This window comes from Oryctolagus cuniculus, chromosome 13 (assembly GCF_051225735.1).
Source record: "Oryctolagus cuniculus isolate XC-2025 breed Fujian yellow rabbit chromosome 13, ASM5122573v1, whole genome shotgun sequence".
In the NCBI taxonomy this organism is placed as follows: Eukaryota; Metazoa; Chordata; class Mammalia; order Lagomorpha; family Leporidae; genus Oryctolagus; species Oryctolagus cuniculus.
Window position 1 is genome coordinate 110978201 of NC_142879.1, and position 117988 is coordinate 111096188.

The 117988-nt window shown below is 40.9% G+C and overlaps 2 protein-coding genes across 2 annotated transcripts; both read right to left on the bottom strand.

Moving 5' to 3' along the window:
• Positions 1 to 1187: 1187 nt before the first annotated feature.
• LOC149122862 (coiled-coil domain-containing protein 7-like) lies at positions 1188 to 15741 on the bottom strand. Its single transcript, XM_089311282.1, has 4 exons — positions 15691 to 15741; positions 10986 to 11051; positions 4275 to 4469; positions 1188 to 1235 (listed from the first exon to the last, which is right to left on the bottom strand). The coding sequence occupies exons 1-4, from the start codon at positions 15739 to 15741 to the stop codon at positions 1188 to 1190; spliced, it is 360 nt and encodes a 119-aa protein (XP_089167408.1).
• A 20330-nt stretch (positions 15742 to 36071) lies between these two features.
• On the bottom strand, positions 36072 to 60484 carry LOC149122863 (coiled-coil domain-containing protein 7-like). Its single transcript, XM_089312500.1, has 6 exons — positions 60156 to 60484; positions 58035 to 58115; positions 53777 to 53860; positions 51440 to 51460; positions 50776 to 50808; positions 36072 to 37463 (listed from the first exon to the last, which is right to left on the bottom strand). The coding sequence occupies exons 1-6, from the start codon at positions 60432 to 60434 to the stop codon at positions 37299 to 37301; spliced, it is 663 nt and encodes a 220-aa protein (XP_089168626.1). The 5' UTR covers positions 60435 to 60484; the 3' UTR covers positions 36072 to 37298.
• Between the last annotated feature and the right edge of the window lie 57504 nt (positions 60485 to 117988).

Sequence of the window (117988 nt, forward strand, 5' to 3'; positions counted from 1 at the left end):
GTTCCTAAAGTTGTAATTGTGAAATGTGTGAAGTTTGTAACTATAAAGCTATATAGTTCTACGTACATTCCTATGGACTTACTTCTAAGAGGACAGTTTAAAAACTTGCCATGAGACCTTCAATCCTCTAAAGCTGGGGGTAAAATTAGCATTTTAAGTGTTAAAGTGATCATAAGGATATGATTAATTGTTAAAGTGATCATATAAGTAAGATTAAGTGTTTAGTAATAATAATAGAATTAAAAAGGCGTGAAAGCTCCAACATGGGAAGCAGTCCATACAGCAGACTCATAGAATGAAAACTGCTTTAAGTAGCACTCTGACCTCAGAATCAGTTCTTAAGGCATTCTGGTCTGGCTGAAAATCCCATGAGAGCATTTCAGGCATGGAAAGCCATGACATGTGGCAAAAACTGTCCTACATGAAGGACCTCTGTGGGTGAAACCCCAGTGGAAAGAAGTGGTCATCAAAGAAAGATGTACTTTTCTCAGAAGGAGGGAGAGAAATTCCACTTTGCTTATGGCCTTGTCTAAATACTGATAGAGTTTGTGGATCCAAAAGGCTTCCAAAGTCTAGGCAGTTCATGTCAAGAGTCTTGGGGGATCACTGATGTCATACATAAGAATATTAATTTTTAAATTAATTCACTGTGCACTAACTTCCCATGCAGTACCTCTGTCCTCAAAATGTATTATGAGCGTTTATCTTAAAACTTGTTCTCAAAGATTTACTTTATATTAAATGGAGGACATTCTTATGTCTCATAAGTTTTAGATATGCTTCAGTGCCCAATTCCATTACTTGTTTGTGTAGGTGCTTCTTTAACTAATGATAAATGTTGTTCTCAAAGAAAAAAAATAAAGTATATTATTGCAAAAGTGAAAAAATAAAGGAAGTAGGAGGAAGAGTGGGAATGAAGGAGGATGGAGGATGTGTGGGAAATGTTATTATGTTCTTAAAACTGTATGTATGAGATACATGAAATTTTTTCCATTTACATAAATAAAAATTTAGAAAATAAAAACAAGCACAGAAGCAAAAAACCAAATACCTCTTCCAACAAAGCATTAAGATGTATACATGATAGATTTCTGTGCAATATAATCTAGTATCCAACAGAAGTTCCACATATTTTTCCTTTACTCATTTTAGATTATAGATTCTACCCACACCCAATAGTTCATCGCCTAGGCAGCTCTTCTGTGACGCCCAGATCCAAGATCACTGACAGCTTCCTATTTCAGATGAGAAAATTCATTTTTTATATGAACAGTATCACAACTCCACAGCAAACAACAGCATTGTAATTTCTAAATCTATGTAAGTGGATTAATAATGGAATAAGTTAAATAAGTGAAATAAATCTATAATTATAATATCAAAAATTTATTTTCATGATGTCACTAAAATAATAATCCATCTGCCTACTGATGTACAATTGTTCTCTTCAAAACCACAAATCTTTACCTTTTTACATCAGAACTTTCAGAGGGTCTTCCTTTTCCAAGTATTGAAGACCAAACTGCTTCATTTAGCATTCAATTCAGAAGTTTTCACAACCTAATACCAATCTTACCAATCTACTTGCAGTTGGCAACTTCTAAAATAGCCCTCAGTGATCTCCAATAGACTACCTGTACCAGTGGCATGGTCATCCCTTCCCATAAATGTGGGATGACCCCAATGACTACACACACGTCTAAGGAATAGGGCATGGCACGGGCAATGGAATGACATTTTCAAAAATAAGACCCCCTCCATCCCTGGCCATGAACATTTCTGCCTCCCAGTCTTTCCACATCTGTCTCTCTGCCTTTTTGGTCCATCCCTCTACCCCTTGGTCTCTCCACATCTCTCTCTGCCTCACGACCACGTTGTAAGTGTCCTCATTGAGAGGCACTAGGGTAAGATCAAGCTAAAAGCCGGCAAAGACCTGAGGCCTAACTATGGTTACCTGGGTCTGTGAGTGGGTTTGGAAGTGCCTGTTCTTAAGAAATTAAATGCAGCTAAGATTAACACATTGACTACATCCTTATGAGACCTTGAGACATAAGCCTTGTCAAAGCAAACTGGATGCCTGACCAACATAGGTTGTGTGATTAAACAACGAACTTCCCAAATGAAAAAAAGGCTCACTTAATACTTTGAAGGCTCCCCTTCCCTCTCCCTGCTAACAGCAGGACACAAATTCCTCAGCCCCTCAGTTATGTTGATTCCCTCGTCAAGTTCCCCTGCAAGCCACTTTCTGAAGAGAAATAAACTTATTCTTTAAAGGAGCTAGACATCACTCAGGACAGCATGACTGCCCCAAGTCTGCTAGGGGAAGGATTTGTTACTGACATCTCCATCCTGTGGTGATCACAAACTAAATCTCAGAATCTGTACACAGGACATGATCAAAAGCCCAAGCTCACTTTCAAATGTCCCCAGCTTCTGTTTCTGTCCCTTAAAAGCCCCTTCCCTGAGCCACATGTGGAGGTAATTTTAAGCAAGAGCCCTCACATCTTGCCTGACCACACAAACAACATACTCTCTCCTATCTCACCCCAGATGACAGTCCCTGAGATCTGTCAGTAATTTTGGAATACTTTGTTACACAGCAAAAGAGAACATGATGTGTTAAAATAAATAAATTAAATAAATATGCAAAATCTGAAGGTGACATAAAATGATTTATTCCACACATAAAATACAGGTAATGTGTGTGTAAGAAAGCATGTGCCATGTCCAGGGAGCAAATCAAAGACAAGGCTGGGGTCTCAGATAAGGAGCAGTTCTGATAAAGCCTTAAACCATAAATAGGAATTTGTACTTCAACCAAAAATAATTAATTTCAGGCAAGGAGGTCTCATGAACGTTTTTAAATGACTAGACTGAAGGTAGTCAATTAGAGTCCTGGTGGCAGCTTGTCCAAGAGCACTGTCAGGGAAAATGAGAAAAATAGACAGAATTTGACAGATTTGATGGTTCATAATTGGATTGATACCACAGTAATCACCAAGTTTCTGGTGTCAGTAATTAGGTGGGTGAGTTGCTAGGAAACTGAGTGCTGGGAGAGGAAACAAGCCCGGGAGAAAGGCAATCCATTCATTTGGGTACATGATGAATTCTGGAAGTGTGCAGTTCATTCAAGGAGAAAAACTAGCTATTCTGGTGAATAATAGGACTGGAAACTAGATGTCTGGGTTAGAGAGAATAATTCTGTGGTACTGAGAGCCATAAAGGTATATGAGTTCAGAAAGACTAGTTGTAACGAAAAGAGAATCCAAGATAAAACCCAGAGAAATATCAAGCTAAAGGATGCACATATCAAGAGGTTGAAGAATACCAGAAAAAAGGAAAAATCAAATAATAATTATGCAGCTATTAAATAAGCTTAAGACTATTAAAAAGAAGTAAGTGGTCAAACAGCAAAACGCTGCTGAGAGGATGAGAGGAAACCTCAAGGCACCCATTAGAACACCATCAGGTATATTTCCTATGACCTTGGCACAGTGTCATAGAGTATCTGGGAAAGAACTACGATTATATTTAACTGAAGAATGACTGTAAGATGAGCACATGAAGGCAGTGAGCATGAACAACCTCCCTTCCATCTCTAGTAACAATCTGCATCATTATTCACCAGGACAGGCCAACCTGAACAAATGGCATTATGTGCACCACCCATGAGAACAACCTACTAAGCAGGAGATGTTTAATGAGTGCTGAGCAGGACAGATAGGGTGTCAGGCATGCATTGGTCTGTATTATAATCACTAAAAATTAGAACTGCTTATTTATGTGAAAGCAACATGATGTCTTAAGTAACGAAGTTATCTTCTCTGTTCAGGTTCATCTTACTATTTAATCTGGCTTCTTTTATATTTAACCTGTTACATACAATAACCTTTATTTGGAGTTTAGGAAAAAAGTGTTGAGAAATACAAAACAATAAAGGTATTTACAAACTGAGGTTTCAAGTGCAGCCATATATACAAAGAAGACATCCTGAGACATGATTTGGAGTTAGAAAGACTTATATTTGAAACCTAAACTAACATTACTAACTTGATGTTATACAGATTAATTTTTAGCAGTCTTCAAGATAATAATGAATTGGCAGATCCAGAATGTAAAAGTAAAATTAACAAAAAACACAGGGACTTTATATACATACATACATACATACATACATATACATACACACATAATGAAGTAATAATAACATAGAAAATCAATTACTGTAGTACTTAGTGCTGTCTCCACTGCTTCTACTTTGGTTATTTCCTTACCTGTGGATGTCCCTGGATTTCATCACCGCTCTTTTGTCCATGAATAGCTAACACTAATGATTTTCCTCTTTTTTTCTCCAACAGTTTACTTTTTGAGTCTTCACCTGTAACTTTTATTTTCCCTTTTTCCATTGCTGCCTTGGCCTTTTGTTGATTTAGGAAATCATCGAGTTGATACTTCGCTCTCCCAGCTTCCTGTTTGTGAAAAAGTGCCAGTTATCAAGTGTTTTCCAAGACACTTTCCTGCCAATATTAAAAAATTCAGGAATCTAGATATTTATGTTCATATAATTCTCAATTTTTTTTCTGAGTTGGAGTAAAATAAGTTAAATCCTTGGTATAATTAATATTTAAACAGCTCCAAAAATAAATTTAAAGCTGAGGAAATCTCTCCTGCTTCTGAGGGCTATTGTCCTACCCAGGAGTTTCTCCTTTTGTAAGGCTCTGATTATAACATAGACAATATAAGATTAATAAAACATATGCAGTATGAGAAGTGATAGATGGTAAATAGTAAAAATTAATATCCATAATATCAAAGAATGAACAGTAGAAATATATAATTTATTCTAAAATGAAAAATTTCTTTAAAATTTCCTTTAATTTTTTTAACGTTCATTTACATTTATTCAAATTAGGAAGAAAAGATAGGTAAATTAATTTGAACCACAAATAGATATGGTGATATGTTTGTTAATATTTAATTTTTTAAATTTTTAAAAATTATTTAAAATTAAAAAAAATTTTTTTAACAAATTGAATGTGCTTTTTAGATAAATTCTAAAAATATAATAATATTCCCTTCCTCCTCCACTCTCCTTCCTATCCTCCTTCGTTCTCCTTTCTTTTTTTAGCTTTTGAGATAATATATTTTAAAATTTACATCACAGTAAAATGGCTTAATACCTTGCTGAATAAGAAGCTTAACAAGTAAAAAAGCAGTAAGACACTAGTTTAGTGGGAATATAGGCAATAGCTATAAACAAAAATTAAATGGAAAATTTCACCATATACAGTAAATTTTAAAGTAATCACAGATCATTAAAAATATAGTAGTATAACATTCTTAACCACTGGTTTCACAAAGATCTAAAACAAAATTTTATGAAACTATATTTGCAGTAATACTAATACACACTGACATTTCTTTCTTCTTTTGTTTTTAAATTTTAGCTTCTGCATATGAGGGAGAACATGCGGTATTTATCATTGTTTTAGTCAACATGATGTCCTCTAGTTAAGTCCATATTGCTGCAAATGGTACAATTTCATTCTTTTTTATATTTAATAACATCCCATTGTGTATATATGCTACATTTTCTTTATCCATTAACCTGATGATGGATACCTTGGTTGATTTCAAATTTTGGCTATTGTGAATAGTGCTACTATGAACACTGTCATGTAGGTATCTCTTTGATTCATTGTGTTCACGTCTTTCAGGTATACACCTAGTAGTGGGATTGCTGGATCATACCTCCACACTGTTTTCCACAGTGGATGCACTAATTGACACTTTCACCAACAGTGTATAAGTGTTTCTTTTTGTCCACATTTTTGCCAGAATTTGTTACTCTCTGTGTTTTGAATTTTAACCATTTTGACAAGGTTGAGGTGATATCTCATTGTAGTTTTGAGTTGCATTTCCCTGATGGCTAGTGATGTTGAGAATTTTTTTCACATATTTGTTGGCCATTTTTATTTCTTCTTTTGAGAACTGTATATTGAAGCCCTTTGCTCATTTCTCAACCTGAATGGTTGTTTTTCTGCTGCTGAGTTTTTAAGTTGCTGATATATTTGGGATATTGCTCTTTTGTCAGATAGATGGTACGCAAATATTTTTCCCATTCTACTGGATGTCTCTTCACTCTATTGATTGTTTCCTTGCTGTGCAAAAGCTTCTGAGTTTAATACAGTTGCATTTATTTAGTTTTGCTTTTGTTGCCTGTGATTAGGGTTCTTGTCTAAGAAGTTATCCCCTACACCAATGCCTCAGAGTGTTTCCCCTATGTTTTCCTCTAGCAACTACACAGTCTCAGGCTTTAAATTGAGGTCTTTGATACATTTTGAGTAGATTTTTATGTATGGTTAAGATATGGATCTAATTTCATTCCTCTACATACATAAATCTAGTTTTGCCAGCACCATTTGTCAGAGAGGCTATCCTTACTCCACTGTATGCTATGAAAACTTTTGTCAAAAAAATTGACTATACATATGTGGATTAATTTCTGGGTTATCTATTGTGTGTCATTGATCTACATATTGGGTTTTATGCCAATACCATGTTGTTTTAATTACAACAACTTTGTAGTATGATTTGAAGTCAACTATTATGATGCTTCCATTTTGATTTTTCTTGTTCAGGATCATTTTGGCTATTTGAGGTCATTTGTGATTTCATATGAATTTTAGGATTGCCGTTTCTAATTCTGTGAAGATTGTCATCAGTATTTTTAAGGATTACATTGAAACTGTAGAATCCTGTAGGTAGTATAGACATTTTAATGATATTGATTCTTCCAATCTGTAAGCCCAGGACATTTTCCCAATTTTTTGTGTGTGTGTACTTGATGATTTCTTTCATCCATGTTTGATAATTTTCATCGTAGAGATCTTTCACTTCTTTGGTTAAATGCATTTCTAAATATCTGATATTTGATGACTACTGTAAATGGGATTTATTTCTTGATTGTTAGTTCATCATCAGGATGCAAAAAAGCCGCTGGTTTTTCTATGTTTATGTTGGAACCTGCACTTTACTGAATTGGTGTATCAATTCTAACATCTTTTTGGAGAAGTGTTGAGTTTTTTTCCATGTATAATATGTCATCTGCAAACGTGGATAATTTGATTACTTCTTTTCTAATTTGATGCCCTTTCTCCTCTCTAATTGCTCTCACTAAGATATCCAGTACTATAGTAAGAGTGGTAAAAGTGGACATCTTTGTCTTCTTCCAGATTTAAGGGAAATGCCTCCTTCTCCCCATTCAGTATGATATTGGCTGTTGATTTCCAATATCTAGGCTTTAGAATTTTGAGCAATGTTCCTTCTATCCTTAATTTCTGGAGTTTTTTTTTTATCATTAAGGGGCGTTAAATCTTATCAAATGATTTCTCTGCGTCTATTGAGATGACCATCTGATTTTTGTTCTTCATTCTACTGATGTGATTTGTGATGCTTATTGATTTTGTGAACATTGAACCACCCTTGCATTTCAGGGATAAATCCCACTAGATCCTGTTGTATGATGTTTTTGATTCAGTTTGCTAGTACTCTTGAGAATCTATGCATCTATGTTCATTAAAGATATAGGTCTGTAGTTTCTTTTCATGTCATGTTTTGGTTTCAGCATCAAAGTGATGCTGACCTCATAAAAAGAGTTTGGCAGAGTTCCATCCTGTTCAATATTTTAGAATAGTATCAAGAATATTGGAGTTACCTCCTATTTGAATGTTTTGTAGAATTCAGTAGTAAAGCCATCAGATCCCAGGCTTTTCCTTGATGGAAGTCTTTTGATTTCTGGTTCAATCTCATTGCTTGTTATGGGTCTGTTTAGGTTGTCCATATCTTTTTGAGCTAATATTGGTAGGTTTTATGATCCAGGAATTTATATATTTCTTTGAGGATTTCCAGTTTATTTACTTATTTATTTTTTGACAGGCAGAGTTAGACAGTGAGAGAGAGAAAGAGAGAGAGAGAGAGAGAGAGAGAGGTCTTCTTTCCATTGGTTCATCCCCCAAATGGCCGCTACGGCTGGCGCGCTGCACCGATCCAAAGCCAGGAGCCAGGTGCTTCCTCCTGGTCTCCCATGTGGGTGCAGGGACCCAAGCACTTGGGCCATCCTCCACTGCCTTCCCAGGCCACAGCAGAGAGCTGGATTGGAAGAAGAGCAACCGGGACAGAATCTGGCACCCCGACCGGGACTAGAACCCTGGGATGCTGGCATTGCAGGTGGAGGATTAGCCTAAAGAGCTGCAGCGCCAGCCGAGGTTTTCCAGTTTATTAGCATATAGTTCTTCATAGCAGTTTTTTACAATCCTTTGCATTTCAGTGATTTCAGTTGTAATGTCTCCTTTTTAATCTCTAATTTTATTTTTTGCATTTTTTCTTTTTTATGTTACTCTGGCTAGAGATTTATCTATTTTACTTATCTTCTCAAAAATCCAACTTTTTGTTGTTCTTTTTGGTTTAAACTTCAGTTATTTCTGCTCTAATGCTTATTTCTCATCTCTTGCTGATTTGAGGTTTGGTTTATTCTTGTTTTCCTAAGTCTTCAAGATGCATCATTAGATCTTTAATTTGAGACATTTCTCTTTGTTTAATGTAAACATTTAATGCCAGAAACTTCCCTCTTAATACTGCTTTTGCTATATCCCATGGGTTTTTGACATGCTGCATTTTCATTAACATATTACTTATATGAAAGAATATATAGATTAATGGAGCCAGTGTTGTGGTGCTGCCAGTTAACACCCAGGCCTGAAGCACCGGCATTCCATATGGGTGCTGGTTCAAGACCTGGCTGCTCCACTTCCAATCTAGCTCTCTGCTGTGGCCTGGGGAAGCAGTAGAAGATGGCCCAAGTCCTTGGGCCCCTGCACCTGCGTGGGAGACCCACAAGAAGCTCCTGACTCCTGGGTTTTGGAACGCTGCAGCTCCAGCCGTTGTGACCAATTGGGGAGTGAACGAGTGGATGGAAGACCTCTCTCTCTCTCTAACTCTTTTTTTTTTTTTTTTTGACAGGCAGAGTGGACAGTGAGAGAGAGAGACACAGAGAGAAAGGTCTTCCTTTGCCGTTGGTTCACGCTCCAATGGCCGCCGTGGCTGGCGCGCTGCGGCCGGCACGCTGTGCCTATCTGAAGCCAGGAGCCAGGTGCTTCTCCTGGTCTCCCATGTGGGTGCAGGGACCCAAGCACTTGGACCATCCTCCACTGCCTTCACGGGCCACAGCAGAGAGCTGGCCTGGAAGAGGGGCAACCAGGACAGAATCCGGCGCCCCGACCGGGACTAGAACCCTGTGTGCTGGCGCCGCTAGGCGGAGGATTAGCCTAGTGAGCTGCAGCGCCAGCCTTTAACTCTGACTTTTAAGTAAAAATAAATAAATCTTTAAAAAATAAATGACATATTAATCTAGTTAGCCATATAGTTAAAAAAAGAATATATACATTAACAACAACAAAAATCACAACCTCACCATACAGAGAAAAACCACTGTTAACATTTTGATGTATCTTCTTTTTAATTTTTGTGTGTGTGTGTGTGTGTGTGTGACAGGCAGAGTGGACAGTGAGAGAAACAGAGAGAAATGTCTTCCTTTTCCGTTGGTTCACCCCCAAATGGCCGCTGCAGCCGGCGCACCGCGCTGATCCGAAGCCAGGAGCCAGGTGCTTCCCTTGGTCTCCCACATGGATGCAGGGCCCAAGGACTTGGGCCATCCTCCACTGCCTTCCCGGGCCACAGCAGAGAGTTGGACTGGAAGAGGGGCAACCGGGACAGAATCCGGTGCCTCAACTAGGACTAGAACCCGGGGTGCTGGCGCCGCAGGTGAAAGATTAGCCTATTGAGCTAAATATAGCTGGCACACATATGTATATCTATTTATAATCTTTATTTAGACCTAATCATAATACACATGAATAATATGCTCTCTCATGAAAATGTTATAAATGTTTTTATGACAACAAATGCATTTCAATCAGAATAGGTAACACAAATACATTTAATAATATAACATATTTTACTTAGCAAATTTCTTGTCAGTGAACATTTAGATCATTTCTAAACTTTGCTACTGAAATATTACCTTTTATATGTTTGTGCCAAATCTCCACATACTTTTTATTATTTAGAACAATTTCAGAAGTGGACTTGCTGAGGGAAAAGGCTACATCTTTCCAATATTTTGGTAAATATTTTAAGAAAAGCATCAATTCTTATTGATAATAGAAGTATTGAAATGGAATACTCATTTCAACATACATCCACAAATATTAGATATTGCTGCTCCTTATATTCTTATCAAAATGATAAATTAAATTTACCTGTCATTTTACTTGTTATTAAATATACTATTCTGAAGTCATGATACAAATTTATGTATCTATTTATGTATTTATTTTGTATAGATACAAATTTATGTTTCCTGAATGATACAGTTAACAATTACTTTCCAGATGATTGTTCAGATAAAAATAAATGTTGTTTTCTTATTTTCAACTCTGAAACCTATTCTATTTTGTTCCCCATCACCTTTTTGGACTAAGTCACTAATAACCTTGTTGATTATATTTTCAGAAAAAGATAACATCAGACATTTTATCTATCCACTTACGGAAATGTTTGTAGCTTCGTTCATTTTGTTTTATTGTTCAGCTAAAATCAGCAAAATGGCAGTATGAAGCAACATCGCAGTTTAACTGGGTTTAATTGGAATGCCTGCAGTATTTTACCTTTAAGTACACTGTATCAGTTTGGAATAGATTGCTCTGGTTTAATTACCAAAGTTTACTTCTTCTTATAGCTTACTGGTTTTTTACCAGAATACTAAATTTTATTAATTGTTTCTATTGCATAAAATGAATATTTTAAATCAGGCAAATAGTTCAATATAAGCATCTATATGTTTGTAAGCTCAAAATTATTCACTTAAATTCATTCTGAGTCCTTTCCTTCCCTTGTAAATGTTAAAGGAACATGGCATCCTTTACCTCCAAAGCTGCTTTCAGTTTTTCCCAGAGGACTTTATTCTCAGTTTCCAGATCATCTGTTGCTTTCTAGGAAGTAAGAAGGGAGAACAAAATATTCATTATGTTATTTTTGATTAATTTATATTTTACAATTATCACTTTTCTAAAATGAGTATGGACGTTACCTGACATTATAGCTCCCTACTGATTTGTCACAGGCAAATAGACCAGGAATGTGGCAAATTACAATTACATTATTTCATTTCTCTTTTTCTCAAGGCCTCAAATATTTAAATAGAAACATTTCAAATCTTACTAGCAGAAGAAGCTCTACTTTTAACACAAAATAAACATAGTTCTGTCTCTGAGAATTAGTAGATTCTAAAAACATGAAAAAGTCTCAGGAAGTTTCCATCAGATGAACAACAGTTTAATGAAAGTATAGAAAGTCCCAGTTCTGCTTCTGGTATGGCTGAGCAAGGTCCCAAGGGACTAATGCTGCTGTATATGACCACCAAAACCTCTGGCCAAAATCAAGGGCAGTGAGATTGTCAAAAAAAAATTGGCACCTGGAAAGTGTCCTGAATAAGATTCTCCTTTTTTCAGGAGAACCCTATCTGAACCAGGCAGGGTGCCTCATCACTGATACACAACCCAGATCTTTACAGCTCCAACCCGATGACAGAATTCAGGACAACCACAGCCACTGGAGAAGTCAAGGGGAAGCAGGCGAAGTCAGGGACACAAATAAGACAGGCAGAGAAACAGAGCCCCAAATTCCTTGTATAAACTCTACCCAAATCGCTCCCTGACCTCTGAACCACAAGCAGCCTAGCCAGAACTAAAACGCAATGTGGGCTGCTACCTAAAAATATAACTTACATTTTGAAACCAATCATGTTAACTTTATATTAAAGGGAAATTTTTTCAGTCATGAGAATAATCTAACAAGATCCAGAGTTTCAACAACCTGATAGTCACAATACTCAAGATACAATCTAGAATTACTTGACACGTGAAAAGGAAGAAAAATGAGGCTGGATTTCTCTTAGCCCTGCCCATTTTAAACAATATGAGGCAGCTTTGAGTCCCTGCAAACTTTAATGTACACATACTTTAAATAAACTTTAGAGCATGATGACACTTGGGATGCTTGCACCCCTTGTCAAATCCCAGCTCTACTTCTGACGAGGTTCTTGCTAATGCACACCCTGGGAGGAAGCCGGTGATGGCTCAAGTACTGGGGTTCCTGCCACAGACATGGGATAACTGGATGGAGTTCTGGGTTCAGCATGAACCAGATCTAGCTGTTGAAGTCATTTGGGGACTGAATCAGAGGATGGAAGATTCTCTCTGCCTTGCTGCCTTTCAAATGAATAAAAAGAAATTTTTTAAAAGAAAGTTTTAAAGCATTTTATGTATATTATCATTACTTAGACATATAAACATACAAACTGATTCCGCTATTTATGCCAGCATGAGAAGGCAAATGTAAATCGGCTTTCATCACCAAGGCAGATACTGAACAGGACTCAGACAGTCATGCTTACCATTCAATTTCACCACTGATTTGCTCTACAGTGCTTATCAAGTAACATTGTAGCTTCTACTGATCTTCAATAAATGGCCTAGACTGGGGGTCAGCACTGTGGCATAGCAGGTTAAGCCACTGCCTGAGACACTGGCATCCAATATGGGCACATGTTCAAGTCCCAACTGCTACACTTCTGACCCAGCTCTCTGCCACTGTTCCTGGAAAGCTGCAGAAGATGGCCCAAGTGCTTTGTTACCTGTCACCCACGTGGGAGACCTGGAAGAAGCTCCAGGCTCCAGGTTTCAGATTGGCCAAGCTTGCCCCATCCATTGTGGACATTTGGAGAGTGAACCAGCAGATGGAAGGTATTTCTCTATCTCTCTATCTCCATCTCCCTTTCTCTCCATAACCCTCCCTTTTCAAATAACTAAAATCAATCTTTAAAAAATGGCCTAGGTTGGCATGGTTCATAACTGAGTGCTGGGGATGAAGACAAAGTCTTCATAGACAATTTCTTCTAAAAAATTACATAGAATTTTAAATTTCTGACTTTAAATTTAGAAAAATAATTCTGAAGAACATTAAAGGCTTTAAATAAAGACTTCTTATATTAACAATAAAATGGGACCAATACCAGTTGTTTAAAAATACAAAATGTTGCTCTATCCAAAATAAACTAGTGAGTAAGTATGATAGGCAGAATTCTAAGATAGCCCCATGATCTTCATCCCTGAGGTTATGCTCTGTATAATCCACTCTTTTGGTGTGAGTGGGACCTGTGAGTTGCTCCTAACCAACAGAACAGGACAGGATACCACTCCCTTCATTAGGTTACGTTATACAGCAAGGTAATGGGGCATCAGTCCACGATCAAGTTAGGTTATAGGACTCTGTCCTATTAGACAAGAGAGACTCTTGGGGCCCAGTGCTGTGGTGCATCAAGGTTAAAGCCTCGGCATCGCATATGGGTGCTGGTTTGAGTCCCGGCTGTTCCGCTTCTGATCCAGCAGCCCGCTAATGCATCTAGAAAAGCCATGCAAGATGGTTCAAGTCCTTGGACCCCTGCACCTGTTTGGGAGACCCAGAAGAATCTCCTGGCTCCTGGCTTTGGATCAGCTCACCTCTGGCTGTTGCAGCCATTTGGGGAGGGAACCAGCAGATGGAAGACCTCTCTCTCTCTCGCTCTTGCTCTCTCTCTACCTATCTGTAACTCTTTCAAATAAATAAAATATATCTTTAAAAAAAAAGAGAGACTCTTGGCTGTCCTTACAGAAGCAAGTTGACATAATGTAAGCTGTCTAGGAAAAGGCTCCACGGCAGGAAACTGCAGACTTTGGCTAGACATCCAGGGATTCGAGTTATAGCCAATAACTGGCTACAACCTATGATGCAGCTGTCATGTTCAGCCTCCTAATCCACTGAAACTGAGAGGTTTTAAGCTGCTACTTCTGTGGCAAATATTATGCAGCAAGAGAAGATTAATACTTTCAAAAAAATGTACTTTTTATACACAACATATCAAGTGACATTTACTTTTTCCTGAATTTATGTTATCTACATTTTTAATTACTCAGGTAAATATACCACTCACTATAATGATTACTAAGAAATTAACTTGAGTGAGCCGGCACCGTGGCTCACTTGGTTAATCCTCTGCCTGCGGTGCCGGCATCCCATATGGGCACTGGGTTCTAGTCCCAGCTGATCCTCTTCCAGTCCAGCTCTCTGCTGTGGCCTGGGAAGGCAGTGGAGGATGGTCCAAGTGCCTGGTTCCCTGCAGCCACATGGGAGACCAAGAGGAAGCACCTGGCTCCTGGCTTCAGATCGGTGTAGTGGTGGCCATTTGAGGGGGTGAACCAGCAGAGGGAAGACCTTTCTCTCTGTCTCTCCTTCTCACTGTCTAACTCTGCCAAATTAAAAAAAATTTTTTTAAAAAAGAAATTAGCTTGTAGCAAAAGAAATAGAACTATCACAAAGCCAAAATAAAATAATGAGTTATTCATATTGCTCTTACTGTATGACATAAAACAATGAGCTATGTGGTTCATAATTTCTAAAGAATTTTCTCTTATTTGTTTCTTATCTTTCATTTTATTTATTTATTTTATTTTTACATACCTTTTTGAGACAGAGAAGCTATTGGTTTATATTTTATTTTTAATAATTTTGTTTGAAAGGCAGAGACAGAAACAAAAAGAGATAGAGACATCTTCCATCTACTGGCTCACTTACTGTAATGGAGTCAGACCAAAGCCAGGAGCCAGGAATTCAATCTACGTCTCCCATATGGCAGGGAACTAAGTACCTGAACCATCATGGTTGCCACCCATGTTGTGGGTGTGTATTGATGGAAAGCTGGAATTAGGACAGCTGGGACTTGAACACAGGGTCTCTGATATAGGATGCAGGCATTCAACTCCTATGCTAAACACTGCCATCACCACCCACCCTGATTAGCTGTTGTTTACCCATTTTGGTGATGAAAAACATCAGATTCAAATAGATTAAAGGCACTTATACAAAGACACACAATTAAGTCCTTAATGTGATTTCCAATGATGTTCTTTCTTCCTTAATGGTTGTAGTGATAGTTTCATGATCTTGACATGATATCAATATGCCTGATTTTATAATTTTATTTTCCGAAATTTGCAATAAGAATCGAACAAGAGGGTGGGTGTTTGGTGCAATGGTTAAAACACCACATGGAACACTCACACCCCATATTCAAGTGCCTGGATTCAAGTCTCAGATCTTCTTCCAATTCCACATTCCTGCTAAAGTACACTCTGTAAGGCAGCAGGTGATGGCTCAAGTAGCTGGGTCCCTGCCACCCATATGAGACTAAAATTGATTTCTGGGCTCTTGGCTTCAGCCTGGCACAGTTCTAGCAGTTTCAGGCATTTGGGGACTAAATCAGCTGGGTGGGAGCTCCTCTTTCATCTTTATGTCTCTCTCTGTCTCTCGCTCTCACTCTTGATTTTGCTCTTTTGCTGCAACACTGATTTTTCGCCTTTCAAATAAATTTTAAAAGATAACCAACCAAAAGAGGTATCTTAGGAAAAATTTTGATACTTGCACACACATGCACACACACATCCCCCATATTTGCATTCATACTAACATTGTTTATACATATAATTTATAGACCACTGATCAAAGATACACACATAGAAAGAACATGCACAGTACCTGAAATTTCTGAAAATCTTCTTTCATTTTACACTGTTTTATGGCAGACATCGTCCTATAATTAAAATGCATTACTTTGATTTCATGAAGATAATTTTAAGCCATTTTAAGTGGATACAATTTTTCAAGGAAATTCATACTTTTAAAAGTACAAAATTTATACAGGTTATGTAATAAATAATTGAATGACATTTCTGAAGCTAACCTCACAATGGCATAATGAAAATATAAAAAGATTAATGTTTTCAAAGTGCATGTCACTTTTCTTCTTTGATTATTTTTTAAATCTTCTATGTCATGGATCAAAGCCATTGTTCAACAAGTTTCTTTTCAGAACTTGGGGAACTCAATACAGAGTGGACTTATATGTTCTTTATAAAACTATCTTTTGAGATTAGGTTTGACCAAGAGCATTCAAAATTCAGTAGTTGTTTATTTTTTTTTTTTTTTTTTTTTTTTTTTTTTTTTGACAGGCAGAGTGGACAGTGAGAGAGAGACAGAGAGAGAAAGGTCTTCCTTTGCCGCTGGTTCACCCTCCAATGGCCGCCGCTGCAGCCGGCGCACCGCGCTGATCCTGGCAGGAGCCAGGAGCCAGGTGCTTTTCCTGGTCTCCCATGGGGTGCAGGGCCCAAGCACCTGGGCCATCCTCCACTGCACTCCCTGGCCATAGCAGAGAGCTGGCCTGGAAGAGGGGCAACCGGGACAGAATCCGGCACCCCAACCGGGACTAGAACCCGGTGTGCCGGCGCCGCAAGGTGGAGGATTAGCCTATTGAGCCACGGCGCCGGCTAGTAGTTGTTTATAATCAAGAAAATTTTCACTTAATAAAGCAACTTTACCATTATCCACTTATATAACATGCTTTTATAAAAATGAAAACAATTAAGAAATACTATACAAGAAAAACAAATTCTGGGGATTTAACAAATGATGAAACATGCGCCAGACCCTCAAGCAAATAATACAAATCCTGTTTTGTTTTTAGTTATTTAATGATTTAATTGTTTGCCTATTCCTGAACATCCTGTGGTTCATTATCCACTCGAGTGCACTTCTGGTTCTTTATTCTTCCTTTTATTCACCTTTTCTTCACAATAATAGCCTAATCTTCTTATAAAGCTAGACATTTGCTCCATTATGTTTTTTAAACCTGGCAATGCATGATGTTTATATGAACTTAAATTATAATAAAAACAAACAAAGTAGAAAGTTGCACATGCATCTTTATGTCTCACTCTTTTGAAATAAAAATATAAAGGAAGATGCACACAAATCATCAGGCCTTACCCCTCAGAATCCTCGGGTTTTCCTTTTTCTTTTTTCTTCTCTATTTTTACTATTTTCTTTGTTTGATCATCTACTAGCTTTGCTTTCTGTGCAATTATAAGCCAGAATTAAATAGGGACACAATAAATAGGGAAACAAATAAGAATATACATCACTAAGATTTCCATTGTACTCCAGGGATCACTATAGTACATTTTAGGGGAATGATTTGAATAAAAACAAAACACAATGATACAGCTAGGCTGTTTGTTAACAGTGCTTTACTGAGTCTAAGTTACAGCTAACATGCCTTAAATAATTAAATTACCCTGATAAATTACAGTCAGTTCTGCTACATGTGGTATGATTCTTCCCAAAATTACCTCACAATACAAAAATACGGAATTAAACTTGGGAAGACATATGCAGAAAATGGGTTACATACGCATCACATAAAATAATTGTCAATGATAATGTTTTTGAAAATAGAAGCCTAATAGAAAGTTAGTTTCATGCAGTTAAATGACTTCGGACAGATAAACATTGTGAGGAATACAGTCCTTCATCTTGAAAAAGGCAGAAGCTTGTTTGTGGGAGTGAACACTGCGCAAGTTGCAACATACGAGTTACTCTGCCATGAAAAAGAGGGCAAGAGGGCTTTCAGCAGTGGGATAAGAAGCTGTGACACAGCTGAGGGCCAGAATGGTGTACTCCACACACTGTAGCCAAGAGCGGCTTGACATGCTGTCTGCCTTCACCTTCGCAGTATCATTTTGGTTTCAATATATTTAGAACATTATTATTTTATAACACTATACATTGTTAATATTGAAAACATTAAAAAACACTTAAATGTTCCTCTGGTTCCTCTTAAATGATAATCCTCATTGGGTATTGCATGCCGTTTCCAGACACTAACATCTACCAACCTCTGGATCCTTCAGCCTCTGTAGTTTATTTTCCAGCATTTTTTTTTCCTCAGATAACAATTCAAGATCACTCTTTATCTGTTTGTATTTCTAAAGGCAAATGTTATAATTTTATTAATAATGCAGAGTAAACATCTCAATATAGACATGTTAAAGCAAGAAGTCTTTATTAACTCATGAAAATAATAAGCCATAAGTATCCATGTGCATTATGAAGTTATTATTGAGACTACAAGAAGTAAAGGATTTAGAAATGGCAGTGGTTAAAGTATCTAGAAGACCGCAGAGTATTGTAGTTTAGGATTTCGTGAGATGTAAATGAGTAATAAGGTCTATTAAAATTAAGCATGGCAGGGGCCAGCACTGTGAGGCAGTGGGTTAAAGCCTCATCCTGAAGCACCAGCATCCCATATGGGCACCGGTTCCAGTCCCAGATGCTCCTTTTCTAATCCAGCTCTCTGCGATGACCTGGGAAAGCAGTAGAAGATGATCCAAGTCCTTGGGCTCCTGCACCCACGTGGGAGACCCGGAAAAAGCTCCTGGCTCCTGGTTTCAGATTGGCTCAGCTCTGACCGTTATAGCCAACTGGGGAGTGAACCAGCGGATGGAAGACCTCTCTTCTCTGTATCTACCTCTCTCTGTAACTATCTTTCAAATAAATAAAATAAATCTTTAAAAAAAAAAAAAGCATGGCAAAGCTTCTCAGCTCACATGCTCATAGGTACACCTTAAACAAACTGGGTAAGCATTGGATCTTTATTCAGGATCAGATACCCTGACCATTTCAAGTCTATTTAGAACTCCAGGGCAAAGTGCAATTTCAGATTGAGAGTGCTATACTTACAGCCTCCAGCAAACCTCGTTCTTTCATAGTTCTGAAAAAACAAATCACAAAGTTTAAATTTGTATTTTTATTTGTGAACACACTCATTTTCTTGTAAAGAGTTTGAAATAATATGGGATGGACATTTGGCACAGTAGTTAATTTGCTGCTTGGGATGCCTGCAGCTCACATTGGAGTGCCTGGGTTCAATCCTTTCAATACTTCTGATTCCAGCTTCCTGCTGATGTACACTGCAGGGTACAGCTGATGATGGCTCAAGTACTTGGGCCCCTACTGCCCCAAGGGAGAACTGGATTGAATTCCAGGCTCCTGGCTCCAGCCTGAATGAGGCCTGGCTCTTGGGGGAATCTAGGGAGTAGACCAGTGGATGGAAGATCTGGGTCTTTGAAACAAAATGAAAATAAAATCTATAAAGTAATACAAATATGGCACAAAGTTGACACAAATGAAGTTACAGATTTTGGAATGTTTTGGATTTCAAATGCTGAAGTCCACACTTCTACCAGCTTTTAAGGGATCTCTTAAGATTTTTTATAAACAAAATCATGTTAATGCAAAGTAGTTTTTCTTCCTCCTTCCTACTCTAGACACATATTTATTTTTCTTTAGTTGTGCTCTATGGCAGGAACCCTTATTAAATAATAAATGGGAGTGGCATACATATTCTGTCTTGTTTCGGATTTAAGAGAGGAATCATTGGTCTTTCACCATTAAGTATGATGTAGACTGCAGGTTCTTTGATGGACCATCCCTAAGAAGATTTCCCTGTAGTCCTGGTACACTTGATTTTTCAATGTTTTTACTGTGTCTGGTGAGGTGATCGTATGTTTCCCTGCCTTGTTCAATCAATATTATGCACTAATTGATACTTTACTTTAAATCAACCTTGCCTTTCTGATCTGAAATGTTCATGATGTGAAATCTTTTTATATGTTGCTGGATTCAATTTGAGTTTTTTGTTGAAGATTTTTGTATTCATAACTTCCATTGGTCTGTATATTTTTTTCTGATATTAGTATTTCATTTTGGTATCAGAGGAATATTAAGCTCAGAATTAGTTGAGAAGTGTTACCTGTTCAATTTGGGGAAGAGTTATAAAAGAATTGGTTCCAGGATGTGTCAAAAATCATGGAAGATAAATATCTTTTAATTTTATTTTTCAATGAATGTCTTAAAGTACCTTATATTTATTCTAAATATTTGAAAGAAATTACCAATGAAACCATCTGACCTGAGCATTTCTTGATAGGAAATATGTTAGTAGCTCATAAAATCTCTTTACTTCTTACAGTCCCAGTCAGATTTTCCAGTTATTCTTTAATCAGTTTAGCAGGGATTTTTCTGGGAATAGTCATCTTTTAAGCTGTCCAATTTGCTGTTGTACAGTTGTTCAGAGTAATCCTTCAGTCCTTCTGCTGTGGACCATGAAGTCATACTCCTAACACACCCTGGGGCTCTATCTGATTCTTCTGTTATCACAAAGAAGTAATCATTTACTTTTTCTATGCTTTCTCGAATATATGTGTATTCCTTCCTTTAGAGCACATACAGTGGAACTTCTTTCATCATATAGTGTACAATTTTGTTTGTTAGGTTAAACATACTGCACTAAATATGCTGAAATTGGGAAATTTTTGTTGTAATAGCATAGTAAGAGTACTCATTAACTACCTCTATGTCAAGGCTTCCTATTAGAAAAATTATAATTTTGTTATACTAATAGGCAAAATTCAGTCATTGTTTTGCCTTACATTTTACATTTAATTAGATATTCTGTTTATAACATAATTTAAAAATTTTATGTACAGTCATAAAAATTGACATGATAATTCTAAACATTTTGGCAGAAATCTTTTTTTCTTATATATATGTAATAGAATATTATTTAGCCATAAAAAAAGAACAAAAGGAAATGTTTGGAACTGGAGGAGATCATGTTAAGTGGAGTAAGCCAGACAAAGAAAGACAAATATTGCATGTTCTCTCTCATATGTGGAAGTTAAAAAATGTTCTGAACACAGATTAATGACACCTAGATACTGGAGGGCTAGGAAAGACAGAGGAAATTTGGATAACAGGTACTAAATCACAATTAGAAGGAGTACGTTCTTACAGTTACACAGCATTGTGAGTTCACTACAGTTCACAATAAAGTACTATATATTTTATCAGAAAGTAGAGGAATTCCAAGGCTCCAATCATAAAACAATGACTAAGATTAGTGATTACTCTGATACAGTTTGATTAGTACACATTGTAAGCATGTATTCAAATGTCACAATAAACCCTGTAAATATTATACAATTACTATTAATAACTTTCATAAAGAAAAGAAAAAGTTATCTTAAAACTTACCTTTTCCACATATTTGACTGTTTTTCAAATATTTCCAACATCATATCCAATTGATTAGTCACTGAACAAGCAGCATCTATTGTTGAAAGTCATAAAATTTAAAGTTATTACAAATGGCTGAAGTTATTCTATACATTAGTCTAAAACACTGTGGTGGATGTGAAAAGTAAACAAACATAATGGAGTGAGTACTTGATGCAGGGGTTAAGATGCTTTCTGGGATACATGCATCCTGTATCAGAATGCCTGAATTCAAGTCCCAGCTGTTTCTGACACCAGCTTCCTCCTAATGCACACGCTGGAGGGCAGTAAGTGATGGCCCAAATACTTGGGTCCCTGAAACCCACATACAAGACCTGGATTGAGTTTGCAGCTCTTGGCTTTGGCCTGGCCTAGCTCTGGGGTCATCGCAGACATTCAGGGAGTGAGCCAGAAGACAGAAGATCTGAATTTGTCTTTCAAATAAAAATAAATACTTGGGCCAGAGCTGTGGCATAGCAGATAAAGCCGCTGCCCTCGATGCTGGCATCCCATATGAGAGCCAGTTCTAGTCCTGGCTGCTCCACTTCCCATCCAGCTCTCTGCTATGGCCTGGGAAAGCAGTGGAAGACGTTCAAGTTCCTGGGCCCCTGTGCCCATGGGGGAGAACCAGAAGAAGCTCCTGGCTCCTGGCTTTGGATCAGCCCAGCTCTGGTCGTCGCTGCCATTTAGGGAGTGAACCAGCAGATGGAAGACCTCTCTCCCTCTCTCTCTTTCTCTGCTTCTCTGTAACTCTGTCTCTCAAATACATAAATCTTTTAAAAAATAAACACTAATTTAAAAAGAAAACAACTATAAAGATGCGATGGCAGTTCCACACAAGTGCTAAAGAATAAGCAATTGATGGAGACAGCTACTATTTTATTAAATGCCCATTATCTGCAATCATTATATTAGTTTGCAGCCTCTTGACCATTAAATAACCCAAAAAAGATAATGTCAACACAATTTTCAAATCAAGAAATTCAGGGGGCCGGTGCCTTGGCTCACTTGGTTAATCCTCCGCCTGCAGCGCCAGCATCCCATATGGGTGCCAGATTCTAGTCCCAGATGCTTCTCTTCCAGTCCAGCTCTCTGCTGTGGCTCAGGAGGGCAGTGGAGGATGGCCCAGGTGCTTGGGCCCCTGCACCCGCATGGGAAACTGGGAGGAAGCAGCTGGCTCCTGGCTTCGGATTGGTGCAGTGCCGGCTGCAGTGGCCATTTGGGGGGTGAACCAATGGAAGGAAGACCTTTCTCTCTGTCTCTCTCTCTGTCTAGCTCTGTCAAATAAATAAAAAACAAAAACAAACAAACAAACAAAAAAGAAACTCAGGCTCATACAGGTTATATAACTACTATTTGGTAAGTGTAGAAGCCTGCCCTGAATGCCAATATTGTGGTCCTCTTATGACAGAGTGTATCAGAGGACTCTAGGATGCGCAGGAAAAACTGCTCTGGTTGCCACTGCCATATCAACACTATGGGAAGAATCCAGCTAACCTTATAAGGGGACCAACTGCCTCAGACAACTCAGAAGGAAATCTAAGATGGTATTAAAAGGGATGCAACATAATAAGGATCCACAACAGTCAATTCGATTCCACATTAAAAGAGTTTTGTATAAGAATGTAGTAAATGTTTAGGAGCAATGAAGAGGAAGAGGGAGCTTATATTGCAACCAGCATCACATTGAATGGGGAAAAGGTAGAAGAATTACACTAAAATCCAGAACCTGCAAGGATGCCTACTTTCATCATTTCTATTCAACATAGTTCTGGAAGTTTTAGTCAAAGCTATTTGGCAAGAAAAAAATAAAAGGGACACAAATCAAAAATGAAGAAGTCAAATTATCCCTTTTGCAGATGACATAATTCTATATATCAGAGAACCAAAAGACTCCACTAAGACGATTACTGAAACTCATAAGAGAGTTGGAAAAGTTGCAGGTTATAAAATCAATACACAAAATCAAGAGCATTTGTAAACACCATACCATGGCTAAGAAAGAACTTTTAAAATCAGTACTGTTCAAAATAGTTACAAAAAAATTTAAATACCTTGGAATAAACTTAACCAAGAATGTGAAAGATCTCTACAGTAAAAATTACAAAACATTAAAGAAAGAAATAGAAGACACACACACACAGAAGTGGAAACATCTTCCATGTTCTTGGACTGGAAGAATTAATATCATAAAAATGTCCATACTACCAAAAGCAATCTACAGATTTGATGAAATCTCATTTTTCAAAATACCTATGACATTCTTCTCACAACTAAAATTCATATGGAAACACAAGAGAATCCAAATATTTAAGCAATCTCAAACAATAGAAATAAAACCAGAGAAAAGAAAATACCACATTTCAAGACATACTAAGGGCAGTTATAATCAAAACAATCTGGTATTCGTACAAAAATAGACATGTATATCAATGGAAAATAGAAACCCAGAAATTATTCCGTGCATCTACATCCAACAAATCTTTAACAAATGAGCTAAATCAATTCTTGGAGAAATGATAGTCACTTCAATGAATGATGCTGGGGAAAATGGAACTACACATGCAGAAGTATGAAACAAGGCACCTACCTTATACCTTATACAAAAATCAACTCAAAATGGCTCAAAGATCTAAATCTACAATGTGATACCATCAAATTCTAGAGGTCAACATTGGGGAAACTCTGCAAGACATCGGGAAAGAAAAGACTTCTTGGAAAAGACCTCAGGAGTACAGGCAATAAAAACAAAAATAGAAGGGATTACATCAATCTAAGGGGCTTCTATGCTGCAACAGAAACAATCATCAAAGTGAAGAAACAACTGACAGAATGAGAAAAAATATTTGCGAACTATGCAACTGATAAAGGATTAATATCCAGAATATATAAAGAGCTCAAGAAACTCAACAAGAATAAAACAAACAATGTAGTTAAGAAATGAGCAGAAGACTTAAATAGGCATTTTTCAAAAGAAATTTAAATCGCCAACAGACACATGAAAAAATGCTCAGGAACACTAACCATCAGGGATGTGCAAATCAAAACCACAGTGAGGTTTCACCTCACCCTAGTGAGAATGGCTGTCAGACAGAAGTAAAAAAAATAAAAGCTGGCAAGGAAGTGAGGAAAAAGGTATCTTAATATACTCTTGGTGGAAAGGCAAACCAAGACAGCCATTTGGAAGCCCATATGGAAATTTCTCAGAAGTTTGAAAACTGATATACCATATGACACAGCCATCCTGGGAACTTACCAAAATGGAATGAAATCAGCATGAGAGAGTTATTTGTACCCCCATGTTTATTGCAGCTCAACTCACAATAGTTAAGACATAGAGTCTACCCAGATGTCCATCAACTGATGACTGGATAAACTGTGGTATATGTACGCTATGGAATACTACTTAGCTACAAAAAAGAATGAAATCCTGTCCTTTGCAACAAAATTGGCTAAACTGGAAACCATTATACTTAGTGAAATAAGCCAGTCCCCCAAAAAACCAATACCTTATGTTTCCCTTAATCTATGGCAACTAATATAGTACAAAAAATGTAGTTATAGGACTGAAGCTGACATTTTGAGATGTGATTTTTTTTTACAACTCCTGTCTCTACTGTTGAGGAACACTTTTTTTTTAAAATTCTTACTATTTGTTGCATTCTTTATTTAGTATAGGGTTAATCTTATGATTATAAAATAAACTGAAAGTATTTAATTATAAAAATTAAAATAAGAAAGGAAGGAGAATGGCAGGTTGGAGGGAATTTAGGGTGGTATCACTATGCTTCTAAATCTGTATATATGAAATATGTGAAATTTGTACACCTTATATTAATTTTAAAAATTGAAATAAAGATAAAATATACTAGCAGCAACAAAAACACACTATTTCAACAAACGTAAGTTATTATTCTTTGGCCAACCAGAAATTCAACAGGAAAATATCTTCAGCATCTCCAAAAAATGTTTGCCTTGATCTCTGCTCTTGACAGTCAGCTTTTGCTTTAACTGGGCTACTTCCCCTTTTTTGGATGGTATTCTACTTTGTCTTTGGGATTCTGCTGGAAGCCATTAGTTTTACTCATTATTATAATTGTTTGAGAAATTGGTCCTACTTGTTTACAATCTATACTGATAAAGCTCTGTCCTTATCTTCAACTGATACGGGCACAACAGTTTGGGAACTCATAAACAAAGTTTCCTCCACTTGAATGTTTCAGCCAGAATTATATAAACTGATCAGTTGAGATGCTATATTGTTGGATGTTGTTTCTGCTATAAATTTTCAATCCTCTCCAACTATGTCACAAAAAAGATAATTTTTTTCCTTGCAAATAGATAAGGATGGTCTGCCACTGTAGGCTTCTTCAACATCATCTTGTCTCTTCTTAAAATGAGTTATCCATTTGTAAACCACTAATTTCTTTGGGGATTGTCCCCATAAAAGTTTCATATAGAATAAATCATTTCACTATTGTAATACCTAACCTTCCCTATGAGTTTTATTCTTGTTTCAGTTTTGGCAAAATCCCTAATCCTGCTTTTGTAGGGGCTCTATCTATCCACTGTTTCCTTTACTGTAAAGAAGACTTTAAGTTTTATGTAATCCCATTTCTTTAGTTTTGCCTTTGTTGCCTTTTTTATCCAGAATTCTTCACCTACACCAATAACTATGTATTTTCTCTATATTTTTTCTAGTAATTTTATAGAGTTGCATCTTAAATTTAGGTCTTTGATCCATATTGAACTGATTGTTTTATATGATGAGAAGTAAGGATCTAATTTCATTCTTCTACATATATATGTCCAATTTTACCAGCATCATTTATTAAATGACTATCCTTTATCTAATGTATGTTCTATACATTATCTATCCTCTATCTAATGTACATTCTGTAAGCTTTTCTCAAAAATCAGGTAGTTGTTGCTATATAAATTAATTTCTATTTTGTTCCATTGACCTTTGTATCTATTTTTATGGCAGTATTATGCTGTTATGATTAAAATAGCTTTGCAGTATGCATTGAAATCAGGAATTGTAATGCTTCCACCATTATTTTTGCTCAGAATTTCTTTGGCTATTCTGAGTCTTTTGTGATTCCACATGCATTTAAAGATTTTTTTTCTAATTCTATAAAGAATGCCATTAGTATTTTGATAGAGACAGTCTTGAATGTATAGAATATTTCAGGTAATACAGACATTTCAGCAATATTAACTCTTCAGATCCTTGAGCAAGGAATATCTTTATATTTTTTGTGATCTTCATTTTTCACCAAAGTTTTATAATTTTCATTGCAGAGATCTTTCTATTCCTTAAATTTATTTCTAAATCTTTCATTTTTGTGGCTATTGTGAAATGGATTTTTTTCTTGATTTCTCTTCCAGCAAGTTCATTATTGACATATGAAAAGCTACTATTTTTTGTATGTTGATTTTGTAACCTGCAACTTTCTGAATTGGTTTATCATTTCTAATAGTTTGTTTTATGGAATGTTTAGGTTTCAGCTTGTACAACATCATGTCATTTGCAAACATGAACATTTTGACTTCCTCTTTCCCAGTTTTGACACTATTTTTTCTCCTCCCTAAGGAGTCATGTAATACTTCCAATACTATATTGAATAAGAGTGGTGAAAGTGGGCATCCTTGTCTTGTTCCAGATCTAGGGAAGTGCTTTCAGCCTTTCCTCATTCTGTATTTTGGCTACTGGTTTGTCACACGTAGCCTTTATCATTTTGAAGTATGTTCCTTTCATACCTAATTTGTGGAGGTTTTTTTTTTATCATGAATGGATGTTGAATTTTATCAAATCTTTTCTCCACATCTTATGAGATGATCATATGGTTCTTGGCCTTCAATCTGTTCATAAGAAGTACGAGGTCTATTGATTTGTCAGTGTTGAACCAAACTTGCATCTGTGGTATAAATCCCACTTGGTCATGATTTATGCTATTTTTTAAAAGAAATATTTGAGAGGCAGAGTTAGAGAAGGCAGGAGGGAAGAAGGTGGAGGGAGGAAGGGAGATAGGAACACAGAGAAGGAGGAAAAGAGGGAGGGAGGGAGAATATGAATTAGAATGAACATCAATCTTCCATTCACAGGTTCACTCATCAAATGAATCCAAGAGCCATGAGCTTCTTCCAGGTCTCCCATATGTGTTCAGGGGCCCAAGCACTCCACTGCTTTCCAAGGTGCATTGACAGGGAGCCAGATCAGAAGTGGAGCACTCAGAACTTGAACTGGTGCCCAAATGAGATGCTGGAGCTGCCAGTGGCAGCTTAACCCGCTATGCCACAGTGCTGGTCTTCACATATGATCTCTTTGATTTAGTGTTGGACTGCTAGTATTCTGTTGAGATTTCTTGCATCTATGTTCATAAAGGGTATTGGTTTTAAACTGTAGTTTTCTTTTTGTGTTCATTTTTGATATCAGATTAATCCTAACCTCATAAAAAGTTTGTCAGAGTTCCATCCTGTTTAATACTGCGGAATAGTTTGAAAAGTATGGGAGGTAGTTCCTCTTTAAATATTTTGTAGAATTTGGTAGTGAAGTCATCAGGTCCCAGACTTTTCTTTGATGTTAGATTTAAATATCGCTTCAATCTTATTGCTTGTTATAAGTCTGCTTCAATTTTCTCCATCTTCTAGATTTAATATTGCTAAGTTATGTGTATCCAGGAATTTATCCATTTCCTCAAGATCTTCTAGTTTGTTAGCATACTGTTCATAGTAGTTTCTTATGATCCTTTGCATTTTACTGGTATAATAGCTCCTTTTTCATCTCTAATTTTATTTGTATTCTTTGTTAGTCTGGCTAAAGGCTTGTATATTTCATTTGTCTTCACGCACCAAAAAGCTTTTTTTGTTAAGCATTTTTATTGTTTAGTTTGTTTATTTCTGCTCAGGACCCTTATTTCTCACCTTCTACTAATTTTGAGTTTGGTTTCTTCCTGTATTTCTAAATCTTTGAGATGCATCATTACAAATTTAAAATCTTTCAATGAAAGATCTCCGCGAGTGAGATCCCAGTAGAAAGAATGGGTCATCAAAGAAGGAGGTACCCTTCTCTGAAGGGAGGAGAGAACTTCCACTTTGACCATGGCCTTGTCTAAATATGATCAGGGTCGGTGGCAGCTCATGACAAGAGCCTAGGGTGATTACTGAGGCCATAAACAAGAGTATCAGTTTGTTAAGTCAACAACAGGAGTCACTGTGCACTTACTCCTCATGTGGGATCTCTGTCCTTAGTGTGCTGTACTTTGTGATTTAATGCTATAACTAGTACTCAAACAGTATTTTTCACTTTATGTTTCTGTGTGGGAGCAAACTGTTGAAATCTTTACTTAATGTATGCTAAACTGATCTTCTGTATATAAAGAGAATCGAAAATGAATCTTGATGTGAATGGAAGGGGAGAGGGAGTGGGAAAGGGAAGGGTTGCGGGTGGGAGGGATGTTATGGGGGGGGGGGGGAAGCCATTGTAATCCATAAGCTATACTTTGGAAATTTATATTCATTAAATAAAAGTTAAAAAAAATCTTTCAATTTTCTAACATAAGCACTCATTTCAATAAATCTTTTTTAAAGATGTATTTATTTGAAAGGCTGAGTTAGAGAGAGGCAGAGGCAGAAAGAGACAGACAGAAAAGTCTCCAATCTACTGGTTCACTTCCCAAATGGCCACAAAAGCCAGAGCTGGGCCAATCCTAAACCAGGAGCCAGGCAATTCTTCTGGGTCTCCCAAATGGGTGCAGGGGCCCAAGGGCTTGGGCCATCTAGTAGTGCTTTCCCAAGCTATAGCAAAGAGCTGGATCAGAAGTAGAGCAGCTGGGACTAGAACCGGTGCCCATATGGGATGCTGGCACTGCAGGCAGCAGCTTATCCACTATACCACAGTGCTGGCCCCAACTATAAACACTTTTAACACTTCTTTTGCTCTATGTCATAGATTGATATGTTGTATTTTTCATCTTCATTTGCTTCAAAAGTTAATTTCCGGCATACCGGGTTCTAGTCCCAGTTGGGGTACCAGATTCTGTCCCGGTTGCTCTTCTTCCAGTCCAGCTTTCTGCTGTAGCCCGGGAGTGCAGTGGAGGATGGCCCAAGTCCTTGGGCCCTGCACCCGCATGGGAGACCATGAGAAAGCACATGGCTCCTGGCTTCGGATCAGCGTGGTGTGCCGGCTGCAGCGCGCTGGCCACAGCAGCCATTGGAGGGTGAACCAACGGAAAAGGAAGACCTTTCTGTCTGTCCACTCTGCCATACCCACTGCTTTTTCTATAGCATAGTTTTTAATTTCCACATATTTATGAATGTTCTATTGCTCTTCTTATTTTCTAGTTTTATTCCCTTGTGTTCTGAGAACATAAATGATATTTAAATCTTTCAAAATTTATGGAGGCCTAATTTGTGGCCCCATATATGGTCTATCCAAGAAAATGTTCCTTGTGGTGATAAGAATGTGTACTCTGTAGCTATTGGGTGAAATATTCCATAAATATCTTTTAGGCCCATTTGCTCAATAGGATGGTTCAATTCTGATGCATCTTGCTTATGTCTGGATCGTTTATTGGCAACAGTGGGGGTGCTGAAGTACCCCACTACTATTGCATTGGAATCTATCTCTTCTTGTTTTACTTTTTTTATTTTGAAAGGTAGAGTTAGTGAGAGAGAGAGAGACACACAGAAAGGTCTTCCTTCTGTTGGTTCACCCCCCCAAATGGCTGCTATGGCCAGAGCTGCGCCAATCTGAAGCCAGGAGCCAAGTGTTTCCTCCTGGTCTCCCATGTGGATGCAGGGAACCAAGCACCTGGGCCATCCTACACTGCCTTCCTGGGCCACAGCAGAGAGCTGGACTGGAAGAGGAGCAACCAGGACTAGAACCCGGTGCCCATATGGGATGCCAGTGTCACAGGCGGAGGATTAACCAAGTGAGCCATGGCACTGGCCCTCTTCTTTTATGTTTGCTCTCTATATATGTTTGATCTTATGTTGGGTGCATATATATTTATGATTGTTACATTTTCTTGCTGAACTGATAGTTTTATCAATGTACGTTACAGTTTTCTGGTCACTTTTGCAGTTTTTAAGATTCTACTTATCTAATATGAGTATAGCTACTCATGCTCATTTTTGGTTTCCATTTGCATGGCAGTTCTCTTTCCAGTGTTTCACTTACAGTGTGTGTGTCTTGTGAAATGAGTTTCTTGTTAGGCACCATTTATATAGGTCTTCTTTTAATTGACTCAGTCAACCTAAATTTTTTGAGTGGTGAATTTAATACATTTGCATTCTATGTTAGTGCCTGTAATCCACTACAAAGTGTGACAACGGCATCTTAACCACTAGCCAAACACTTGATCCCAAAGGCTATTTTTATTTAACCAAACTTGAAATCAATTTAAAGAAAAAAAAAATCAGTTTGGCTGCCTATTCATGATATAGTAAGGAGGCAACTTGGTAATAAGGAAGAAATCAGTATTTAAGCCCAGTTGCTCCGGAAAATTCATATATACTCATTAGCTCAACAGAAAACAATAGGGGCCTACATCGTGGTGAGAGGATTCAGCTAATCTTAAAACTCCAGGGAGCCGGCACTGTGGCTCAGCAGGTTAACACCCTGGCCTGAAATGCCAGCGTCCCATATAGGTGCTGGTTCACACCCTGGCTGCTCCACTTCCAATCCAGCTCTCTGCTATGGCCTGGGAAAGCAGTAGAAGATGGCCCAAGTCCTTGGGACCCTGCACCCACGTGGGTGACCCAGAAGTTGTTCCTGGCTCCTGGCTTTGGATCGGCGCAGCTCCAGCCATTGCAGCCAATTGAGGAGTGAACCATCAGATGGAAGACCTCTTTCTCTGCCTCTCCTCTCTCTGTGTAACTCTTTCAAATAAATAAATCTTAAAAAATAAAACTCCAGAGTCACATATGCTGACATGCCATATCAGAGTGCCAGTTTGAGTCCCAGTTATTCTGCTTCTGATCCAGCTTCCTACCAAAACTCCTGAGAAGCAGACAAAGGTCCACGTCCTTGGGCCCCTGCCACCCACGTGAGAGACCTGGATGGCTCTTCCTGGCTCCTGGCTCCAGCCTGGCCTAGTCTGTTGCAACCATTTGGGAGTGAACTAGCAGATGGAAGATCTCTCTGCCTCTCCTCTCTGTAGCTCTTTCTTTCAAATAAATAAATCTCAGAAGAAGAAAAAAAACTATTAAAAAAAAGAAAGCCTATAATTTTGTTGACTGGTTATTGACTGTACTGAACCATTAGTGAATTTGGTAGCCTCATGTGTTTTAGCGATATTTACTTCCAATATAAGGACTTCTTTCATAACTTCTTGTAAGGCTGGTCTGGTCATGATGTATTCTCATAGTTATTGGTTATCCAGGAAGTACTTGTTGTTCAAACTTTTTTACTTTTATGACCTTGAATATATCAACCCACTCTCTTCTGGCCTGCAAGGTTTCTGCTGAGCAGTCTGTTAGTCTAATTAGTTTTCATTTATATGCAACTTGATGCTTTTCTCTAATTCAGGATTCTCTCCATGTCATTAACTTTTGACAATTTGACTAAAGTATGCCTTTGAGGTCTTTTTATTGTTGTTTAGTTGAGTCAGGGTCCTACTTTTGAGCTTTCTCTACCTGTATATCCAGCTTGTTCACTACTTGGGAATCTGGGACCTGACACTACAGGGCAATATATTTAGCTGCTGCCTGAATCCGGCATCCCCTGAGTGCCAGTTTGAATCCTGGCTATTCTACTTCTGACCTAGCTCCCTGCTAATATGCCTGCAATCAGCTTTAGATGTCCCTTGCCACCCATGTAGGAGATCTTGATGAAGTTACTGGCTCCTGGCTTCAGCTGTCACAGAGATTTGGAGAGTGAGCCAGCAAATGAAGCTCTCTCTCTCTCTCTCCCCCTCTTTCTAACTTTGCCTTTGAATAAATAATTTTTAGAATATGCTTTAATATTTTATCATCTCTGCATTTATAACAATTCACTTCAACAATCACAGAATCCTTTTCTTCCAGTGCCACAAACTGTTACAAATGAAAGCTGGTACTGATGCTTGTCAAAATATATAAAACAATTGATGTTTTATATAAAACCACTTTATATGTTAACTTGTTCCCAAAAACCTCTTTCTCTTTTTTTGCCTGGCTTATAAACCAAAAAAAGGGAATCTTATGGACAGACCACATAAAACATGAGACAGTGTCAGAGGCTCCTAGCTGTGCTAAATTTTTCTTACAGTACTGAAAATGCCCATCAAACCCTGCCATCCTAAACATTCTGTTCACATTTAAACTCCCCTTTTTTCCAAGTAAATAAAATTTCAAAAAGACTTAGAGATTTTTAACTATTTTATTTAGTAGCTTATCTTCTCCTTCAAAAATCTCCTTATGCTTCATGAGTTCCTATCATGAATTTGTAGTTGCCTATGGATATCTCATACTTCACACAGGCTTTCTTCATTCTTTTAATTCACTTTCTGACTGAGGATTGTTTAAAAACTTGTGTCCTACAGATAAATTCTTTCTTCTGTTTGATCTGTTTTGCTGTTGAAGATCAATTTTATTTCATTGAAACTTGCAGTTCCAAAATTTGTCTTAATTATTTCTATTTCCTTACTGAATTCCTCAGTAATGTCACCTTTGCTTTCCTTATTAAGTTATCTATATCCTATTGCATTGGATTGCATTTCCTCATGATCATTATTTTGAATTGCATTTCAGTCATCTAATAGATTTCCTTCTGAATATTTTTTTTCTTTCAGAAGTGTCATGCATTGTTTCCTGTGTCTCTACATTCACTTCTGCACACCTGCTGTAATAGTCCAAGGGGTAGGTTTTGTTGGAAACAAAGTTTTTTGTTTAAATGGGATGCATGCTGTTACTTGGCTTGTTGCTATGGTGTTAGTTATTGGTGAGCCCAGAAGTTTAACCTCTGAGTAATTTCATTTGCTTCAAACAATGTTAGCAGTGTTATGTCACACAGTCGTCAATTCTGTAATAGTGCATGTATACAGAAGACTTTGAGGCTGATGTGGGCTTCTTGAGGTACTTCATTCCCCCAAGAATTGAGTATCACACTAGAATTTGTGATAGGTGGGCTTCATTCTTGGTGCTAAGGGACACCAAAGGGGTTTTCCCCTTGTCCCACTAGGCAGATCTGAATGAAGCTGGAGTTTGCGGCTCCAACAACTCTGGCTCTAAGACTGTGTGATGTGGATTGGAACTTCCCCTCACTCTGTTGGAAGACTGTGACTGGTCCTGGGACCTAGGGCACCAAAAGCCCTACTCCCAGAATCTGAGGTTGTGACGGTTACCATGCTACAGTTCTATAGGGTGATGGAAAGATAAATTAGATTTTGCACTGGAAGATATGGGTCAAGAGAGGCAGCATAGGTAAATGCTTCCATGGGACTCACGGGCTAGAAATAAGTGAGTCTGCATCTATTAATACTAATACTAATTATCACAGTTCTGGCATTGCAAAATATGGAGGAGTCATTGCCCAGTCTCCCAAGAGCTGGTTGTGTTAGCGATAGTGGTAGCTGCATGCCTTTTTCTTGCAAGATGGCATTTCCTGGCTGGAAACTGAGTAGCTGTTGTAGCAGATACTGGTAGTGGCAAGGGCTGGCAACAGTGGTGTGTCTGTGGTCTCTCTTTGCTGTCCTACAGAATCTTTGCTGTTCTGTCATCTCTTTATAGGAAATTTCTCTCAATCAGTTCCCTGGGAACATTCTTGTTTTTCTGATACTTGTAGCTGAAATGAATGCAGCTTCTCACTATTCATGAATCTTGGATCCTGTCAGATTGAGTTTTTTAAACTTCTATATATAAGTAAGAATATACAGTAGTTGTTTTTCTGTGTCAGGCTTATTTCAGTTAGCATGATATGCCCTCTATTTCCATCCATTTTGCTGTGAAAGATGATTTCATTTTTTGTACCCAAACAATGTTCCATTGTGTCTATATACCACATTTTCTCTCCATTCATCTTATAATGAACACCTTGGTTGATTCCATATCTTGGCTATGGTGAAGACTGCTGCAATGAGGTGGTAGAGCAGGTACACCTTTGATACAATTATTTCATGTCTCATATATATGTGTGTATATATATATATTCAGTAGTGAATATTTAATTTACCATTACATAATATTATAACTAAATTTTAAAACTTAAAGTCTCAAAGTATGAACACATTTAGGAAACCTTATAAAGTATAAACGTATAAAATACCTTCAATTTGCTGCTTTACAGTTTCATAACTTTTCACTACTAGAGGTGAATTTTCTGAATCTCTGTTAAAATTTCAATGAACAAAACATTTTAATATAGCAAATAATGAGTTTAAATTACATTTAAATAAGAATTAGAATGTAGAAGATTTATAAAATAAAAATTAACACATTCTTTAACTTATTCACAGGTATTCAGGTAAATTAACTACCAATAGGGACAGACACAACTGTACCAATTAGCACAGCACTTAAGATGTTTGAGATGCCCATATCCCATTAAGAGAGTGAATAGGTTTGATCCCTGACTCCATTTATAATTCCAATTTCCTGCCAAAGTGTGCCCTGGGTGGCAGCACATGACGACTCAGGTACTTGACTAGGTTCCTGGCACCAATGTGAATGATCTAGGTTGAGGTCCAGACTCCTGGCTTCAGCCTAGCTCATACCCAGCTGTTGCAAGCATTTGGTAGGTTAACCAACAGAAGGAAGATATCTCTTTTTCCCTCATCTCCCTCATCTCTCTCATGTTTCTCTTTCTCTTCTTTTCAAGTCACAATAAATTCTAAAAATAATTAGTAATGAGCAAATAAATGAAAGTCAAGCTATGTAGTCCTATGAATTCAGTGTGTTTCATGAATATAATTAGATACACCAATATCAACAAAGAAGTCTGAAAATAAATTGGGTAGAAACACATGATTTCTTTTTACCAATGTTATCAATGATGTAATGATTAAGTGTACATATTTTGGGGTGCGTCTATTTGGCCCAAAACCTGTTTCATTCACTTATTAATTATATAATCTTGGGTAAGTTCCTTAACATCTCTCATATTCCATTTCTTCATCTATTAAAAATGATACCTTTTCCATTATGTAGTTATCAAGATAAAAGGGGATTATACATGCTGCTACTTTAAAAATACCAGCATATGGCAGAAATTTAAATATCAAGTATTAAAATTAATTTAGGGTTTAAAGTTAATTTTATGCCTCCTAATAAAAAAGTTATGTGAATATATCTGAAACCCTGAACCAAGAATCTAGTTATGTAACTCCTAGGCAGCCAACTGAAGATTCACTCTATTAATTTCTTTAAAATTAGTAATTGGCACATTAAAATATCAGTAAACTACATGATAAATAATAACTTTTCTCAATTATGGGTACTTTTATGTTAAAATGACATTATTTATTTTTAAAATTTTTATTTTTTTATTTTTTATTTTATTTATTTATTTTTTTTGACAGGCAGAGTGGACAGTGAGAGAGAGACAGAGAGAAAGGTCTTCGTTGGTTCACCCTCCAATGGCCGCCATGGCTGGCGCACTGCGGCTGGCGCACCGTGCTGATCCGATGGCAGGAGCCAGGTGCTTCTCCTGGTCTCCCATGGAGTGCAGGGCCCAAGCACTTGGCCCATCCTCCACTGCCTTCACGGGCCACAGCAGAGAGCTGGCCTGGAAGAGGGGCAACCAGGACAGAATCCGACGCCCCGGCCGGGACTAGAACCCGGTGTGCTGGCGCCACTAGGTGGAGGATTAGCCTAATGAGCCGCGGCGCCGGCCTAAAATTTTTATTTATATAAGGTGAACAAATTTCATGTATTTCCTACATACAAATTTAAGAACATGGTGGTAACTCTTAACCTATCTCCCTCTTACCCATGTTCCCACCCTCCCTCTTCATTTTCTTACTTTTTTTTTTTTTGATTTTTACAAAGACATCCTTCGACAGGCATAAGCTTAACCCTCCACTAAGTAAAAAATACAACAAATGAGTATGAAGAAAAAACTACTTTTCCTCCGAAGTATAGACAAGGGTTGTAATCAGTACTCAAATATCAATGAACTTTTTTTTTTTTTTTGACAGGCAGAGTGGACAGTGAGAGAGAGAGACAGAGAGAAAGGTCTTCCTTTGCCATTGGTTCACCCTCCAATGGCCGCCGTGCTACGGCCGGCGCATCGCGCTGATCTGAAGGCAGGAGCCAGGAACTTATCCTGGTCTCCCATGGGGTGCAGGGCCCAAATAGTTGGGCCATCCTCCACTGCACTTCCCTGGCCACAGCAGAGAGCTGGCCTGGAAGAGGGGCAACTGGGACAGAATCCGTTACCCCAACCGGGACCAGAACCCGGTGTGCCAGCGCCGCAAGGCAGAGGATTAGCCTAGTGAGCCGCGGCGCCAGCCTCAATGAACTTTTATGTGAATGTAAAACCTTTACTTAAGTTGGTTATATATATTTTTAAAATGTTTGCCTATTTTTATTTGAAAGGCAGAGAAAAAAGGAGGTGGGAGAGAGGGAACAAAGATGGAAGGGAGGGAGAGTGAGATGGATCTTTCATCCACTGATTCACTCCCCAAATGCCTGCAACAGATAGGGCTGTGCTATGCCAAATACAGGAGAACAGAACCATCTGGGTCTCCAACATGGGTAGCAGTAAATCAGAAACCTGAGGCATCATCTGCTGCCTCACAGGAGGTATTAGCAGGAAGCTGGATCCAAAAGGCAATGTAGTCATCCCAATGGTGGCCTAACTTGCTGCTCTACAACCCCTGTCCTAAGATAATTTTTAATGAAGATATCAAGAACAATAATCAGATCTAAAATAGTTTCCCATTTATTACTGAGAGCCATCTGAACAAATAAGAACAGAATTTATAAGCCATATATTTCAAAGTCTAATAGCCACAAATGGCTACTAAGCACTTGAAATGTGGCTAGTGTGTTAGAAGCTGATTTTGTTAATTGAATTGAATTTTAATAGTCTGTGTAGCCAGTAACTACTGTATTGGATAGTACCATCTCAGAGCATTAAAATTTTCAGACAAGATCAAACTGACTAAAACAAATTTGATTTAGAAACCCTACGCACAGCCATAACACCTGACCCATTACCTTACATTCAATGCTACCTCTCTTATTATTTTTCATTCATTCTATTTCACTTACATAGTTGTAGACTCCCGTTCACGGTGCTTTCCCAGTTCTTTAACATTTTGCTCAAGTTGTAATATTTGTGCAGTGCCCGAGGTGAGCTTTTTATGAGGTACTGCAAGTTCATTTAGAAGAGTTGGCTCTTCACCTTGGAAATCCTCAGTTTGTTCCCATACCTAAAAGAAATTTAACGTAATGTTAGACAGGCAGTGGAGGTGGTAAAGTTTTCTTTCCAGTTATCTTCTCTACTCCCTACTAAGACAGTGTATAATATATACCAGTGCTCACCCTAATAAGTTTCAACAGTACCACCACATGGACACCACTGGAAAGGTCACTGGCCTGCCAGATTCCTATGGGCATCTTCCCCCAGGATTTCTTAGCAAAATTCAGCAGTGCATAACATCCCTTTGGGAATACTTCCAGCATATCATTTCTATGGATATGCTATGCCAATAGGTACAGTGGCTCCCTGCCAAGAGGTCATTCATTTCCTGGTACCACAGAGGACTGCGTCCAGTGTACCATGCTCATGGCAAGTTTTGAGTGAATTCAAAGCCACCAGGATGGCATTCGACTCAACTCCTCTGCCTTCCAGCTGTAACAGCTGCTCCCTCCCAGAAGATCTGGAGGTTAGCCCTGGGTTGAAAGAGTTGGGAATATTCATTTGTTCCTTCCTTGATCATGCTCTGCTTCCATCTAGGGGTAGAGGTTCTTCTCTACAGCTTCTGTTACTACATTATTTTTAATTGTCTTCATCCTCTTAGCAGAAAGTCTGCTGTTATAATTCTTTATATAAAACTTTCCCTAATCAAATTACTATACAGCTTTCATCTTTTAAAAAAAAAAGATTTATTTAAAAGGCAGAGTTAGAGAGAGAGGGGAGACAGATCTTCCACCTGCCAGTTTACTCCCCCAAATGGCTGCAAAGGTTAGGGCTAGGCCAGCCCAAAGTCAGTCTATGGGCTTTAACCAGATCTCCCACATTCAGTGGCAGAGGCCCAAGCATTTAGATAATCCTCTGATGCCTTTTCTAGGCTATCAGTAGGGATCTGGATTTGAAGTGGAACAGCCAAGTCTCCAATTGGCATCCATGTGGGATATCAACATCACAGGTGGAAGCTTAATTGGTTACACAAAGTGCCAGCCTGGATTCTTCTCTTGATTAAACTGGTATATTCAATTTCCCAATGGAGATTTGAACAAAACAGAAGATGAAAAAGAGCTAAAGGATCAAGAAATATACAGCGGGATTATAATCTATTACGCTTCAAACAGACCTCTAGGGTGCAGGTTCCAAAACAACTCGGAAAAGGACACACCCCAGGCTCATCCCACATTTCTCTAATGCAGCTCATAATACGCTCCAATGGGTTCAACATGCAGCTCTGTAAATGTAATATGATCACAGGCACTAACCTCAACCAACATGTACTGACAATAAAATCCATTAGCAATAAAAAGATCACTCAAGGATCCTCAAATACTAGCATACATAAGAATCCCCTGTAGAGTTCATGTTAAAGCAGATTCCTAACTCTCACACGAACATTTCTAAATTCAGAAATCTGCATTTATAAAAGGTACAATAGGTGATGGCTAAACATGATCCATCAACAATGTAAAACACTCCTTAAAAGGCAAAAGGTAATACAACTGCTTAGCTAATGTAACTCAAGCATAATATTAAGAAAATACTCAAGAGAAGTAATTACTGTTTGACATTTTCAAAAATACAAATATAGTTGTGCAACAAGGATTCACCTTAAGGAATATGAATGCATGAACTTGGATGGCAGGCACACTGGAGATGATGGTACACAGCACAAAGGCATGAGCAGTACATGCACAGGGAAGTAGACACATGTGATCGCTACTAAGGAAGTGCAATCAACACTCTGCACTGGGAAGATTGAATACTAGGCACAGATGGAGGTAAAGCCATCAAGAATGGTTACCCAACTGATAAAAATAATACTATTAACAGGGACAGGAAATGTTAGAAGATGTATAAGATCTGGGGGATGGGGGCCAAAATGGTGGTATAGGAGTGAGAAGTTCCAAGCCATGCAGGCAAAAATGGACAGTTAGCAGAGGGGATACAAACCAGTGCAGAATCACGAGGAGTTCACACAGAGTGGTTCAGGAGTCCACCAGAGATTGCTCAGGCCCACGCTGGAGGAGCACAGAGGAGGCAGGGGTGGCAGACAAGCAGTGAAGGAATAATGCAGGGACCAAGCAAGGAAACTGGCACCGCCACCCCCAGAGAACCAGATGAGAGGTCTCAAGTCCACGGAGCTGCAAACAGTGGCAGGCAGGGAAGCTTGGTGAGCTGTACTGCATCTGACACTCCAAGCAGGAAGGAGGAGAAATTGTACGGGAACAGGTGGAAAGGTTGGGCATGCCATGATCTTTCTGTGTCTTACCCCGTTCCCCCAGTCGGACCTACAGCTGGCATGGAGAAGGCATACTGATTGTTTACATTTTCCAGTGTAAGCAGGGGACTGCCGCATCTGCCTCCTGCACACACACCCATCAATTGCAGGGGCCACCTCACAACACGCCCCACCCGGGAACAAGGATCACAACATTTCAGAGTGATTTCCTTCCTACCACACAAGCTGTACAACAAGGAGTAGTCCTAAACAGAGAACACCCAAGCTCATTTCTCGCACCGTGAGAACTGCGCAGAGCTTAGTGCACCAAAGCCCTGGTACCCACCTCCATCACCATCCAGAAGTAAACAGAGCTCCAGGAGGCAGAGCTGTGTGTTTCCACTTGCAATGCACAGACACATAGCAGATCACAGCAGAGGAAAAACAATTTAAAAATACAGTCAACCAGAAATGCTAAAGAACAAATGAAAAATCCTGAATAAGAATAAAGAAGACTGTATGAATTCACCAGAGGAACAATACAAATCCTCAACAATGGAGGCTGAAGAAGGGATAGAGGATGTGCCAGAAAGGGAATTCAGAAAATTAATAGAGTACTTAGAAGCAATCAGAAACAAATTTATGATTCAAATGAAAAGCACTTCCAAGAAATTCAGATTTTAAAGAGAAGCCAGAATGAAATGCTGGAAATGAAGAATTCAATAGACCAAATAAAAAATGCAGTGGAAAGTCTTAGCAATCAAATAGATGAAACAGAAAAGTATCAGAACTAGAAGACAAACTTTTGGAAATAATACAGTCAGACCAAATACAAGAAAAAGAAATTAGAAAATTAAAAATCATGGTTGGAGAGTTAAGATTCTATCAAACGACCAAACTTATGGATCCTAGGAATTCCAGAAGGTGTGGAAAGAGGAGGGACTAAAAGGCCTTCTTAATGAAATATTAACAGAAAAATTCCACAAATCAAAAGAGAAATCATGGAGCCAGCATGGTGGTGCAATGGGTTAAAGCCCTGGCCTGAGGTGCAGGCATCCATATGGGCGCCAGTTCTGGTCCCAGCTGTTCCTCTTCCAATTTGGCTCTCTGCTATGGCCTGGGAAAGCAGCAGAAGATGGCCCAAGTCCTTGAGCGCCTGCACCCATGTGGGAATCCAGGGAGAAGCTCCTGACTTCTGGCTTCAGATTGGCGCAGCTCCGGCTGTTGTGGCTGTATGGGGAGTGAACCAGCAGATGGCAGACCTTTCTCTCTGTCTCTACCTCTTTGTAACTCTTTCAAATAAATGAAAATATTTTAAAAAATAAAAATCAAAAAATTTCTGGAAACAAATGAAGATGGCAATACAACATACCATAAAGTTTGTGGGATACAGAAAAAGCAGTGTTAAGAGGAAAGTTTATAGCAATTTGTGCCTACATTAAGAAACTGGAAAGACACCAAATAAATGAACTACCTATGTACCTCAAGGATCTAGAAAATCTGCAGCAAACCAAACCCAAAACCAGTAGAAGAAATGATTAAAATTAGAAAGAAATCAACAACAACAAAAGAAACAATACAAAAGATCAGCAAAACAAAGACGTGGTTTCCTTAAAAAATAAACAAAATTGACACACCATTGGCCCAACTAACAAAAGAAGCGAGAAGACCCAAATCAATAAAATTAGAGATGAAAAAGGAAATGTAATAACAGACACCACAGACATAAAAGAAATTATCAGAAATCACTAAAGAGAGATGTATGCCAAAACAACGGAAAACCTGTAAGAAACAGAGATTCCTGGACACATAAAACCTACCTAATATGAGCCATGAAGACATAGGAAACCTAAACAGATTCATAACCAAGACGGAGACTGAAACAGTAATAAAGGCCCTCCCAACAAAGAAAAGCTCAGGACTGGATGGCTTCACTGCTGAATTCTACCAGACATTTAAAAAAGAACTAACTCCAATTCTTCTCAAATTATCAAAACAATTGAAAGGAAGTGAATCCTTCCAAATTCTTCCTGTGAACATCTTAATTCCTAAACCTGAAAAGATGCAACAGAGAAAGAGAATTACAGACCAATTTCCCTGATGAACATAGATGCAAACATCCTCAACAAAATTCTGGCCAATTGAATCCAGTAACACATTAAAATGCTCATTCACCCGGACCAAGTAGGATTTATCCCTGATATTCAGGGATGGTTCAACATCACAAATTAATCAATGTGATATATCACATTAAATTGAAGAACAAAAACTGTATGTTTATCTCAAAACACAATTCCCTCTCATGACAAATACTCTAAGCAAACTGGGTTTAGAAGGAACATTCCTCAAGGCAATTTATGACACACCCATGGCCAGCATCCTATTGAATGAGGAAAAGTTGGAAGCATTCCCACTGAGATCCAGAACCAGATAAGGATAGCCACTCTCACCACTGCTATTCAATATAGTCCTGGAAGTTTTAGCCAAAGCCATTAGGCAAGAAAAGGAAATCAAAGAGATACACGTTGGGAAGGAGGAAATCAAACTATCCCTATTTGCAGATGATATGATTCTATATAGAGAGGATCCAAAAGACTCCACTAAGAGATTATTGGAACTCATAGAAGAGTTTAGTAAAGTAGCAGGATATAAAGACAACACACAAAAATCAACAGCCTTTGTATACACAAACAATGCCATGCTGGGAAAGAACTTCTAAGATGAATGCCACTCACAATATCTACCAAAAAAAAAAAAATCAAATACCTTGGAATAAATTTAACCAAGAATCTCAAAGATCTCTACAATGAGAATTATAAAACATTAACGAAATAGAAGAAGATACAAATAAAAAGGGCAGTATCTGCAATGTTCATGGATTGGAAGAACCAATATCATAAAATCTCCATTCTTCAAAAAGAAACTTACAGATTCAATGTGATACCAATCAAAATATCAAAGACATTCTTCTAAGATCTAGAAAAAATTATGCTGAAATTCACATGGAGACACAGGAGACCTCAAATAGCTAAAGCAATCTTATACAAGAAACAGTCGGAAGCATCACAATACCAGATTTTATGACATACTACAAAGCAGTTATAATCAAAACATCCTGGTCCTGGTACAAAAAAGATGGATACACCAATGGAGCAGAATAGAAACACCAGAAATCAATCCAAACATCTACAGCCAGTTTATATCTACGGAGCTAAAACCAATTCCTGGAGCAAGGACAGTCTATTCAACAAATGGTGCTAGGAAAACATGCAGAAGCATGAAGACCCCTACCTATAACTTACACAAAAATCCACGCAAAATGGATTAAAGATCTAAATCTACGACTTGAAACCATCAAATATTTGATTACATTGGAGAAACCCTGCAAGACATTAGCACAGGCAAAGACATCTTGGAAAAGACCCCAGAGGTACAGGCACTCAAAGCCAAAATTAACAAATGGGATTACATCAAACTGAGAAGTTTCTGTACTGCAAAGGAAACAGGAAAGTCAAGAGGCAACTGACAGAACTGGAGAAAATACTTTAAAATTATGCAACTGATAAAGGATTAATAACCAGAATCTACAAAGAGAACAAGAAACTCCGCAACACAGCAAACAACCCACTTAAGAGATGGGCCAGGGGTTGGCACTGTAGTGCAGTGGGTTAAAGCCCTGGCCTGAAGTGCCGGCATCCCATATAGGCATCAATTCTAGTCCTGGCTGCTCCTCTTCTGATCCAGTTCTCTGCTATGGCCTGGGAAAGAGTAGAAGATGACCCAAGTCTTTGGGCCCTGTACCCACATGGGAGACTGGGAGGAAGCTCCTGGCTCCGGATTGGCACCGTTCTCTCTGTTGCGGCCATCTGAGGAGTGAATCAGCAGATGGAAGACCTCTCTCTCTCTCTCTCTCTGTCTCTACCTCTAACTCTGTCTTTAAAAAAATAAACAAACAAAAAAAAAAAATAAAAAGAATTTGACCTTGAAATCTTCATGCTGGGGCCCTTGGCTGGCCACAGGGTGGTTGCCAGTGGGACAGAGGTCCCCACCTCATTTTTGGAAAGCCTGGAGGCGGTAAGTGAGACCTCCCTGTGTGAGCTGGGGGCTGCCTTTAAAAAAGACAGATGGGCAAAGGACCTAAATAGACATTTTTTAAAAAGACAAAATCCAAATGGCCAACAGACACATGAAAAAATGTTCAGGATCACTAGCCATCAGGGAAATGCAAATCAAAAGTACAATGAAGTTTCACCTCACCCCGATTAGAATGGCTTACATACAAAAATCAGCTAACAAAGATGCTGGCAAAGATGTGGGTGAATAGGCACATTAATCCACTGCTGGTGGGAATGCAAACGGTAAAGCCACTATGGAAGACAGTCTGGAGATTCCTCAGAAACCTGAATATAGCCCTACCACACGACCCAGCTATCCCACTCCTCAGAATTTACCCAATGAAATTAAATTAGCAAATAAAAACGATACCTGCACCTCAATGTTTATTGCAGCTCAATTCACAATAGTAAGACCTAGAATCAACCTAAATGCCCATCAACAGAAGACTGGATAAAGAAATTATGGATATGTGCTTTATGGAATACTACACAGCAGTAAAAATTAAACAAAATGGAGGAATCTGAAAAACACATGCTGAGTGAAATAAGCCAGTCCGAAAGGGACAAATATCATGTTCTCCCCGTTCTGTGACAACTAACTGAGCACCTAAAAGGAAAACTGTAGAAGTGAAACTGACACTTTGAGAAGCAATGACTTGATCAGCCCTTGTCCTGACTGCTGAGTAGCAGCTTACTATTTTATTCTTTTTAGTATTTTTTTTGTTCTACCTAACACCATTGGTATTAAGAATCTCCACAACAGTATTACAAAAAACCCAGTTAAGAGATGGGCAAAGAACTTAGACATTTTTCAAAAAAGGAAATCCAAATGGCCAATAGACAGATGAAAAATGTTCAGGATCATTAGCTGTCAGGAAAAAGCAAATCAAAACCACAATGAGATTTTACCTCACTCCAATTAGAATGGCTCTCAAACAGAAATCAACAAACAACAAATGCTGGAGAGGATGTGGAGGAAAAGGTACCCTAACCCACTGTTGGTGGGAATGTAAACTGGTAAAGCCACTATGAAGACAGTATGAAGATAACTTAAAAATCTGAATATAGACCTACCATATGATCCAGCCATCCTACTCCTGGGAATTTACCCAAAGGAATTCTAAAAGGAGGGAATGTCCAACATGGGAAGCAGAACACACAGCAGACTTTTAGAATGACAATTGCTTTCTGTAACACTCTGACTTCACAATCAGCCCTTAAGATTTCCTGGTCTGGCTGAAAAGCCCATGAGAGCATTTCAGGCTTGGAAAGTCAAGACACTGTGGCAAAAAATATCCCATATGAAGGATCTCTGTGAATGAGACCCCAGTGGAAAGAATGGGCCATCAAAGAAAGATGTACTTATCTCTGAAGGGAGGAGAGATCTTCCAATTTGCTTATGGCCTTGTCTAAATACTGACAGAGTGTGTGGTGACAAAAGGCTTCCTTGGCCTAGACAGCTCATGGCAAGAGCCTCAGGTGATCACTGACATCATACATAAGAGCGTTAATTGTTAATTTAACAAAAGAAGTCACTATGCACTTACTCCCCAGGTAGGATCTCTGTCCTTAATGAGTTGTACTATGAGAATTCACTGCAAAACTTGTTCTCAAACTGTACTTTATACATTGTGTGTGGGGGGGGTACAAACTTGAAATCTTTACTTAGCATAGAGCTGGTCCTTTGTATATAAAGTTAAACTAAACATGAATCTTAATGAAGAATGGGATGGGACAGTGATTAGGAGGTGGGAAGGGAGTGGGGGTGGGAGGGCAGGTATGAGGGAAAGAACCATTATATTCCTAAGGCTGTACCTATGAAATTTGCATTCATTAAGTAAGATCTTTAAAAACAAAAAAAGAAAAGGAGACAAAAGATATAAGAGCCAGAAAAACACAATTTGCAGAAAGCAAAGGAATAGGGCTTCCAAAATTATGAAATGTGGCACATATGTGGGCCAGCAGTTAGAGTGATATTTGGGATACCTATTTCTCATCCTGGAGTACTTGGGTGAGAGCCCTGGCTCTGATTTTCATCCACCTTTCTGTTAATGCATTCCTTGGAGGCAGCAGGTAGGGGCTCAAATACTTGAGTCCCTGTCAAATACGTGGACAACCAGATAGACTGTGGGGATCCTGGTTTCAGCATGGGCCAGCCCTGGATATTGTGGTCATTTGGGGAGTCAATCTGATAAAAGATTGATTTCTGTCTGTCCTTATGCCTTTCAAAAGAAATTAAACAAGAATGTGATCAGTAACATTAACTGTGGCTGAGATAAAGAAAAATGTCAAATTTAAAAGCATACAAATTACTAGGATCTATATGGAGGCTTTTTTTTTATTGTTACAGACACATAATCCAATTTGCATAGGTTGAGAATGCTTGGGAACTAACACAGTACATAGTAAATTAATAAATTTGGCTCTAAGCATATACTTTATAATCCACAATGAAATTGTTGTTTTATAAGAATATATATAAGCAATCAAAATGGTATTACTTGATATCCCTAGTTGGCTCTTACCAAGAGACAACACCCAGATTAATCTCTTCACTGGTGTCCATAATAACTAAACACACAGAGGGAAAGAAAGTAAACTGCTTTCATTATTCAAAGACCATCTATAATGTTGTTCTCTCCATTCACTTATAGATCCTGTTTCTTTTCTTTATTCCCTAGCAACAGTCTAATGACTGTTTCTCTATATGAATAAATTTGTATGAAAAGTAATTTTAGGGAGTGGGTAGTTAAAACAATGGTTAAGACAGCAATTGGAGATGCCCGTATCTTGTATCAGAGTCCTTGGGTTTGAGTCCAAGCTCCACTTCTAATTCCACATTCCTACTAATGTATACTCTGGGAGGCAGCAGGTGATGGTAGATACCCAAGTGCCCCTGATACCCACATAGGGGATATCAATGGAGATCCTGGCTCTGAGCTTCAGCTTGGCCCAGGTCCTTCTTCAGCCTTGCACAGCCCCGCTACTGTGGGAATTTGGAGAATGGACCAGAAAAATAGGTTATGTTTCTCCCTTCTCCCTGGACCTCTTTACTCTTAATAAATAACAAAATAATTTTTTAAAATTGGTTAGTAAAGGATAGAGAAATCTGCCTGTAACTGGAGGGGAATGTGACACCAAATGAGATCTATGAACATATTTTAAAACTTAAAAGGACACAGAAATGGAGAATGTTGAATATTCAAGAGAGACTTTAAAGTTCTTGAGAAGGAAGATGGAATCCAAAACACAATTGAGAAAGAGTAGTATCTCCATTTCAACAGGATAATGAGAAGAAATGAATAGACATTTTCACTGGTAGCAGGAATTGAAGGAGTATCCATCAACAGCTTGTATTTAGAGAATTCCAAGGGACAGGCTGAGTATGAAGACAGAAGTGAAGGAGAGGGAGTAGGTTTGAAACAGGGGCTGGCAGGGGTTGACCCTCCTTCCAGATGTGCAACGGAATTGCCAGATCTATTTGGGAGAACCTGCTATCACCTATTGTGTCATTTTCTACAGCTATGTTTCACAGCTGACCTACAGACCCAGAGGAAGAAGATACCTGTTTCTTCAGCTTATTTCTGTTGGGTGCAATGAAAAAAGAAAGAGATGAAGATCAGGACATCAAATTCACTGTAAGAAAATAGTCTGCAAGCCAATTACAAAGACAACTAAAAAGAACGCAAGAGAGGTCTTGAAGTCAAGCAATGGCCAGAGCAGTATTAAAAGCAATACTGGTAGTGTGCCACATAATGTTTCAGCCAATGACTCAATATACAGTAACCGGCCAATAAGATTATATCATCTAGTGATGTTGCAGGCATCTTAGTTTTTTAAAAGCACACTCTAAAAGTCACCTAATGACACATTTCTCAAAACACAGCCTTGTCATTAGGTGATACAAGACAGAAAACTATAGTTCAAAAATTAGTTGCCTGGGGAGAATGCTTGGCACAGTGATTAAGAGAACACTGGGCACCGCGGCTCACTAGGCTAATACTCTGCCTTGTGGCACCGGCACACAGGGTTTTAGTCCCGGTCGGGGCGCCAGATTTTGTCCCGGTTGCCCCTCTTCCAGGCCAGCTCTCTGCTGTGGCCAGGGAGTGTAGTGGAGGATGGCCCAAGTCCTTGGGCCCTGCACCCGCATGGGAGACCAGGAAAAGCACCTGGCTCCTGCCATTGGATCAGGGCGGTATGCCGACCAAAGCACACCGGCCGCGGCGGCCATTGGAGGGTGAACCAACGGCAAAGGAAGACCTTTCTCTCTGTCTCTCTCTCTCACTGTCCACTCTGCCTGTCAAAAAAAAAAAAAAAAAAAAAAAAAAAAAAAAAAGAGAGAGAGAGAGAGAACACTGGGGTGTCTGCATCCCATATTGGAGTACCTGGGTTTGAGTCCAAGCTCTGCTCCTGATTCCATATTTCTGCCAATTTGCTCCCCAGAGAGCAGCAGTGGTGGCCCAAGAGAGTTGATTTTTATAGCCCTTATCCATATTCCTGAGGAACAGTGATTTTTCTACTTACAACTTATAGAATTCATTATTTAGTGGAGAATTATGCTTGTAAATATCAAGTAAATTAAAAGTATATCATTGCAAAAATTAAAAGAAGAATAAGAAAGGAGGAAAGAGGGTTGGAACAAGGGAGGGAATGGTGGGAAATATCATTATGTTCCTAAAAGCGTATATATGAGAGACCAGCGCTGTTGCATAGTAGGCTAAGCCTCCACTTGCAGTGCTGGCATCCCACACGGGCACAGGTTTGTATCCCAGCTGCTCCTCTTCTGATACAGCTCTCTGCTATGGCCTAGGAAAGCAGTGGAAGATGGCTTAAATCCTTGGGCCCCTGGTGCCCGCATGGGAGACCAGGATGAAGCTCCTGGCTCCTAGCTTCAGATCAGCTCCACTCCAGCTGGTGCGGCCATTTGGGGAGTCAATCAGTGGATGGAAGACCTCTCTCTCCATCTTTCCTTATCTGTCTTTAACTCTAGCTCTCAAATGAAAAACCTTTTTTTAACAAGGGCATATATATGAAATTTGTTGCCCTTATATAATAAAAAATTTTGGAAAAAAAGTTTGATCCCTGCCACCACATGGGAGACCCAGCTCAAGACTGAGTCTCCTGGTTTTTGCCTGACAAAGCCCTGATACTGCAGGTATCTGGGAAGTGAACCAGCAAATAGGACATCGATAACTCCCTGCACCCTGCTTCTACTTCTTGTCTCTTCATTTCAAATTAATAAACTCAAGTTTTTTTTTTAATGGTAAGTTGCCTGAATTAGTTAGTTTTAAAATAAATCAATTTGGTTAGTGACAAGGTTCTACTGTGACTGAAGGTGGAGGCCAAGCATAAAGGAGGGCACTAGATATGTCAAGGAACTGAGAAATGAGGGTCTTGGACAGACAATGTACGGCGACAGGATTGAATGTAAACAGAAGAGACCAAGACAAACCCATAAATCGAACAATAAAAAGAGGTTAGTAGATGATAGCGAGGAAGTAGAAAATAAGCTGAATTTCCCAAATTGCAAGGAAATTTAAGAGGATAGAGCAATAGCGGATTCCACCCCAACTCCGCTTCTCTGAGAAGATGGTGATCGACACACCATAGTGAAAGAAGCAGCGCTTTCCAACATCAAAGATAAGTGTATCAGAGTCTTCTGTTCTTGGCTCAGACATAAAATAATGAGAAATTGCTAAGAAATAGGTACAGTTTCTATATGTGCTCTTTCATTTTAAATCCCAAACGAGCCTCTTTTCTGTAAAGAGTCTAGAGTGTTGAATTGGAATAAACCACAAGCACAGCCAAGGGAGAATTAGAATTAATCTGTAAATCACCAAATCTATGTATTATTCTATGAACAGCACATATAAAGTCTTATCAAAACAGAATTAAAAGCCTCTGAGGACAAAGGCCAGTAGTTCTCAAAATGGTGGTAAAGTACCTAAAATCAAAAGTATAAAATATCATTAAAATACTACATTAAATTTAAAGATAATATATACTACTTATCTACGCAAATATCATACATGACTTCTTTAATTACAGCAGAAACTTTAAAAGTGATAAATTCTGTTATCACTCTTAAAAAGTTCAATTTTCAATTATTCAATTTTAGGACAAAGAATGTGTCAAACTTGGAGCATACCAGATATCTGCGGGAATAGAGTGTATTGAGAAATATTCTACACATTTACTCTTCTACCTAAATCAAAAGATTACTTTATGGGGGCTGGCGCTGTGGCACAGTGGGTTAACACCCTGGCCTGAAGCGTCAGCATCCCATATGGGTGCCGGTTCAAGACCTGGCTGCTCCACTTCCGATCCAGCTCTCTGGGATGCCTTGGGAAAGCAGTGGAAGATGGTCCAAGTCCTTGGGCCCCTGCACCCACGTGGGAGACCCAGAAGAAGCTCCTGGCTCCAGATCAGTGCAGTTCCAGCCATTGCAGCCAACTGGGGAGTAAACCATCAGATGGAAGACCTCTCTCTCTTTCTCTCTCTGCTTCTCCTCTGTGTAACTCTTTCAAATAAATAAATAAATCTTTAAAAAAAAAAAGATTACTTTATAACCAATGTCTGTTAAGAATTTTTTTTTTTTTTTTGACAGGCAGAGTGGACAGTGAGAGAGAGAGAGAGAGAAAGGTCTTCCTTTTGCCGTTGGTTCACCCTCCAATTGCTACTGCAGCTGGCGCACCATGCTGATCCAAAGGCAGGAGCCAGGTCCCTATCCTGGTCTCCCTTGGGGTGCAGGGCCCAAGGACTTGGCCCATCCTCCACTGCACTCCCTGGCCACAGCAGAGAGCTGGCCTGGAAGAGGGGCAACCGGGACAGAATCTGGTGCCCCGACCGGGACTAGAACCCGGTGTGCCAGCGCCGCAAGGCGGAGGATTAGCCTAGTGAGCCGCAGCGCCGGCAAGAAATGTTTTAATTTATATCTACTTCAAATTGGTTTTCAAATGAGCTTAGATGTTATTTAACAATTAACAGATAATACTTACCTCATCCACCTGACTGACTTGTCCATGAAACCACTTTATTTAAAAAAATAGAATGAAAAAGAAGCAATTAATGACAAGGTCATTTTTGCAGTATTTATGTGTGTGTATTTACATGTGCTTGTATCTGTCACTCTTCATCTATCAAATATCAGTCCTGATCCAAACATCTCTTAGGGTTCATAATAAGATCAAACTGACATAAAAGTGAACATTTAAAAATATATATATAGTGATAAATTTTGGGGTTCTTTAATTTCCTCAAAACTTAAACACCTAGGGCAGTTAAGATGATTGCCTCTCACATCAGAAAGCCTGGGTTCAATTCCCAGCTCCAGCTCCTGACTCCCAATCTCCTGCCAACGCAGATACTGTGAGGCAGTGGTGTGGCTCAAGAAGCAGCGTCATTGTCCTCCAAGGAGGACACCGGGATTGAGTTCCTGACTTCGGGCTTCAGTCCATCCTGGCCCCAACTGTAAAGGGCTTTTGAAGAGTAAACCAGTAGATGGAAGTTCTATCTGTATGCCTATTTCTCTCTTTCACTCTCACTCTACCTCTACCTCTCTGCTTCTCAAATGTTTTTTTAAAACTTAAAAGCCCATTATTTATGTACATGTGTTCCTCTATTAAGTTTCAGAATGTTCAAACTGCAATATATTGAACATACCTTAGAAAGAGATTCCAAAATCTGGAAAATAAAGTCTAAATTAATATATTTAAAAACAAAATTCCTCACAATGTATAATATTTAGTTCAGGTCTTTTACAATTTTCAACAAAAATGCACTACTTGTTAAAATATAACATTATAAATCTACAGTTCAAAATTATACATTTATACTTGATGTTTTTTATAAACTTCTTCTAGACAACTTCTTCTGGAATAAAATAACTTTGTACCCTGAAATATATCCATATTATTAGGACCCACAACAATTCACATAAGTTATTTCATCTGTTTTCTTACTACAAATAAGGAATAAAATTTAAATTCCTCCCAGAAGAGCATCACATTTCTTTTCATACAGCAGAAAGTACAATAATGAATCAGAAACTCTAGGAGTAGGGCCAGCAATGATCTAGCCCTCCAGGTAACTGCTTTGACACTGAAGTTTGAGGATCACTAAATGAAATTTAAAAAGTACAGATCTGGGGCCGGCACTGTGGTGTAGCAGGTAAAGCTGCTGCGTGTAGTGCCGGCATCCCATATGGGCACCGGTTCAAGTCCCAGCTGCTCTACTTCTGATCCAGTTCTCTGCTATGGCCTGGGAAAGCAGTAGAAGATGGCCCAAGTCCATGGGCCCCTATACCCACGTGGGAGACCCAGAGGAATCTCCTGGCTTTGGATCAGTGCAGCTCCGGTTTAGGGAGTGAACCACTGGATGGAAGACCTCTCTTCCCCTCTCTCTCCCCCTCCCCCATCCCGTCCCTCTGCCTCTCCTCTCTAACTGGGACTTTCAAATAAGTAAATCTTTTTTAAAAAGTACAAATCTAAGCAAAAAAGGCTGAGACTCTCCAGAACATATGTTAGGACAAATTAGAATTCATGAAGAAAACTGTTTTCAGGTATATAAGGGTTTGGAAAGTGGTGTCCATTGAGGCACATTATTTTGTGTAACATTATTCACTCCACCATGAAGTGAGATTCTGAAGTTCTCCAGATCTCCCTTCCTGTCTTTGAACCTCATGGGACATAACAGTATGTCAATTCAACCATTTGTTTTAGCTAGAGTTCTAAAATTCTCTAAAATCACAAAACCTAGGAGTGTAGTAGCTTTCGGAACTACTTCATCTTTTATATTCTATAATTTGAAAATGATGTACTCAGGTGAAGAGTTCTAATTTAGCATTTATGTTTCTTGGCCTTCTGAGCTTCCTGAATCTGATTTGTTGTCTGACATTAATTTAAGGAAGTTCTCAGTTTTTATTGTTTCAAACATTTCTTCTACTCTCTCATATTTCTTCTCCTTATGGTATTTTCATAAGGTATGGGATACACCATTTGAAACTTCTCAAAGCTTTTGGATATTCTAGTTTTGGTATACTTTATAGTCTTTCTTCTTTCTTTTCCATTTTGGAGATTTCTGAGGTATCGTCAAAGCTCAGAGATTCTTTCTTTATTGGGTTTCCAGTCCATTAAAGGCATTTTTCATTTCTGCTTCAGTGTCTTACTCTCTAGCATCTCTTTTTGGCTCTTTCTAGAATCTCTGCTAAGGGGTTCTTGCATAGTCCCTCTTTCTTTGCATGCTGTCTACTTGACTCATTTAAACACTTTGATCATAGTTGTTTTTAAATTCCTCGTCTAATAATTCCAATAACCCTACCATATGTGAGGCTGGCTGTGATGTTTGCTGTCCTTTAATACTACATTTTCATTTTTAGTACGTTTCATAATTTTTAGATAGTCATATTTGTGTTTCTTTTAAACTGCCCTGTTTTGCAGTTCAGTTTATTACATGGTGCCTCTCGTGAGTGGCTACATTCTGGTTTGTCCTGGTCTGCTGGGGACTACCACAGGAACTCAGTCCAAAACAATGCCCTCCCACAAATTTTGCTTAATACACTAAGATCCAGCAATCCTAAGTCGTCCTACAAAAATACTCCGAATTTGTTTTACCACATTGCTTACAATAAATAGAGAGAAGCTATCAAAATATTCATGAACTAAAAAATTTATAAATGGCATTGAAAATCATAGACAAAAACAGAGAATCCATATTTTTGTAAAATGCATTTCCATGAACCTTTTGAATTCCTCTCATTACTTTTGTAATACAAATTTACTTATAAAAACCAAAATATAAACAATCTCTTTGAAAACACAAATGATCTAATCAATGCTATACTTAAAAAATCTACAGCACTGAATGTCTGTAAGTAAGAAGGAAAAACACTGCTTTCCAATGTTTATAACTTCAAACACTGAACCTTAAGCTAATGTCATAGACAGGATATCATACTCGAGTGTTAAAACTTTACGTGTGGTGGTTTAAAAGAATACATACATTATGTTCCTGCTTAACTGCTGCTTCCAGCTGAGCTGCCAAATGTGAACAACGCATCAAGAATGACTTGATATCTTCTCCAACCTTAACAAAATATCAATTTACTTTTATTTCAGAATTCATATTCATATTGGTCAATTTTTAACATATTAAACAACTTTTGAAAAATATTTTGGGGTTTTATGTATAATTTAGTTCCCTCAAATATACAGGACAGGAAAACTATGCTTGAAATGCCATACTAGCAAATGCTCTCAGAAAAAGGGAAGAAAGCACATTCTCAAGGGTGGCCAATTAATGACATATACCCAGTGGTATCTCTACTCGCATACTCCTCTACACAGCCTCAGACAATCAAACATCACAGTCCTAAAGTCCAAGAAAGTGTCACCACTGAGTGTATGTACTATAAATACCTCTGTTAGAAAACGAGAGCCGGCGCCGTGGCTCAATAGGCTAATCCTCCACCTTGCGGCGCCGGCACACCGGGTTCTAGTCCCGGTTGGGGCGCCGGATTCTGTCCCGGTCGCCCCTCTTCCAGGCCAGCTCTCTGCTATGGCCAGGGAGTGCAGTGGAGGATGGCCCAGGTGCTTGGGCCCTGCACCCCATGGGAGACCAGGAAAAGCACCTGGCTCCTGGCTCCTGCCAGGATCAGCGCGGTGCGCCGGCTGCAGCGGCGGCCATTGGAGGGTGAACCAACGGCAAAAGGAAGACCTTCCTCTCTCTGTCTCTCTCTCACTGTCCACTCTGCCTGTCAAAAAAAAAAAAATAAATAAATAAAAAAATAAAAGAAAACGTGAACTTTGGGGGCCAGCACTGTGTCATAGTGGGCTAAGCCTCTGCCTGTGGTGCCAGTTCATGCCCCAGCTGCTCCTCTTCAATTGAGCTCCCTACTAATGGCTTGAGAAGGCAGAAGATGGACCAAGTGCTTGGGCCCCTGCAACTGTGTGGGAGACCCAGAAGAAGCTCCTGGCTTTATAGCTCCTGGCCACTGGAGCCATTTGGGGTGCGAACCAGTGGGTGGAAGACTCTTCTCTGTCTCTCCTTCCCTATGTCTGTAACTCCACATCTCAAATAAATAAAATCTTTAAAAACAGAAAAAGAAAATGTGAACTTTGATTCTAACTGTAAGTATACTTGCCAAGAGCTATACAGTTTCTCAATCTTGTCTAATGGGAAATATAAATACTTATGGGAATAAATAGCTACAGATTAAATGTCACAATTACTAAATATCTTCTAACAGAACAGTGATTTGCAAACAGAGAATTGACTTATGAAAAACAAATCATAGATGCTGATATAGTTAGGATTCTCAGAGTGGTTCTCCACGAAGGGGGTGTTCCCTAAACATTACATTTTAAACATGCATGTATTGGTCATGGTAAAGACCTACAATTACCTAGAAGAGGGAAAACTGAAATAATAATCCAGGAGAGTGAGAAAATGAATGAACTAGATTTACTAAATCACCAATACACAACATTAGCAGGCTTGACCCACATTCAAGTTCCAAAAACAGACTGATTTGATCAGGCTTGAAGTTTAACCAAATGAAATCAATGAAGCAGAAGAAAAGAAAATGTATAAGGGAGTGATAAGAGTGGATCACAGCAGGTTGGCGCTGTGGAATAGTAGGCTAAACCTCCAGCTGTGGTGCCGGTATTCCATATGAACACCAGTCTATGTCAGGCTGCTCCTCTTCTGATCTAGCTCTCTGCTATGGCCTGGAAAAGTGGTGAAAGATGGCTCAAGCACTTGGGCCCTTGAACCTGCAAGGGAGACCTTGAGGAAGCTCCTGGCTCCTAGCTTCAGATCAGCCCAGCTCCAGCCATTGCAGCTATTTGGGGGGTGAACCAGTAGAAGGAAGATCTTTGTTTCTCCCTCTCTCTGTGACTCTACCTCTCAAATAAATAAATGTTAAAAAAAAAAAAAGGTGGACCACAAATTTTAAACTGGGTAAGTAAGGACATGAAGAGGAGTTGGGACAATAAAAAGGCAGTGGAATGAATGGAATCAAAGGCTTTTTGGTATAAATTAATATACAGACTTTGAAGGAAAAGATAGGAAGTAGTGGCCAATGACAGATATTAAAATTTAAATTATAGAACAATTATTGTTAACAGCAAGGACTAGGAGATGTCACCTTAGTCATTTAGTGAGAGAAATTGAATGGAAGATAAGATCTCTGAAGGAAAGGAAATCAAAATTAACTAAAATGCTAGAGTATTTGAAAAGCTTTTATATGTGTATTGAAATCATCAAGAATTATGACAACAGGAGTGTTATAAGTAGAATATATTACAATATTGGCTACTAGTCACCTACTCTATATTGATTTTTCTTTTTTCCCTTACCAACATGACCTCAATTTTATTGAGGATAGGAATATACAGTAAATAATAACAATAATAAACTTATTGGCCTTATTTACTCATAAGGGTAGTCACATATCCCAACCAGGCCAATAAGCTGGGGAGCACTACCAGAAAGACCCTTAGAAGGGGTTCAAAAATATTACTTAAGATTAGGATATAAAAATACAGGAGCAGTCTTCACTTCAGTGTTAATATCACAATAAGAAAAAATATAGAGTAAGAATTTTTACGCTTTCCTTAAGAATACCAAAAAAAAAAAGATAACACAAGGAAGACTTGTGAGTTAAGTCCACAAAAGAGTAGGCACTTTGTAGATGGACAAGGTAACAAAGCCATTTCCCACCTAAAGAGAGAACAGTGGAAGGAAAGGTCTTTAGCTCAGTATATCCAGTCTGAAATCTGAAAGAATGATGAAAATTGAGAGTTGCTGACAGCCAGCTAGCCTGCAGATGGAATGGGTTGAGGAAGAGTTAATCCTCCACCTGTGGCGCCATCATCCCATATGAGCACCGGTTCTAGTCCTGGCTGCTCCTTTTCCAATCAGCTCTCTGCTATGGCCTTGGAAAGCAGTAGAAGATGGCCAAAGTCCTTGGGCCCCTGCACCCCTGTGGGAGACCCAGAAGCTCCTGGCTTCAGATCGACACAGCTCCAGCTGTTGTGGCCATCTGCGGGAGTGAACCAGTGGATGAAAGACCTCTCGACCTCTCTTTCTCTCTGCCTCTGCCTCTCTTTATTTCTGCCTTTCAAACAAATAAATAAATCTTTGAAAAAAAAAAAAAACACAATAAGGTTTTGCCTCACCCCAGTTAGAATAAATCAAAAGAAGCTGGCAAGGATGTGGAGAATAAAGTACCCTAATCCACTCTTGTTGGGAATGCCAACTAGTACAGATATTGTGGAAGACAATATGGAGCTACCTCATAAAGCTTAAAATAGATATACCGTAAGACCCAGCAATCATACTCCTGGGAATTTACCCAGAGGAAATGAAATCAGCATATGAGAGAATTCTATGTACCCCTAAGTTTATTGCAGCTCAATTCACAATAGCTAAGGGAGGAAATCAACCCAGATGCCCATCAACAAATGGCTGGGTAAAGAAAATGTGGTATATGCACTATGGACTACTACTCAGCTATACAAAATAATGAAATATTGCCTTCCACAACAAAAAATGGATGCAACTAGAAACCATCGCACTCAGAGAAATAAGCCAGTCTCAAAAAGACAGCTACCATATGTCTTTCCTGATCTGTGGTAATAGAGTACAAAAAATAAATTTATTAGTGAAATGGACAGTTTGAGATTGTTTATAGCCCTTGTCTCTAGTATTGAGGAACACTTTTTTCCTTCTAGTTGTTATTTACTTAGTGTAGGGTTAATCTTACGATTATAAATTAAACTGAAAGTAGATCATTGTAAAAATTAAAAAGAAAGAATAATAAAGGAAGGAGGGAGAGTGAGAGTGTGAGTGGAGGGAGTATAAAGTGGGAAGTATCGCTATGCTCCTAAATCTAAATCCTAAATGCAGGATTCCAGTGCTGCAGGTGGAACCTTAGCCCACTATGCCACAGCACTGGCCCAAGAAAATATCTAAAGTGACTCAAAACACACATCTCAGGCCATCATCCCAGTCCCTTAAAATTAAACAGGATAGGCATTTTCATTACAAGTAGTCTCAAGATACTGCTGTTCATTAGTAACTTTTAAGGTAGCTACAAGATTTTTTAAAAATCAATATATTACTTTCAAGTTTCCTAAGAGCATCATTTTCACAGATGGGGAATTTATTCTCAGAAAATTTATGGAGTCTAAAAGACTAACCCTTTTCAGCATTAGTATCTCTATGTTTGGGGTTACATATTCTCACAGATAGTTACCTCTTCCTGTTCAGGTTCCACATTTTGTTTTTCTCCTCCTTGAATGTCTAATCTAAAAGTTTCTTCCAAAGTAGAAACAAGCTATGAAAAAAAAAAAAAACAAAGCAAATTAAACACTTTCATAATTTATATTAGTGCCATTAAACATAAAAGGTTTGTACCTATTATTCCAGGACTCTCCTAGCATTAAGACTTACTCCTATTTAAGCCATAAACTTAAATTTTCCATCCCATACCTCATTATTCATCATTAAGAAGCCAAAACAATGCTTGGCCCTAAACCCTATCAACAGAGATATTCTTCATGGCTGTACAATTTCTATGTTGATAGGTATCTAAAAAGCAAAGAATCTACCCAGAATAGTTAACGGATTAGGTAAGTTTTCCTCAATGTCTGACTTCCTTGATTTTCTCCTCTGAAGAGAGTAAGGAAAATAGAAATATGAATACCTAAGTAATGGCTTTTCAAGAAATTTTTTGAGTTCACCCCTCAAACCTTGAGCAAATTAAGAGAGGAAGAAGATGTACAATTTGGGACATGTTCAATCGGACTTGCCCCAAACGGTGGAGTTAGAAACGTGCCAGGGGATTCCAATACAATCCCATCAAGGTGGCATGTACTAATGCCATCTCACTAGTCCAAGTGATCAGTTTCAGTTCACAAATGATCACACTGATAGGTCTAAGAGTCAAAGGGATCACACAAAAAAGACTAGTGTCTGCTAATACTAACTGACAGAATCAAAAAGGGAGAGAACGATCCATCATGGGAAGTGGGATACGCAGCAGACTCATAGAATGGCAGATGTCCTAAATAGCACTCTGGCCTCAGAATCAGCCCTTGAGGCATTCAGATCTGGCTGAAGAGCCCATGAGAGTATTTTAGGCATGGAAAGCCAAGACACTGTGGAAAAAAAAAAAAAAAAGAAGACCTATATGAAAGATCTCTGCAAGTGAGATCCCAGTGGAAAGAACAGGGCCATCAAAGAAGGAGGTACCTTTCTCTGAAGGGAGGAGAGAACTTCCACTTTGACTATGACCCTGTAGGAATAAGATTGAAGTCGGCGAACTCAAAAGGCTTCCATAGCCTTGGCAACTCATGACTAGAGCCTAGGGAAATTACTGATGCCATAAACAAGAGTGTCAAATTGTTAAGTCAACAACAGGAGTCACTGTGTACTTACTTCTCATGTGGGATCTGTCCTTAATGTGTTATCCAATGTGAAGTAATGCTATAACTAGTACTGAAACAGTATTTTACACTTTGTGTTTTTGTGTGGGTGCAAACTGATGAAATCTTTACTTAATATGTACTAAATCGATCTTCTGTATATAAAGATAATTGAAAATGAATCTTGATGTGAATGGAATGGGAGAGGGAGCGGGAGATGGGAGGGGTGCGAGTGGGAGGGAAATTATGGTGGGGGGGGAAGCCACTGTAATCCATAAACTGTACTTTGGAAATTTATATTTACTAAATAAAAAAAAGTTTAACAAAATATTTCATGTTCTTCACTGCTCTTCTTTGATAACTGGTGTATTTACAATTCAATTCTGGGTCATTGTGCAAAGAGAAACACAAAGGAAGGGTACTTTTTCCAACACCAAGAACTAAAGTTTTTTAAATACAGAGAAGAGTTACAGGCATGAAATGAAGAAAGGTTTATCTTTAAAAGTTCGACTTCCAAGGGAGGTCCTAGTCTGGCATCTGAGAAGCTGGATTTTGGAAGTGTTCCCACCATGCACTGAGATTTGCAGCTCACTATTCCTGACCTATTTGTACACTGTGGTTTGTTCTCAAAATCTGTTTTCCTTACAGAAATCTGGAATTTTGGCTCATGCTAGGCAGACACTGTTTCTAATGATTTTCCCTAGTAGATATTATACTTGTATTATCATACTTTGTTGCAAGAGAATTTAAACATATGGGACTCCAAAGGTAGAAGACTCTTGCAAGCTCAGAGCTGGTTTCTTCCAGATTTCCCTTCATGTGTCACCAGTTAAAAATCTGAATCACCAATATTTACTATAGGTTGAGTCTTATGCATCCTCCTACAAAAATCAATAAACCTGGGAGTAGTCATGGAGATCCCCGAGCACAGGGACCAGTAACTGTCTTACCATCTCCAGACGTTTGGTGATCATCTTGATCTTTTGGTCTTTCCCTGTTAACTCCTGTGTCTTACTCGTCTGAATGGGCAAAGCGTATCGTAAAAGGGATTCTCCTGTTGGTGGAGATCTTAAGACCATTGGCTCCATTTTATCATGTACTAACTTTCCACTACGTTTTTCTTTTAGTTTATGCGACAATGGTGCCTTAAGCAGCCCTTTCTTATACATCAATTCTGGAACATTTGCCAAGGCAGCACTTGTAGATTGCAGGTACTTTGATGGCTTCATTTCTTTTTGGACTTAGCTTCCAAGTTACAGATGAAAAATTTAAGTCCTCCCTGTGAATAAAGCATAAGAGAGTCACAGAATTTGATCAATAAAAATAAAGTTATTCTAACAAAATTCATGTACTATATTTATTATTATTTCTCTAATGTTTTACCAGTTTTCTCAGAGTATATCAAACAACTTCTGGGAGCTACAATTATATTTTTGGTTATAATTACTTAAGCAAAATGAGCATGAAAAGCAAAATGAGTTAAGAAAGTATCTAATTTACATCAATAAATTATTTAATCAAAATAAACAAAATAGTTAAGGCACTATTGTCTTTAAGCTATGCCATTAATACACACAATTATTGCCATTGTACATGTGTGTAAACTGCACTAAGGAATTAAAAACTAGCTAAGTGTCACAAAGCTGTTAAGATTTAAAGCTGGAATTCCAGGGGCTGGTGCTGTGGTGTAGAGGGTTAGACTGCCACCTGCAGTGCCGGCATCCCATGAGGGCGCCAGTTCCAGTCCCAGCTGCTCCACTTCTGATATCTAGCTCTCTGCTGTTGCCTGGGAAGGCAGTAGAAGATGGCCCAACTCTTTGGGCCCCTGCACCCATGTGAGGGACCCTGAAGAAGCTCCTGGCTCCTGGCTCTGGATCAGTGCAGCTCTGGCCATTGCAGCCAATTGGGTAGTGAACCAGCAGATGGAGGGATCTGCTGGTTCTCTCTCCCTCTCTCTGCCTCTCCTTCTCTCTCTGTTTAACTCTTTCAAATAATAAATCTTTAAAAATAAACAAAAAAAAATTTTAAAGAAAGATTTAAAGTTGGAATTCCAAAACTGATCAATTTGGTTACAAATCTTGCTTTTCTATACCATTTGTTCTCCATATGAAATAATGTTCAGTTGTTTAAAGAGCATTTAGCATTTCATGAAAATGAAGGGGGAAATAGATGGATATGTCTGATTAAAAATGATAGAAAGGAAGGGGCACTATGATGCAGCAGATTAAGTTGCTACACGGGATACCCACAGCCCATATCTGAGTGTTAATTTGAGGGCCAACAATTCTGCTTCTGTCCAGCTTTCTGTTAACTGCATCTTGGGAAGCAGGTAATGATGGCTTAGGTTCTTGGGCCCTTGCTACCCATGTGGGAGACCTGGATGAGATGCTGGGCTCCTAGCTCCAGTCAGGCCAGCCCTAGCAGTTGCTAGCATCTGGGGAGTCAATCAGTAGATGTGTGTGTATGTGTTTGTGTTTGTGTGTGTGTGTGTGTGTGCATCCCTGCCTTTCATGTATATTTTAAAAAAGCTTTTTTAATGATGGAAAAATTATCAATTTCTGTGAAGATGATGAATTTCAAAGTCAACTCTGGGGAAATCACAAAGTGGAGATGGAAATATTCTTAGTAAGTAGCAAACAAAATTTAACTAAGAAATCCCTCAAAGACCGATTTGTGTATGGGGAAAATAATACAGGGATGCAGAGAGTGGAAAGTGCACAGACAACAGTGAAAGAACATATTTTTAATTTTTTTAAATAAAAGATTTGAAAGGCAGAGTTAGGGGCCAGTACTGTGGCGCAGTGGGTTAATGTGCTGGCCTGAAGCACTGGCATCCCATATGGGCACCAGTTCTAGTCCCAGCTACTCTACTTCCTATCCAGCTCTCTGCTATAGCCTGAGAAAACAGTAGAAGATGGCCCAACTGCTTGGGCTCCTGCTTTTGCTTGGGAGACCTGGAAGAAGCTCCTGGCTCCTCACTTTGGATCGACACAGTTCCGGCCGTTGCGGCCATTTGGGAGTGAACCATTGGATGGAAGGCCTCTCTCTCTCTCTGCCTAATTCTGACTTTCAAATAAAGAAATTAAAAAAAAAGGCAGAGTTAAAGAGAGGGGGAAGAGAAAGAGAGTTATCTTCCATCTACTGGTTCACTCCCCAAATGGCCACAACAACAGGGCTGGGCAAGCCTGAAGCTAGGAGCCAGCACTTTCATATCTAGGTCTGCCACCTAGGTGGAGGGAACCAAGTACAACCTTCCACTGTGTTCCCAGGTGCATCAGCAGGTAGCTGGATCCAAACTGAAGCAGCCAGGACTCAAATCAGGCCCCATGTGAGCTGCCAGTGTCATAGGTAAAAGCTTCACTTGCAAGCCACAACACAGTTCCCTAATTCTGTTTTTAGCTTTTCTTCAGACTGAAACTAAAATGTGCCCTTAACATACCACTATCCATACCATATGCCATTATCCCTATGGGACATAGCAGAGTCATATCAAGGTCACAGGATTATGAAAACTTTTAGAAGGAAAAAAAGCTAATCCTAGATATGCAATTTATAACATGAAATTAAACATTCATCAGATGGGCACTAACAAATCGGACGTTGCAGAATGGGTTGATGAACTTGAAGACACACGAAAGTATCCTGGAAGCTGAAGCGCAGAAAGGCACTGAAAAACTCACAGAGCAGGAGTGGTTTCTTATAAAGTCGTCCACTGTTAGTGTGACTGGAGTCCCACTAAGGAGAAGGGGAAGCAGTAAAACATTGGAATAATGACCTTTTCCAAATCTGGTGAAAAACATCAGTACAGACTCAGCTTGCTGGCCACAAGAACACACAGAATGGAGTGGGCCAATCAAAAACAAAATGAACAACTTGTGGAGAAGAAACCGCTGGATTTTACAAGAAATGGCTTTTAACACAAACGGGTAAGCCGCTTCAGACAGGTAAGGGCAAGGTTTATCTACGGGGAAAGGCAAGAAGGCAGAGATGTGGGTCACTTCAACCAAACAGCAAGAGAATGCTGCAACATTACTGGGTCCAGGGAGGGAAGGCCTAACAAACGCACCCCTGAAATCCACACAGAGCTAAGAGGCACACTCGGGGCCACCTGCATTAACAAGGCGGTCGTCAGGGGCTGCTGAGCAGTTACGTCACCTTCCCCTCCTACCAATCACTTCCCGCCACCCTGAGGGGCCTTTCAAACCTCACAGGGCGCAAAGCCCCGCAGCAGGGGTCGGGCAGGGAGGGAGCCACGCACACCCCGCGGCGGGTGTCCCGAGAGAAAAGCGCGGTGCCTCCCTCCGCGGGGGCGAGCCCGCCCGAGGGACGACCTCCAGCCCCAGAGGAGCCCGGCCCGAGACCCCCACTCTGCTCCCTCAGCGCCGTTAGCGGAACCGCAGCCTCCCGCCGACTCGCCACGGGCGCTGCTCTGGCGAGGCCGAGTCTAAGGTGCAAAACCATTTGCCTGAGGAAGCCGAGCCCCGAGTCTGCTGCGCTTCAAGTCAGAAGCCGCCCAGATGGCCGAGAGCCCGGCGCGGCGCCCCTGGGCGCACCAACCACCGCAGGGGCGCGCCGCCGGACCCCGTGGACCCGCCTCACGGGCACCGACGACTTCGTGGGGCGTCACAGACGCCGAAGACACCTGGTGCCGTTAACGTACGTCACAAATGCCGACACCGGCACCAATGATGACATCACAGACACCAAGGACACCCGGGGCCGGGGCGTTCTCCACAGACTCGGAGGGTCTGGTGCCGTTGAACTGAGTCTTCATTCGGACGTGGTTTCCAACGACCCTTCAAGAAGAGATGCTCGCCCTGAGAGGGCCGGGGGGCGAGAACACAAGCTGCCCTTGAGGGGAGAGAGAGTGGCTGCAGGGACGAGTCTAAGTCCAGTCGGCCTCTTTTTTGCGCAGGGAGGGTGTCCTTATTGAGTATGCAAATAGAATGGAGTTGGGCCAGGGTTCAGTGCACACATGCTGGTCATTGCATCATCTTGGTGCTAGAGGACACGTCTGTGCCTCATGAGAAAGTGACTGTGCTAAGTTAGCACGCAACTGGGTGGATTCGAGTGCAGGGCTGGAGAGAAACCGTGGAGCATCTTCCAGCGCTTTCGCTCCCTGACTCCCTGCCAACTCAGTATCAATACCTATTCGTGGTTCTTCAGCTAACTTGCAAATGAGATTTAACAAGAACCAAATGTGCTTACTGGGGGGCCTATCCTGACCACAGGGAGACAGCATGGCAGGAAGAGGTTACAACCAGCTGGTTCTATGAGGGAACTGGGTAGCGGTTTTAACCTTTGCAGAGGAGTGTTGGATCTTCCTTGGCACAGGGCACTTTGTTCTACACCCAAACCAGCATTCTGGCTCATCCTGCTCACACTGTGTTTCATGCAGGCACAATTTGTTCTCTTGTATACAACACACTCAAAATAATGGTGTTGGATACTACTGCCTCCGCAGGAACATCATGTGTCAGTCTTTGGGCTGTTCTTGGCATGGGTAAGGGTTGGGGAAAGACCCTAATTGGGCAACAGGGAGTATTTTCTAGTTAAGTTGTGAAGACTCCTTGCTCTTGATTGGTTTGGAGCTAGGTGGAACTCCCTGCCTAGGAGATGGCTCTGGTGATGTCAGGAGGGCTTGGTTTTGTGAGTCCTGCTTCTATCCTGTCTCAAAAATACCCTTCAAAATAGTTAACTGGGGCCAGCATTGTGGTGTGATGGGTTAAACCACTGCCTGCAACACCAGTGTCCCATATGGGCACTGGTTAAGTCCTGCCTGCTCTGCTTCCAATCTAGTTCCCTGCTAATGACCTGGGAAAGCAGATGATGGCCCAAGTCCTTGAGCCCCTGTGCAGTTCCTGGCCTCAAACTGACCCAGCCCTGGCAGTTACAACCATTTAGGTAATGAACCAGTGAATGGAAAAATCAATCTCTATTTCTCTTTCAAATAAATAAAAATCTTTATAAAATGATTGACCAGAGTAATTTTTTATTTTAAAAATATTCACTTGTATAATTTAATTTTTAGTAATAGATATGTTTAACAGATGCCTCAACAGATTCCCGAAAACTTGACAACCCTCAGGAGCTGGTTCAGGCTAATCCAGCATACCACTTTTTTTACCACTGAGGTTGACTAGGGACAAGAACAGGTGTTTTAGAAATAATGTTTCCCACTCTTTCTGGATATTTAAAAATTTATGCAATTTACACTTATCACTGTGTACTTCTTAGTATGTATGACAATATAGAATGATCAAAGTTATGAAACAGAGCCGGCGCCGTGGCTCAATAGGCTAATCCTCCACCTTGCGGCGCCGGCACACCGGGTTCTAGTCCCGGTTGGGGCGCCGGATTCTGTCCCGGTTGCCCCTCTTCCAGGCCAGCTCTCTGCTATGGCCAGGGAGTGCAGTGGAGGATGGCCCAGGTGCTTGGGCCCTGCACCCCATGGGAGACCAGGAAAAGCACCTGGATCCTGGCTCCTGCCATCGGATCAGCGCGGTGCGCCGGCTGCAGCGGCGGCCATTGGAGGGTGAACCAACGGCAAAAGGAAGACCTTTCTCTCTCTGTCTCTCTCTCTCACTGTCCACTCTGCCTGTCAAAAATTAAAAAAAAAAAAAAAAAGTTATGAAACAATATACCATTTTAAAACTAGCAGCAAAATAAATCTGTTTTAATAAAGAATTGAATTGCCTTTAAATGAAGAATCAATCAATAATGCCTAAAGCTAATATAATAAGAAATGCAAGTTCTGCTATTTTATATCAAGATGCACAAGTAGTTGTGTTTGTTATTACTACTGCTTGGCAAACTATGTCTGGTTCTCCTTTTCTCTGCACACTTTCTGACCATCTGTGATTGGGGCCATAAGATTGGTTTTATTATATTGAGAACAGAAGTGATGAGTCATTTGCAAGATGAGCATTTCTTTGCTGGTGTGATCACTCTTCCTTTTGGATAGTAATTGCCCTTGTGTAAGATGTAGCCTTGTCTTTGGCCAATTACAATGTACAGAATGTGCCTTCCCCAATGAACTTAGAATAGATATATAATGTGAATAAGAAATAAACCTGTAGGCCAGTGCTGTGGCGCAGTGGTTAAAGCCCTGACCTGAAGTGCTGGCATCCCAAATGGGTGCCGGTTCTACTCCCAGCTGCTCCTCTTCCGATCCAGCTCTCTGCTACGGCCTGGCATAGCAGTAGAAGATGGCCCAAGTCCTTGGGCCCGTGCACTCACATGGGAGACCCAGAAGCAGCTCCTGGCTCCTGACTTCAGATTGGTGAAGCTCCGGCCACTGCGGCCACCTGGGGAATGAACCAGTGGATTTAAGACCTCTCTCTCACTTCTCTCCCTTTGTCTTTGTAACTCTTTTTAAATCAATCTTTTACCAAAAAAGAAACAGGTAGGGAAGATAGAAGTAAAACATTCACAGGACAGAGACTTTGACTTTCTAGATTTGGTATAGATTTCCATCAATTTCCAAAGCCCTGAAAATTGATTTTGTTTAGTAACTTCAAATTTTACTAGTAAAATCTGGATGATCATGTTGTTGAGTTAGCATATATAAGTAAATCTGAGTGTAAGGCCGGCGCCGCGGCTCACTTGGCTAATCCTCCACCTGCAGTGCCGGCACCCTGGGTTCTAGTCCCGGTTGGGGTGCTGGGTGCTAGTCTCGGTTGTTCCTCTTCCAGTCCAGCTCTCTGCTGTAGCCCATGAGGGCAGTGGAGGATGCCCAAGTGCTTAGGCCCTGCACCCACGTGGGAGACCAGGAGGAAGCACCTGGCTCCTGGCTTCGGATCAGCGCAGCACACTGGCTGTAGTGGCCATTTTGGGGGTGAACCAATGGAAGGAAGACCTTTCTCTGTCTCTCTCTCACTGTCTCTCACTGTCTAACTCTGCCTGTCAAAAAAAAAAAAAAAAGAAAGAAAGAAAGAAAGAAAAGAAAAGAAAAGAAAAGAAAAAGAAAAAGAAAAAATATATAAGTGTAGGCAAAATTTACCATCCATATCTATTATCCAGCATTTATGGAACAAAATAAAATTATCAGTGCTAGTGAAACAAACAGTCTAAAAGGTGAATAAATTTAAGCACACAATGTGTAATTTAACAGTGTTCTAAATCAGAACATGAAGGGACTCATTCTTCTACATTTGTGAGACACAGCTGCCATCTGCTGGTTCACGCTCTGAATGCCCACAACTACAAGGGCTGGGCTGGATTCTAGCCCAAAACTCAATCCAAGTCTTCCATGTGTGCATGGGTGGAACCCTGCTACTTAACCATCACCACACCTTCCTGGGGTCTACATTGGTGGAAAGCTGGAGTCATAACCCAGTATCAAACCCAGGAACTTAGTGTGGGACATGGGCATCTTAACTGCCATGCTAAACTCCTGCTTCCCACCTCACATCCCTTTTGTAAAAATTGTATTTGTGAGACTCAGAATGAAAACCTCATTTTCTTTGAAGACATAGACAAGCAATACCTAGAAATAGAAGGGGACCTTTTCATCTAATGAAAAATATCTGTGAAATACCTAAAACTGATAATAACGTTTAATGGTGAATAATTGAGTAATTATTCTTTATCATTTCAGACAATATTTTTGCTCTGACCATCAATATATAATACTGTACTGGAGGTCTTAGCCAAGACAATAAAAGGAAATAAAAGTTGGGACAGGCATGTGACCTAGTAGTTAAGATGCCCAAGTCCAGTAACAGAGGGCCTGGGTTTAGTTCCAGGTTCAAGCCCCTGATCCAGCTTCTAGCTTCCTTCTAATGCAGATCTAGGGAGTTAGCAATGATGGCTCAAGTAATTGGATTCTTGCCACCCAGGTGAAAGATCTGGACAGCATTCCCACTCCTGGCTTTGGCCCCAGAGTGTGCCCCACTTCCTCTCCTGCCTCCTTCTCTCCTCCCCCTCCCCCAACTTGCAGATAAGTATTTTTAAAGCACGCTCTGTCACCATCAGTTCAAATTGATGCATATGCACTGAAAGAGGGTACATGTTAATTACATCATTTTGAAATGACACACATTTTGCTAGTTTTATTTGTTCAGCACATCAGTCTTTCATCAGTTAGCCAATGTCTCAACACATCAGCCTATGGTGCCATTCAAAGTTGTGCCAGAACTGCATTTTTTGCTTTACATTCATCACAACAATTGGAAGCAAGTATCTTTGACTCAGAATTTCATTTATGTAATGTCGCTCGTATGCGATTTGTTAATCTTAGCAAATTACAGTGTAATTTTTAAAATGATCCTCAAAGTACTAGTTATAAATAGCACATTAAATACACGTTTATTCTTTATTTCACCCCTTTTATCCCATTTTTGTTTTGAGGTATAACAAATTTATATTTACAAATTCATAAACTTATATTTATGAATTTAAGTGGCTTTGTTGTTTGCTTTGTTTGTACAACTATCATCCTGTGGTTTAGAATTTAACTAACAGACAGCACAAAACCTCACATATCCAGCATATGTGGCATCATACTCATATAAAAACAAGTACAATTCTTTTAAGCTATATCTTTGGAATCACTCCCTTGTCATTTGAGTTGCAACTGTCACGTTTAGAAAATATATGTCTCTTTTTTAAAAAAGTCCAGTGAAGCTTACTTTGCTATGAAAATTTTTAAAGGCTTGACAATCATTTAAATTAGCTAGTAGAAATGAATTGCTAATAAAATATACATTTTTCAGGTTTCTTATGTTTTGGGGTTTCAGTTGACTCACCATTAAATAATTGATGTGACTGCTCATGATCATCCAGCCTGTACATGTGCAACTCATTTGAGTTCACTGACTCTGCACTGGTCCACACTTGCTCAAAAACAGTTTTTAATCAAATTGCCGTTTTCCAAGGTCTACTCAGCTTTGTTGTTTACCTTTTCTGGACCTGTAACAGAGTTCATGAGCCAGCACCGGTTCAGACTAAGTAAGTAGCGTTGAGCCAATGAAAATGATGAATTCCTAACACTGCAGAGATGTAATAGCTCTCACTTCATGATGAACTAAAGCATTGTTGCATATATTATCTCCTTATTAGTGTAAATCAAAAATGAGTATTTTTCTGATGTCAAACCTCCCACATTTAAGAAGTTGCAATTAGGACCTAAAACCACCTGATCCTCAGACCTTCTGACCAGTGCACAGTGACATCAACAATTTCTGAACACCTCCACAGTAACTAAATGATACTAAATTCCTGAATGATACACATTACTTCCCAGCCATTCTCTCTGACAACTCAGTCTAAGATATTTGAGTAAATTTTTAAAAAATATTTTATCTGAAAGGCAGATTGACAGAGAAGAGGAAGCAGAGGAGAGGTCTTCCATTCCCTGATTCACTGCTCAAATGGTTGCTTCAGCCAGGACTGGACCAGGCTGAAGCCAGGAGCTAAGAATTCTTTCCTTGTCTCCCACACAGATGGCAGGAGCCCAAATCCTGGACCAGAGACAAAGAAGGGTGTTATGTAATGATTAAGGGATTGATTCAATACGAAGATGTGACTTATGGTTAGTGTATATGCCCCAATGCTAGGACACTTGGCTATTTAAAACAAGTGTTAATGGATCTATAATGGATCTATAATGCATCTATAATGGATCATGGGAGACATGTGTTTCACTACGATAATAGGGGATGTCAATGCCCCACTTTCATGAATGGACAGATCAACTAGGCAAAGAAACAAAATCAATGAAACAACACAACTAATCTACACTAAGAACCAAGTAGATGTAATTGATATCCACAGAACATTTCATCCCACAGCTGCATAATACACATTCTATTCATCAGTGCATGGAATGCTCTCTATAATAGAAATAAAAACAAATCACCAGAAATTAATACAAACAACTATCTGCCAAAAAACTGGAAATTCTAGAAGAAATGGATAGATTTTTGGAACACATACGATTTACCCAAATTGAGGCCTGAAGACATAGGAAAACTAAATAGACCAATACCCAAGATGGACATTGAATCAGTAATAAAGACCTTCACAACAAAGAAAAACCTAAGACAAGGCGGTTTCACTTGCTGCATGCTACCAAACTTTTAAAGAGCTAATTCCAGTTCTTCTCAGAGTATTCAAAACAACTGAAAGGGAGGAAATCCTCCCAAACTTTCTGGGATTAAAGCTACATCACCTTAATTCCAAAACCAGAACATGGACACAGAGAATTATAGACCAATATCCCTGATGAACACTGATGCAAAAACCCTCAACAAACTTCTAATCAAATCCAATGATACAACAACAAGATCACCCATGCAAACCAAGAGGAATTTAGTCCTGGGATGCAGGGACAGTTCAACATATACAAATCAATAAATGTGATGCATAATATTAACAAATTGGATAAAAACCATATGATTATTTCAACAGATGCAGAGTAAGCATTTAATAAAATACAGCATCCTTTCCTGATAACCTTAAGTGAATTGAGTATAGAAGAAACATCAACACAATGAAGGCAAGATATGACAAACCCATAGCCAGCATCATATTTTTTAAGATTATTTATTTATTTATTTGACAGGCAGAGTTACAGACAGAGAGAGAGACAGAGAGAAAGGCCCTCCCTCCGCTGATTCACCCCCAAATGGCCACTACAGCCAGCGCTGCACCCATCCGAAGCCAGGAGCCAGGCGCCTCCTCCTGGTCTCCCATGCGGGTGCAGGGGCCCAAGCACTTGGGCCATCCTCCACTGCCCTCATGGGCTACAGCAGAGAGCTGGACTGGAAGAGGAGCAACTGGGACTAGAACCCGGTGCCCATATGGGATGCCGGCGCCGCAGGCAGAGGATTAGCCAAGTGAGCCACGGCACCGGGCCCAGCATCATATTGAATGACGAAATGCTGGAAGGATTTCCACTAAGTTCCAGAACCAGACAATGATGCCTACTCTCAACATTGCTATTCAACATACTTCTGGGAAGTTTATCCAGAGCCATTTGATAAGAAAAAGAAACCAAAGAGATACAAATGGGAAAGGAGGGAGTCAAATTATCCCTGTTTGCAGATGATATGATACTGTACATAGGGGAACCAAGACTCCACTATGAGATTATTGGAACTCATAAGAGTTTGGCAAAGTTGCAGGATATAAAATCAGTAGCCTTTCTATACACAAACAATGCCTTGGCTGAGAAAGAACTTGTAAGATCAGTTTCATTCACAATATCTATACAAAATTTAAATACCTTAAAATATATTTAAACAATGATGTGAAATGGCTACAATGAAAAATACCAAAGATATAAAGATTTTTAAAAAGTAAAAAGAAACTTCCCTGTCCATGGATTAGAAGAATTAACACAAAAGTATCCATGCTACCCAAAGCCATTTATAGACTCAGTGCTATCCCAATCAAGATACCAAAGACATTCTCAGATCTAGAAAAAAATGACCCTAAAATTCATATGGAATCATGAGACCCTGAGTAGCCAAAGAAATCTTAAACCAGAGGATTCCAAGGTGGTGGAATAGGGAGGGAGCTTATTGCTTTAGTCTAGGGGAAGATAGTCTTTTAAAAAGTGGAGAGAGTGCAATCTCAGGGAAGAGTTAAGGAGAAAACTGAAGTGGAAACTCCATGCAAGCTAAAGAGATGCTGTGTACCTACATGGAGAGTGTAGACATGCTGCATGAACATGGACACAATATTGGACCACAGTAGCCGAGAGCCTCAAGACCATTTTTTGTAAAGTGAGGTGAGATCAAACCACAGCAACTCAAGCCACAGGCAATAAAGCTGCAGGGAGAGTGTGGCTTGAATCTGGCTTGGAGCCCTGTGAGGAACAGAGTAACTGTCAACCAAGAGAGTAAAAATGGGGACACATTTCTCTCTCCTCAACCACCTGATAACAGTGTCCTATAACTAGCTGAAAGAGGGCAGGTGCCATTGTGGACATGTGTAATAGCTGTGCTAGCCTCTAAACCCAAGCCCAGCAAACAGCAGAGAGGAGATGCCTGTATTTGGGAGGATTGACAGGGTTCCAGGTGCCCATGTAGGACTGTGAGGTATCCCCAGCCTCCCAGCACATTACAGGCTCTGGGGCTTAGGCTGCCTGGATGGACTACCCACAAGTGGCTGGATCTGGGAGCATCTCTGCCTCTCTGTGGATGGATGGACTGACAAGAAAGAGTAGATCCTCAGTGCCTTGTGACTGTGTGAGCCTTGTGTGCTGGGACTGTAGAAACATCGTACATGGGAGGGTGCAGAGTATTTGCCGAGTCTCCAGGCAGTTGCTGTGGGTGACTCCCCACCCTCAGGGCTCCCTGATTGCCTTGAGCTTGGTCATTGCTACAGGGTACATGCTCACACTGAGGACTGCACAGACCCTTTGTATGGTTCTTACAGCAGCATGAATGAATATTGCACCCACTGGGGCTAGTGCCCGGGCATTAGTCACCTTGGAGGACAGGAGGTAAGGGTGAGATTTTGCCAACAAAGTTGATCAGGCCTCCCTTCTGATAAAAAAAAATAATGATACCCAACTTGAGTGTCACTTTGGATATGCCCTGCACCCTGGAGCACTCAACAGAGCTCCCTGACCACACCCAGCACATATTCCTGGGTAGTCACTAAAAGAGTGGGCACTTCACTAAGCAACGGAGGCACGGTCCAAAGGTAAAAGCCATCAAAGGAAAAAAAAGTATCTCCACAAATGCCCAAAAACAAATACAGAAATTCAAGAAACGAGAATAAGGGAAAAAACATGATGCCCCCAAAGGAATACAACACTTCAATACTAGAATGTGAAGATGAAGAGACTGATGAAAGGCCAGAGCAGAATTCAAAAAGTTGATAAGATTACTCAGAAGCAATGAGAAGCAAATCCATAAACTAAAGAACTCCATACATGACATGAATGAAATTTTTCCCATTAAATTGAGATTTTAAAATAGAAATTAAAATGAATGCAATAGATCAAATAAAAATGCAGTGGAAAGCCATATCAACAGACTCAGTGGGGAAGAAGAAAGAATATCTGAGTTAGAAGACAAATCACTGGAAATTTTACAGTAAGACCAAAAAAGAAAAAATTAGAAAACTCAGAGACAGTGTTGGGGATTTATGGGATATTATCAAATTACCCAACACATGAGTCTTAGCAGTTACTGAAGACATGGAAAGAGAGAATGGAGTATAAGGCCTTTTAGTGAAATAATTACAGAAAGAAAGGAATGTCCGAGTACATGAAGCACATAGAACTCCTAATAGACATTACCAGAAAAGATCTTCACCATGACATATTGTAGTCACTCTCCACAGCAAAACAAAGATTCTAAAATGTACATGAGAGAAACATCAGATTTGTTTCAGAAGATCTCCAATTAGATTCACAGTTAACCTCTCATCAGAAGAGAATGGCAAAATATATTCCAAGTCTTGAGGAAAAAAAAAACTGTCAACCCAGAATACTGTACAATGCAAAGCTCATTTATGAATGAAGGTGAAATATAGACCTTCCATAACAAACAGAAATTGAAAGAATTTGTCACTCTTCCAGTGTTACCAAAGATGCTTAAGGACGTGAAACAGAGACAGAAAGATAGCCATCACTATGAAAGAAGGTGAAGGCAGAAATCTCCCAGTAAAAGTACAAAGGAAATCCAAAGTAAACAATAATATTTATGGAAAAGTGTCACAGCTAAGTTGTTACTTATCAATAGGCACACTGAATGTAAATGGCCTCAACTCTCCAGGTAAAAGATACAGACTGGTGAGAGGTCACATGTGCCGGTATTTTCCCACATGCAGCAGGAAGCTAAGAACATCATGTCCAAACGAGATAGAGGCTCAGGTGACTCATACAATCAAGAATTTCAATGTGCAGAACCGAGCAGAATGGGAAATCAGCAAGAGGAAGCCCTTTTTCCACTCCCAAGCACCCCTCCAGCAATAGTCTCCTCACAGAACACTTGAGCCACCATCCAGAAATTAAGTGAAAGGGTGGAAAAAAGATATTCCATGCTAATAGAAACCAACAAAGTGCTAGTGCAGCCATGCTAATTTCAGACAAAATAGACTTAAACACTAAAACTGTTAAGACAGAAGGGCACTATGTAATGATTAAGGGATCAATTCAACTATTATAAACATATATGTACCCAATTACCAGGCATCTGATTATTTAAAAGAAATGTTAATGGATCTAATGGGAAATATAGACTCCAATACAATAGTAATGGGGGACTTCAATACCCCACTTCCAGCAATGGACAGATTAACCAGACAGAAAATTGACAAAGAAACAGAGTTCACTAACATTATTGACCTAACAATATCTACAGAATTTTTCATCCTGTGGTCACAGAGTACACATTATTCTCAGCAGTGCATGGGACTTTCTCTAAGATAGACCACATGCTAGGCTATAAAGCAAGTTTCAGCAAATTCAAAAAGATAAAGTCATACTGCACATCTTCTCTGACCACAATGGAAGGAAGCTAGAAATCCACAACTCAAGAATCTCTAGAACATATGCAAACACATAAAGACTGAACAATGTGCTCCTGACTGAACAGTGGGTCATAGGAGAAATCAAAAATTGTCTGGGAACAAATGAAAACAATACATCATATCAGAACTTATGAGATACAGCAAAAGCAGTGTTAACAGGAAAGTTTATAGTAATTGGTGCCTACATCAAGAAATGAGAAGGCACCAAATAAATGAGCTACAATGCAGCTCAAGGACCTAGAAAAACAGCAAACCAAATCAAAACTAGTATGATAAAAGAAATAATTAAAATTAGAGAATAAACAAAATTGAAAGATTGTTGGTGGAATGAGAAGGTGAGAAAGTCATGCCAAGATGGCCGCTGACAACAGAAACTGCCTGACAACAGGCCGTGATTGGATGGCTTTGGAAACCACACGGCAACAGAGCCTGACAACAGGTCGTGATTGGATGGCTTCGGAAACCACATGACAACAGAGCCTGACTGGCAACAGGCTGTGATTGGATGGCTTTGGAAATTGCCTGGCAACAGGCTGTGATTGGTTAGAGCATAGACCGCCCCTTGACCGGATTGGCTGCCTTGGCTATATAAGCAGCTGTAGCAACTGAAATAAATGAGTCTGCAGGCTGCTTGCCTCAGGCCTGCTTTCACCCAACTCCCGGGGTCTGTGTGGTGACTCTGCACCTCTTGCCCCCATCATGCTCTTCCTCTCAGAACAAATCCACAGCAGCATCTGGCACACCAACATGACTGAGAGACAGCATGTTGGACTTGGCAAGGTCCCCACTGGATTTCGGCAAGAAGGCCCCTCAGTGTTTTGTGTGCTGTTTGGTTCTGTGAGGGTGAGCACAGAACCCCCTCATACACCCCTTCCCTTGCCCTTGTCCTCGGTCTAAGTGACCCCAGGTTAGGCACACACTGCCCAGAAGTGTACGCCACTTCTCAGTTCCTCCCTTTACTTTTGGTTTGCCCAGTGAATTCACATAAGGGACTGATCATCCCAGAATTTGGAACCAAGTCATCTACCCTCACTCGAGAGAAGTGATGCTCCAGAGACACCATGTGGGCATACGACCTTGACCTAACAAATCAAGGAAGTCCCCCACTAGGCACAGGACATACATATGACCTGATACACCACTGTCTGTCCATCTAATGTAGGGAACCCCCTGCATAATGTCATCAACACCTGAGGTGCTAGGAATTTGCATTGTTATGACAGCAGTGCTGTGTGTGTTTTTCCTTTGGCTAGAGTTGGCATGGTGTGCTGCTCTTAAGCGCTCAAACATGGAAAAGATACCCCCCTCTCAGAATCCCGTGCAGATTACCAAACATAGTGAATCTGTGAGTGATCAGAGCCTGACACTCCAGGTCCCCGTCTCACAGACAACAGTTGATGACTTAGAGAGAGAAGAGTTCTGATGATGAAAATGACATGACAGCAGACAATGCAGCAATGCCTAGTCAGCCACCCCCCAAATACCTATGGGATGAACTTAGACGACCTCGAGGCAATAACCCATGCGAGGTCATCCCATCTGCACCCAGTGAGGATCCCCACATTTGTGGCAGTTCACAGGCACCCCAGGCTCACAGGGCAGCTGCTAGACCCCATCCCATCCACATGCTTGCTGTTAATGTAGGAGTGGATGCAGAATTCAGGCCCTGGATTCCAATGCCCATAAATGACCTTACTATGCTAAAAAAGGCTTCTCAAGAGTTAGGCCCTGACTCTTCCTACTTTGAACAGGTGCTCATGCAATGGGCAGTAAACCTTCAAATGCATTTTGACTGGGTTGCACTGCTCAAAGCGTATTTGTCAAGACCACAGTTCTTACAGTCGAAAGCCTCCTATGAGGAAGAGGCTGAAACTGTGGCAAGGAATAATGCTGCCTATGGAATTGCAGTACCCGTTGATATGCTTATAGGCCACAGCACCTACATATATCCTCATGAACAGGCCCGCATTGGAGTAGTTGCATATTTTGATCAGGTCAGAGATTTGGTACTTAGAGCCTTAAAAAATATAAATCCTCCTAACTATAGTCAGCTCTTTAGAAACCTATTTCAAGGCCCAGGTGAATGGTTCCCTGATTTCCTTGCCAGAGTCTTGGAGGCAGTAGAGAAAAGATTACCGCCTGGCCCTGATCAAGACAATCTGGTCAAACAATTAGTTTGGGAAGGTGCTACCAAAGAGGCAAAAGCTGCACTCGCCCCAGTCCATAATGAAGACATTTCTAAATGGATAGTATCCACAAAGGAGGTAAACCCTACTGATACACCCATATAGGCCCTAACTGCGGCCATTAACAAACTGAACACAAGGAAGTCTAATGACCCTCCAGTTTGTTGGGGATGTCAGGAAACGGGACACCTATGGCGAAACTGCCCAAACCTGACAGATGAGACAAGCCCAAAAGGCTGTGTCCCAGATGTAAAAAAGGCTTTCATTGGGCAAAAGATTGCAAGACCAAGCCTTTAAACAGTGGAGTGGCCCTCAGCCCAGCAAGTAAGAGGGAGTCCCACCACCATTAACTGGTCGATGCCTATCTTTAATCTGAGGCCAAAATTGACCCTATACTTAGATGTCATTGCCTTTGTGGGTTTAATTTATACAGGGGCAGATGCCACTGTCTTAAAAGCTAGGGATGCAAGGAAAATGCAACATTGGAAGACAGCGCCTGGGCCCAACCTCCAAGGCATTGGAGGATTAAAATTGGCTGATCAGGTCTTCACACCTGTAATGTGGCAAGATGACAATGGAGAGACGGGAACCATCTTTCCACTAATTGCTGAGGTTTCCACGAACTTATTGGGGAGAGATGTGCTCTCACAAATGCAAGCGGTCCTTACTACGGATCACAAATCTCCACAAGCCAACAGCTTTAATGGAGAGCCTACAAGTAAGACTCACCCCCAATTCTAGGGGCCACTGCTCACCTCATACAAAAAGAGGCCCAATCCCCATTGAATGGGAAAAAACAGGAAACATCTGGGTAGAGCAGTGGCCAATATTACAACCCAAACTGGGCATCCTTAGAGAATTGGTACAGGAACAATTGGAAAAGGGACACATAGAGCCCTCCACTAGCCTTCACAACACAACCATTTTTGTGATACCAGAGAAACAGGGAAAATATAGGCTACTACAGGATCTGAGAGCCATCGACAAAATCATAAAAAGGATGGGAATCTTCCAGGCTGGCATTCCCCATCCAGGGGCCATTCCTAACGGATACCACATAGTTACCATTGATATCAAAGATTGCTTCTTTTCCATTCCCATTGCAGAGCAGGATAAGGCCTACTTCACCTTTACAGTATGGGAGCCCAATTTCCAGCTTCTCGCAAAAAGATTTCAGTGGACAGTATCCCACAAGGCATGAAAAATAGCCCTGCCATTTGCCAAAGATACATTTCTCATGTGACCAGCACACTTAAAGATCAGTGCTTGCTCATACATTACGTGAATGATATCTTACTTGCTCACAAGAATGCAGCAACTCTGAATACCTGTCTAAGTGAGACAGTAAGAAATTTACAATTCCTGGGTTTGTCTATTGCCACAGAAAAGCCATAACATTTTCCTCCATTTCAATTCTTGGGTTATCAAATCTCCTCCCATATATCTCCAATGGGACCAAACCTAAAAATCAAGCATAAATACTCACTTAATAAATTTCAGCAACTATGTGGCCAAATCAATTGGCTGAAGCCCTTCCTTCCCCTAACACCTGCAGAACTTAGACTGCTATACAATTTACTGACTAACGGGAACAGCCCTTCTTCAAAAATCACACTGACATCAGCCGCCGAAGCCACTATAGGAAAGATCAACACCCAGTTATCAAATTTAAAAACCTTTAGATATGACCCTCAGGTGCTTCTATTTGCCATAACCATATCTACCCTCACGGCCCCCTTAGGAGTTATTTGACAACAACACAGACCACTTTTTTGGGTGCACATAGCCTGGAGCGAGTGTCATAAAATAGTTAACAAAGTAGATGCCATCCTTATGATGGGACTTAAATTAAGATATTATGCCAATAGGATATTTAACACAGAGCCAGACATAGTGGTCCTACCCCTATCACAATTAGAACTGTTGACATTGATGCAGAATAGCACACTCTTTCAAACTTTAATGATAAATTTCCCAGGACAGGTTGACAATCACCTGCCAGTGGACAGGCTACTCCAGACATTACAAACCTTAGAAATAGACTATCCAAAACATGCTTTCCCTGCTAATCAACCTATACCCATAGCACCATGTGCATTTATGGATGCCAACAAGTCACTGTTTAGAATAGTGATCAAATCCTAAGATAAGATCCCCACGGGGGACCAGTACAGTTGGGAGAAATAAGGGCAATAATCAAGGTTCTACTCTTTAGCCAGGATAGGCCGGTAAATATATTTTCAGACAGCAAATACTCAGTACAGGTAGCAAAGATGATCCCTTTTGCAGTCTTTAACCCGACCAATAAGCCAATTCACCAGAATTTCACAACACTTAAAGAGCTAACTGAGAGCAGAAAACACCCATGGTATATCTCACACATAAGATCACATACTGGGTTACCTGTCTTTATTTCCAAGGCAACAAAAAGGTCGATCGTCTTATCTCCTGCAACACGGCTTCCATTGGACACCTAAAACAAGCCCGTATTCCACACCAAAAATTTCTTATGTCAGCAAGCAACATAAAATTGCTTTTCCCAGAGCTAACAACGAGCCAATGCAAACACCTAGTGCACTCTTGCAAGAATTGTGCACCCCTTACCTCATTAGGCCCACTGCAACAAGCAGCAGTGAACCCATGAGACCTTGCTCCTAATAAGCTCTGGCAAGTGGACGTCACCCACATTAACTCCTTTGGTAAACTTAAGTTTGTCCATGTGGTGGTAGATACTTATTCAAAGGCTGTATTTGCAACAGCCCAATCTGGAAAAAAGGCTAGTAATGCAATCAAGGCGGTTAAATCAGCCTTGCTGGTCCTTGGTGTCCCCTGGACCATAAAGACTGATAACGGGCCAGCGTATACATCACAGGAATTTAATTCCTTCCTGAAATCCTGGAACATACAGTGTGCCACAGGTATCCCATACAACCCACAGGGACATGCAATCATTGAAAGAACTCATAGGACAATTAAAGATCTCTTACAAAGACAGAAAAACAATCATATGCCCCAGACCCACAGCTTGCTTTGACTGAGGTCCTTTTCACTATCAATTTTCTTACTTTTGATTCCCAAGGGATCAGCCCAGCTTATAAACACTGGGGATCCTTTCCATCCCAGACCCCAGACCCCGGGGTTAGGTGGAAAGACCCCCCGACAGGAGAATGGAAGGGACCACACCCTTTGCTAACCAAGGGTCAAGGATATGCTTGTGTCTTTCCAGAGAATGTGGAACAGCCCATTTGGGTACCAGCCGGAAACATCAAGCCTGCAACTGACAGCCAACCAGAACCAGCTGAACAAGACTAAGAGTCTGCCTTGTTAGCAGACGCACCTGCCCTATCATCCTACCCTGAGAAACTGCCCATATCCCCATCCATTACTGCTTTATACCCCACTAGCTCTGGTCAGCCACTCAAATGGCCCACAACCTGCATGTGGTCATGCCATTCCTGATTACCACTGTCCCTCATTCCTGCCCCCATCTGAACAAGCACTCCTGTGGTCTCCTGTTTTGAGCACTGGTTTGTCACTGATGGGTAAGATCCCCTGGGCGGCAACCTAAAACAGGCACAGCCACCTATGAAGACCACATGGAGACGAGATCAACAATGGTATGGCCAAGAATCATGCCTCCTGTTGCTCAAAAATGAAAAGGGAGAAATGTGGTGGAATGAGAAGGTGAGAAGGTCATGCCAAGATGGCCACTGACAACAGAAACTGCCTGGCAACAGGCCATTGGACAGCTTCGGAAACCACATGACAACAGAGCCTGATGACAACAGGTCATGATTGGATGGTTTTAGAAACCACACAACAGAGCCTGACAGCAGCTCGTGATTGGATGGTTTCAGAAACTGCCTGGCAACAGAGCCTGACTGGCAACAGGCTGTGATTGGTTAGGGCATAGACCTCCCCTTGACCAGATTGGCTGCTTTGGCTATATAAGCAGCTGTAGCAACTGAAATAAATGAGTCTGCAGGCTGCTTGCCTCAGGCCTGCTTTCACCCAACTCCCAGGGTCTGTGTGTTGACTCCACGCCTCTTGCCCCCACCATGCTCTTAGTCTCAAACAAATCCACTGCAACAAAAGATCAGCAAAATTAAAAGATCAGCAAAATGAAGAACTGGTATTTTTAAAAAATAAAATAATTGATACACCACTGGCCCAATTAACCTAAAAAAAAGGGAGAAGACCAGTAACATAAGAGATGAAAAAGGAAACGTAACAACAGATATCACAGAAATAAAAAGAATCAGTAATTACTAGAAAGAGCTACATGCCAACAAATTGGAAGAGATAGATAGATTCCTGGACACAAACAACCTACCAAAATTAAGCCATAGACAGAAAAATCTAAGCAAACCAATAACCAAGACAGAAAGTGAATCAAGGCCATCTATGATAAACCCATAGGCAGCATCTTATTGAATGGGGAAAAACTGGAGCCTTCCCACTAACATGTGGAACCAGACAAGGATGCCCATTCTCACTATTGCTATTCATATAGTCCTGGAAATTTTAACCAGAGCCACTAGACAAGAAAAAAAATCAAAAGGATACAAATTGGGAAGGAGAAAGTCAAATAAACTATCCCTATTTGCAGATTACATGGTTCTATTTATAGAGGATCCAGAAGATTCCACTAAAGGATTACTGGGACTCATAAAAGAGTTTAGTGAAGTAACACGATATAAAATGACATACAAAAATCAATAGCCTTTGTACACATAGACAATGCCATAGCTGAGAAACAACTTATAAGATCAACCCCATTCACAAAGCTACAAAAAAATTAAATATCTTGGAATAAATTTAACTAAGGATGTCAAATGTCTACAATGAAAATTACAAAACATTAAAGAAAAGATACAAAAAACTGGAAAAATCTTCCATGTTCATGAATTGGAAGAATCAACACCATCAAAATGTCCACACTACCAAAAGCAATTGACAGATTCAATTCAATCCCAGTCAAAATACCAATCACATTTTTCTCAGATTAAAAAAAAATGCTAAAATTCATATGTAAACACAAAGACCCCAAATAGCTAAAGCAATCTTATACAAAAAAATAAAACCACAAAGCTGGAGGAATCATAATACCAGACCTGAAGACATACTACAGGGTGTTTATAATCAAAACAGCCTGGTACAGGCACAAAAACAGATGTGTAGATCAATGGAACAGAATTGAAACTCCAGAAATCAACCCACACATCTACAGCCAAATTATCTGACAAAAGAGCTAAAATCAATCCCTGAACAAGGACAGTCTTTTCAACAAATGATGCTGGGAAAGCTGGACCTCCACATGCAGAAGTGTGAAACAAGCCCCCTATCTTACACCTCACACAAAAATCTGCTCAAAATATATCAAAGACCTAAATCTATGACCTGATCACATCAAATTACTAGATAACATTGGGGAAACAATACAAGACATTGACATAGGGAAAGACTTCTTGGAAAAGACCCCAGATGCACAGGCAATCAAAGCCAAATTTGACAAATGGGATTATATTAAATGGAGAAGCTTCCGCGCTGCAAAAGCAACACAGCAAAGTGAAGAGGCAACTGATAGAGTGGGAGAAAATAGTTGCAAACTATGCAACTGATAAAGGGTTAACATCCAGAATCTATGAAGAGTTCAAGAAACTCAACAAAATGAACAATCCAGTTTAGGAATAGGCAAAAAGACCTAAATAGACATTTTTCAAGAGAGAAAATTCAAATGGCCAACAGACACATGAATAAATGCTCAGGATCACTAGCCACCATGGAAATGCAAATCAAAACCACAGTGAGGTTTCGCCTCACCCCAGTTAGAATGGCTTTCATACAGAAATCAACAGACAAATGCTGAGGAGGATGTGGAGAAAAGGCACCCTCATTCACCATTGATGGGAATGTAAACTGGTGCAGCCTACGGAGATATCTCACAAATCTGAATATGACCATATGACCCAGGCATCCCACTCCTGGGAATTTACCCAAAGGCAGTGAAATCAGCATATGAAAGAATGATCTGTACCCTCATGTTTATTGCAGCGCAGTTCACAATAGCTAAGATATGGAATCAACCCAGCTGTCCATCAGCTAGGTCTGGATAAAGAAATCATAATATAAACACACTATGGAATGCTATACTGCAGTAAAAAAAAAAAAATGAAATCCTGTCATTTACAACATAATGGATACAACTAGAAACCATTCTACTTTGTGAGATAAGCCATCCCCAAAAGACAGATACCATATGTTCTCTCTGATCTGTGGTAGCTAATATAGTACTTAAAAGCGAATCTATAGTAGTGAAATTGACACTTTGAGATGTGATAATTTTGAACAGCTCTTTTCTGGACTGTTGAGGGACAATATTGTTTGGTTTCTGTGTGTGTGTGTGTGTTTTCTTCATACTATCTGTTGAACTCTCTACTTAGTATAAGGTTAATCTTATGAGTATAAAGTTAACTGAAAATAGATCTTTGTGGAAAATAAGAATGGGAATGGGAGGAGGAGGAGGGGGAAGGGTGAGAGTATGGGCAGGAGGGAAGTATAGTAGGAATAATCACTATGTTCCTAAATTTGTATACATGAAGTTTGAATTCCTTAAATAAAATTTGAGAAAAAAACAAATGCCAAACCAGCCTGGTAATTCTACAATCTGAGAACAGCAGTTCTTATACTGTAATTCTGTGAGAAACAACAGCCTTCAAACCACAATGGGGTTTTGTCTTTCTCAAACATATGTATGCCATTTAAAGATGTCTAAGGACATTGCCATTTAGCTTCTTGCTTTGATTCTGGGGACAAATGTTGAAATCCATGCTCCTTTCTCCAATCCCTTCACAATCCTAATTCCAGACAATTTTACCACAAACCTAGCTTGGCCTCACTTGCTGATTACACATGCACAAATTTCAACTGCGCTTCTGCTCTTCAGGACAAAGCATTTCTCTGTGCTCCACTTTGATTTGTTCATTGTCTTCTTTAGTAAGTTTGCTTTATCTACCCAACAAGCTTGTACATTCACAGTGCAATTTTGCTTCTTTCGTCTTTACTAAACCACACTACCTGACACCTCAGCATACACAGGTCCTCAAGATTTCTGCTGACCAACTAGATGTATTATCCAGAAATGCCAATGTAAGTAGAAACAGCAGAATGCAGAAATCTCCACATATGTGTATCTGTATAACTATTATCCTTCCATTCATCCATCTATGTATCTGCCATTTCTGTATATTGGCAGGGAAGCAAAGAGATGTATTTTACAGGTACTGACACTCTTGAGCCATTTAAGGAGGGTACCAGGAACCAAGATGTCAATGTCCCAATCTGGAAACCCAGGAGAGCCAATCATAAAATTGTAGTACAATACCCGAAGTATTCTAATATCAATTTTATAAGGCATTAAGGGAGGAGGTGCCCCTTTCTGCTCACATAATGGTCAGCCATTTGCTCTATGCAAGCCTCATTAGGAAGGGCAATTTTGTTTACTAGGTCCAGCTGTTCAGATGTTAAACCCAGCCAGGATACCCACATAGGAACATTAAGAATGATACCTGGCCAAATGTATGGCATTTCTTGGCCCAATCCAGTAATTAAACAAAATTAACTTTCATACAAGGATCACACATGAAATAAAAACACCAAGATTAAGGCAGGATTCTGGCATTCACAATCATAATCCTTGATATGCATAGGCAGACAGGAAGGAGGAAGAGGGCTGGAAGGGGAGAAGAGGTAAAAAAGTGAGGCAAGGGAAGGAGTATCCTGCAGGACAGGAAGAAGGAGTTTGGAAACACAAAGAATCAGAAGACAAAACAACATCATAGGGTCAAGCAGAAGGAGTAAAACTCCAGGGTGAGAGAGCAGCCACCTGAAGACAGAGCTCCCAACTTGAGCTCAATCCGTCACCATTCACCCCATGGTGACCAACAGGACTCAGTGAGCCAACCAGGGCCAATTTTCCTGAATTCAGGAAGAAGCTCACAGAGTAGAGGCATGCAGCCATCTCTCATGTAGGCAAAATGTTCTTTCACAGGCATCCCCTCAGTTCTCACAGCAGAGAAATGGAGGAGCCTCCCTTCTCTCATCCTTGTGGGCCTTTGAAGCTCAGGGTAGCCCAGGAAATCACAGCCAAGTAATGAAAGCAAAACCATGTATATTTGTCTCTCTGAGAACATGCACACTCGCCACGGATAGCCCTCTGTTTGTTGACAGGTGCTTCCTAAAGTTTGGTCTAGTGTGAGAAACAGCCTCACCCATCCACTCAAACAATAGACTCAGACTAAGGAAGTGCAGCAAAAGTGAGGCCTCACTAGGGACCTCGCAAGACCTTATGCTTGGCGGCCAGCACACCAGGAACAGCGTACAGCAAGCTATTTATTTCCTAGCACGCAGATCCCTCCCCCAGTTCCTCATTGGCTGAGGAACAACAGCGTTGCAATCTTCCCATCATTTGCTCCAGCTGTTTGGCCGCTTACTGCCTGGTTGCCTGAAAACTTCAGGTGCATGTAATCTACCAATCTTTGGAAACCATCCGGGTGTTTACTTCTCACAGTGAGGAATGGTGGAGAGGAGTGTTTGGGCAAGGCACCTTTGTGCAGAGTAGCTTGCATGAGAGAGGAACAAGGGCTTGTTTAAGAGAAGAGAAAAAATATTAGCTCAGGCAAATCTGCCCTCATGCAGAAAACTCACACTCCGATCTGTGGGAAATATCATGAAATTCCCCAGTTCCTAAATATTGCCTGGAAAGGGTCTATCGTAAACTGCCTGCATGCATCTATGCTCTGGCAAATTAAGAGTTCCCCAAACACACCCCTGACAGGTCTTAGTCTAGTACTTCTCTCCATTGGTGGTACAGATTCCAAAAAGTAGATTGGGAGTTTTGCCCCCTAAAAGCTTGAAGCAATGGAACTCAGACTTCTCTCCGTGCCTTTGGTATTCAGCTTCTGAACAGCTGTGTTAACAGCTCCCATTCCGTGACAAGCAAAGTCCCCTGTCGTCCATGCCCACCCATACTGCAACATGGGATTCTCACAAAGGTCTAGAGGCTGCATTTCATATCCTTGTGAGACTGTCTCCCACAGTGCACATCAGGAGAAAGCTGAAATCGAGAATGGAACCCAGACATAAATCCAGGAAATCCTGTGTAGGATGTGGACGTCCCAAATGGTGACTTAATTGCTACCCCAATCACACACCCATGAGTCCACCTTTTAACTCCTATAACATTTAACAGGAAAATACATAAAAATAGTTATAAACAGGCATGTAGTGCACACAATGTATGAAGATGTTAGATATAACAAGAAGTATTGGACCAAGACACATAGGAGCAGAATTTGCGCATGCTATTGTAGTTTCTATTTAGTAGACTAAAGGGCTATATTTAGGATGTTGTATGTAATCTCTGTTTCAATATATTTTGAATAATTTTTAAAGATTTATTCTATTTACTTGAAAGGCAGAGTTACAGAGAGAGGGTGGGAGAGGCAGACCCTCCACTAATTTTCCAGGTGCATTAGCTGGGAGCTGGATTGAAAGTGGGACAGCCAGCATGTGAACTGACGCACATATGGGATGCTGACATCCCAGGCAGCATTACCTGCTATGCCACAAACACTGGCCCCTATATATTTCAGGAATCATCCACACTGTTGTATTCACTAACAGGCCAGATTCCACCCTCACCATGGTTTGTCTCTTGGCACAGTAATTTCCCTCAATGCGTAATGCTCTGTCTCCTACTACACTGATTTCATTAGGATGAGGATCCCCAGTATGTACATAAAGTATCTCAAGTACACACAAAGAAGAAAATGAGGAGAAAATCACTGCATAGTTCAACTGAATGGAGGAAATGCATTAAATGGTGGAAATGAGGAACAACAATCATATCAGACAACAAACAGTAAAATTTCAGAAGTAGAATCCTATTTTATTATACATATTTTTATTTATTATACATATTATACATATTTTTGGCTAAAATTTCAGAAGTAGAATCCTATTTTATTATACATATTTTTTATTCATTATACATATTACACATATTTTTGGCTTTCCAGTGAAAAGACATAACTCATCAGAATGAACTTTAAAAGCTAATTTGAACCATATACTCTCTAGAGAAAATCACTTCAGATTCAAATATATAAATAAGTTCTACATGACAGAGGGAAAAGGGCATATATATCTGTATCACAGAGCAAAACCCAGCTGGAGTGGCCACACTAACACCCTGTGATATATGCATGAGACAAGCATTATTACTGAAAACAAAGAAGGACTTTGTATATTGATGGCACTTATATTAAGGCAACAAAATATGGGGTGAGCTTTATTGGTTAAGAAACCCGACTGGATGCCCACCTGCCATATCAGAGTACTTGGGTTCTAGTCACAGTTATGGTTACTTATTTAAGGTAAATAACATGATAATATTATTTATAATATGATGCAGCTCACGCAAGCAGCATGTCGCAGGCAAGTACTTGAGTCCTTGCCATCAATGTGGGAGATGCACAAGGATATACAATCTCCTGGTTTGGTCTGATTCTGCCCAAGCTGCTGTGTTGATGTGGTGAATGAATCAATGGGTGAATTACATCTCTTTTCTCTCTGTCTCCCCCACCCCCCGCATGTGTGTGTGTGTGCGTGTGTGTGCCCACTTGTCTCTGTCACTCTGCTTTTCAAAAAAATAAACATTTTCACAAATCAATTAAAGCAAAACTTGATTCTTTGACAAATTAACATAATTTACAAACCTCTTAGATAAATCATGAAAAAAAGAGAAACTTAGACTAAGACCTTTTGGCTTTTTACTTGTTAAACTTCTTATTTGGTGAATTATTAAGCCTTTTTATTGTTATGTAAATTTAAATGTGTTATCTCAAAAACAAAACAAAACAAAAAGACATAGGGGCCACCACTGTGGCATAGTAGGTTAAGCCTCTGCCTGCAGCACCAGCATCCCATATGCGTACCAATATGAGTCCCAGCTGCTCCACTTCCTATTCATCTGTCTGCTATGGCCTGGGAAAGCAGTAGAAGATGACCCAAGTGCTTGTGCCCCTGCATCTATGTGGGAGACCCAGAAGAAGCTCCTGGCTCCTGGTTTCAGATAGGCCTAGCTCTGGCTATTGCAGCCATTTGGGGAATCAACCAGAGGGTGGAAGATTCTCTCTCTCTCTCTCTCTCTCTCTCTCTCCCTCTCTCTGTCTGTAACTCTGCCTCTCAATTAAATAAATAAATTTTTGGCCAGCGCCACGGCTCACTATGCTAATCCTCTGCTTGTAGTGCCAGTCCTGGTTGGGGCGCCAGATTCTGTCCTGGTTGCTCCTCTTCCAGTCCAGCTCTCGGCTGTGGCCCAGGAAGGCAGTGGAGGATGGCCCAAGTCCTTGGGCCCTGCACCCAAGTGGGAGACCAGGAAGAAGCACCTGGCTCCTGGCCTTGGATCGGTGCAGCTCGCCAGCTGTAGCAGCCATTTGGGGGGTGAACCAACGGAATGAAGACCTTTCTCTCTGTCTCTCTCTCTCACTGTCTAATTCTGCCTATCAAAATAAATAAATAAATAATTTTTTTGAAAAAAAAAAAGAAGGGAAGAAGAAAGCAGGTGGTAGAGAGAAAGGGGAGGGAAGAAGGGAATATCATTATTTTCTTAGAATTGTATCTACAAACCATAGTGAATCTGTTAAAATTAATTAAATTTAAAAAGAAAAGGTTTGCTGACCGCCCTGCTTGACTTGGCTACAGACTGGAGTCTCACACAACCCCCTACTCATGTTTTATCATTGCTATCATGGCTCACAGAACTCAGAAAAAAAAATATTTGTTAATTACAATGCTCTGAAGGTTTGTGTTTCCCCAAAATACATGGCTGTGATGCAATCCCCATAGTGATGTCATAAAGAGGTTATTTGTTTTCTACTTACCACTTCTTGGATTCTGTATTTAGGGAAGGGATAAACTTGTTATTCTAAAGGAAAATGAAAATGTCATTGTAAAAATTAAAAGAAAAATAAGAAAGGACAGAGGTGGTTGAGTGGGAGTGAAGGTAGGGTGGGAAGTATCATTGTGCTCAAAATTGTATAAATACATGAAATTTGTTCATTTTGTATATATTCCAAAAGGTAAAAACAAATTCAAACAAAGCCAATTTAAAAAAGAGGTGACTTGAACATGATTGGGTGGAGAGTACTCCATCTGCATAAGACACTGATAATGCTGACAGGTAAGGGGAAACCAGGCTGGGGCAGCACGGGCAATCTTGGCATTTCCTTACAATATCTGTGCAAATCTAAAACCATCATGAAATGGAAACTTTATTGTTTAATGCTGCTCCTTTTTGCAGACACCTGCTTGTTCACTTATTGCAACATCAAGGTAACAAGGCTAAGTAGACAGATTAGCAGAGAACTGCACTGGAAAAATCTCCCCTGGACCATCTGGGCCCACACCTCAGTGTTAGCTGATCTTTAACTGAGTTTATTTCACACAAAGCTCAGGGAAAGGGGGAAAGTCAAATCAAATGTGATTTAATATGAAATCTGAAAAGAGTACATATTCCACCGAATCTATGATTGCCAGACACACATTATGTCATGCTACATTAAAAACATTAAGTGGGGCTGGCACTGTGGTGTAGGGGGTAAAGCTGCTGCCTGCAGTGCCGGCATCCCATATGGGTACCAGTGAAAGACCTGACTGCTCCACTTTCTATTCAGCATTCTGCTATGACCTGGGAGAGCAGAAGAAGATGGCACAAATGTTTGGACCCCTGCACCTGCATGGGAGACCTGGAGGAAGCTCCTGGCTCCTGGCTTCAGATTGCCACAGCTCCTGCCACTGCAGCCGTTTAGGGAGTGAACCAGCAGATGGAAGACCTCTCTCTCTCTCTGTCTCTCTCTATCTCTCTCTGCCTCTGGCTCTCTGTAACTCTGCATTTCAAATAAATAGATAAATAAATAAATAAATAAATCTTTAAAAAAAATGAAGCAATTGGAGCTGACACTATGGCATGTCGGGTACAACCGCTGCTTGAAGTGCCGACATCCCGTATGGATACCAGTTAGAGTCCCAGCTGCTCCACTTCCCATCCAAGTCCCTGCTCATGTGCCTGGGAATGCAGAAGATGGACCAAGTCTCTGGGCTCCTGCACCTACTTGGGAAACCCAGAAGAAGCTCCTGGCTCCTGACTTCAGATCAGCCCAGCTCTGGCCACTGTGGCCATTTGGGGAGCAAACCAGCAGATAGAAGATCTCTGTCTCTCTATCTCTGTTTCTGCCTCTGTCTCTGCCTCTCTGTAACTCTGCCTTTCAAATAAATAATTTTTTTTAAATAAAGTCATTAAACTGACTTTCAGGATAGCAAAAAATGTGTTTGCCATTGGCATGACATAACGAAATGCAAACTTGCATTTCTTTTTTAAAAACAGTTCATTTTATTTATTTGAAAGGCACCATTACAGAGAGAGAGGAAGAGACAGAGCGGAAGAGAAAGGAGAGAGAGAGAGAGAAAGAGAGAGAGCTTCCAGCTGCTGGTTTACTCCCTAAATGGCCACAATAGCCAGGACTGGGCCAGACTGAAGCCAGGGAGCCAGGAGTTTGTTGCAGGTCTCCCACATGGGTGCAAGGCCTCAGCACTTGGACCGTCTGCTGCTTTCCCAGCAACAGTAGCATGGTGCTGGAAAGGAAGTGGAGCAACCAGGACTTGAGCTGGCACCATATGGGATCCAGCATCTTAGGCAGTGGCTTACCTACTGTGCCACATCAGCCCTTGAAGTTATTTTTTTAACTGAATTTTTTTAATGTCTAAAAATCCAATGTCATGAGTCTGGATGATGGCACAGCCAGAGGGTGGCAGCATGAATCACAGTGCCTGGGAGCAAATCCTGGCTACTCCAAGTTTCTGACCCAGCTCCCTGGTAATGTGCCTGGGAGGCAGCAAGTGAGAGCTCCAGCACCAGGGTCCCTGCCACCCACAGTAGACCAGGATGCAATTCCTGGCCCCTGCTTTGGCCTGGCTGAGCCTCACTGTTGGGGGCTTTTGGGGAGTGAACCCACAATGGAATATCTCTGTGTCTGTCTTTCCCCTCTCTGTCACTCTGCCTTCAAAAACAATTTTTTAATAAAAATAAAACCAACATCAGATGATCATAAACAGCTCAGCAGCTGGTGGTGGGGCCATCAGGGACCTTCACAGATCCACCCAGAAATGGGGCAGCCATGGCCAAGCACTGCCAGGCAGAGTCTTCACCCAGCAAGGGCTGATGCCCAGGCTCCCATTGGCACTGGCTGCTGTTCAGGGTCCTTTATTTAGCCTGAAGCTGTTCTTTGCTCAAGCTCACATTTACACTTAAAATGGCATTAAAGGTTCTGACACATTGACTTGTCCTGTATTTAACACCAAAGGAAGCGTGAGCTGTTAAAAGGCCACTAAGACAGGCACTGGAGTGTGTCTCATCTCCTCCATGCTTTCTGGGACCCCCAAGGAGACAGATCCATGCTTTTCCTTCCTGTTTGCCTGTACTGGGATTTCCTGGAGCAACAGGTCTGCACCCACACAGACTGAGGGCTCAGTGAACCCTGCAGGAAGGGCAGTGCCCATGCAGAGGAGTGAGGCAGGGAAGAACTGCTCCACCTCCTGCCTTCCAACTTCTTTGCATTTACTTTGCCGTTCTCTCCCCTTTTCTCTCACCTTTGTCTCATCACTCTCTCAGCCTCAGTAGACAGGAGCCACGATGTCTCCCTGATCTGGGCCTGAGCAAAATAAAGCTCTGAGAGTGTCTAAATTACTTTTTAAAAAGTGTCTCTTGAAATAGGTAAAATTTTGTGTAAAATGCCATGATTGCTGTGAAGGATGTGGAACAACAGGAGCTCCCATTCATTGCTGGTGGAATGCATAATGGATCACTACTCTAGAAAGCAGCAAGGATTCCATCAGGAAATGCGGGCCCCTCCCAGACTTCCAACCAAGACCCTAAAATCATGATCTACCCAAAGTGGACCCACCTGCAGGGCTGCAGTCACCTAGCGTGGCAATGGACACAGCTGCAGCACATCTGCGGGGTGCATGATGAAGTCCTGCCTATGACCAGCTGCACAGACTGGGAAGAACATTCCTGGAGGACACCAGAGCAAGATACATCAGCCAGGATTCATAGGAAGCAAGGGAGGATCTAGATGTGTCTGCAGTCAGAATGCAGAGGCCAGGGTCTGGGCATGTGGGAGAGGGTGGCAGAATCATGGGAAAAGCCCTCCTGTGCATTTCACCACCACCAAGGGACACGGCGGGCAGGAGCTACCCAGGCCAGGGCAGCAGAGTCGAGGGAGAGAACCTGTATTCCCATGTGAACTCAGCCAAAAGGGGGACCCCATCTCCCAGAAACAAAGCGGTCACCTGCCTTGGAGGACTCCATCTCCCAGAGGGCCAGGCAGGTGGCCTGACCCCTGGGGAATCCATCCCTCCAAAGGTTCCACAGGCATTTTTCAGCCACAGTCAACCAGTGGAGACTAGAACCTCACCACCTGGAACTAGAACCTCACTACCTCCTGCCTCAAGCAGTCAAGACCCCTGACAGAGTCCATGCTGTAATCTGATCTCACGTGGTGAGTGCAGGGGCTTCTTTTCCTTGGATGGGAAGTGACCAAGCATCCCAGTTCAGCTGAAGTCCAGAAGCATCACTGTGACTGCCATCATAGAATTGGGCAGCCAGTGTTGGGCAAGGGGGTTACTCCTGGAGGTTGAGTCCCACAGACCTGAAAGGAGTGGCTGCCTGGAAAATGTTGCCATGGGCCTTGAAAGGTGGGAGTGAGAAAAGCAGGCTAAAAAAGGCTTTTAGTTTATTAATTTATTTTGCAGGAATCTTTGACTTTCCAAATATGTATTGTTTGGAGGAACGATGCATGCATAGCCTTTTAAAATGTATTTTGTACAGTTTCAAATCAAAACAATGTCATTTACAGCACACACAGAAATCTAAAAGAGACATAGCATTTATAGGATTTGATAAGATTTTGCTGATTTAATGAAGAAGCTGATCAATTCTTTTACAGTAGGGAAAGAAACATGGACATTGAGTGTCATTATAAATAAAAATTCATAATTGCTCAGTCTCAAAGCAGCTTTTCATGGCCTTAAAATTAAAATTGAGTCATCATTCTATTAATCTCTGAATGCTCAAGCCATGCAGAATCAGTTTGTATTGAATTTGAGGTTATGAAAATAATACAGAAAAAAAGGCTGCTGAAGGTGAAATGTCATCAGAAACAGCTTTCCTACCAAGAAAATACTGTTAATTCTTTCAAAAAGATACGGTAGTGATGCAATACTGACAGTGCTAAATTTATTCTGATTGTTTCACATTTTGATCGTCATCTTTCTTTGTGTACAGATATATAAACACACATTGCAACATGGACTCATTCAGGGTCTAACAATGGTACAGTGATAAAATAATGCAATTTTTATTTTTATTTATTTTATTTTATTATTTGAGGCTGGGGTTCTATAGAGAGTCCTCTCTCAAGGGCTGAGTTCTGCAGAGAGACCTCCACTGGGGACTGGAGATCTACAGAGAGGCTTACCTCAGGGGCTGGGGTTCTGCTGCAGAGAGACCTCCCTCAGGGGCTGGGGTTCTACAGAGAGACCTCCCTCAGGGGCTGAGTTCTGCAGAGAGACCTCCAGTGGGGACTGGAGATCTACAGAGAGGCTTACCTCAGGGGCTGGGGTTCTGCCTGCAGAGAGACCTCCCTCGGGGGCTGGGGTTCTGCATAGAGATTTCCTTCAAGGGTTTGGCGTCCTACCTACAGCTGCTCAGACACCTGTGAGCTTATGCGCCTCTCACACCCCGCTCTGTGCTAAGAAAGACAAGCAATGCAGGATGAAATGCTTAGAATCAAATGGGTGATGTGGTCCACCCCCATGATAAACACTGAATCACTGTTTAGCAGGTTCGGTTTGAACTGTAGAGAGGAAATGTGGAATGTCAGTGAGAAGTGGGGTCCTGAGCTGGGAGTGGGGTGACGGGCTCCCATGCAGCTTTCTCCTCCATAGGGAAAGTCCTGCGAAGCTGGAATTTGAGAGAGATATTTTCCTGTTTGGTTCTTCTCATTAAATCCTTCCTCTTCTATTGTGCCCAAAAGAATGCTTTGTGAAGATCTTCATGCATTTAAGTGCTACATGTTGTTCATATGCTTGCTCTAATTGGAAATTGGGCTGAAAAATCCTAACATCAGGACAGTTGCTATCCTGCAGTGAGTTAAGCCATTGCTTAGGTTGCCTGGGCTTGGCTATGCCTCTGGTTCCAGCTTCCTGTTCATGCACCTGGGAGGCAACAGGCATTTGAGATTCTGCCACCTACACGGGATCCTGGATAGAGTCCTTGGTGTTGATCTGGTCCATGCCAAGTGCTGTAGGCATTTAGGGAGTGAACCAGTGGGTGGAAACTCACTCTCCCACCCCCCCCCCCTTCCTCTCACCATCAGTCTGCATTTGAAATTAATTGTTTAAAACAATTTTGTAAAATAAATTCATCGTCCCGCTACAAGACTTCCTCGCCACCATGGCGACCACGCCCAGTCTTTTTGCTCCAAGAGCACAGGCTGCAAGTCGGGGGCTTCAAACGGCTCTCTCTCAGGCAGAGGACTGCAGCGGCCAGGTGGAGCTGGGATGCGGAGAGCAGCCTGCACGCGGTGTACAGGGCCCAGGTGATGGACGCCTGTCTGAGATGTCACCTGAACACAAACGAGGACTCTGTTGTGGTCTGGGGAGAACGCAGTTACCCCTTTCACGACTGCTGAGCGTCCCTGTGGGTGAAGCAGAGCAGGCGCTGCCTTCGCTGACAGCAGGAATGGCCGGTCGGAAGGATCCGCAGGTGAGCGGCAGAGGCCTCCTTGGTGCCCTTGTTTGGAGCCCAGGAATCTTGTGATCAGCTGGGATCCTGGGGGATCTTGTGATAGGATGGATCTTCAGGGGGATCTTGTGATCGCAGCCCCACGAAGGCTGCAACCCGTCGGGATTAACTCTTCCTGGAAGAAGCAATGGGTCTGGCTGTGGAACACATCAGAGGCCGGGGTTAGCGTTTTGCCAGCTTTATTTTCAGAAATTCTTGACAAAAATACGGTTTAACTGTAGTCTCTCCTGCCTCGGTGGTGTGTGTCTGCACACGACTTAGCAGCAATGGGAAAGAGGAGAGAACTCAAGTGGAACTGCGTCCATACCTCACCTGCTGACGTCTGAAAGGCAGTGGAAGCAGCTCCATTCGCAGAACTTGGCGCACGCCTGTGATTGATCAGTTATCAAAACGAGAATGCTACTGTAACAGACAAAGCACAGTTTAAAACATAAATATGTGTGTGTGGATATTTAATAATAATAATATTGTGTCTTTTACATGCTCGGCCCAAGTATTTCTTGGGTGACTGAATAAACTGTCAATACTCAGAATAAAATCTGTTGTACATTATACAATACACATTGTAGGCAGGGAGAATGGGCTGTAGCCTAGTAATTAAGATGCTTGCATCCCACATCAGAGTGACAGTTGTGCCAAGTTTGCTGTTGGGTTAGGCGCAGGCTGGAGGAGTCTTTAGTACAGGTAGCCATCACTGGAGAGGCCACTTCTGGAAGAGAGTGCCTTCGCTGCCTTGTGCAGCGAGCAGGTACCGTAAGGTTAGTGCACCAACAGCCGCTGACTCAGGATCACACAGCAGGAGCCTCAATGCCAGCCATGCCAAAGACACAACCAAACTCACCTCTTACCAACTGCGCAGGATGAGGCCTAAGGGAAATACACAGGAGAGAGGAGCTGGGACTCAAGAAAGATGATGAGTCAGGAATCATCCAGGGGAGGGTGTGTGTCGTGGGGGGAGGGAAGTTTTAGGCTCAGGTTCTCGTGGCTTGGGGAATGCTCTGCTGGACCTATAACCGCCCCCAGCAGCGACCGGTGTTATACTAAGGGCATGGGGTTCTCACATCTGGCTTCATTTGCACCTCCAAGGGAGTCACCATTCTCGGCCAGGCCACGTATCCCTGTCAGCCCTCCCAAAGCTTCCCAAAACCGCTCTTGCGCTCTGCCCACGCCATCTGCTCTCCAACCCCTGCCCCCAAATCTCCTCCCTAGGAAGAGCCTGCCCCGAAAATGAGCTGCCAGCAGGGAACTCGGCCTTCTAACTTCATCCCCACCTCCCTAACCCCACACAGGCAAGCTTGAGGAGCCCAGACTGTGGCACTGAAGTTGCAGGACAAAAAGAGCATTTTAATGGCACAGGTCAGGCTGCAGGCTGATGGTGTCTGGAGTCAGCGAGGGGCAGGGGTGCCAAGGAGCATGAGGCGATGGCACAAGTTCATGGTGAACATTTTGCAGTAATTAAAATGAATGTATTTTGTGCTGTGAGGGAGGAGGGGGTGGATGAGAATTGACCATTCTATAGCTCCTGTAATTGGCCACCCATTGAAAAGAGGTTTTGTAAAAGTGGCTCCTTCATGACTACTGTCACCAGATTAGGGGCTTCTCATTCACCTCTCATATGCCAATTGGGCAGCCACTGGGAAGATATGTGGCAGGTACACCTGGGGAGACCATAGGGCAGAGTAGATCACCCACTAGGAGGGGCAGCAGTGTCCCACACTGTGTCCTCTTCTGCATATTATTACACTGTATGGATATCACATTCGTGCTGGAGACAACCCTATGGACCTTATGTTAATACTAGAGACCACCTTGTGAGTATCACATTAGTGGGCACGTGTACTGGGTTTGGGGTGGCACTTGAATTGTTTGAATTACATTTTTATCCCTGAGCTCTTCCTCTGCAAGTACCTGGAAGACCACTACCCCTCCCCCACCCCAGCACAGAGGCCATGGACAGGAAGCCCTTAACTTCCCCCAGCACAGCATGAATCTGGCACCCAGCTTGAGGACAACCATCCTGAGAACATGGGTCTGATTCTTCTCTCACACTCAGGGGCTGAAGTCGGTTCCAAAAAGATGGGTTTGTGCACCCTCTCCTGACCACCAGGAATCTGTACAAGACACTGGTGCTCCTGGTTCAACCTTGATGTGCACTCGCTTTGGACTTTCCTGTGAAATGAAACAAAATCACTACTGTGCTCGGATTATTCAAGACCACAATGCTGGAAATTCATATTGAAATGAAGCACACTATGCTGTCTTTTTTCTTTAAGTTTTTAATTTTACTGAAAGGCAGAGTTACAGAGAAAGTGGGAGAGAGGATGAGAGAGAGTGAGAGAGAAAATCTTCCATTCCCCAAATGGCTGCAACTGCCAGGGCTGAGCCAGGCTGGAGCCAGGAGCCAGGAGTTTCTTCTGGGTCTCCCACATGGTTGCAGGGACCCAAGTCCTTGGGTCATCTTCCACTGCTTTCCCAGGCATACTAGCAGGGAGCTGGATTGGAAGAGGAGCAGCTGGGGTTCAAGCCAGCACCCATATGCAATGCTGGCGCTGCAGGTGGCCACTTCAGATGCTACACCATAGTGCCATTTCCACCATGTCTTTTCTTCAAAAGGGTGATAGATGAATTATATTTTGTGAATTATTTGCAAGCTACATTGTATGTCATGAATGCAGACACACACTCTGTTTGTACTAGGGGCCACAATGTGAACATTACTAGTACAAGAGTGTAACACTTACACAAAAAAAAATTAATTCAAAATAGTCCATACACTAAAATTTGAAATACAGAAATATTGAAACTCTAAGAAATTACAAAACAGAATCTATGTGTTCAGCGATTTGATTATGAGTTTTAACACATAACAAAGCTCAATTCACAAGAGAAAAATACAACAAAATAAACAAGAGAAAAGTGTTGATAACATGGATTTCAGTACGAAATGAAATTTTTCCCATTTATATAAATAAAAAAATTTAATAAAAAAGAAAATGAGTGAAACCTGCGAGCTAAAATCAACAGTCCTGTGCATAGAGGGATCTTTATTTTATAAATTTCCATTCCACAAAGGTAAGAGGCAACAATTCTGCTAATATTTAATTGCCATCTGAAAATATATATGATGCCTGCCAAGGTGTGGCTTCCAGCAAAAGATTTTTCCTTTCCACATATTCTGTCTTCTCCTCTGTATGCATCCTCTTGCTAAAGAGTTTTTCATACTAGCTACATTCACAATGCTTTCCACCCCTTTCGGGGACTTTGATGATTGATAAGGTCTTTGGATGACAGACATTTCCTTTGCTTCTGGGAACCTTAGAAGGTGTCCACTTCCTTGGGTGCTCAGCTCCCTTCTGATCTGAAAGATTGGGTTCTGCGACCTCATCCATGTAAATCATCCTCAAAAAATGCTTATCTGTCTACTTCAGAATCTAACACCCTTGGCATTTCCCCCCACTCGTTGGTAAACATAAACCAGATTAGCAATCACTCCTTCAGAAAGCTTTCGTTTTCTATGTTGGAGTTTCAGCTGTCTCCTACTTTCACAGAAATTTGAGTTCCCTGTGAAACATGTATTTTTATTTCAGAATTATTTGAAGATAAAGGGATTCTGTTGACCTCAAACTCTGCTACAAGTGTGAGCTCCAAAATGAAACTAAAAGAACAATGCCTGTGCATTCCCAAATCACAAAGAATATACATAAACATATATATATATATATCTCCAAATGTGTGTCTCTGTGTTCTGTTTGTGTGTCTGCCTGTGTATGTGTCTGTATCTCTGTGTGTCTATGTGTGTCTGTATGTGTGTTTCTGAGTGTTTGTGCTTCTGTGTGTGTCTGTGTGTTTCTGTGCATGTGCACTTTGAAATAACACCTTGACAGTAAGGACTCCATTTTAGAGCACATGAGACTCCATCTTGAGAAAGCACCCTGCCCCCATCGTGAGATCTATGATCTAAAACTCAGACAATAACAGTACTCATACCAGAACAGTACATTGCATCCCACTCGGCAGAGCATAGAAATTCCCTAGCATGACTCTGGAAGCTTAAAACAGATAGGCTGCAACTGGTTTAATGCTAAGGTCATAATTTGTCTATTGTCAAGGGTGTAATTGATATTAGTTTCGCATACGCCTTAGGTCAGCTTGACCCTAGTAACCATGGATTCCTTCTCCCCTCTTTGTGGTTTTTGCCTTTATAAACGCTGTTGCTTTAAGCTTCAGGGTTGAGTTCCTTAGGAGCTCCACTGCCTGCAATAAAGGACCATCAAATCTTATCAGTGTATGGTGCTCCTCTGTTTGCATTTGCTCAGGCACAACAGTTTGAAGGAAGATGTTATACAAATGGAGAAATGGACAATGAGGACTTTGACAATGCATCTCAAGCGGGGAAAGGTTCAAGAAGAGGCAGACAGAGATGGGATGCTTCATAAATAAATGTAGGAAAATGCTCCTTAGTGACAACAAAAAGGATGAGCAAGGGCAGCCTTCCTTGGAGATGCAGAATTCACCTGCCTAATTCGTGAAACCAGGTGTCCTTAGGACTAGGACTTGGGAGAAACTGGTGGAAACCGCTCAGCACAGCTCACTTCTGCCCAGTGTGCAGTGACTGGCCCGGGAGGCAATGTCTGGGGTTCTGCCACTGTGCGTGCTCTGCTCCTGCCTCCAATCTGAAAACCACCTCGGATGTGGGGATGCAGAATCCTGGTTGCCAGTGGGAAATAACGCAGGGATTTGCCAAACTGCTTATCAGGTCCTTGGAGACAAACAGCAGCTGGGGGTGGGGAGCTGTGCAGGGAAAGGATGATTTGAACCTTTCTCTGGAGAGTGCTAGTGGTCACAGTCTTCACAGCCTGGAAGCTTACACCCAGACTGCATTAAGATTTGTAAGTTATTTTAATGGTCTAAAAGGAGACCATCTTTAGCTTGAGGGTCACTGAGTTTTGCTCACACAAGAACAGCAGGTTGGGGTCTCGCCCTCCTCCAGGTTAGGTCCACACGGACACATGAGCTTAAACAGCACCATGAGTCAGCCATGGATCACAGCAGAGGAAGCTGGAGTCCAGACTGGAGCTGGACCACAACCCAGGCACCCTGATATGTAAGGCAGGCGTCTTAACCATGAGGCCAAAAGCCTGCCACTCTGAATTTCATATGAAGACCTCTTGTACAGAACTAAGTATGATTAACAGCAATTCTGTAACCTAAATATTGCTAAGTGAAATAATGTCTACTCCATAGTCTTGAAGCTTTGAAAAAAGAGGCTAGCCTGTTGAAATCCTTGCTTAGTTTATACTAAGTTGATCTTCTGTATATGAAGGTGATGGAAAATGAAACTCGATGAAGGGCGGGATGGGAGAGGGAGTGGGAGAGGGGAGGGCCACGGGAGGGAAGGAGGTTGGGGGGGAGCCACAACAATACAAAAGTTGCACTTTGTAAATTCACATTTATTAAATAAAAAAAGAACTTATGGGGGGGAAAGCCATTGTAATTCATAAACTGTACTTTGGAAATTTATATTTATTAAATAAAAGTTTAAAAAAGAAACTTAAAAAAAAAAAACAAAAAGAAAAAAGAGGCTAGCAAACAATGGCAATAAAATAACAAGTTAGTAGTCACTGCATTTAATAAAGTAGAACAGGAAAATCTGAACTAATGCAAAGTAAAAGAAAGCCAGTTTGTAAGTAAGAAACAAAGGGAAGATCAGCAGGCGTCCAGCCTGGGAATTAAGACTCTGGAGTGCTTGGGATTGATTCTAACCCCTAGCTTCAGACCCCAGCTTCCCACTAACAGACCCTGGAAGGACCAGGAGTGGCTCCAGTAATTGGCTTCCTTCTACACACTGGACACCTGGACTGAATTTTCAGATCCTGACTCTGGCCCTGGCCCATCCTGGGTTCTGCAGGCACATGGAGACTGAACAAACAAATGGGGGCTTTCTGTCTTTCTCACAAATAGATTTAGAACAAAAACTAGAGAGAGAAAGAGGCGTGGGAAATATGAGGTCATGTAGGCTTGGAAAACTCAGCATTTTTTATTTTGTGTTCTTTATTTAAGGTTGACAAAGTTGCAACTTCCATTTTTTACAGAAAAATACATAGTGAGAGATAGCTTAAGAATCAAGAGCAATAACACCAGCCACATGATAATTTACAGAAAGGTTATGATCAGTTAAGCCACTCTTAAAATCTGTTAAAGAATTTGGTTGTCTGTCAATAAAATCTTTCAGTTTCAATTCCCGTTGTTAGGTACACCTGGCAAAATCATGGTCTGAAAAAATAAGTGTAAAAAACACTAGATAAAAACTCCTATCTCAAAACTCTGATAGCTAGCAGGAATAAAATGGTATAATTTCATGGTGGGTGTCTGGTACAAGGGCTACACTGCCTCCTGGGCTGCCAACATACCACACTGGTAGCCACTCCTGATTCTGGCTTCTGGTAATGCTGACCATGGGTGTCCACACTGATGGCTCAGCTGGGTCCCTGCGACTCATGTGAGAGACCCAGGCTGAGCTCCCAGCTACTGCTATGAGTACTCAGAGGGAGGTGAGCTGCAAGGGGTGGGATTTCTCTTACTCAAATAAATTACATGTTTTATAAAAAAAGATATAATCAAGGTACATATTTTATGGTTATGCCATCAAAAACAATAACATTTCCCTAAAAAAGTGATGGTGATTTAAGATGTACAGGCTGTCTGAGGCTGTGGGGATGAAGCCAAATGAGCAGGTCGGCCTGAGGAGGCATCCGAGAAGCCTTGGCTAATGTCTCCAAAGCAAATCACAGAAAAGGAGGCAGAAGAAAGGTAACCAGAAATCTGCAGTTCATACCAATTACCTGAGCCGTCACCTGCTTCCTCCTAGGGTGCACATGAGCAGGGAACTGGGGTCGACAGCTGAGTCCAGGATGAGCAGCTGTGCCCACCTGGGAGACCCAGATGGAGCTCCGGGGCAATGCTCAGGGCCTGTGCACCTGCTGCACCCATATGGGGGACTCAGATCAAGCTCCTGGCTCCTGGCTGCAGCTCCCTTTGCATTTTGCAAAAATCTCCCTTTGCAAAGCAGCTGCATAGATCTAAACCTAAGCTGAACCAGAAGCAGAGGGGAGGTGCCTTTGTCCCCAGGCCTGTCTGTCAGCATGACACAGCCTGTCCACCACCCCACTTATGCAAAAAATAAAATAAAAAATACACTTTGGCTGCAGACTGCCCTTAGGTGCTCGAGAGGGAGAGAGTGAGCACTAGCACATCTGCAAGCTATTAGCTTTATTGCTTTTTTCAGTTTTTTTTTTTTTGTGTGCAAGTAATTAGTTTTGTGGCTTTAGTTTTGTTCTTTACAAGCTTTAGCCACATGCAAGTGAGACCTGGAGGTCACCCCTGAAATTCCTGGGGTGCAGACATCGCCCAGGTGCACTCAGGACAAGCTTAATGGTCAGCTGTCAATCAGATGCCTAGCAGGTCTCCTGCAGCTGCCTCAGGTCCCCCATCAGCGTTTGCCCTGAGGCCAAGACAGCTCCGGGGGAGGGGGAGGGGAACGGGAAGGGACTGGTCAAAGCCCTGGGCGCTGGCTTCTAGAAATTTCCATGCAAAAATAAAATAAAAGGCCAGGCTTTGTGCAGGCTGCAAAGAGAGCTCAGCGCCAGGCCCCAGGATGCAGGGTTGCTTAGCCTGCTGGGGTTCTGGATTGGCAAGTGAGCGGGAAGTAGGCTCAGGGCCTGGTGCACCTGCTGCACCCTCGTGGGGGGCCCAGATGGAGCTCCTGGCTCCACTGTCTCTGCTGCTGCACCTGCTGCCTCTTCACCTGCACCTGCTGCCTCTTCAGTTGCATGTAGGCTGCTTATACATCCAATCCTATAGATCCTAAGCCTACCCCAGGGACCCTGGACCCTGCCCCCAGCCCAAGCCCTGCCTGGCTCCCAGCTCTGACCGCCCAGGGGTGACGTCAGCTCACCTGCCCATCACTCACAGCTTCTGCAGACGGCGCCCTGGGGGATGCCCCAGGCCATATGCAAATAAGCAGGCTCAGCTGGTGGCCGAGCAGGTTCCCCTGGGACTTGTACCTGCTGCAAAGCAGCTCTATTAGCATTTTCAAAAAAATAATATTTGGAGGAAACTCTACAATGCACAGAACTTGCTCCAGTTTCCCAGGTGGGTGCAGCAGATGTACAGGGAACGGAGCCATCTCCAGGAGCTCCACCTGGGTTTCTCCCACTATGAGTGCAGCAGGTGCAACTGGGAGATCCAGATGCAGCTCCTGGCTGCTGCTCTGCCATGCACGCCTGAAGGTGGAGCTCCTTTTATTCAGGATTTATTTATTTATTATTTTTTGGTGGTTTATGCATGGAGCCACCACAGCATGGGGGAGGGGTCCCGCCCCAGGCTGCTGCCAGGATTATTCAAGAGACCATCAGGGGTTGTCAATTGGAGCCTGAATGGCTGCTTTTTGGGCCCCTGTAGGAGGCACCCCTCAGGCCTGGGTGGCAGGGTTCCCGTTCCTGGGAGGTTTATGTGGTGGGGTGTGGACTGGGATCAGGGGAGGAAGAGGGACCCCTAAGGCAGCTATGGAGCTGCAGTGGTGGCCATTTTGTGTGCATGAGCCGGATGCAAAAGGCAACTCTTTGTGCACCTGTTGGATGTAATGTATTGATTTTTTAATTTTATTTTTGGCAATGCATTGATTATTGCAAACCTGCTGGCTGCAATGTATTGATTTTGTGCACACCTGCTGACTGCAATGTACCAATTATTATAAACCTGCTGGCTTCAATGCTTTGATTTTGTGCAAACTTTCTGGATGCAGTGTATTGATTTTGTGCAAATCTGCTAGCTATAACATATTGATTTTGTGCACACCTGGCTGGCTGAAATGTATTGCTCTTTTATTTTTAAATTTTTTCAGTGTATTAATTCTGTGCAAACTTGATGGATGCAGTATATTGACTGATTTTGTGCACACCTGCTGGCTGCAATGTATTGGGCTTTTTTTTTTTTTTTACTCTATTGATTTTGTGCAAACCTGCTGGATCAATGTATTGATTATTACAAAACTGCTGGCTGCAATGTATTGATTTGTGCAGGAACTGGAGGGGTCTTTCCCACGCTCAGGTCCTGGAAACCAGGCAGGGGCTCCTGAAAGGGACAAGGGTGCAAATTTGGGACAGGAAGTAGCAGTCAAATACTCAGGAGGTTGCAATCCAAAACTGAAAGTAGCCTCAAGTAGCTCCAAGGTTGCAAGTTTGAGAACCAGAAATGGCAGCAAATAGTTATAAGGTTGCCATTTGAGATCCTTAAGTAGCAGCCTCAGCTCCAAGCTTCTTGCAAGAGATGCTCCTACTGGCTTTGCTTTCATTTAATGTTTTTTAATTTTTTAATTTTTTTATGATTATTTTTCTTGCATGTGCTGTGGAGTCTGTGGGATTTATTCAGGGTCAGCTCTAAGCTCAGGGTGATCCATCTGCTTTTGCAAACAATAAAAATAAAAAAAATTTAAATCCTCCAAATTCTTTAGGACTCGCAGCTGTGGTTGACAGGCAGGAACAATAACCTGTGGCCCAGGTGTGCACAGCCAAAGCAGAACATGTTCCTGGCATGAGGAAAATAAAACACACAGAAGCTCACTGCTCATGAACACCTGGGAGACGACCCAGATGGAGCTCCTGCCTATAGCTCCTAGCTCATGTATACCTGGGAGACCTGGATGGAGCTGCTGGTACCTGGCTGCAGCTCTCAGCATTTTGCACAAATCTCCCTGTGCAAAGTGGCTGTGTGGATCCAAACCTAGGAGCAGCTGTTTGCATTTTGCAAACAATCTGACATTGCAAAGTGGCTGCGTGGCTGCAAACCTCAGAGCCAGCTCTGAGTGTTTTGCAAAAGTCCCCCTTTGTAAAGCGGCTGCCTTCCTTCTCGCTGCCCCCTCCCAAGGCCGAACTGGAAGCAGGGTGCTGGTGTCTGTGTCAATGGGCCTGGCCGGTCTGTCTGCATGACTGACACCCGGTTCATCACCCGCCTGTTTGCAAAAAAATAAAAGGTACTCCGGCTGCAGACTGCCCTTAAGTGCTAGAGAAGGGGGGGGGGGGGCGCTAGCACATCTGCAAGCTATTAGATTTATGGCTTTTTTTAGTTTTTGTGCAATTACTTTTATGGCTTTAATTTTGTTCATTGCAAACTTTAGCCACGTGCAAGCGAGACCTGGAGGTCGCCCCTGGAATTTCTGGGGTGCAGACGCTGCCCAGGTGCACCCAGGGCAAATTTGATGGGCAGCTGTCAATCAAACCCAGAGCCAGGTCTCCTGCAGAGGCCTCAGGTCCCCATCAGAGTTTGACAGGAGGCTGGGGACAGCTCTGGGAAGTCCGGGGAGCTGGGAAGAAGGGGCAGGTCCCAGGCCCTGCGCCCCTGCCTGGCTTTTAGAAATTTCCATACAAAACAATAGTAAAATAAAATAAAAGGCCATGGCTTTGTGCAGGCTGCAAAGCGAGCTTGGCGCTAGGCCCCAGGATATGAGGTTGCTACACCTGCTGGAGTTCCAGGGTTGTCAGGTGAGTGGGTAGCACGCGCAGGGCATTGTGCACCCTCTGCATCCAAGTGGGAGACCCGGATGTGGCTCCTGGGATGGCTCAGGGCCTTGTGCTCCTGCCGCACCCTCATGGGAGATTGGGATGGAGCTTTTGGCTTCTGACTCCGGCTCCCTTCATTTTGAAAAACCTCCCTTTGCTAAGTGGCTGCGTGGATGCAACCCCAGACCCAGCTCCAAGCATTTTGCAAAAATTCTGACTTAGTGAAGCTGCAAACCCCAGACCCAGCTCAGAGCCTTTTGCAAACATCTCCCTTTGCAAAGCAGCTGCCTCCCTTCTCCCTCCCCCTCCCAGGCACAACCTGAAGCAACGTGGCTCTGCCTATGTCTCCTGGCCTGTCTGTCTGACTGATACCCTGTCAGTTACCCACCTGTATGCAAAAAAATAAACAAATAAAATAATAAAATGAAATAAAAGCCACTCGTTGCAAACTGCCCTTAAGTGCTCGAGAGGGGGAGAGAGATCTATCTAGCACATCTGCAAGCTATTAGCTTTATGGCTTCTTTTAGTTTTTGTGCAAGTAATTACTTTTATGGCTTTGTTCTTTGCAAGCTTTAGCCACGTGCAAGCGAGACCTGGAGGTCACCCTTGGAATTTCTTGGGTATAGACATTGCCCAGGTGTGCCCAGGGCAAACTTGATGGGCAGCTGTCAATCAAACCCAGAGCCAGGTCTCCTGTTGCTGCCTCAGGTCCTCACTTGCTTGGAGGCTGGGGTCAGAAGGGGGTGAGGGTTCCAGGCCCTCAGCACCTGCTTGGCTTCTAGAAATTTCCATGGAAAAGAAATAAAATAAAATAAAATAAAATAAAATAAAATAAAATAAAATAAGGGCCAGCGCTGGGGCACAATGGGTTAATGCTCTGGCCTGAAACACCGGCATCCCATATCCCGGTTCGAGACCTGGCTGCTCCACTTCTGATCCAGCTCTCTGCTATGGCCTGGCAAAGCAGTAGGAGATGGCCCAAGTCCTTGGGCCCCTGAACCCGTCTGGGGGACTGGCTCCTGGCTTCAGATCAGTGCAGCTCGGCCGTTGTGGCCAATTGGGGAGTGAACCATTGGATGGAAGACCTCTCTCTCTCTCTCTCTCTCTCTCTCTCTCTCTGCCTCTCCTATCTCTGTATAACTCTGACTTTCAAATAAATAAAGAAATCTTTAAAATAAAATAAAACAAAATGGCTTTGTACATGCTGAAAAGCAAGATTGGAGCCAGGTCTGAGGAGACTGGGGTTGCTATCCCTGCTAGGGTTTCAGGATAGGCTAGTGAGTAGGCAGAAGGCTCAGAGCTTTGTGAACCTGTTTCACCCACTTGAGACCCAGATGGAGCTCCTGGCTCCTGACTGCGGCTCCCTCCTCATGCACACCTGGGAGGCAGCAGCTGGAGATGACTCCTTTCTCTCTTTGTCTCCCTCTCTCCCTCTCTCTCCTGTCTTCTTAACCTGCTCAGGAGCTGTCCTCCCTGGCAGCAGGCCTGTGTGTCCGTCAGCCATGAAATGCCTTAGTAGCCAGGTCACTCTAATGGCCTCGAAGTGTCCATCACACAGACCCTGAGGTGCACTTTCCTCTAACTATGTGAACGTCAATCTGAGTGACAGATCCAGCTGGCACAGCTGCCCTGGGTGATGCCTCGGATTTTTTCTGAATATTATTTTATTTTTAATGCAATCATTAATGTAATTGTTAAAGACCTCATAGCTTATTTTTATTTAAAAACGGAATATTATTATTTTGAATGTGCTTAAATTCAATCATTAAATGCCCCATGGCCTAAATGCAATATGATTGTTATTTTAATGCATTTAAATGCAATCACTACAGACACCATAGCTTACTTATTGTTTTAAAATAGAAATATTATTATTTTTAATTCATGTAAATGCAATCTTTAATTGTTGTAATGCAATTTATTATCCATTACTTTTAAAATGCAATTCAATGCAATATTATTAATTTTCAATGCATTTTAATGCCATAGCAATCAAATATAATATTATTATTTTAAATGCATTTAATTGCAATCATTAAAAACATCATAGCTTATTTATTTTTGAAAAAATGTAATATTATTAATTTTAGGGACATAAATGTAATCTTTAAAGACTCCATAGCTTATTTATTTTTTAAAAAAGGAATATCGTTAATACATTTAAATACAATCTTTAAAAACTCCATAGCTTATTTATGTTTTTTTAAAAATGGAATATTTTTAATGTATTTAAATGCATTTTTTAACTTTTTAATTGCAATCTTTAAGTACCCCATAGATTAAATGGGATATTGTTATTATTTTAATGCATTTAAATGCAATCACTAAATATCCCATAGCTTATTTTGTTCTCAAATATGAAATATTATGTTTTAATGCATTTAAATGCCATCATTAATTTTTTAAATACATTTAAATGCTATCTTTATTTTTGATATGCTTATTTTTGCAATATTGTTATTTTAATGCATTTCAATGCAATCCTTATTTGTTTATATGATGATTTTGCAATCTTATTATCATTTTTAATGCATTTAAGTGCAATCTTTTTTTAAGATTTATTTATTTATTTGAAAGGCAGAGTTACAAAGAGGCAGAGGTAGAGAGAGACAGAGGTCTTGCATCTGCTGGTTTACTCCCCAAATGGTCGCAGCCACTAAAGCTGGGCCTCTTGATCTAAAGCCAGGAGCCAGGAGCCAGGAGCCAGGAGCTTCCTCCAGTTCTGCCATGTGGGTGCAGGGGCAAAAGCACTCGTGCCATCCTCTAATGCCTTCCCAGGCCATACCAGAGAACTGGATTCGAAGTGGAGCATCCAGGACTTGAACCAGAGACCACATGGGATGCCAGCACTGCAGGTGGTGGCCTTACCTGCTACGCCACAGCGCTGGCCCATAAGTACACTCTTTAAATACCCTATAATACCCATAGTACCTATATTTTTTAAAAAATGGAATATTCTTTTAATGCACTTAAATGTGATCTTTAATTTTTAAGGCCATAGCAGTCAAGTGCAATATTTTTATTATTGTTTTTAATGCATTTAAATGAAATCTTAAATTTCTTTAATGCAATTGGTTATTACATTTTAAGTGCAATCAAATTTAATATAATTACTATGTTTAATGCATTTAAATGCAATTTTTAAATACCCCATAGCTTAAATTCAATATTATTATTATTATATTTAAATGTAATCTTCCTTTTTTATATATTGATCTATTTTGCAATGTTATTATTCTTTAAATTTCAATGCAATGTTTTATTTTTTTATTTAATTTTTAAATTTTTTTTTATTTTTTGACAAGCAGAGTGGACAGTGAGTGAGAGACAGACAGACAGAGAGAAAGGTCTTCCTTTTTGCCATTGGTTCACCCTCCAATGGCCGCCTCGGCCGGAACGCTGAGGCCGGCACATCGCGCTGATCCAAAGGCAGGAGCCAGGTACTTATCCTGGTCTCCCATGGGGTGCAGGGCCCAAGCACTTGGGCCATCCTCCACTGCACTCCCTGGCCACAGCAAAGAGCTGGTCTGGAAGAGGGGCAACTGGGACAGAATCCGGCGCCCCGACCGGGACTAGAACCCGGTGTGCCGGCGCCGCAAGGTGGAGGATTAGCCTAGTGAGCCGTGGCGCCGGCCAATTTTTAATTGTTTTAATGTAAGTGATTATTATATTTCTTAAAAAGCAATCAGATGCAATATTATTATTTTTAATGCATTTAGATGCAATCTTTAAATACTCCATAGCTTATTTTTAAAGCAGTATTAGGGGCCAGAGCTGTGGCATAGTAGGTTAAGCATCCACATGGGGTTCTGGCATCCCATATGACTTCATAGTCATGGCTTTTCCTCATCTGATCCAGCTCCCTGCTAATGGCCTAGGAAACCACTGGAAGATGGCCCAAGTGCTTGGGCCCCTGCACCCACGTGGGGGACCCAGAAGAAGCTCCTGGCTCCTGGCTGTTGGTTTCAGATCAGCCCAGCTCCAGCTGTTGCAGCCATTTGGCATGTGAACCAGAGGATGGAAGACCTCTCTCTCTGTCTCTCCCTCTCTCCATCTGTAACCTCTGCCTCTCAAATAAGTAAATCCAAAAAAAGCAATATCATTATTTTTAAATGCACTTAAATGTAATCTTTCTTTGTTTATATGATTATTTATTCTTGCAATATTATTATTTAACAGATTTTAATGCAATCTAATTTTTAATGCCATGTATTTATTGCCTTTAAAAATTAAATCAAATGCAATATTATGATTTTATTGCATTTAAATTAAATCTTTTATTTTTAATGATTTTATTTCTGCAATATTATTATTAATGCTCTTAATACAGTGCTTAATGTCTTTAAAGCAAATGATCGTTTATTATATTTTTAATGCCATCAAATGCATTATATTTTTTAAAATTTAAATGCAATCTTTAAATACCTCATAGCTTAAATGCAATATTATTATTTTTAATGCATTTCAATTCAATCTTTAACTTTTTATGATTATTTTTGCAATATTATAATTTTAAAATGTATTAAAATGGAATCTTTAATTTTTATGGGTATTTTTGCAATATTATTATTTTTAATACAATAAAATGTAATCTTTAATTTCTTTAGTGCAGTGGATTACTTCTTATATTTTTAAAATGCCACCAAATGCAGTTATTATCATTGCTTTCCTGAGACCCAAGCTCCTGGGCCTCCTTCCCCTTCTTCCTTGCCATACCTGTCCATCAAATTAACTGATTGCCCAGTGAGCCAATCAACTCCTATTAGGCTAGAGGTGCCTCACAGTCCATTTGGATGCCCAGCCACCACCCAACCAGACACAAAGTCAATGGTGAATGTGGATTTTTCCCTCCGTTAGAATGTCTTGATCATGCAGACTAAAAGTAAAAGGCTGAAAAAAGATATTCCATGCTAATGCAAAACAAAAAAGAAGGGCAGGTGTAGCCATCTTTGTATCAGACAAAATAGACTTTAACACAGGGACCGGCGCCGTGGCTCACTTGGTTGATCCTCTGCCTGTGGCGCTGGCATCCCATGTGGGCACTGGGTTCTAGTCCCGGTTTCTCCTCTTCCAGTCCAGCTCTCTGCTGTGGCCTGGGAGGGCAGTGGAGGATGACCCAAGTGCTTTGGCCCCTGCACCCACATGGGAGACCAGGAGGAAGTACCTGGCTCCTGGCTTTGGATTGGCATAGTTCTGGCCAAAGCAGCCATTTGGGGGGTGAACCAACAGAAGGAAGACCTTTCTGTCTCTCTCTCTCTCTCTCACTAACTCTAAAAAAAATAAATAAAAAAAGTAAAAATAATTTAACACAAAACTCTTAAAAGAGATGAAGAAGAGCACTATACAATGATTAAGGGATCAATTCAACAGGAAGATGTGACTGTAATAAATATATATGGATCTAATTACAGGGTATCTGGCTATTTAAAAGAAATGTTAATGAATCCAAAGGGAGACATAGACTCAAATACAATAGCAATGGGGGAATTCAACACCCTACTTTCATTAATGGGCGGAACAACCAGAAAGATATCAACACTATGGACCAAATGGACCTAATGGAAATCTAAGAACTTTTCACCCCACAGTTGCAGAATACACTTTCTTCTCACCAGAGTATGGAATCTTCTCTAGGGTAGAAACTGTGCTAGGTCAAAAAGCATGTCTCAACAAATTCAAAAACATTAAAATCATACCATGCATCTTCTCTGAACAGAATGGAATGAAGCTGGAAATCAACAATCCAAGAATTGCTGGGACACATGCAAACACATAGATACTGAGCAACATGCTTCTGAATGAAAAGTGGGTCATAGAAAAAAATCAATAAAGAAATTAATAAATTCCTAGAAATGAATGAAGATGTCAATACATCATATCAAACTTATGGGATACAGCAAAAGCAGTGTTAAGAGGGAAGCAATTGGTTCCTACACGAAGAAATTAGAAAGTACCAAATAAATAAATTATAAATGCCTCTCAAGGACCTAGAAAAACAACAACAAACCCAACCCCAAATTAATATGAGGAAATAAATAATTAAAATTAAAGAATAACTAAACAAAAGTGAAGCCCCCACCCAAAATAGAAAAGAGCAGTAAAATGAAGAGCTAGTTTTTTGAAGAAAAATAATAATAATAGAGACACTATTGTCCAAACTAACCAATAAACAGAAGGAGAAAACCCAAATCAATAAAATCAGAGATGATAAAGGAAATGTAACAACAGATACCACAGAAATAAAAAGAATCACTGCAAAGAGCTGCATGCCAACAAATTGGGAAACCTATAAGAAATGGATAGATTCCTAGAAACAGTCTACCAAAATTGAGTCATGAAGACAGTAAGCCTAAACAGACCAAAAGACAAGACAGAAATTGTATCAGCAATAAAGACCCTCCCAAGAAAAGACAAGACCAGGACCAGATGGCTTCACTGTGGAATTCTAACAGACATTTAAAGAAGAATTAAGTCCAATTGCTCCCAAGCTATTCAAAACAAGTGAAAGGGAAGAAATCCTCCCAAACTTCTTCTATGAAAGCTGCATCAACTTAATTCCAAAACCAGGGAAAGATATAACAGAGAAAGACAACTACAGACCAATTTCCCTAATTAACATAAATTCAAAAATCCTCAATAAAATACTAGCCAATCTGGGGCCAGCGCTGTGGCTCAGTGGGTTAACACCCTGGCCTGAAGCGCCGGCATCCCACATGGGCACCGGTTCGAGTCCCAGCTGCTCCTCTTCTGATCCAGCTGTCTGCTATGGCCTGGAAAAGCAGTAGAAGATGGCCCAAGTGCTTGGGCCCATGCACTCATGTGGGAAACCCGGAGGAAGCTCCTGACTTCGGATCGGCACAGCTCCAGCCGTTGCGGCCATCTGGGGAGTGAACCATCAGATGAAAGACCTCTCTGTCTCTACCTCTCTCTGTAACTCTGTCTTTCAAATAAATAAAATAAATCTTAAAAAAAATACTAGCCAATCTAATCCAAAAACACATCAGAAAGATCATTCAGTCAAACCAAATGGGAATTATCCTTGGCATACAGGGATGAATCAATGTTCACAAATCAATCAGTGTGATACACCACATTAACAAACTAAAGAACAAAAAAGCACATGGTTATCTCAATAGATGCAGAAATCTGATAAAATACAACACCATTTCATGATGAAAACTCTTAAGCAAATTGGGTATAGAAGGAACATTCCTCAACACAATCAAGGCAATTTATGACAAACGCACAGCCAGTGTCCTATTGAAAGAGGAAAAGCTGTAAACATTCCCACTGAGATCCAGTACCGGACAAGGATGCCCACTCTCAGCTTTGCTATTCAATATAGTCCTGGAAGTTTTAGCCAGAGCCATTAGGCAAGAAAAAGAAATCAAAGGGATATGAATTGGGAAGGAGGAGTCAAACTATCCCTATTTGCAGATGACACGATTCTATATGTAGGGAACCCAAAGGACTCCACTAAAAGACTATTGGTACTCATTAAAAGAGTTTGGTAAAGTGGCAGGATATAAAATCAACTCAGAAAAATCAATAGCCTTTGTATACAAAGACAATTTCATGGCTGAGAAAGAACTTGTAAGATCAATCCCATTCACAATAGCTAAATTTAACCAAGGATATCAAAGATCTCTATGATGAATATTACAAACCATTCATGAAAGAAGTAAAACAAGACATAAAAAATGGAAAAATCTTCCATGTTCATGGATTGGAAGAATCAATATCATCAAAATGTCTGTACTACCAAAAGCAACTTATAGGTTCAATTCAATCCCAATCAGAATACCAAAGACGGGGCCGGTGCTGTGGAAAAGCAGGTAAAGCCACTGCCTGCAGTGCCAGCTTCCCATAAGGATGCCAGTTTGAATCCCAGCTGCTCCGCTTCCAATCCGGCTCTGTGCTATGGCCTAGAAAAGCAGTGAAAGATGGCTCAAATCCTTGGGCCCCTGCACCCATGTAGGAGACCCGGAAGAAGCTCTTGAGTCCTAGCTTTGGATCAGTGAAGCTCTGGCCATTGTGGCCATTTGGGGAGTGAATCAGTGGATGGAAGACCTCTCTCTCTGTCTCTGCCTCTGCTTCTCTGTAACTCTGCCTTGCAAATAAATAATCTGTAAAAAAAATCAATGACATTTTTTGCATATCTAGAAAAAAACATGCCAAAATCCATATGGAAACACAAAAGACCCCAAATAGCTAAAGAAACCTTGTAAAACAAAACAAAACAAAACAAAACAAAAAGCTGGAGGCATCACAATACTGGATCTCAAGATATACTACAGGGCAGTTATAATCAAAGCAGCCTGGTGCTGGCACAAAGACAGATGTGTAGACCTATAGAACAGAATAGAAGCCCTAGAAATCAGCCCATGCATCTGCAAACAACTTATCTTTGACAAAGGAACTAAAATCAATCCCTGGAGCAAGGACAGCCTCTTCAATAAATGGTGCTGGGAAAACTGGATCTCCACGTGCAGAAGTGTGAAGCAGGACCCATACTTACACCTTACACACAAATCCACTCAACATGGATTAAAGACCTAACTTTATGACCTGATACCATCAAATTACTAGAGAACATTGGAGAAACTTTGCAAGACATTAGCATAGGCAAAGATTTCTTCAAAAAGACCCCAGAGACATAGGCAATCTAAGCCAAAACTGACAAATGTGATTACATCAAATTGAGAAGTTTCTGCATTGCAAAAGAAACACTCAGCAAAGTGAAGAGCCAACTGAGAGTTCAGAGAAATTATTTGCAAACTATGGAACTGATAAAGGATTAATAACCATAATATATAAGAGATCAAGAAACTCAGCAACAACAAAACAAATAACCCAGTTATGAAGTAGGCAAAGGACTTGAGCAATCATTTTTCAAGAGAGGAAGTCCATATGGACAACAGACATGAAAAAATGCTCAGGATCATTTTCCCTTCAGGGAAATGGAAATCAAAATGAGAATGATGTTTCACCTTATCCCTCTGAGAATGGCTTTCATACAGAAATCAACAAGCAACAAATGCTGGCAAGGACATGGAGAAAAAGGCACCCTAATCCACCGTTGGTGGGAATGTAAACTGGCCCAGCACTGTGGAAGACAGTACGGGGATTCCTCAGAAATTGGAATGTAGACCTACCATATGACCCAGCTATCCCACTCCTGGGAATTTACCCAAGGGAAATGAAATCAGCAGATGAAAGTGTTATCTTTACCCTGATGTTTATAACAGCACAATTTACAATAGCTAAGCTATGGAATCAATTCAGATGTCCATCAACTGAAGACTGGATTAAGAAATTATGGTATATGTACACTATGGAGTACTACACAGTAGTAAAAAAAATGAAATTGTCTTTTGCAATAAAAGGGTTGCAACTGGAAAATACTATACTTTGTGAAATAAGCCAGTCTCAGGACAGACAGCATATGTTTTCTCTGATCTGGAGTAACTGATAGAGTACCCAAGAGGTAATCTATGTGATGATTTTTTAAAGCCCTTGTCCCTACTATGGAGGAACAGCTATTTCTTTTTCTTCATACTATTTTTTGAACTCTCTACTTAGCATAGGGTTAACTTCACAACGGTTAAGTAAATTTAAAATAGATCTTTGTAAAAATTAAGAGTTGGAATGGGAGAGGGAGGAGGAAAAATATTTGGAGTGTGAGCAGAGGGAGGGTAGGGAGAGAAGTATCACTATGTTCCTAAATCTGTATGTATGAAATACATGAAACTTGTATAACTTAAAATTTAAAATTCAAAAAAAATTATTTTGTGCTAAGTGCAAATAAATTAATAACTAGTAAGTATAAATTAATAAACATTGTCCATTTAACTATTGAATGAATAATCAATAAATTAATTATTAAATATTCAAAACACCCACCATATAAAATCCAAATCCAAATCTCTCTCTAGATCCATGAGACATTATCAATGAGGTCATCACACAATATAGATCAATTCAGAACAACTAGTTCAATTAATATTTAATATCTACTAAAGACATAAATTGAATGTGTTTTTGAAACATGAGTGAATTAAAATATGAACACAAGTATGATCTGTTTGATCTAGAAACTCTGTCCATAGCCTATATTAATAAATAACTTTCATTGATCAGATATTAAATGAGACCATTGGCAATATTATTGTCTACCTACTTTATTGATTACATGGAAATTAATCAATACTTTTTCAATACTGTTGATAAGCAGTTGTTATTTGATTCTAGGCCATGCCCAGGGTACAATACCAATAATTAATTCATAATTAACTGATAAACTTATGGATTTTGACTGATCATGGAACGTTCTGGAACTTGATAACTTTCCTCAATTTCTGTATTTCTGGCACATTCACGTTTTTATCCTTTGAATGAATCAATGGACAAATAAATAAAAATTTTATTATATATAATATCTAATTTCAATCATTCTGTTATATGTCTAGAATTTACATGAATTTATAATTCTAATTATCAATCTGATATTTTATCATTGTGTGATAAGTTATGAGGTGGAATGTATGATTGATGGTCACCCCAGTGTCCATCAAATCATTGATTGACATATGCCAATCCATCTCTTGCTGTCAGATATTAATATCATCTCAGCAATGCCATCTTCACAGGAAGTCAGTAGGATTTTTTTTTAAATTATGATTTCTGTGAATAAAACACAGCTTTGGCAGGAGACGCTATTGAAAATAAAATCAAGTGAAATAAAATAAAATACAACACTTGGTCTCTCCCAGAGTTTACCTCCACTCAGAACCCACAGACTAACACTGGGTCTCTACCAATCAGATTACAAGCTGATCTGGAGCCAGAAGGCTCTGGGGCTGATTTTCAGGGTGCAGGATTTGGGGGTGCACATGAGCTGACTGCTTCCGGGAGATAGCAGCTCCAAGCCTGCACCCTGAGCACTGCACAAACTGAAGTGAGCCAGTGGCTTGCAGCTTGGGGCTTCAGCATTGTGGGAGCTGGGGGTGATTTTCGTGGTGCAGATTTTGGGGTTGCAAAGGAGCTGAGTGATTCTGGGAGAATGTAGCTCCAAGACTGCAGCCCGAGTGTTGTACGAGCTGATCTGAGCCAGTGTCTCCGTTGTTTGCAGCCAAGATGAGCAAGAGGAATTTTTATTTTATTTTATTTTATTTTTAATTCCCAAGTAGTTTTTTTTTTTTCAGGCGAGCATTGGAAGTGACAGGAGGCAATTACGTTCCAGGAGCCCGGCCGTGGGTTCATTTCGGCTGACACAACTCATTAGCCTAATGCACGCGCCCTGAGCTGTCCCAGGGATCCCTGCAGCGAATCTAGAGTGTAGGAGCTCATAAAATACGAGACAATAAAAAATCGAGAGCCTCGAATGGAGAAAATGCAATTAAAGTACGGGAAGGCAGAAGGCAATGGATCCACTGCAGACCTGAGCCATCCCTTTGCTGTCGCCTACCAGGTGTGCAGAGCAAGGAGCTGCAGCCAGGAACCAGGAGCTCCATCCGGGTCCCTCAGATGGGCCCAGCAGGTACACAAGACCCTGAGTGGTCCCCACGAGCTCCATCTGGGTCCACGACCCTGAGTGGTCCCCTGGAGCTCCTTCCTGGTCTCCCCTGTGGGTGCAGCCACTGCACAGGCCCTGAGCCATTCCCTGGAGCTCCATCCGGGTCTCCAATGTGGGAGCACCAGGTGCACCAGGCCCTGAGAATCCCCAGGAATTCCACCCGGGCCCTCCAAGTGAGTGCAGCAGGTGCACAGGGACCTGAACCATCCCCAGGAGCTGCATCCGGGTCTCTCCCCGGGGGTTGGGGGGGGGGTGTAGTGAGTGCACAAGGCCCTGAGCCATTCCCAGGAGCTCCATTGTGGTTTCCCAGGTGCGCACAATCAGGGAGCTGCAGCCAGGAGCCAGCAGCTGCATCTGAGTCTCCCCCAGGGGCGCAAAAGATGCAAAAGGCCCTGACTGATTCCTAGGAGCTCCACGCACAAATCCACACCATTCAGGTTAATTCTCTTGCTTGTTTGCTCCTGCTCTCGTTCTCTCTGGCTCCCAGCAGCAGCCCCAAGCCAGATTTTGCTGGGAGCAGCAGCAGCAGAAGCAGGACCAGCAACTCTGCAAATGGGCCCTCCAGAGGGCATGCAGGTAGAATGGCAACTCTGGTTCCTGGCCCCTCCGTGGCTGTCAGGGTTCATTCCTGGAGGAGGGGGGTGTGGTCTCTGGTTCTGTCCATCAACAGAACCCTCTAGGGGGGTTTCTGAAAGTCGGGGGCCCCTCTAGGTGGGGATCTTGTTACTGTCAGGGGTCCATCCACGGGGGTCTCTGGTTCTTGCTTTTGTCTGCAGCTCTTGGAGAGCTGCTGGCCAAATATTAATTTTTAAAGTAGTTTAAAATAAATATATATTATGTATATATTTTTTAATTCTGAAAAGGATGACAAATCTTCACAACACCAATCTTACTGGGCCAGGTGTTGGCAGGGTACGGAGTCCCAGGTGATGAGTAGGGAGAGGGACTCCAGGTGATGGGTAAGCAAATGAACATAAATTATAAAATAAAATATAGAATAAAAAAATAAAATATAAAATAAAACACAGCCGTGCCTTGGTGGTGTTCC

Bases quoted from the DNA above. Each gene is read 5' to 3' on its own strand.
- LOC149122862 (XM_089311282.1), bottom strand. From the start codon at position 15,741: ATGTCTGCCATAAAACAGTGTAAAATGAAAGAAGATTTTCAGAAATTT. The intron at 11,052-15,690 runs GTACTGTGCATG...CTTACTTCCTAG, and splicing joins AAGATTTTCAGAAATTTCAG to AAAGCAACAGATGATCTGGA. The intron at 4,470-10,985 runs GTAAAGGATGCC...TTTCACAAACAG, and splicing joins AACTGAAAGCAGCTTTGGAG to GAAGCTGGGAGAGCGAAGTA.
- LOC149122863 (XM_089312500.1), bottom strand. From the start codon at position 60,434: ATGAAGCCATCAAAGTACCTGCAATCTACAAGTGCTGCCTTGGCAAAT. The intron at 53,861-58,034 runs GTAACTATCTGT...TATTTTGTTAAG, and splicing joins TGGAACCTGAACAGGAAGAG to GTTGGAGAAGATATCAAGTC. The intron at 50,809-51,439 runs GTATGTTCAATA...TTTTAAATAAAG, and splicing joins TTTTGGAATCTCTTTCTAAG to TGGTTTCATGGACAAGTCAG.